General features: G+C 39.7%; 1 protein-coding gene and 1 non-coding gene across 2 annotated transcripts; both read left to right on the top strand.

Moving 5' to 3' along the window:
• The first annotated feature begins 32,692 nt into the window (after positions 1-32,692).
• LOC131217895 (small nucleolar RNA R71) lies at positions 32,693-32,798 on the top strand. Its single transcript, XR_009157481.1, has one exon. It is a non-coding gene; the product is annotated as a small nucleolar RNA R71 (small nucleolar RNA).
• Positions 32,799-58,089: 25,291 nt separating this feature from the next.
• On the top strand, positions 58,090-113,219 carry LOC131258317 (uncharacterized). Its single transcript, XM_058259556.1, has 5 exons — positions 58,090-58,559; positions 61,301-61,457; positions 91,801-91,997; positions 112,401-112,574; positions 112,990-113,219. Exons 1-5 carry the CDS (start codon positions 58,380-58,382, stop codon positions 113,074-113,076), a joined length of 795 nt encoding a protein of 264 aa, XP_058115539.1. The 5' UTR covers positions 58,090-58,379; the 3' UTR covers positions 113,077-113,219.
• The last annotated feature ends 30,960 nt before the right edge of the window (positions 113,220-144,179 follow it).

Raw genomic sequence — 144,179 nt, 5'->3', positions numbered from 1 at the left:
ACGAACTGAGCGATCAGTAAGTTGTAATGTGGTCCGGGTGGGTTTTAATTCACCTAGACCCAATTGTTCATAAACCGAGTAAGGGATCAAGTTCACACTCAGCTCCAAGTTAAGAAGTGCGAGCTCAATCTGATAGTTCCCAATTACACAAGTGATAGTCGGGCTATTGGGATCTTTGTATTTTTGTGGCACATCTTGCTTGAGGACGGCACTCACTTTTTCTGTCAAAAAGATTTTCTTTTGTATGTTTTGTCATCTTTTAGTAGTGCATAGATTTTTCAAAAATTTGGCATATGAAGGGATTTGTTTAACGGCATCCAGTAAAGGGATGTTGACCTTCACTTGTTTAAGCACCTCTAAAATATCCTGAGAATTAGATAGAGGTTTTGATGCAATCAATTGTTGAGGGAATGGTGTAATTGGCTTACTTTGAAGTTCTAGTTCTAACTCATGTGGAGTAATACTAGGTCTATCATTCTTATCTTCTTCAGGGTCCTTAGGCTTTTCAGCCCTTACCAAAATAGATTTGTCAATTGTCTTTCCACTCCTAAGAGTGGCGATAGACTTATCTTGCTCCATTTGATTTGAAGAGCTTGGGTCACTAATTTCACATTGTGGCTTTAGATTGGGGAGAGGTTGGGCTGGAAGCATCCCTTTCTCCCCACTCGCTAAGTGTGACTCAATCCTTTGAATGGACGATGACATTCCCATTGTTGTTTTGATATCCTGGAATGCTTGTATCGTATTCTGAGTGAATAGCTCTTGGTTTTGCATGAATTTTTGAACTACATCCTCTTGAAGTCTCTTCTAATTTAAAATTTGAGTAAGGGTCTCTTGTGAGATAGTCGTTTGTCCATTCCTCCAACTGAAATTTGGATGGTTTCTTCAACTAAAATTGTATGTATTTAAGGTGGGTCCTTTACAAGGCCTTTGGTAGTTGTTCACGGCATTCGATTGCTCATTCAACATCTCTTGAAAAGCAAGAATTGTTGGGCAATTCTCAGTTGTATGTATGTTACAAGCACAAATTTCACAAACAACTTCCTCAGCCTTATCATATTTGATAGGTTCTGCCTTCTTAAGTTCCATGGCCTGGACTTTTCATGTGAGATTGGTCAGTCTTGCACTCATATCATCTTCCTCTTTTAGAACATAAATTCCTCCCCTTTCCTTTGATTAATTAGGCTTAGAAGTGGTGAGTCTTAGAGAGGTGTCCCATGATTACGCGTTTCCTGCCAATTGACCAAGGTAATCCCACACATCATCAGCCTCTTTGTTCATGAATTCATCATTATACATCATCTCTATGAACTGGCGCATTGGTGAAGGTAATCTATTATAAAAAAAAGCTTATTATTCGCCATACTTCGTAGCCATGATGTGGACAGGAATTCGTGAGATCTTTGAACCTTTCATAGCATTGGAAGAAGGTCTCTTCCTCTTTTTAGGCAAAGTTCATAATTGCCTTCCTTAAAGTGTTAGTTTTAGTAAACAAGAAAAACCTTTTGAGAAATTCTCGAGTCATCTCGGCCCATGTGCTGATGGATTTTGGTTTACGGAGTGCATCCACGTCTTAGCCTTCTCCTTCAATGAGAAGGGAAACAATTTTAGTCGCACTATGTCCGCAGACACATTTGGAAAGTTTAATGTAGCAACTATCTCATCAAACTCCTTAATGTGCAAATATGGACTTTCATCATCTAGTCCATGAAACTTAGGAAGGAGTTGTATCACTCCAGGTTTGATATCCATGCTTTCTGCATTAAGTGAAAAAACCATGTAGGAAGGTATACTCACCCCCACTGGTTGTAAATAATCGCATAGAGTACGAGGCGGGGTGCATTATGCACCTCATTTTCATCTTGAACTTCCTCAATTAGTGGTTGAGGTTGATTTACAGCCACCACTTTAATTAATTGAGAGGATCTCAAGTGGTGTCCAATCCTTTGATAGATAGGCAACCCTTCGACTAATCCTCCTTTACTCAAGAGTTATTGACTATTCTCACCAACCCACTTAGGCATGAAACATGCACAACCCTCAAGTAACTAAACAATTAAACCTAAAAAGAAAACTAGAAAAACTAAAACAAATAAGAGATCTAAAAAAATAAGAGAGTGGGTTGGAACAAAATTACCAAATAAGAGTTGCTATGTTAGGAATCCTACAAAACAAAAAACAATGTTAGTTTCTATAAATAATTTCAGAAAAAATCCTAACCTAAAAACATAGTAGAAAAAAAAAATCATAATCTTAACCTAATCCTAATACCAATTAATTCTAGAAAAACGTAGCTGTAGTCCCTGCCAACGACACCTAAAACTTGTTCACGACCCCAAGTATTGGGTCGCAATATAGTAATAACTCGTGAGAACGAGGTTGAATCCAAAGGGACTAAACTTATACGTATTCTGAAAAGAACTAGAATTAGAACTAAAACTAGAACTAGAAGAAGATCTAAATCTGAATTATGGAATAAAAGAGAGTAATTGCGAATAACATTTAAAATATCAATTAAAAGTGGGAACTAAGGTGCCAAGGATCCACTTGTAGCTATTAAGATTGTTGGAGCATAAAATTTGATTAAGGGAGGAAAACAAGTGAAGAAGAATTGAGAGAGAAAAAAAAAAGACAGAAGCAAAATGTAAAGGAGTCATGTTGCGCTGAGCACAAGTTGCACTGGAACATGAGTTGCACCGACCCACGCAACTCTTTAAAGGAACGGATAAATTGAGATTTGCAATATGATGCGAAGTGGGGTCCACAGCACAAGATTCGAGGGCCCACACGTACAAAAGCCCATAAATGTAATAACCTAAATAAATTTTAACCGTCTAATTTTAACCATTGATCGACATATCTAATTAGTTTAATATGACTGTCGATCTACAAGATCAACTGGTTCAATCTAAACCATTGACTTGGACATATCCAATCCAATTGTCCATTAGCTAATGAATCCAACCATACATTTAACCATCCATCCAATGATACAACCATCTAACCGTCCATATGTTGAAAATCATCGAAACACTTGCCTTTGCATCTGAATCCTACCCGTCCATCCACAGGTACATCTTAGAGTCTAGCCATCGATCGTACAACAACTCATCTGCATATATCTATCTGTCCATCTATGCATACACTAGTCCGACCATCCATCTACATTATACACTTATGCACCATTGAATACATCACAACTACACACACACACCAAACACATCGTGCACAACAATCACCTGCACACACACACACACACACACACACACACACACCGATCATATGTATGGCATGCACATACATGTGGCACATGCATGCGGTGCACATGAGATGCATGGTGCATGTGTATACTAGACTAGCCCACATTATAAACCAAAAGAAAAAGAAAAAAAAAACGTGATGAAAGAAAGTGCAAACGGAAGTAAGAAAAGTTTTTCTTAAATTCATTTCACGTGTGGAAAAAAAAGTATAAATAAGTGGATTGTGGGTGTGATGAAAAACGTGAAGTAGAGTGTGTTGTTATGTGAGGTGAGGTGAGGAAGTGAGGAGAGAGAGAGAGAGAGAGAGAGAGAGAGAGAGAGGAAAAAAAGTATTGCTGGTCATTCACGTTGGAAAGAGGGAGAGAAAGAAGTGAGAGAAAAAGGAACAAAGAAAAGGAGGAGAGAGAAAAAGGAAGAGAGGAAGAAAAGAAAAGAAAATATTTTTTAAGAAAAAAGGTGAGTTTCTCTCTCATTTGATATTTATGAAAATTTTATATAATTTAATTTAATTCATTTTATTTGTTAATTCATTTGTACTTATAATACAAAATTGCCATCTTAGATGTTCTTTTTAATTTGATGTAATTACTTACCCTTCTTCCTAAAATGTTGTTTAAATTATTATTATTTTTAGTTGTCATTGCTTTAATATGCTTTAATTGAAGTTTTATCGTCTTATTGTTAATCCTATCTTTAAAAAAAAAAAAATCATTTATTTGCATTTAGATTTTGTTTTGTTAAAATTTATTGCAAAATCTTGAGTTTATATATATATATTTATAGATTCTTAAATCGTATAAATCATGTTGCATGTTTATTTTTACATTGTATTTTAACCAAGATCTAATAGATTACGTTGAATGTTTATTTTATCTTTTTACGTAAAATTTTAATTATCTACGTACAATTTACATTGATGAAAATTTTGTTTTTAGTTTGATAAATCATGTACATCAAGTATTATGGATTGATCGAAGAATAGTGGTCATTGAAGATATTTAGAAATATTTGATTCATGCAATATTAAAATCATGCATCATTAAAATAGTTATGAAATATAAGAAAATAGGTGAGACGATCAAGTCCTCTGGGTTAAAAATCCCTAAAGTGTAAATAGGTGGAGCGATCAAGCCCCTTGGGTTGAAAGTCCCAGAAACCCAACTGGTACCTTTTGGAACCTCCACCGTACCCTTTGAGTGGGTGAGCATATCAGGATTGCAAAAGGTTCCCACGTACGAATGGGTCCCTCACCAAGTGCCCTTTGGATGTATGAGCATGTTATGCAAGAGGTTCCTATTGCCAGGCTAGGTGTTGTATTGGCGCAAGTGTTGGCCAACCGGTGTAAACTGGCCCTGGTGTTAAAAGGAATAGACCACACTTGTTATTATGGAGTATAACATATGTTGATTGATTGATTCATTTTTCTTTGAATTTTCACTAAAAAAATCTTGTTTATTAATCTCCTCATCTGTTACTTTACCTAAATAGATATTGTATCTTTTAGTGCATTTTATTCAAATTATATGAGGTTATTTTTGAAACCTATGTTGAGATTACTCACTAGGCTTCGCAACTTACCCTGTTGGGATTTTAACATTTTAGGATCGGGATCTCATGGAGGAGCTTAAAGAGATTTTCTTTTAGTTATTTTTATTTCCTTACCATTTTCTAAATAAGTGTAATGAACATTAACTATAGTATGATAGCATGACAATGACATGTGTTTGATGGTAAATCTTGAATAGTCAGAACATAGGCATTTTATTCGTCTTTAAATAAATGTTTGATTATTCAATTTTTGGATTTTTATATTTTATGAATGAGATCATTTTGTCAATATATGTGTGGATTATGAAATGTAAATATACAAAACATAAGTCATCCCTTCGAATACGAAATCAGGGTCGGGTATACCTAGGTACCGGATTTCGAGGCGTGACAGATTGTTATCAAAGCTTAGGTTTAGAATCATTGAGGACCTCGGGTTTTACTTGAAAATGTAGTCACTTTGAAAATTAGGATATATCCCCTGCGAGTGTTGTTGTGATCAAAACTTAACTTGTAGTATTGTCTTTTAGTGATCCATCCTTATGTGATATCTAAATCTTATTGTTTGATTTAGAACATGTCTGGGAGCCGGCATGGAGATAGAGGTAGAGGTAGAGACAGTCCTGTGGCGGCCACACTAGGGACCACCGAAAGTGGCCAATCACTTAATGGGGTCTGTCTTTCGTGCTTTAGGCGACATGGCAACCATTCTTAGACAACACATTCGTCGTGATAATAAAGGAGCCGCCCAAGTTGTGCAGGATGGCGTTGGGGGCTTAATAGAAAATTTTAAGAAATTGAAACCGCCTTCTTTTAAGGGTTTGTCAGACCCTATAAAGGCAGAAAAGTGGAAAAAATAAATAGAAAAGATATTCACTGTTTTAGGATGTGATGATGAGCAGAAGGTCACACTTGCGGTTTTCATGTTAGAGGGAGAGGCGGACCACTGGAGGGAGACAATTGTTAGAACAATTGAAGAAGATACCGCATGGACGTGGGATATGTTCTGTGAGAAGTTCAATGAGAAATACTTTCTTGAGTGTGGAAGGGAGCAGAAAGCAGAGGAATTCATAAGCTTGGAATAGGGGGAGATGACCGTAGGCCAATATGAGTCGAAATTTATTTAACTATCCTGTTTTGTCCCATATATGATTCAAGATGAAGCTTGCATAGCTAAGAAGTTTGAGCGAGGTCTGAGAGGGTCAATTCGTAATAAGCTGACTCCACTGAAGCTTAGATTGTATGCCTATATAGTAAAACTGGCTCTAATGATTGAGCGAGACAACGAAGAATTCTCGAAAAGTCACAACCAGAAGAGAGAAGTGAAGAGCAATGCTAGGGCTGCACCGAATACATCTCAAGCATAGGGTGATGCTTCCACAAAGCTGAAGATGATGGTAACAAATACCTCATCTCCTACTCAACCAATGAAAAAATTTACAAGTAAATGCTATAAGTGCAGAATGGAGGGTCACTCCACTCATTTTTGTAGACGACCACCTCAGTAGCCACATTATCAGGCACCCCAGTAATTACCTTAATTCATAAGTCACATAGAGTAATTGCTCACCTCAGAATCCAGTTGTGGAAGATGTTTGATACGGCAAAGGATTTTGATGTCCAATTAAATCTGTGAACATTTGTAGCTCGTCTCTTTAATCTAGTAGTTCATACCTCCTTAATTAGTAAGGTAATAGAACCTCAACAACAAGACGCATGGCTGCAAGCCAAGGTAATAGAAGCTAAAAAAGGTAGTAAGTCAGAATGGAAAGTTGGCACCGATGGTGGATTAAGGTTCCAAGGAAGATTATGTGTACCACATGTGGCTGAATTAAAGAAGGAAATTTTGGATGAGGCACACCACACTAAGTTCACAATCCACCCTGGAGGTATGAAGATGTATCGCGATATGCGTAAGCAATATTAGTGGAATAATATGAAGAGGGAGATCACTGATTTTGTGGCCAAATGTCTCACTTGTCAACAGGTAAAAGCAGAGCATTAGAAGTCGTCAGGGATGTTACAGCCACTACCGATTACCAAGTGGAAGTGCGAGCACATATCCATGGATTTCATTATGAGATTGCCACGGACACGTAATAATCATAATGCAGATTGGGTCATCGTCAACCAGTTAACTAAGTCCGCACATTTTCTTCCTATACGTGCTACCTATCCCCTAGAGGAATAATGTAAACTCTATATTAAAGAAATAGTTAGACTGCATGGAGTGCCTATATCTATCGTATCTGATCAGGATTCCAAGTTCATGTCTCTCTTTTGGAGAAGTTTATAGAAAACACTAGGAACCACTCTTAATTTTAGCACCGCTTTTCACCCTCAGACTGATGGGCAGACTGAACAAGTGAATCAGATCATTGAGAACATGCTTCAAGCTTACGTGCTTGATTTCAAAGGGAGTTGGGATAACCATTTATCATTGATCGAGTTTGCTTATAATACTAGCTATCAGACGAGTATTGGCATGGCACCATATGAGGCTTTGTACGAAAGACCTTATAGATCTCCAAATTGTTGGGCAGAAGTTGGAGAAGGTAGTTTGCTTAAACTAGAGATTGTGTAAGAGACAACAGAGAAGAGTCTTATCATTAGAAACCGTTTGCGCGTAGCCCAAAATCATTAGAAGAGTTATGCAGACAATCACAGAAGAGATCTAGAGTTTATACTTGGAGATCATGTTTTCTTAAAGATTTCTCCTATGAAGGGCGTCATAAGGTTCGATAAAAAGGGAAAGTTGGCTCCAAGGTATATAGGTCCGTTTGAGGTTCTAAAGAGGGTTGGTGTTGTCACATAAAGGCTTACTCTACCACCTCAGTTGTCCATTATTCATGATATTTTCCATGTATCGATGTTAAGGAAATATGAGCAGGACATTTCTCATGTTATAGACTGACAACCATTAGAGATCCGGGAATACGCTTCATATATCGAACAACCAGTACGTATTCTTGACCGGAAAGACCAAATGCTTCGATCCAGAGTTATACCGTTAGTCAAGGTTCAGTGGAGTCACCATACCGAGGAAGAGGCTTCTTGGGAACGAGAGGTCGAGATCCAAGAGAAATACCCTCACCTGTTCGCATTATAAGTATGTAAATTTCGAGGACGAAATTTCTATTAAGGAGGCTAGAATGTAATAACCCAAATAAATTTTAACCATCTAATTTTAACCATTGATCGACGTATCCAATTAGTCCGATATGACCGTCGCTCTACATGATCAACTGGTTCAATCTCAACCATTGACTTGGACATATCCAATCCAACTGTCCATTAATTAATGAATACAACCATACATTTAACCATTCATCCAACGATACAACCATCTAACTGTCCATATGTAGAAAATCATTGGAACACTTGCCTTTGCATTTGAATCCTACCTACCCATCCATCCACAGGTACACCTTAGAATCTAACCATCGATCGTACAACAACTCATCTGCATATATCTATCTGTCCATCTATGCATACATTAGTCCGATCATCCATCTACATCATACACTTATGCACCATTGAATACATCACAACTACACGCATACACTAAACACATCATGCACAACAATCACTTGCGTGTGCGCGCACGCGCACACACACACACACACACAAACACACACACGTTGATCATATGTATGGCATGCACATACATGTGGCACATGCATGCGGTGCACATGAGATGCATGGTGCATGTGTACATTGGACCAGCCCACGTTGTAAACCAAAAGAAAAAGAAAAAAAACGTGATGAAAGAAAGTGCAAACGAAAGTAAGAAACGTTTTTCTTACATTCATTTCACATGTGGAAAAAAAAAGTATAAATAAGTGGATTGTGGGTGTGATGAAAAATGTGAAGTAGAGTGTGTTGTTATGTGAGGTGAGGTGAGGAAGTAAGGAGAGAGAGAGGAAAAAAAAGTATTGCTGGTCATTCACGTTGGAAAGAGGGAGAGAAAGAAGAGAGAGAAAAAGGAAGAAAGAAAAGGAGGAGAGCGAAAAAGGAAGAGAGAGGAAGAAAAGAAAGAAAATATTTTTAAAGAAAAAAGGTGAGTTTGTCTCTCACTTGATATTTATGAAAACTTTATATAATTTAATTTAATTCATTTTATTTATTAATTCACTTGTACTTATAATACAAAATTGCCATCTTAGATGTTCTTTTTAATTTGATGTAATTACTTACCCTACTTCCTAAAATGTTGTTTAAATTATTATTATTTTAGTTGTCATTGCTTTAATATGCTTTAATTGATGTTTTATAGTCTTATTGTTACTCCTATCTTTTTTAAAAAAATCATTTATTTGCATTAGATTTTGTTCTGTTAAAATTTATTGCAAAATCTCAAGTTTATATATATATATATATTCTTAAATCATATAAATCATGTTGCATATTTATCTTTTTAATCAAGATTTAATAAATCATGTTGCATGTTTATTTTTATGTTGTATTTTAACCAAGATCTAATAGATTACGTTGAATGTTTATTTTATTTTTTACGTAAAATTTTAATTATCTACGTACAATTTACATTGACGAAAATTTTGTTTTTAGTTTGATAAATCATGTACATTAAGTATTATGGATTGATCGAAGAATAGTGGTCATTGAAGATATTTAGAAATATTTGATTTATGCAATATTAAAATCATGCATCATTAAAATAGTTATGAAACACCAGAAAATAGGTGAGGCGATCAAGTCCTCTAGGTTGAAAATCCCCAAAGCGTAAATAGGTGGGGCGATCAAGACCTTTGGGTTGAAAGTTCGAGAAACCCAACTGGTATCTTTTGGAACCTCTACCGTACCCTTTGAGTGGGTGAGTATGTCAGGATTGCAAAAGGTTCCCACGTTAGGTTCGGTAGGGTAGTAGTCCGACCAGCTAACGTACGAATGGGTCCCTCACCAAGTGCCCTTTGGATGTGTGAGCATGTCATGCAAGAGGTTCCCATTGCCAGGCTAGGTGTTGTATTGGCCCGGGTGTTGGCCAACCGGTATAAACTGGCCCCGGTGTTAAAAGGAATAAACCGCACTTGTTATTATGGAGTATAGCATATGTTGATTGATTGATTCATTTTTCTTTGAATTTTCACTGAAAAAATCTTGTTTATTAATCTCCTCATCGTTACTTTACCTAAATAGATATTGTATATTTTAGTGCATTTTATTCAAATTATATGAGGTTATTTTTGAAACCTATGTTGAGATTACTCACTAGGCTTCGCAACTTACCCTGTTGGGATTTTAAAATTTCAGGATCGGGATCTCATAGAGGAGCTTAAAGAGATTTTCTTTTAGTTATTTTTATTTCCTTAACATTTTCTAAATAAGTGTAATGAACATTAATTATAGTATGATAGCATGACGATGACATGTGTTTGATGGTAAATCTTGAATAGTCAGAACATAGGCATTTTACTCTTCTTTAAATAAATGTTTGATTATTCAATTTTTAGATTTTTATATTTTATGAATGAGATCATTTTGTCAATATATGTGTGGATTATGAAATGTAAATATACAAAACATAAATCATACCTTCGAATTCGAAATTAGGGTCGGATATACCCAGGTACCGGATTTCGGGGCGTGACAATAAATCCCCCCTCCCCCCTCATTTGAGGGATCAGATTTCTAGAAGACCAGTACCTCTGACAGGTATTGAAGAGAGAAGAGAAAGAGAAGGGAAGGCTCAACCGTGCAACTCCTAGTGACCCGCGCGGCACCACGTTACTCCTCGACTCGCGCAACTCAACAAAGGAGTTACTAGTGAGTTGCACGGATGATCTATGGGGCAATACCATGCTATTTTTTCAGAATATCTCAAATTATTTCATGTCTCTCACGGGATTTCTCATATTCTTTTATTACATTGATAAAGGAAGATGCGTGGAGAAGATTCACACAACTGATCTCTTATGCAGACATGAATGATATGAGCTGGAATACTGCCGAAATTTATATTTGAATCTATTCTGCACTTGTAATTTTAATTATAAAGACTCTATCATGGAATCAAAGGCAAGAAAGGATGTAATGAATTTAGAATGAATAAATTGGATGATTATTCTCTTAATTCTTTCTTTTTGTTGTTATTAAGTAAGATAATCCCTCAAATCAAAATACTTTTTATTTCTGGTTGAAACAAAATGGCAACTCTGCTGGGGAATTATCATCTTACTTAATATTAACTTAGAAAAAATTTGGAGAATTTCATCATTGTTTGGCGCCTTATAAGTTGCCAAAATGGTAACTCTCAACGGGAACATCCTTCCTTTCATCTCCAAGATAGAGTGTATTTGCAAATATAGTAATTGATATCGTTTATGTCCTCTGACAGAATTACAATACGATGCACACATCCAAGCTATAATCAATGGTGATTGTTGCAAGCAAGACGATCTTCTACTTCATACCCACGGGATTTGTGGTGGAAAAGACAAGTTTCAAGTCACCATTGGCGTCATAACTATCTCTCCAATAGCACAAGAAAACGGAAACGATTGGATTGTCGTGTCACGCCGAAGATCGAATGCCCAAAATATCACAACTACTAGGATGAGTCCATTGGCACAGAAAACCAAAGGATCAGTGACATGAAATGCGGTGAGAAAAAATCCTAAACTCTCTCCCCCAGAAATATACCCTGAAAAATCCTTTTCCTCGTCAGTACCATAAGATTTCCCGGCTTTGCCAGCTGCAAGGGCTAGATGGACGAAGAAACAGAAGGGTAAATCACCCATGGAAAGTCCGTCAGTTCATGTATCACCCCAGAACGCACCGTCACAAGTTGTATTACAATTAGCCAAATGTTATGGAAGCATCGAAGAATCAAATCAAACTCCACTTTCAGTAAGCCCCATCATACCAACATATTCCCACTCCACTCCAATGATTGCTTCATCAGGAAACGAAGAGGTTGCCGTATGCATGATAGGGACAAGTAAAGGTTCACCACCTACTACTGAGGATCATATGGCTGAGATGGCATAAGTGCAAAAGACACTAATGAAAGAATGCAGGAACCTCCTAGAGGCCTTGGCTACTCTCGTGCATAATGTAGCTCAGATAGTAGCACCTCCAATGATGGGTACTATGAATGAACGAGAGCACCAACCCGAAGGTTCTCAACCACTAAGAGCGGGATCACACGGATCTGCTTCCATGGAAAGGGTAATAACCCAAGAAGAAGTACAACAAGTGGTCGTAGAAGCTGCTAGAACGGAAACAGAATGTGATAACACAAGAAGGTTTTGATACCGGACACCATATCTAAGAGAGGTGGAAGAGATACCTTTTTCGGTCAACTTCAAGCACCCTGATTTTCAAAAGTTCAATGGAGATGGGTCTCCAGATGAGCATCTAATGCACTTTATCACATCCATGAGTAATTTCTCCACTATCTCACAATATTGCTTGTAGCTATTCGGTTCTTCTTTAACAAGCAAGGCATTTCAATGGTATTTTAACTTCGCGCCAGAATCAATACAAACTTGGTAACAGATGCAGGATGCATTTATGTCAAACTTCTTTTCATCAGATCGTGATGTCAGTATTGCAGAATTAGCATCTGTAAGACAGAAAAAATGAACCCATGGAAAGATTTATTAGCAGATGGAAAACTTTAGGAGCATCATGCCGACAATTACCTAAAGAAAGAGAACAGGTAAAGATGTGTCTAAGCTCCATGGAGATAGGGATCGCGTTTGGAGTCACCAGTGTCAACATAAGGACTTTTCGGGATCTGGCGACCAAAGCACATGAGTTAGAGTTGATGGCTAGAAAAATGTCAACATTTCAAGTCAAAGTTGAAAAGAGAGGGCCGAACAAGGTAGCAATAACTGTAGTTAATCAAGAGGAGAAGAAAAATACTTTTCACAATAAACAAGAAATAAGAAGGGAAGATTTAGATCAATGAAAGGATTATAAAAATGATAAATGACTGCGATCATATGATTCTCATAAAGAATAGGCTTTTGACAAAGAAGGTGTGTTGTCAATGATGGAACAACTATTAGCTGATGGAACCATCAAGTTTCCTTCGCTGAAATATCCAGAAGAGGTTGGAATGACAAAAGAAAAGAATTATTATTATTATCACTGTTGCCCAAGACATCATACAGAAGATTGCTTCACACTAAAAAATATATTGCAAAGGATGATAAAATAAGGAGAAATAGTTCTGAAGAAAGATGATGAATGAAATAAAAGGGCATCTATAAATACGACATCTATAAGCGAATCATCAAAGCCTTCTACTGGAAAAATTAGTCTGAATGACTTAACTTCTGCATATCACTAAGAAGATGAACCGGTGAAAGAATCCATCAGTCAAAGGAGAATTTTAGGGGCATGCACATTTGAAGAAGATGATATGCTTCCCATGATGAATTGACTGCTGATAGCAGATAAAATCAAGTTACCATGGCCTAAACGCCCAAAGGAAATGAAGCAGATAAGAGAAAGTGATTATTCCTATTACCATCATTTTCCCGAACATCGAACTGAGAATTACTTTACTTCAAAGAAGATTCTATAGAAGATGATTGACAGTGGTGAGATTGTCATAAGGAAGACATGTGAAGTAGGGGAAGAGAAAGTGATGGCTTACAATCCCAATTGAAATGCTCATTATGATCAAGATATGAAGCCACAACATAAAACATATTCATTGCGGGGGCAAATCTGCATCAATATGCCTGTTAATACCCAATTTATAAACAACATATCAATCTCAAAAATGACCGCAATTTTGTTTTTAAAGAATATCAGCATAATACTTCAAAATCAAAAGGGGGCAAGACAGATGAACAATAGAAAAGCTTCAAAAGTTAAAACTTTGTATTCCTCTCTACACATGAATAAAAGTGCAAATTCTCAAGTGTTGAATGTTCGCTAAATTCTCAAGCGCCAATAATTATTGTCAAATCAACAATAGTCGCCATCATCGTCGTCGTCGTATCTCGGAATGTTCACTAAATTCTCAAGCGCCAATAATTATCATCAAATCAATAACAGTCGCCATCATCGCCATCGCTGTATCGCTGATGCAAAGACCATTTTATTATCTAAATTTATCAAAATTAATATCATTGCCAAGCTGATATATCCTAACCACAAAAAGCCTTCTTATAATACCATCAGCAATGGCGACATATCAATTATCAATTTATTATTTTCAACAGGGCCTATAAAGCTAACTATATAAAAATATCATTAACAATGGAGATTCATTATTTACAACAAACAACGATGGCGATTCATCATTTACGGCAGTGGAATAAGCTTATAAAGTCAACCATGTATAAGTCTTACGACATTAACAGCGATTTATCATTTACGGCAGCAGAACTAAGCCTGTACGGCCAACTATGCATGAGGCCATCATTGGTGATACAATGAAATTATTCGAGCAGCATTGAGAAGCCTGTACCCTAAAAAGCCCACAAAGAGCATCACATGGACCCATGCGGGCAGTTGATGAAGCAATCACATAAGACCCATGCTGTCTGTACAGTTTCTGATGGCGTCATGAGGGATGGCGAGAAAATGCCCTCTCATGAATGGGTCTGACCTTGCAAACGAAGAAAAAGTGAGTCTTTGAAGTAAGACGACTCCTTAGATCCCTGGCTTGATTCCGGTAGTAACTCATGAGGACAGGTCTTTGAAGCAAAATGACCCCTCATTGATGGACTGGCGGTGTTGGATTTGGTACTCGAAAGTAGCCTTGCACGCCCCATGAACTCTAGAGAGTTACTGTGTCCAACCTTGTGCGTAAAACCCACTTAGTTCATTGCCCCAGTAGCTTCATTAGACCCCTCTGATGAACTGCGGTTTGTGAACTCCCCGGCTGTAATAAGCCCAGTGAACTCTAGAGAGTTACAGGGGCCATTCGCATAAGACCCGACTCCAACTACTTATGAGTCTGAAAAATCGTGATTGCTCCACTACTCATGAGCTTAAACTGTGTGTGAAACTAACTGAAACTGAAATTTAGCGCCGTCCATATAAAAAAATGTAGGCGACATCATGCTAATAATAAAAAATACCATGCAAAAGTATGCTTGTAAGAACTAATCATTCCTCATATATTCACAAAATTTTTGAATTATCAAAATTCATTCATGATATTAAAGAACAAGTACGAAAGTTATAGTAGATATAAAAGAAAACTCATAGATCTTCTGACATTCATAATACAAGCATGTATCGTCGAAAATCCTCCTTTAATTGAACTTCTGCAACTACATTATCTAGCTCAGCATCAACAATAAGCTTAACCTGTTCAGGAACGTCAGTCATTTCTTACTCCAAAGAAATTATTGTTGCTTATCCTTTCAAAATCTCTTCTTGCTCAAGATTAGCTATTCGCCTGTTAACTTCAATATCAGCTTCAAGTTTGCTGGTCTTCAAGTCTGCTTCATGCTATTAAACATCCAAATTAGAGATTTTTTGTTTAAGACTCAACATATTTTCACTTATGATTGTTAAAGAATGCTTGGAAGCTTTCACCTACTCTTTGAGAGTTGAATTCTCTATCATACCCAGAAATTGTCGATGCTGCTTTGGAAACTTTATCTTTAAGTTGCAAAACTCTTTTTGGTGAGCAAGAATCTCAAGAGCAATAGCCATGTCTTGAGCAGCTCCCAATTTGCGAAATGTGGTGTAAAAATGAGAAAGAGATTCATGTAAGGGAGAGATGTTAATCTTTGCTATCCTCGCAACATTTTCTAGAGATGTCAGTACTATCTCCAAATCCGACAATTGGGTTGGATCTTTGAAAATATATATGGCTGCTAATAGAAACTCTTAAACAAAATCAGTGCAAGAAGAGGAATCTTCTCTAAGGATATTATATTTGAGACAGTAACAATAGAGTTGGAGCTTGTAGAGTCACTAGAAACAGGGCGAACTACAAAACATATATAAAAGGAAGCATGAATTAGAAGATGAATTGCGAAATACTATTGTAAAATAGGAGGTTGGATAAAGTATACTTGCAGCCATCGAAATCATTGGAGCAGGGATTGGTATCTCTACAGGTTGCGCTTCTTCAGGAAGAGAAGAAGGGTCAGGCATGTCTAAAGCCATGTTAGTAAAAGATGGTGCTCTGGCCTCGGTGCTAGATTCAACTGTAGTTGGAGTAGTAGTATCAATTGGCTCTGTCAGGAAAACTATTCCACGAGCCACTATGCTAGTTTTAACTAAAGGCTCAAGAGATGCCCAAGCTTTTCTAGTAAAGCGCTTACTAGAAGGAGGAGCAACCGTGATGGCTTGAACCATGCCTGTGGAAATTAGGAGAGTCTCTAGAACTGTTGTCGTATCGACCGGAGGGTTTGAAAGCATTGTACACGGAAGAGGGGAATAATTGCTACTGAACGATATAGTCAAGTCAACTCCAAGTACGTCTTCATACTCTTCATAATCGAGAGGCTCTTCCTCTTCGTCAGCTCTTGTGACCATTGTATGTGGGGTAGTATCCTCTTGAGGGACTTCTTCATTGACTTCAGTAGCTGTAACGACCTGCTCTTCATCATCCACGTCCACCTCTCCTTCTTCTTCTTCTTCTTCTTCTTCCTCTTCTTCATTTATGTTCAATTCACCCTCTTCTCCTGAGTTGCCAAAGGATGATTCACTTCCGGTGGAAGAAGAGTTATTAAAAGAGGACTCTTCACTTTCCCCCTCTGATGATGATGAAGATGACGATGAATCCATGACTGGCTCTTCAACGACCACCTATTTCCCTTTCCGTGAAGGTTGTCTCTTATCAACAAAGGTAGGTTCCTCCGTGGCAACAATCATAGGAAAGGCAGAAGATCTAGCTCGAGTTTGTAATCTTGTAACTGGAGATGACGAATCTCTGAGAGCAGATGGTGGTCAAGGAACAGATGGAGATACTATTTGAGGTTCAAAAGGTCCAACAGCTGCTGGAATTGGAGTTGGATCAGTAGGTGTAGGAATCTGAGAAATTTTGGCAGCACCCATAGTAGCATCTTCCCTGCCAGTGTGCCTTCTTTGAGCCTTCAAATGCTCCAAAGGAAACCCATGAGCACTCCAACCCTCAAGGGTGTTGGCTGACTTAGTCTCACGAATCGATTCCTCTAAAGAAATTTTTACACAGGCTTCACTAGGAGCGAGGGTACGATCTCGTTCGACAGTATGTCCTACTCCTACGAGATTGCGCATTCTAATTCTAGGAGCAGGTATCCATATGGGAGAATCCACTAGCATACAGCAATGAATCAAGAAAGATTGGTGCGCCCACCATCTCATCGATTGGTATGTTGTGCGAATAAAACATCCGAAGTCGGGAATGATGAATTTCAAATTAATTCGTGCTACAAGCAATTATCTCCAAATTAGTCCCCAATTATAGGGTCCTACACCGAAGCTCATCATGATGTGAGTCAATACTTTAGGATGCTCGGGAACAGTTTGATCATATCCAAATTATCACACAAACCTACTTGGATAGTAGGGTTCTCTCCAGAATTCACTGCCTTCCCGCAGTGGCAGACTGTTGGACCGTATTGAAATAAAGAAAGCACGTTCAACTGGAGGAAGATTTTCACCATCAAATGTCTCATGATCCACAATATATTGGGAGAACAAAAATTCATAAAAGTCGATAGCAATAGTCGACTTGATCATATCAGTCACCCATTCATACGCTCTTTTCAACATCAGTCTCTTCTTATAATGACATAATGGAATTCGTGAAGGATGAACATAGGCTTTCTCTGGCTCATCATACGTCAAAGGAAAATAAGCACCTAACCACCTAGAAAAGTAATGTCATGGTGTAAATGTTGAACTGACTCTGACAGATGGGTTCTGATAATGAATGGCCACATCACCAAAAGCCCTATACAGTGAACAGAGAACGGGGGGTGCTAGTGAATATTTCCAACCCTCTGCTAATCCTCCCGTAACAATAAATACAGAAGGTCTAATGGCATCAGCCCATTTGGAGCTTGAGAGCACAACTATGCTGAGCCAATATGTAAGGAAGGCTGCCAATTTAGCCTTGGGAGTATACTCTGGAAGATTCCTTATTCTGCGACAAGCATTCTCCAAGTCATCAGATTGGTTGTTTTTGAATTTGCAAAGAAAAGAGGACAAGGTAAGTAAGATGAATATTGGTAAAATGTATGAAGTCATGATATAAGTCAAGAACTATACCTTAGCTCTTGAGAAAAATGAGCCAACCAAAGAAATTAGGGGATCTTCTTGATGTCGGGAAATTTGGACATTTCTCTGAGCAGTTTGACTGAGGCATCAGATACTAATGCCTATCTTTTGGAAGGTGAGAAATGTAGGAACTCTTTGTTCATTAGGATATATTCGTCATAAAAATGACCTGTTATGGGAAGTCCTGCCATCTTGTACAGGTCCCAAAGAGTAATGCTAACCTCACCCAGAGGTAGGTGGAAGGAATTGTAGGATAGCAATAGCTAAGGAATCCCTTGTAGACCATATGGTCCTTGTGGAAGTATTTAAAAGTAGTTTCCATGGTGCCATAGAGGCCAACTTCTATCAGTGCAGCATACTATTTATTAAGAATCGCTTTGGCCCAGTCAGCATAGTAATTGTGTGGGGACAAGAAGCCGCATGTGTGAAATTCTTCATTTCCCCTCAAAGATCTTCTATCTCTGAAGTGCTGACGCACTGTTTCATAGAAGGCTATGGGAAACAGTTCATGGTGGTTGTAGCAAGGAATGAGAAATCGCATCGGATGGATGTCGTCAACTTGTTGTTTTGATCCTCTTTCTGACAAGATACCCTCCAACATCCTTGGCTCTTTCATGGACCAATTTGGATTATACATCATCCTACTTTGAGTCAACTGATCTATGGGCTCGCTTTGAAAGATAAACAGATGGTGATGGATGTTCAAAGGAATTACTATCAGTGCATTTTTGAAAGAGCTGTTGAATTTTATGATACCGTCTTGGACTTTTATGGTATCCCAGGTATTCAGAAGTTTATTTTTCTTGTGCTCCTTGATTTTCTCCTGAAGTTCTTTGCCCTTCACTTTCTTCTGCTTCTTCCTGGAGAAGGATGGCGGTGGTGTATCTTCTCTAATAGGAGATCGGGTGATATCGGTATGAAGATTGGCTATTGATTTCAGCCATGTTTTCCGGTCAATCTCTCATCCATGTTTTGGAGATCCTGTTATATCTCCAGTGATGATGGCTTGGCATATCGGCCAAGAAAGTGCTTTCATTCTGTTAGAAAAATCAATAATGGGCAAAATGGGTTCTTTGATATAAGCGGGGCGTTTCTTAGTGACTTTGATTCTCTTCCTCGGCCGATCTTCGTGCACTGGAGGGGAAGAAGAAGGTATAGGGGCTGAAGAAGAAGGTGTAGGAACTGGAGGTGAAGATTTAGGAATTTTAGAAAACTTGGAAGACTAGCATGAGAGGGTTAATCAGTTGGTGGTTCTATAAGGCGATATGTTCTTTTTGTATGAGCCATCCTAAGAAGGTTAAAAATTGGTTAAGTCTGAGAAGTTAAAGAAAATCGAGCAGAGTTTCAAAGCAGGAAATATTTGCACTAAGTGCAAAAGAGTTGCCTGGGCAATCAGTTGCGTGACAAGCTGAGTAGCGCGAACAATGAGTTGCACGGCAAAGGTTCCAAGCTAAAGGAAAATTCTGAAAGTGAACCAATGATTAGGAAGTTTGGTGTTTATAGCTGATGGGATCCGATTAGAGTTGGGCGGGACCCGATTGGGGTTGCGCGGAATTAATAAAGGACTCACAGACAGATAATTTTGATCCTTCAAATTGACTTGATGAACGGTCAAACCTCGGATCAAGGGGGCATCTGTTGGAGCATAAAATTTGATTAAGGGAGGAAAACAAGTGAAGAAAAATTGAGGAAAAAGAAAAAAGACTAAAGCAAAATGTAAAGAAGTCATGTTGCGCGGAGCACAAGTTACGCTGGAACATTAGTTGTGTAGGACTGCGCAACAATCATAGTTACACTGACCCACGTAACTCTTTGAAGGGACGAATAAATTGAGATTTGCAAAATGATGCGAAGTGGGGTCCACAGCATTAGATTCGAGGGCCCACACGTGTGAAAGCCTACAAATACCCCATACCCTCTCATTTGAGAGATCGAATTTCCAGAAGACCAGTACCTCTGACAAGTCTTGAAGAGAGAAGGGAAAGAGAAGGGAAGGCTCTCACGTAACTCCTCAACACACGCAACTCACCAAGGAGTTGCACGGATGATCTAAGGGGTAATACCATGCTATTTTTCCAGAAATCTCAAGCTATTTCAAGTCTCTCAAGGGATTTCTGGTATTCTTTTATTATATTGATAAAGGAAGATGCGTTGAGAAGATATGCACAACTCATCTCTTATGGAGACATGAATGATATGAGCTAGAATGCTGCTGAAATTTATATTTAAATCCATTCTGCACTTGTACTTTTAATTATAAAGACTCTATCTTGGAATCAAAGGATAGAAAGAATGTAATGCATTCAGAATTAATAAATTAGATGATTATTCTCTTAATTCTTTCTCTTTATTGCTATTAAGTAAGATAATCCCTCGAATCAAAGTACTTTTCATTTTTGGTCGAAACAAAGATGCTACCTTACTTGATTCAATAAACACAATTAGAATTGGAGTCCTATCCTATCCAATTGGAAGATAAAGCAATTTAAATTAAATCTAAACTTTTCATTGACCTAATTCTTAATGGAGGAGAATTGTGAAGATTGGAAGGGATTCCATCACCCTATCATGCTCAGGAGACGATGGTGAATAATGGAATTTACCAATCTCACTATCTCAAAACAGGAAAAGAAGATATCCAAAGCTATCACAACATCTATTGTAATTTGAGTCACAATAAATCATATAAAAATAAAAATATTTCCTTAATATCAAATTAGAAATCAATGAAGTTTAATAAGAACACGAATCAAAGCAAAATAAACATCCCAGCATGCTACAAGCTTCACCTCTTAGCTGTGAGACCCGACCCGAGTTCGCTTGTGTGCATGTGTGTGTGTGAGTATGCATTTTGTTCTTTTTGGTCCCGTGGTCCTACCGGTCAAATTTCGGCAACCCGCAACCTTTGGGTAGCGTTTGCGGTCATCCTTGAGTCTGGTCACTTTGACCCGACTCGGATCGGCCCGAGACCTATGCTATCTCGTTCGTATCGTCGTTGCTATTCCAACGACGCATCTTGTGCATTCATCCGACTTATAGATCAAAAGTTGTGAGCATTTCATCATGTGGCCCACTTTTTGTACAAAAGCATATGGACCACTCTCAGGCACAAGTTCCCATGCACACCACCCACACACACTACAATTCCCATGGAATAAACATTACCCATCCTAAACACTACCCACACCTAACCTACCCTAGCAAGCATTGTTTGTATCACCATAGGTCATGATTTCTTTCTCTAACCAAGGAGGGAGAGCAATGATGACTCTCCTACAACCTTCCCTTCCTCTCTCTCCTCATTCATTCTCTCATTTTCCTCTTCCATGGTAGAATTTTCAACCCTCCCTCTCCCAATTTCCAGCAACTTCCCCTTCCTTTCTTCCTCCATCTAGCCACCTCAAACTCATCTTGACCATTGAACCTTTAAGCTTGGAGCTTGGAGTACCTAGTGTTGGTGGTAGCTTGAAGATTCAAGGTGGGTGATTATAATTGTTGATTTTCTTTTCTACCCTTTGATCTTATTTTTCTTTCTAGATGGATCATATGGGACCCACCAATCCATGGTGGGGATCCCATTTGATCCCATGGATGTGGTCCTTTGGCCCATCCTACATGCATGTCATGACCCATGATGGGGCCATTCTCCATGGACCCCATCATGATGTATTTAATGATCCACTCCATCTTAAGGTCATCTAGACCCTAAGGATCATGTTGGGATGGCATCCCAACCATCCATAGCAATTATATATCATGCATGTAGTGATTTTATGTTGCATGTACAATCAATGTAGTTGTATGGGTATGATTCACTCTTAGTAGGGCCCACTAGTGGCGGGGCCCTACCCCCATGGCCGGATTACTCTCTTTCCTTCTTCTCTTTTCTCTGATGTATGGATGATAGTGTGTGTGTGGCCCATTTATAGTGGGCCTTGGATGTCCCAAAATAAATAAAAATAAAAATCCAGCAAGGTGGGATGCTCTTATCACCTAACTCCATGATCATCGGACACCTTAATCAATGCATGTAAGTGTCCTAGTTCTAGTATGTGATCTGGACTTATGTGGGACCCACTGAGGAAGGCCACACACCCTTTTTATGGCTGAGATTATTGAGATATAGGCTGATGTGTCCAGCCATGTATTGCTGTTCAAAAACCTGGACTGTTGCATGGATTGTCATGTTCAATCTTTGGCATGGATTTTTGGATCATGATTATCATTATTTTCTTTATAAGTATGGGGTGTAATGAGAAGGTGTGGACCCCACCATGAGGTGTGATGGGTCATACCTCAGATGGTCCATGATATGGTACCTAAAAAGGAGGCCCATAGGGGTGGGCGGTCCACCTTGTTGGGCTGTCCAACCCACATGTATGGAGGGAAAACATACACTTCAGCTTGGTTTCTCTGAAGGATGGGCCACTTTTATAGACCCCACCTTACTTTATTTTATGAATAAAATACTAAACCTCCATTTTCCCCCTCTTGGATGAAGGTTGGGCCCACCTTATTGGGTAAACAATGCATGGACAGCAACATCTCTTCCTGGACAGATTGAAATTCCTAATTTAATTAAAATATTTATGAGTATACACAATTTATAAAATTTTACAGAGAGGTGATTCACTTATGGTAGGACCCACCTACAAAATTTTGGGGCCAATGGACACCTGTACACACCATGGTGATGGCTGCACTGGCCCATTACAATACGGTGCCCAGATCAGTCCGATTTTTAGGACATATTGATTTCTTTAAATAAATTAAAATATTTATATATGTTTAAAAATTATGAAATTTTGTGGAGATATGTTTCACCCATTATAGGAACCACTTACCAAATTTCAGGGCCAATGGACCTCTGTGTACACCGTGGCAAGGGCCGGACTGGCCCACCACGTTGGGACGTCCAGGTCAGTCCGATTTTCTGGACAGTCTATTTTATTTAAATAAATTAAAATATTTCTAACTGTCCAAAAACCTTAAAATTTTGTGAGGGTGTAGGTCACCTATGGAAGTATCACTCTGTAAAATTTCAGACCCAAAATACATTTGAGTTGCCCGTGGTATGGCTGGAAGTGGTCTGCTAGGCAGGGACGCCCAGGCTGGGGCATCTAGCCTGCTTCGTGGGCCCACCTTGATGTGTTGAATGTCCCACCACCCATCCATGTAGGGTCCTTAGGGGATCGATCATAATTACCCCCTTTTTATTTAATTAGAACACATTAGGTAGATTTTTGGGCCAGATACCCCAGGCCCATAGGGCTGCCTACACATGGGACATCCCTGCCTTAGGCTACTGCTGGGCTTACATTCTAACAGTCTGGCCCATTTCATATATCTATTGTATATCCTCTCTCATCTGGTGGGGCCCACAGTGATGTGTGCGAGCCATCCAGAATTAATTATACTAAGAAATACTTCTAATGCTGAACTCCAACCAACCCAGAAATTTGGGTGGGCTGGAATTTGGCATTGAGCCCAATAACTGTTGCCTATAGATGTTCTTTGGGGCAATATGGCCCACTAGATTTGAGGAGGATTTATGTCAGTATCTTATCATCTTAATTTTTATTTTTTTAGGGCTTAATTAGTGTATGATTAAAGGCCCATCCCAAATAGGATTCTTCTTGGGCTAGTCTCTTAGTTAAGTATGGGCCTTATAGCCTTAGTTGGGCTGGAACTTTTGATAGGCCCATTAAACCCTTGGGTCCTATATTTACCATGTCATTGTGATGGGCCTTATGGGCCAAATACTCAAGTAGTTGGGCCCTTGTTTGCCCACTATAATAAATCCATACTTGGGCCGAGATGTGAGGCCCAACTTACATGTGTTAAAATTTTAAGAATTTCCCATATGTTGGGATAATGGGCTGCCCATTAGGCCCACCACAATGAATGAACCTATGACCCTTATGGTTGGGCCCTAACCTTGCTTAAGGGCCCACCAGGTTGCTTTTGTTTTTGGGCTTAGTGTATGGCCCACTAGGCTATGGGTTGATTGTGCCTTGGACCTTTCTTTGCATATGTAGTAGGCTACCTTTTGGGACCCAGTTGAGGTTGGATGTCCTCCTTGGTGGCCCTTAGGTAGGCCCATAGAGGCCCTTATAGGTGGTTAAAGGCCCACCTTAGGCCTGGCTAGGACTGTTCCTCCTTAGGATTTTGACTCTCTTAGTTTGTGGGTCATCCCAAAGTACTGGGCTCCCACTAGAGGACTTCTCTTCTTCTTAGAATACCTGTCGATGTGCCTAGATCTTGACCCTCCTTGGGACAGACAATTTCATATTCCTCTGGTAGCACACTTACATCATTGCGACCCATATGCATCATCTGTATGAATTGATTGCATTGTATAGTGGTCATTCAGGGATGAAGTTTCTCCCCTTTTGCACATTGAGTGCCTGAAACTTGTGCATGATCTGTGTGTGCGACTCATGCATTGGCATCGCATTTCATGAGGATACCGCCCTTGCTTCATCAGGGCCTTGCCTCCACAGGGACATTTGTGGATGGCCGCATGTGTGGACACCGAAAATATTACTTGAGCATACTGGGTGCGTAGGATGCCCATGGGTGAGATTCCCAAAACTTCCATGGTACCAAGGATCTGCTCCAACGCCGTGACCGGGTGGAATACATGAGCGCATGAGGGCCTTATACCATTAGGCCGCGACTCCCACTGTCGTGTAGTCGGTTGGATAGGGGTGTGGCCTTACCTGCCTGGTGTGAGGAGGCATTGCTAGGCTGAGTCTGACCAGCTCGTAAATGGGTCCGCTACCTTCAGGCCTTGTTGGTGATTGGTTTCCACAGGCGGGTAGTGAGGTCTCTTACGCTCGTTTGACTGTGCGGGGTCTACAGAGCGGCAGTCATTCAGCAGTGTAATGGACCCCGGTGATTTCCTTATGATTGAAAATGTACTTGACTTATGGTTTGGATATGAGCACTGACATTACTTACATCGCATTAGCATTGGCTGTACAAGCCCCCCTTTCATACATTGCCTTGGTATGGCACCCATTACTTATTGCATCGCATTCATGATAAGCCTTGGTAAGACTAGTGATATGTTCATTGATTATGCTTCTCTCCTTATACCTCCTACTATTCTTCTGTGCACCATTGTCACACACTTACACCACCCTCTAAGCTTCTATAAGCTTATGCACGATTGATACGTGCAGGAGACTCTAGGTAGGCGCCGTAGCAGCAGAGCGTGAAGTAGAGTTGAGCAGTGAGGACTCCAGTGTTGCTGATTTCTCTCTCTTTTCCTTTTATTCTCATGTATGTCCTTTTGGACCTTTTGGATGATTGTAAAAGTCCAAATTTTTAGTGGATTTTGTGATGTGTGCCTTTATTATTCTCAGATGTACTTGCTGTGATCTTGGGTATACTCGCATTGGAAGTGATTATATTGTTATGAAAATCCTCCTTGTAGGATCTCAGGATCGGAACCTACCTCAGGAGCCGAGAATGGGGTACTATGGAGGCTGTTGCGGCCAGAACCGGCCATCGGGTTCCTTGTGAGTCCGGTTACCGAGTCTGGGGCGTGACATTAGCCTTAGCTAAGAGGTTTAGCCAACCATAGGCATGATTGAAACCAAATCTCTTAACCAAAGCATAAAAAATAAACTAGAAAAAAAAAAGAAAAACTCTTTGGCAGCTGCTCCACCCTTGTGCTATGCTCCTTGGGACCTTTCTAAACCCTAGAAGATGCTTTAGAGCATCCTAGGGAGTCTTATTTATAGTTGTGGAATTCCAACTTTTGCACCGAGTTGGAAAAATCTAGAAACCACCACAAATTTACGCACTCTATGCAGTTTCCCAAAATAGACTTGGGGTTTAAACCACTCAAATTTAGCACTCTGTCCAGTTTCCTAAAATATACTCAGAGTTTCAGAATATGCTTTTCAGGACAACTTCAGAAATATGTTTGTTTTCAAGACAATTTCAGGATTCCTTTTCTTCACTTCAAATCTTTGATTCTCTTCATTCCTCACTTGGTTTTCTTGGATCTTTGGTATGTGAATTCTTCATTAATGACTTCCAAATATCCAAATCTTCATTTAGTAATCTTTTAAGCATAAATCTTTCTTTTGGCATCAATTTCACATTTAGCTCTTGAAATCACCTCACATATGAAAACTTGCATAATTAAATCGATTAAGCACTATCATGTTTATAAAACTAAGGTATAAATAGTGAGAAATATGCAATATTTCATACTCAACTTGGATCTTTCTATATCGGAAACTACCTTGTATCATAGCTTAGCAAAAAGCAAAATTTCGTCATTTATCCACCACAGAAGCAGAATACATAGTTGTAGGGAATGCCTGTCCTCAGCTTATGTGGATGAAACGTATACTAGCTAATTACAACATTGTTTAAAATACAATAAATTTATATTGTGATAACACAAGTGCTATAAATATATCAAAAAATCTTATTTAACACTCTTGTACAAAACATATTGACATAAGATATCATTACATATGAGAATTGGTTGAAAAAAAGATTATTATATTGTAATACATTCAAACTGAAAAATACCTTTCAAATATCCTGACTAAGCCGCTCGACCTCGTAAATTTTCAAATTTAAAGTGTGATATTGGATTGTGTGCTATTAAATGATTTTGTTAAATGATAATAATTTTGTTTGTTTTTATTTTCCCTTTAACATTATTTCTCTATTATTTGTTTGAAGCAAATAATATCTTTTTTTAAAAAAATGAAATGGATATTTTTGGAATTTTTCAGCCAGCTGAGTAGCACGTGGATTCCTTAAAAAATGTGAAAATCAAAATTTTCCCAAATTCTACTCCATCTTCAGCTCACCGATGCTTCATTCGGCCAAACCATCTTCCAATACTCCCTAGTAAGTGCATTTTAATCATTTTTATTGTAGACTTGAGTTTTTATTTACACTTTCATCTTGATTGAGTTGGTTTTCTTGAATATAGAAATCATTTTGGCGGCTTTTTCTTGAAAAATCTTATCTGTTGTTCTTCCTCTATTTTTTTTTTATTTCTTCTTATTCAAAATCATGGAACCAAGAGTCAAATGTGTTGTACGCAAAGTACAAGCTAGTTCTTCATCCAGATCCAGTCCACGTGCTGTGCGGATCTTATGATCACCGGAGTATGACCCTGAAAACATTCGAGATTTTAGAACAAGGGGTATCATCATAAAGCAATCTGTAAATCTAAGTCATATTTATGAATACTATCTTGTTGAACTCCTATCTGAGGTAAGATGCGAGAAAATTCTACAATGGGGCGGGATAGCTTACCGATACATTGTGCAAGGGATGTATGCTTCAATTTCTGATGTTTCTGCTAACAACGAATTATTTTTCAAAGTAAAATTTGTGGAAGAAACTATGACTGTAACACTTGACACCATCGCATTGTCAATGGAAATTGATATGGCAAAAGACGGGATTCCCATAACAACTCTTTCTGATAAAATTTCTGGTTCAAAAAAGAGTTTATTCATATTTTTTACACTTTTAATGCAAAATGAATATCCGTTAATGCCTTACCTAATAGTAGATTATTCCCAAAATATCGCATTCTCCATCAGATCTTTGCTTCAAATGTTTATCCTAGAGCAGGGAATAAGACTAATCTTACTCCCTCTATGGTTTGTACTCTTCATGTTGTTGCTACTGGTGAAAAAATATTTCTTCCTTCTCTGATTTGTTATTCAATTATTTAGTATCGCTTGTATCCTAGACATGGTTCCCCTCCTTTTTCTTATCTTATTACCTCTTCCTGAGCAACGTGATAATTAGGAGGAAAGGCAGGAAGGTGATGTTAATATGGATGACATTTTTTTATGAATTAGAAGAATTAGCAAAAGATTCAGACTATCAACCATCTAATTCTGATGAAAGGTGGCTTTAGAGTAGAGGATGGATCTTATGTATATGTCTCAGGAATCTCTTACTCAAACTCAAAAATTGAATATGAAGTACATGAAAAAGTACTTCCATCATTTTAGTAAGAGTTTGAAGATAATTGATCTTGCGATGCCCGCTCCATCATCCTCTGAGTCTGAATGATGTTTGGATAAATTTGGTCTGTAATAACTTTATATTTGTTTTAGTGTGGCACAACTTGATCCTATTGACTTCTTTAATTTGTTATTGCTTAAATAGTTTATGCTCTTTGAAATGCTTCATTCATCTCCCCATGTGGAAATGCTTCTTTCAATTATAACTTCCTTTGTCAACTTGCAATAAAATTGGGGAGAAATTACGATGCATAACTATATGAAATAGATTGCATTACTGTATGATTAGATATATGAGATGATGCATAGATAGTATATGATTAGATTGCATAACTATATGATTAGATATATGAGATGATGCATACATAGTATATGTAAATTGGAAATTTGAAAAAAAATGAATTTTTTTTCAATTTTTTTTTCTTATGCATGGATATACCTTGTGTATGCATTTGGAAAACAACTTGAGTATATTTCTCAAGGAGAGCAACAGGTGTACAAATTTGATCTTCAACCAGTGGTGTGCAGATTTGATCTTTAAAAAGATTTTAATTAGAATATTTAAGTTGATGGTTGAGTCCATGTGTTTAATGTAATTATGCATGATGTGATATGATGTGTGTGTGTGTGTTTTGTCATGAAATTGATAAAGGGGGAGATTGTAAGTGCTTGTATTCAAAGCACACATGCAGTTGTCAAATTTCGTAGACAAAATGCTGGTTGGATCTTCAGTCCTTTACGACACTCATGATTTATGTTTTCAGGCATGAAATCCCTAGCCTCCCGCTCAAGTCGCCTGACTTCTATAGGAGGAGGCGCTTTCCTGACCTCTAAAGGAGGGATCGGCAGTGGGTTACGTTGCAACGATGGCATAGTTGCTAATGGGATTACATTACCACTGAGCTTCCGTTATGTTGCGATGTCGACGGCGTCCACTTTATTATTAGAGCCAACAGTCATTGCATAGCTTCAGTCTAGCTAGCCATATAACAATTAGTGATCTCGGCCTGGACACATAATTACTCCGCTTGGGCCCTTCCATATTCCTACACCATCTAAATGCTCATTTGAACATCTCGGAGCACAACGAAGACCTCGTTCGGGAGTATGGCTTGGGACATGGATGGTCCAGCATGATTTCGGTTGGGTTAACATTCAAATTAGACACCTCTAGGGGCGCCTGGACCTGTATATCATCACCTGGAGCTGGTGCGGTTAGTGTTGCGGGTTCAGCCCTAACAATTCAAGCACTTCTTCTTTGCATTTTGGCCACAAGTAAATCGATAATTAATAAACAGAATCCCACCAGGCGTGCCAGAAAATTGTTTGACCACTATTTTTCTCACACAGCGTATGCGGGCATGCCGAAATTGGATTTGTGGCTCCAATTCGAACTAAATAACAATAAATATGAGCACCAAGATAGGCGTACACAGAGTATGACTGAGATCTGTGGAGATCGATCACCTATTCAGCCACTCGCTCAACGTGTAAATTGGATCAGGCAATAGTTAGAGCGTGGGGTTCATCCTCTGATGATGGGTTACACCTTTGCCTTCAGTACGAAATGGCTTTTTAATACAGATTAGATGAAACATAAAGAAAATCCTTATAGTCAGCCACTATGAACAGCTGAAGGATGTCTCTTTGATGATCGGATGAAGTTCAGCGTAAGAGAATAAACTCCACTTACGACTAAAGATTATCAACTACTTAATTATCGCTATGGAGTACACTACAGAATGTAAACAGCAAGCTGAAAAGTAAAGGATTATGCTATGGAATGTAAATTTTCTTGCCATAATGAGTAAAGGATTACACTACGAAATGTTAATTGATAAGATAATTGAAAGGGTAATTGAAAGATAAGTTTGGTTTGTATGGTTTGGTAGAGATAAATTATTTTTCACAATCTTCTTCTATTTATAGCTCCAATCCAACCATTCTGGATCCTTCCCAGATTCTGACGATTATGGTAATTGCTCTCCATTACTTGGCTTCTAGATGCTTCTCACGTTATGCTTCCCTTGAGTTATCCTTTAGCCACCTGTTAAGCGATCGTGTAAATTCGATCGCTTGTCATCAGTCGTTTAATCATCTGAATTCGGTCACTCGTTCTCTTGATCGCTTCAGCAATGCTCGGTCACAATTGATACTTAATGGCTCCACTTTCCAAGACATAATTGTACATATCTGTAGGAAATCCTTTGATCGTGCCATGTGTATCCATACAGATTACACGTAAATGACCCTGATTGGTCGAAATAGGGCTCGGCCGGAATGGGTTCGAATGACGATATTCATTTTTTTTGTAGTCAATGAACATTTTCCAACTAGTAGTGACTCTAGTTGGCACGAGTTCATTTTTCGTGTTGGCTATGATGGTGATCCTAGACTTCTTAGGTATCACCTGAGAGGGACTCACCCATTAGCTATTGGATATAGGGTAGATGATAACCACATCCAACAATTTTAACACCTCGTCTTTAACCACTTCTTTCATGTTTGGATTTAACCAACGTTGTAGTTGTCTCGATGTTTTTGCATTATCATCGAGGTGAATGCGATGAGTACAAATCAAAGGATTAATTCCCTTGAGGTCCGCGATTGTCCATCCAATGGCTCATTTGTGTTCCTTGGGAGTATAAATAAGCATACTCTCTTGTTTCTCATCTAGGTGGGAAAAAATCACCACCAGATATGTCTTATCTTGACCCAAATAAGCATATTTAAGATCACCTGGTAATGGTTTTAGGTCAAGCTTCGGTGCCTTGATACTAGATGGCAGAGGCTTTATCATGGTTTGGGGCAATTTTTCAAAATTTGACCTCCACTGGTTAATTTCAAGTACCAATGTAGCATTAAGCAAGGCATCCATCTCCCTAATCATATCATCATCTAAATCAGGGGAGTGGGCCATGCACGTCTCTAGGGTGTTGGAGTATAAGTTTAAAAGTGACCTATCTTCCATAAATAAATCAATCATGTTTACTTCATGAGTATCATCAACATCCTCGGGTTATTTGCACATATTAAAAATATTCAGCTCTAATGCCATGTTCCCTAAAGTTAATTTCATGATTCCATTCCTACAATTAATTATAGTATTTGATGTTGTCAGGAATAGCCGGCCAAGGATGACGGGAATTTGTGTGCTCGCATCAATGATGGGCTAAGTGTCCAAAGTAATAAAATCTACTGAATAGTAGAATTTATCAACTTAGACTAGCACGTCCTCTATCATTCCTTTCAATATACGAACCGAATGATCAGCAAGTTGAAGTCTAGTCCTAGTGGGTTTTAATTCACCAAGGCTAAGTTGTTCATAAACTGAGTACGGAATCAGATTTACACTTGCTCTCAAATCAAGTAGTGCATGCTCAATTTTGTAATTCCCAATCACATAAGAGATGGTTGGGCTACCATAATCTTTATATTTTTATGGCACATCTTGCTTGAGGATGTCGCTCACTTTTTCTATCAAAACATTTTCTTTTGAATATTTTGTCGTCTCTTGGTTGTATAGAGATCTTTTAGAAACTTCACATATGACAGAATTTATTTTATAACATACAATAGAGGAATATTGATTTTCACCTACTTAAGCACCTCTAAGATATCCTAAGTGTTAGACAAATGTTTTGGTGAAATCAACCTTTGGGGGAATGGAGCAACCAACTTGTATTCTTTTTTTAGTTCTTTCTCATGTGTGGCATAGCTAGGTCCATCATTCCTCTCAGATTCTTTTGAGTCCTTAAGCCTCTCAGCCCTCTTTAGGATGTCTTTATCAATTATCCTACCACTTATAAGAGTGGTGATAGACTTAGCTTGCTCCACATGGTGGTTCGAAGAGCTTGGGTCATTTAATTCACATTATTGTTTTGGGTTAGGTAGAGGTTGGGCTGGAAGAGTCCCTTTCTCCCTAACGGTTAGTTGTGACTCAATTCTTTGGATAAATTATGCAAATACTCCCACGGATGTTTTAATATCCCGGAATGCTTGTAACGTATTTTGGTTGAATTGGTCTTCGTTATGGATGAATTTTTGAACCATATCCTCTTGGGGTCTTTTCTAATTTAATGGATTGAAATTTAATGGAAAAGCTTTTTGAGGATTTCTCTTTGCATTGGCAGTTTACCCATTCCTCCAACTGAAGTTGGAATGGTTCCTCCAACTAGGATTATACGTGTTTGAGATGCGAACATTGAATGACCTTTGATAATTGTTTACCGCATTAGATTGCTCATGTAACAACCCTTGAAATGCAGGAATTGTAGGAGAATCTTGCGTCAAGTATATGTTACTAGCACAAATACCACAAACAATTTCAATGGTCTCGTCAGGTTTGACCATTTTTTACTTTCTTCAGTTTCATGGCCTTGACCTTTATTGTGAGATTGGCCACCTTACCATTCACATCATCTTCCTCTCTTGAGACATACATTCCTCTATTTTCTCTAGATTGAGTCGGCCTAGCATTAGTGGGCTTATATGAGGTATCACATGATTGAGCATTTTCAATAAGTACATCGAAATAATCCCACGCATCATCGGGATCCTTATTCGTGAACTCTCCATTACACATCATCTCTACGAATTGGCGCATGGGCAAAGTCAATTCATTATAGAAAAAGCTTATTATCCACCAAGTTTTGTATCCATGATGTGGACAGGAATTCAAAATATCTTTAAATCTTTCCCAACATTGGAAGAAGGTATCTTCCTCTTTTTGAGAGAAATTCATGATCACCCTCCTTAGGGTATTTGTTCTATGAACTAGGAAAAACTTTTTAAGAAATTCTCGGGGTCATCTCAGCTCATGTCCCTATTGATCTTAGCCAGAAAGAGTGAAGCCAAGACTTGGCCTTCTCTTTTACAGAAAAAGAAAAAAAATCAATCTCAAGGTGTCCTCAGAAACATTGTTAAATTGTAGGGTTGCTACAATCTCATCAAACTCCTTAAGGTGTAGATATGGATTTTCAAAGTCAATTCCATGAAACTTCGGAAGTAGTTGGATCACTCCTGGTTTAAAATTCATATTTCTTGCATTATGTGGAAACACCATGCAAGAAGGTGTACTCGCCCTTGCCGGTTGTAACTAATCATGTAGCGTTCTAGGCGAGGGAATGTTTTGCACATCGTTCTCGTCTTATTACTCTTCATCGGGATGGTGGGGTTGATTTGCAGCCATATTTTCTGTGAACTCAAATGATCTCAAGGTGTGTCTAATACAGTGATGAATAAGCAAATCTTTAAATAATCATCCTTCACTTAAAAGACATCAAGTGTTGTCACATACCTACTTGGGCATGAAACACTCTTAATCCCTAAGACTAAACTAAAACCTTAAAAAAATTATAGAAAAATAAGAAATCTGAAAACACTACAACAAGAAGAGTTGCAAAGATATTACTGGATTGATGATTCTATGTCAGTTTCTATAAAACAAAAAAATAAGGTTAGTTTTCTAATAATTCAAAAAAACCTAATCCTAAAAACACAAAAAAAAAAAAAAAAACTAATCCTAACCTAATTATAATGCTAATATATTTCATAAAAACGCAATCAAATTCCCCGACAACAACACCGAAAACTTATTATGATAACCGCAAGTGCGGGGCTGTGATATAGTAATAACTCGATGAGATTAAGGTCATACCCACAGGGACTTGCTATTGTGTGGTTTCTATAATACATTAGAATTAGGACTAGAAGATAAGAAATGACTAAAATCAAATTTAGAGAGTAATTATGGAAGAAGCTATCAGAGATAAAATACTAGAGTGCCAAGGATCCACATATAGCTTCCTTAATGTTACTTTATTTGATTCAATAGGATCACACAACTGGAATTGAAGTCATATCCTATCCAGTTGGATAAAGGAGTAGTTAAATCATCATTCATAAATTTCAACACATATTTGAACAATCATTGAATTGGTTCCCTCATAAAACATCAACATAATGATTGTAGGGAATTCAAAGCATCTATCATGCCCGAAGTCAATGAATTTTACAGTCCAAACAATTGAAAAACATGTAAGAGAATATCAATAGTCTTCCTAAGCATCCGAAGTGCCCAGAATCGACAATGAATTAAAGTAAACTGAAAATACTTCTTCATTCAAACCAAAATCAATGAATTGTTCAACATGAAAACCAAATATCTTGAATTAAAGTAAAATAAACATTTAGAAAAACTACAAGCTTCACCTCTTAGCTACCTCTTAGCTATAGCTAAGAGTATAGCCAATCATAGACATGATTGAACTAAAACTTTTAAAGAAAAACATAAAAACTAACTAGAACCGAAGGATTGAAGAGGAGGAAGGACTCATTGAAGCACCATAACTCCTTGCTCTACTCCTACCCTAATTCAACCTTAAAAACTCCTAAAACATCCCTTTATATAGGCTTGATTCGCATCAATTTCAAAACTAACTTAATTTTATGCAGCTATCATAGCTTCAATTGCACCTTCGATGGCATCGAGCTCCCATCGAAGAGTCTGAGTGAAGTTGGGAAACTGTCTGGTAATGAAGTTTTGAATTTGCATATTTTATTGATGTCATTGAACCTTAATGAACTGGCTTCGATGGGATCGAACTGGCTTCGATGGCATCGAACATCTCCTTGGTGGAATCGAAGAATGGTCAAATATGTCCAGCAACAAAATTGGATTTTTCTTGATTTTTGTGATGGAATTGAAGTGGCTTTGATGGCATCAAAACTGTCATTGATGACATCAAAATATCAATTTTTGCACTTCTAATTTTTTACTGTTTGATTCCTCAATTTTCTTCATTCTTCACTTGGTTTTCTTGGATCTTTCACTCTTGAATTCTTCATTTTTGACATTCATATATCCAATCTTTCACTTAGTAATTCTTTGAGCATTAAATCCATGCTTTAAGCATCCTAAACTCCTTAGCTCTCAAAATCACCTCATAAAAAACATGTGTAATTAGATTAATAAAGCACATTCATGTTTACAATACCAATGCATAACAAAGGAAAAATATACAATATTTCATCTCAACATGTAAGACCTAGGCTCTTGTGTATAGTTGAATTCACCAGACATGGGTAGAACTGTATAAGTCTTTGAGGGAGTCGGTCCTTGTATAAGATTATAAGGGTTGGAGGTGAACCTGATTTAAAACTTCCGATAATGCAATTTGGTACACTCATAGGTTAAGTGCGTCCGTCGGGAGTGGGTAGGGAAACTAACTCATTATACATACTTGTATTTGAGATTGTCATTTAAGCGCTTGTTTAATTATGTGTACGTGATTGATATGTATGCATGATTAGATGAATTCTAGGAGTTAATAGGTAGCACATCCACACACACATGTATACTATCATATACAGACTAGTTGCTTCATTATCATATTTGTAGTGTATGTGATTGAACCCTCTATTAGCTTGGATCCTTAGAGTTAATTGCTTTACTTAGTTTAATCACCATATTAGTTTAAGTAATTGTATGTTAAAAGGCACATTTTATTTGGTCCTAATCACCCCCTATAGGACATAAACCCCATTCTATAGCTCCACCAAGTTTTCACACATATAGACTGCATGGCCCACTACCTTGCACAATTTTAATGAATACCGTACCTTTGAAGGGTATTTATGGGCCTTTAAGAGGTAAAGCCTCATAATGCAACTCAATAATCAAATGTCACAAGGCAGCTTAGTGATCAATTATCTTGCATGATGCAATCTCTACCATAGATACATTCTCACCTTCTTAATGATGCATGACACTTCGTTGAATGAAGCAATGGTCTAAGCCATGTGTAAGATGATGATTCAGTGTCTTAATGATGAAGCATAAAAAGCCATAACATTGTAATTAATGACAAATCATGTATCTTTAAAGTAAGATCGATCGAAGGATTTCCTGAGATACAAACGCAATCTCTTACCAGTACTTTCCTTATGATGACAACAAGTGTCTATTTTGTTGAGGTGTGGAGCCAGCACACCAATGCGCCCATTATAAAATGGAGGTCTTTCACTGTGCTGCTCGACCAGTTGAGGGAACTGCTCGATTGGTCGAGTGAGCCACTCAACTAGTCGAGAGGTGCTCGACTCAAAGTTGAGAGAGTCGTGTTTTTTGTTCTCGACTAGTCGAGAGTCAAGCTCGACCAGTCGAAGACCTAGCTTGACTAGTCGAGGGTTACATAATTCTGCGCAGATTTAGCCCGGACTGCATAATTTTGAGGCGGTTTCGCAAAGGTGCGGAACGGAAGTTTTCTAAACTATAAATAGGAGTCCTAGGGTTATTCTAGGGTATACAAGGGGTTTTTCTAAAGCAAGGCTAAGGGTTTTCTATACGTCTAAGGTGAGTATATTGCTTGTAATCTTGTTTTCTTCATAATTTATCTTGTGGTTTGTTGGTATACTTGGATTCTAGTTCTAAATTATATTTCTTCTTGTTTATTGTTTGTAGGTGAGACCGGAGATTGGATCTCGGTTCACTTGCATTGTTGGCGTGCTACGCAATAACTAGTATTAAAGATATTAGTTTAGTTCAAGTGGGAGCAATGACGGAAGAAGGGAAGACTAGAATTGAGAAGTTTGATGGTTCAAACTTTGCCTTCTGGAAGATGCAAATGGAGGATTATCTGTATCAGAAGGACCTTTATATTCCTTTAGGAGGAAAAGAGAAGAAACCAGAGAACATGACAAACGATGAATAGTCTTTATTGGATCGAAAGGCTTTAGGAACAATCCAACTTTCTTTGTCTAAGAGCGTCATTTTCAATATATCTAAGGTGAAGACCACAAAAGGATTAATGCAAGCTCTAGCTACGATGTATGAGAAACCCTCAGCATCCAACAAGGTTCATCTTATGAAACGGCTATTCAATATGAAGATGTCAGGTGGTGGGAGCGTGGCTGAACATCTAAATGAGTTTAATATAGTCACGAGCCAATTGGAATCCATTAGCATCACTTTTGATGGCGAGGTCAGGGCGTTATTGATCTTCTCTAGTTTGTTAAACAGTTGGGATGGTTTGGTGATTGCCTGAGTAATTCTTTAGGGTCGACAAATCTGAAATTTGATGTTGTGGCCAGTCTAATTCTCAATGAAGAATCTACAAGAAAGGCATCGGGAGTTCCAAGGGATTTGGGGAATGCTCTAAAAGTTGAAGGAAGAGGAAGATCGCTGAATAAAGAAGGCAATAAACACGGACGTTCTAAGTCGAGAAAGAAGTCCAAGGGACCAAAAGACAAGGACGGGTGTTGGCATTGCGGAAAGAAGGGGCACATAAAACATGATTGCAAGGCGCTTAAGAAACAAGAAGGAAGCTCTCAAGGTGGGAAGAATTCAGTGAATTTATCTGAGGAAAGTGACACAGAGGCGTTGATCTTGTCTCTTGATGCGAGGAATGAGTCTTAGGTCATACAATCGGGTACTTCATTTCATGTCACTTCGTGTAAGGAAGTTCTGCGTGATTATGTGACAGGTGACTTCGGGAGAGTCTACCTGGGTAATGATGAGCCATGCAATATTTTTGGAAAGGTAGAAGTTCACATAAGTCAGAAGACGGAACGGTTTTGAAATTGAAGGATGTCAGACATGTACCAAGTTTGAGATGGAACTTGATCTTAGTGGGGTAGTTGGCCGATACTGGATATGTGACGACATTCACTAGTAATTTCTAGAAGATCACAAAAGGTGCTTTAGTGATATCTCAAGGCAAGAAGGAAGGTACTTTGTACATGACTTCCGGATCATATAGTTCACTTGCAGTCACGTCAACTGGAGTGAATGGGCAGTTATTACATCAAGGGTTGGGACATATGAGTGAGAAAGGGATGAAAGCGCTATTGTCAAAAGGGAAGCTACCAGGGCTAAAGTCTATTGACTTGGAATTCTGCGAGGACTACGTGTAAGCAAGCAGAAGAGGGTAAGCTTCAAGAAAACAGGACACGCTTCAATGACACATCTATTAGAGCTTATACACACTGATGTGTGGGGACCGGCATAGGTATTATCTCCTGGTAGTTCACGTTATTTTGTTTCCTTTATTGATGATGTTAGTAGAAAACTGTAGGTCTATTTCTTAAAGTAAAAATCTGATGTATTTGATGTATTTAAGAAGTGGAAAGTAATGATAAAAAACGAGACAGGTAAAATAGTAAAATGTCTCAGATTAGATAATGGGGGAGAGTACTGTGATAAGAGGTTTGAGGAGTATTATGCAGCAAATGGAATCAAACATCAGAAAATAATTCTAGGGACACCACAACAGAATGGTGTGGCCGAGCACATTAATAGGACTATCCTTGAGCACACCAGAAGCATAAGGTTACATGTAGGGTTGCCCAAAATATTTTGGACAGATACTATGAATACTGCCGCATATCTCAACAATAAAAGTCTATCAGCACCATTGGATGGTGGGCTACCAGAAGAAACGTGGACTCGGAAAGAAGTGAACCTTACACATCTCAAAGTGTTCAATTATACTTCATATGTTCACATTGATGCAGAGCATAAAAATAAGCTGGATGCAAAGTCTAAAAAGTGCAACTTTATAGGCTACGAGCAGCATGATTTTGGCTATCGGTTTTGGGATATAGAAAACTGAAAAATCATCAGAAGTAAAGACATAGTCTTCAATGAAAAAGTGATACATAAGGACAATATACAGTAAAAACAAAATAAGACCGATGAGAAAGAATTCATAGAGTTGGAAGAGTTACCAGACATAGGTGTTACAGTGCCACAGGATGAGCATGCACAGGAGCATAATGAGGCAGAGCCGCAGACACCGATTGTGAGGAGGTCTACTCGAGAGAGGAGACATAAGGTCTGATACTCACCCTCCTTACATTATCTACTGCTGATAGATAATGGTGAACCAGAGTATTTTGAAGAGGCATTACAATTAGATACAAGGATTAAGTGGGAGCAGGCCATGGATGATGAGATGGACTCTCTTGAGTCTAATCGTATGTGGGAGGTAGTCACTCTACCTAAGGGTAAGAAAACTCTTCATAACAAGTGGGTTTACAAACTGAAGGAGGAGCATGATGGTTCAAAACAGTACAAGGCCAGATTGGTTGGGAAAGGGTTCCAACAAAAGGCAGGTATCGACTTCACTGAAATATTTTCACGAGTGGTGAAAATATTTACGATTTGCTTGGTCTTGAGTATAGTGGCTATAGAGGACTTACATCTAGAGCAGCTAGATATGAAGACAACCTTTCTTCATAGGGACCTTGAAGAAGAGATATACATACATCAGTCGACAGGATACGTGGCACCAGGAAAGGAGAACAAGGTGTGTAGACTAAAGAAGAGTTTATATGGCCTAAAGCACGCCCTGAGGCAGTGGTACAAGAAGTTTAACAGTTTCATGTCAGAAAACGATTTTAGGATATGTCATGCAGACCACTGTTACTATTTAAAGAAGTTTGATACGTCGTACATATCCTTCTTTTATATGTTGATAATATACTTGTGGCCAGATCTAGAATGAAGAACATCTCAGATCTCAAAAGACAATTATCTAAAGAATTTGCCATGAAGGATTTAGAAGCTGCAAAACAAATCCTACGCATGAGGATAAAGTGTGATAGGAAAAATAAGAAACTAGTTTTGTCACAGGCAGAATACATAGCCAAGGTACTTGATCGATTCAGTATGGGAGGTGCTAAGCCGATTAGTACTCCATTAGCCAATCACTTCAAGCTTTCTAAGGAGCAAGGTGTGAAGATGCAGGAGGAATGAGACTATATGACTAAAGTCTCATACGCGTCAGCTATTAGGAGCCTCATGTATGCTATGGTGAACACGAGACCAGATATTGCTCAAGCAGTGGGAGTTGTTAGCACGTTCATGAATAACCCCAAGAAGGAACATTAGGAAGCTGTGAAGTGGATCCTTAGATACCTGATAGGTACTGTGGATGTAGGGTTGTGTTATGAAGGATTGGAAATCAAGCTATAAAGCTACATAGATTCAAATTTAGCAGGAGATATCTGAAAAGGCCGAGCTGTTAAGTCCTAGAACGAGGGTGAATAGGACTATGCCAAATTAAAAATTAACAATAGAAATTAAACAAATACAAATACTGATAGTAATAAACAATCTCAAAATGCTAAAATTAAATACAACCTCAAATGTCCGAGTATTGAGAGATTGATACAGATGTTGTTCTAAGGGCAACCTTACACCAAAAACCAAAGGTTTATGGTAGGACAACCTGATTCCTAGAAAGGTTTGTATATCAAAAACTCAAACTGATACAGAGGAATAAAGAAATAAATAGCAAGGAAAGAAATCTAAGCTATTACAACATTCCCACACTTGCATAAAAGAAATTACAATATTCTCCACAAATGCAAAAAGGAAAATTACAAACATTCACAAAAAGAAATAAACAATCAATCCACAAGACCAGAAATTATAGTGGTTCGCTTGTGTGTACACCAACTATTTACAAAAATAGCCACAGAACTACTCCACTCCTAATATCCTCACATAGTGGATATTAGCGTTCACTATGAAAATAGGTTTTTCAAGGTTCACCTAAAACTCTCACAATTGTGTCTTTCAAGTGGGCTTACACAAATTAAAAAAACCCCATACTCTGAGTTCTCTGGATCACATCAGACAAACCAAAATAGAGAGATTTTTCTAGAATAATCTCAATGAAACCAAAAGATAAAAATTTACAATAATGTAAAATACCTAGATATTCTCCTTTAGATGTAGCCCGGAAGAATTAAATCCGAGTAGAAGTTCAATGTAGAAGTTCAATGTCCACACTCACTTATGAAATGGTTCTAAGGTCTAAATAGATTTTAGATTTAAAGCACCTTGGGCTAGCTTGATTTGATTTAATTCCTAAAAATGGAAATACTTCAATCCCTCTTTCAAATATAATTGGAATGTAGAATACAAAATCAAATACAAAGAAAGCTAATTAAAGAGAATATAAATGAGCACTAGATAGCTTAAGAATATCACTAACTTATCTCTTAGAGTGACGTATTGATTTAGCTTGAATTGAATATAAAACTCTGAAATTTGTGCTCCATTTATAGTTATAGAAATCTCACTCTCGACTGGTCCTGAAGTCGGCACGATTGGTCGTAAGACCAACAGATTTTTGAAATTTTAAGCACGATAGGATAAAGTCGTTCCACGACTGGTCGTAGGCTCTGCTCGACCGGTCGAGTGGAATCCACGACCGGTCGAGTCCTGTCCACGAATGGTCGTGTGGAACCATATTTAGTTGCTGGACTTTGAGTTGAGGCTGCAGGACTGGTCGAGCACAGGTCGAGCACTGTTCACACGACCAGTCGAGCAATCTTCAGGACTGGTCGAGGCTTTAATAAAAATTTCTGAAAATCAGTAACAACCTTAGGATTGGTCGAGGAATTCTTGGACTGGTCGAGCCAGTGCTAGGACTACTCGAACATAATCCAAGACTAGTCAAGAAACAGCCAATGCACTTATTAAGTGACTCAATTTAAATTATGTATACAAAATGACCTACCCTATGGTCAATTTAGGGTCATTCATACCTTATACATGATGTATGAACATTGAAACTTCTTTTCCTTCGGTTGAAAGATGTTCTTTGAAGTTCACGACGCTTGAGATCTTGTCATTCGTAAAAGCTTGAACTCGAGACTCCTGAAGCTTGAATTTGTGACATATTGAAGCTTGAGCTTGAGGATCAAAGTATAGAAACTTTTTCTTAACTTGTACGAAGCCTTGAAAAACTAGAACTTTTGAAGCTTGAAAGCTTCAATTCACACTTGATGTTGTACTTGAACATGAACAAGTAATCTTGTATTTGAAGATCTTAAAGTAAAGACCATTATCCTTGCACTGTCTTGAATATATTGATGCGCTACACAAGACACAGATTCCAAGATGTTTTGGCACTACAAAATTTGACAATTATAAGAGCTAGAAACCATAGCACTTACAATCTCCCCCTTTGTCAACTTTGTGACAAAATACACTTCATAATAACATAAGCATTATACAAACAACGAATCATGCACCAGTTATTAATATAAATCAGTCAACTTGGTCTGGTTAAAGAATCATGCACCAGTTATAAACAGGTCAAAATAAAGCATTAAGTAATTTGCATCAATACCTCCAACAATAATCCCCCTTACTTACTCCTCCCCCTTACACAAGGAAGGCTACATGTCCACTACATGTCCACAATCCACATGCCATACATTACAAACACCATATATCAAGCATGACAAAATTCTCCCCCTTTTTGTCACAATATGATAAAGGAAGAAACCAATACATGAAACAGCACATAGATAAATAAGGAAGAATAAGACGAGCAATGAGGAATAATGGATCAAGATAGTTAAGATATGAAATTCATAAGCAAGAAATGTTCAAGCATAATCAACCAACATCAACATAGTTCAACCAAATTTAATCCCACAAACCGAAAGGAAGCTAAGTACCATAAGAGTTATTACAAACTAAATAACTAAAAACTAATCAGAACCCGAAGAAGGAGCAGGTATGGTAGAATCAAGTTTATGAAGTCTCTTGTTCAGGCGCCTAAGATACTTGCACATATATTTAAACTATAAATCATGGGACACATTCATATTCTCTACCTTCTCCTCAAGTGAGCGCAACTACACATCAAAATCAGACGGCTGATAGTCAGGATCATCTGCTGAGTCAGACTCAATCTCATCAAAAATATCGTCCATGTTAATGTCATCTGGTGGTAAATCACCTTCTTCTTCATTCACTGCAGCAGCTCCTCCAACATCCACGTTGACTTGGCCAGTGGCCAACCTCAGATTCATTTTGTTTATATTGGAGTTGTTGAATATTGGGTGTTGAATGGGAGCCTCTCCAACAGGCATAGCCACTAACATATGGGTGGCCAACCCATTCATAAGATAAGCGAAAGGGATATCACTGTGTCCAGGATGGAGACGGAATTGAATGATGTAATGACAGATTAAAGAAGGAAGACATACATTGGTTATAAAAATAATGGCATAAAGAATCTGAACCATGAACGTAGTGAGTTCGGTTTTGTTACCAGAACGAGGATAAACATTATAAATGAATATCCTGTGAAGAACTGTGTATCTGGGTAACAAATACTTTGAAGCAAGTGCATTTCCATTAATACTCCATTGCGCATCTATATTGCACAATTCTCTAGTAAGCATACGTTTTTCTAATTCAGATGGTTTAGCAACTAAAGTGCTAATGAGAATACCTTCATCATTAACAGGTATGTCCATTAGACCAGATATCAAATGTCGGTCTATTTCAACTGGACCTTCTCTAGTACTAATAATAAATGTTAAGTTTTCAGTTGAAAAATAAAAAATATATGCATACATAGCTTACGCAATGGACCGGTATGCCGACCCACCCCAATGTAGAATGTTATCTCATCCTATAGATTGGAGAAGAGGAAAGATTTTAAATGGAGCAAGATGTTCAACATGAACAGGTCGTTCAACTATTACATTGCGCAACCGTATATTCCGCACATAAGAGGGATCATCTTCGGGTGACCGAAGGTGGTGCACTGTGATAGGTGTCGATATAGAAGAAGGACCACGAGAACTTTTCTTTTTGCCTCTACCTTCCATTTGCAACTAGGAAATCAAGGAACCAAGATATTGCAAAACATGTAGAGTTGGTTTTCTCAAGATCAGATTTTGGAAAAGAAAATCCTAAAAACCTTAATGAAATAAGAAATAAATCACACTAAAGATGGAAAAGAAGTGATATGAACTTGAATCTATAAGGAAAATGGAAATAAAGCACTAACCTGAAGAACTAGGAGATGGGTTCGATCGGTCGACCTAGGACTTGTTGAAGAAGAACCACAAAATGAAGAAAATGGGATTTTTCCTCCAAAAAAAGGTCAAACCCATGACCCATGACTGGTCAAGTACATGCTCGACCGGTCGTGCCACGACTGGTCGAGTATGTAATCGACTGGTCATGCACAGTAAAAAATGAGCAATATTTATTAAATTTGAAAATTTAAACATATATATACATTATGATACAGAAATGCATGAATAATCAATTCAAATTGCACATACCAAGATCAAATTTCAATTTCTGCTTTTGTCAAGTGGTTTTGTGAATATGTCAGCAAGTTGAGTCTCGATCGGTATGTATTCCAAAGAAATTATCTTTCCTTCCACTAATTCACGAATGTAGTGATATCTAATATCAATGTGCTTGGTTCGTGAATGCTAGATTGGATTTTTAGATATATTAATTGTACTGAAATTATCATAATATAAAACCATAGAGTCCTATGTAATTCCGTAATCGCTTAACATTCTTTTCATCCATATAAGTTGAGTACATACATTACCTGCCGCAATGTATTCAGCTTTAGCAGTTGAAAGCAATATGAAACTTTGTTTCTTACTTTGCCAAGAAACTAAATAGTTCCCAACATAGAAACAACCACCACTGATTGATTTTCTATCATCAATGTTACCAGCCCAATCAACATAGTGTAACCAACTAAACACTAGTATCATGTGGATACCAAAGACCCAGATTTGCAGAGCTTACGACATATCGCATAATTCGCTTAACAACAGTTAAATGTGACTCTTTAGGGTTAGATTGATATCTAATGAAAATTTCTACGCTAAATGTAATATTAGGTCTACTTGCAATTAAACAAAGCAAACTTCCAATCATACTTCGATATTGTTTAGGATCTACACTCTTACCTGTAGAGTCCTTTGAGAGTTTTAAAGTTGTACTCATAGGAGTATCAAAATTTTTCTCATTCTCAAATCCGAACCTTTTAACTAAGTTCAGAGCATATTTTGTTTGAGAAATAAAGAAACCATCAGGTTGTTGTTTAACTTGTAACCCTAGGAAATAATTCAATTCCCTAATCATGCTCATTTCGAACTTAGATTTCATAAGATCTGTAAACTCAATAAGCATATTAGCACAGGTAGATCCATAAATTATATCATCAACATAAATTTGCACTATTAAAATGTGATCATTATGTTTCTTAACAAATAAAGTCTTATCAACACTTCCCATTAGAAAATTATGACTTAGCAAAAACTTAGTCAATTTTTCATACCATGCCTTGGGAGCTCGTTTCAAACCATAGAGAGCCTTTTTTAGGAAGTAGACATGATCAGCATTCTTAGGGTCTTCAAAACCCATTGGTTGTTCAACATACACTTCTTCATGCAAATCGCCATTTAAGAAAGCACTCTTTACATCTATTTAGTATATTTTGAACTTTCTAAAGCATGCAATGGATATAAATAGTCTGATTGATTCAAGACGAGCTACTGAGGCAAATGACTCATTATAATCGATGCCTTCAATTTGAGTGTACCCTTGTATAACCAGCCTAGCCTTGTTTCTAATGATATTACCAAGTTCATCAGACTTATTTTTGAAAATCCATTTAGTTCCGATAATGTGTTTATCTTTAGGTCTTGGAACTAAGTACCAAACATCATTTCGAATAAATTGATTAAGCTCTTCTTGCATCGCAACTATCCAATTTTCGTCAGTAAGAGCTTCTTTTACGTTAGCCGGTTCTATCTGAGATATAAAGCACACGTAATTATACATATCTTCTAGTTGCCTACGAGTGCGCACACTAGTGAGAGGGTTTCTAAGAATTTGATTAGTTGGATGATCTTTAACAGTCCTCAATTCAAAGTTATTTTAACTTGATAAAGTATCTGGTTTATCAATTAGAAGTACTTCATCATTTTCTGAACTTAAAATAGATGTATTTAAGTGATCGTCAATAACCACAGTAATAGACTCTTTAATAACACCAATCCTCTTATTAAGAACTGGATATGCTTGACTATTCAGAGCATACCCTAAAAATACCCCTTCATCACTTTTGGTGTCAAACTTACCTAGATTTTCCCGATCACGTAAAATGTAGCACTTGCTACCAAAAAATCGAAAGTATTTGACAGTAGGCTTCTTAGCAAACCACATTTCGTAAGCCATTTTACTATTTGATTTTCTAGTATATACACGGTTAATTATATAACACGTAGTATTTATGGCTTCGGCCCATAGATTTTTAGAGCTTCATACTGTTTAACATTACATTTGCCATTTCTTGAAGCACTCTATTTTTTCTTTTTACTATACCATTTTGCTTTAGTGTTTTGGGCGCAGAAAATTCAATGTGATATTCCCTGATCACTGCAAAACTTCTCAAAACTGCAATTCTCAAATTCCGATCCATGATCACTACAGATCTTACAGACTTGAGACTCTTTTTCAGTTTGGATATGTCCAAGTATCCTTTTTACTTCACCGAGAGTTTTTGATTTGTCTCTTAAGAAGACTATCCAAGTATATTTGGTAAAGTCATCAACAATTACCAGTATGTACTTTTTGCCACCTCGACTCTTCGTTCTAGTTGGTCCAATAAGATCCATATGGAGGAGTTCGAGCGGTTTAGATGTGGCATTGGAGTCCACCTTTTTGTGAGAACACCTAGTTTGCTTGCCAATCTGGCACTCGCCATATATTTTATCTATTTTTTATATTTTGGGTAAGCCTCTTACTAACTCTCTTTTGCTCAATCTATACAAGTTGCGGTAGTATACATGTCCGAGGCGTTTATGCCATAACTTAGTCTCATCGGTATGGACCATGTAACACGATAGATTAAATGAGCTAGAATCACTTATAATGTAGCAGTTTTCAGAAGTTTTGTGACCAGTTAATATTACAGAACCATTCTTATTTAAAATTTCACACCCTAGGTTGGTAAATTTTATGCTATAATTATTATCGCATATTTAAGAAATGCTTAATAAGTTGTGTTTTAACCCTTCTACATATAAAACATTCTCAAATAAAGGAAAGTTAACAAGTTGAACCGTACCTTGGCCAACAATCCTGCAATTGCTACCATCACCGAATGTGATTGAAACATCAGTCATATCTTTAAGATTGGTAAACAGACCCTTATCACCTGTCATATGTCTGGAGCAACCACTGTCTAGGTACCACTTTGAATGGCTTAAAGCTTTGAAAGCGGTGTGGGCAACCAAGCAAGTAACTTTAGGAACCCATTTCATTATAGTCTTGGGTTTAGGAGTATAATTGGTCTTCTTATTTTTGTAGTTGTTATAAGACTAACCCACTGAGTTAGATTTTAACAACTCCTTAAGTAAATCAACAATTTTCTCAGCTAAAGGATTATAATTCTGATTTTTATAGTTGATATGGTTGCTTTTAGGTTTTAAGGACTTGAAAAGTTTTACATTTTTAGGATAATTTTGATTGATAATTTTGGTTTAGGCTTTTCCCTTTTGAGTTTGAAGACTCTCCTTTCATAAACTTAGGAGGAATATTCTTATTTTTGGGAGGAATACTTTTGTCATAGCCCAATCCAGATCAGTTGCTACATTTTCTGGATCCAGATAATAGTTTTTCTAACTTAGGATCACCTTGGGCACACTTCCATGTATCCTTTAAACTCAAAAGTGAAGAGATTTCAAGTTTTAACTTTTCGTTTTCAGATTTTAAGTTTTTAACTTGAGAGTTTTTGAAATCTAAGTGGCACTTAGTTTTTTCAAAATAGTCTGAAATATGAGATTTTTCTAAAACAAGATTATCAAAATTTTCTTTAAGTTTCGAAAACTTTTCTTTATAAAGTTTTTGTTTTACAACAATTTTACAACTCTTCTTGTAAAGGGTAATATACGCATCTTGAAGATCTTCTTCATTTTCATGATCACTATTCAGATTTTCTTCACTAGTTGAATCATCATGATCTAAAAAAGTGAACTTGGCTATAGTCATAAGGGCTTTAACTTCATTACCTAACTCGGTTTCAGAATCTTCTGATTCAGAAGAGGCTTCAGAGCCAAAAGATTCATCCCAAGTAGCCAACATACCTTTCTTTTTTAGGTTTGTCATTTTTAGGACACTTGTTTGCTAAATGCCCATATTCATGGCAGTTGTAACATTAACTGTCTTTTAAAGATTTCTAAGTTTTAGATTTAGATCTTCTTTTTTCATTAGGTTTTTGAAAATCAACCCTCTTTTTACTTTTAAAAATCTTTAAAAACTTTTTAGCTAAAATGGCCATATCATCTTCAGAATTTTCTAAATCAGAATTACTACTATTTCCTTGAGAAATACATTTAGAAGATTTAAGAGTGATAGATTTACCTTTAGGAGCTTTAAAAGTTAACTCATAGGTTTGTAAAGAACCAACTAATTCTTCTACCCTCATATTATCTGTATCACGAAGTTCTTAAATCGCGGTCACCTTTGAATTGAACCGTTCTGCGAGTGAGCGTAGTATCTTTGCACAGACTTTACTTTCTAGGATTTTATCACCGAGACCCCACATGGAGTTCACAATGTCATTCAATCTTATATAGAAGTTAATGAAGGTTTCATTCTCTTTCATACGTATTTCCTCAAATTTGGTTGTAAAGATTTAGACTTTAGATTTCTTGACGATTGTTGTTCCCTCGTGTGTCATTTTTAAAATATCCTAGGCTTGCTTTACAGTATCACAGGATATAATTCTTTTGAATTCATCCGGTGATAGTGCGCAAGTTATGGCATTTAAAGCCTTTGCATTAGCACTACTCTCATTTTTCTGAAGAGTGGTCCAAGAAAAATAAGGTGTGACTTTCATAGATTTGGAACCATCGATACCAGTTACTTCAGTGGTAGGAAGGGTCCATTTAATCACCGTAGCTTGCGACACACTCTCATCCACAGATTTTAAGAAAATCCTCATTCTAGCTTTCCAATAAGCATAGTTGGAGCCATCAAATGGTGGAGGCCTAGTGACTAAAAAGCTTTCAAAATTTGACATCTCAAATAGCTCAGATCGATTAGCTCAAGAAATAAATCCAAAAATAATAATTAAAAACGAGCTATTAGGCTCTGATACCACTTGAAAAGGTCAAGTTATTAAGTCCTAGAGGGGGAGGGGGTGAATAGGACTATGCCAAATTAAAAATTAAAAGCGAAAATTAAACAAATATAAATACTGATAGCAATAAACAATCTCAAAATGCTGAAATTAAATACAACCTCAAATGTACGAGTATTGAGAGATTGATACAGATGTTGTTCTAAGGACAACCTTACACCAAAAACCAAAGGTTTATGGTAGGACAACCTGATTCCTAGAAAGGTTTGTGTGTCAAAAACTCAAACTGATACAGAAGAATAAAGAAATAAATAGCAAGGAAAGAAATCTAAGCTATTACAACATTCCCATACTTACATAAAAGAAATTACAACATTCTCCACAAATGCAAAAAGAAAAATTACAAACATCCACAAAAAGAAATAAATAATCAATCCACAAGACCAGAAATTATAGTGGTTCGCTTGTGTGTACACCATCTGTTTAAAAAAATAGCCACACAACTACTCCACTCCTAATATCCTCACACAGTGGATATTAGCGTTCACTATGAAAATAGGTTTTTCAATGTTCACCTAAAACCTTCACAATTGTGTCTTTCAAGTGGGCTTATATAATTTAAAAAACCCCACACTCTGAGTTTTTTGGATCACCTCAAACAAACCAAAACAGAGAGATTTTTCTAGCACAATCTCAATGAAACCAAAAAATAGAAATTTACAATGATGTAAAATACCTAGATATTCTCCTTTAGATGTAGCCTGAAAGAACCAAATCGGAGTAGAAGTTCAACGTAGAAGTTCAATGTCCACACTCACTTATGAAATGGTTTTAAGGTCTAAATAGATTTTAGATTTAAAGCACCTTGGGCTAGCTTGATTTAATTTTGATTCAAAGAAATGGGAATACTTCAATCCCTCTTTCAAATATAATTGGAATGCAGAATACATAATTAAATATAAAGAAAGCTAATTAAAGAGAATATAAATGAGCACTAGATAGCTTAAGAATATCACAACTTATCTCTTAGAGCGATGTATTGATTTAGCTTGAATTGAATAGAAAAATTTGAAATTCGTGCTCCATTTATAGTTCTAGAAATCTCACTCTCGACTGGTCCTGAGGTCGGCACGACTAGTCATAGGACCAATAGATTTTTGAAATTTTGAACGCGATAGGATAAAGTCATTCCACAACTGGTTGTAGACTCTGCTCGACTGGTTGAGTGGCTTCCATGACCGGTCGAGTCCTGTCCATGACTGGTCGTGTGGAACCATATTTAGTTGTTGGACTTTGAGTTGAAGCTGTAGGACTGGTCGAGCACAGGTCGAGCACTATTCACACGACCGGTCGAGCAGTCTCTAGGACTGGTCGAGGCTTTAACAAAAATTTTCGAAAATCAGTAATAACCTTAGGACTGGTCGAGGAATTCTTGGACTGGTCGAGCCAATGCTAGGACTAGTTGAACATAGTCCAAGACTAGTCGAGAAACAGCCAATGCACTTATAAAGTGACTCAATTTAAATTATGTATACAAAATGACCTACACTATGGTCAATCTAGGGTCATTCATACCTTATACATGATGTATGAACATTAAAACTTCTTTTCCTTCGGTTGAATGATGTTCTTTGAAGTTAATGGCGCTTGAGATCTTGTCATTTGTAAAATCTTGAACTGGAGACTTTTGAAGCTTGAATTTGTAACATATTGAAGCTTGAGCTTGAGGATTAAAGTACATAAACTTTTTCTTAACTTGTACAAAGCCTTGAAAAACTTGAACTTTTAAAGCTTGAAAGCTTGAATTCACACTTGATGTTGTTCTTGAACATGAACAAGTAATCTTCCATTTGAAGATCTTGAAGTAAAGACCATTGTCCTTGCATTGTCTTGAATATATTGATGCGCTACACAAGACACAGATTCCAAGATGTGTTGGCACTACAAAATTCGACAATTATAGGAGCTAGAAACCATAACACTTACACTATTGACAACAGAAGAAACACTATAGGGTATGTCTTTACTCTAGGTAGTGTTGCAATCAGTTGGGTCTCTCAGTTACAGAAGATAGTATCCATCAGTATAACGGAAGTAGAATATGTTACAGCTACAGAAGCATGCAAGGATATGGTCTGGATGTAAGGTTTCATGGAAGAGTTGGAAAAGAAGCAAGCAAATTACAAGCTGTACAGTGACAGTCGGAGTGCAATACACTTGGCTAAGAATTCAGCTTTTCATTCATGGACCAAGCATATTGACATCAAATATCACTTCATATGTTCGTTACTGAAAGATAGATCGATTGCTCTGGAGAAGATCTATACAAGTGAGAACCCTGCAGATATGCTGACCAGGGTAGTCACACGAGAGAAATTGAAACTCTGTTAAGCTTTGATTGGTCTTCAGGCTTGAAGATGGGGAGGTGGTGCACTCTAGATATAGAAGACGAAAGATTATGGTGATGTGTCTCCAAGTGGGAGATTGTTGAGGTGTGGAGCCAGCACACCAATGCACCCATTGTAAAATAGAAGTCTTTCACTGCGCTGCTGGACCGGTCGAGGGGACCACTTGACTGATCGAGTGGGCTGCTTGACCAGTCAAGTGGCACTAGACTCAAAGTCCAGAGAGTCATGTTTTTTGGCCTCGACCAGTCGAGGGGGTCCCTCAACCAGTCAAGGACCTGGCTCGACTAGTCGAGGTAGATTCTGCGTGGATTTGGTGCGGACTACGTAATTTTAAGGCTGTTTCGCAAAGGTGTGGAACGAAAGTTTCCTAAACTATAAATAGGGGTCTTAAGGTTATTCTAGGGTATACAAGGGGTTTTTCTAAAGCAAGGCTAAGGGTTTTTTATACGTCCAAGGTGAATATATTGCTTGTAATCTCATTTTCTTCATAATGAAAGTTTGCACCCATAGTTTTTTACCCTTGTTGGGGTTTTTCCACGTATATTCTGTCTTGTGGTTTGTTGGTATACTTGGATTCTACTTCTAGATTATATTTCTTCCTATTTATCGTTTGTGGGTGAGACCGGAGATTAGATCTCGGTTCACTTGCATTGTTGGCGTGCTGCGCAACATATTTCACATAAAGCCATTGTCTAAATCATTACATAAGATAAGGATGAAATGAAATACTGCTTTCGATCAAAAGATGTTGCCTCGAAAGGGCAACCCAAATGTCAAAAGAGAAAAAGTATAAATGGCCATCAAAGTTAGAATATTATAGACTCAAAAAATAAAACGTTCAAAAGTATTTAAAACTTAGAGTTTTTAGGCCTTTATAACTTTTGGTCGAAATGTCCATTCGATTGCTTGCCACTTTCTTCGATACCTCTAGACGCTCAATCTCCTACTTTACCAAAACAATCTAACTTACGAAGTTTGCAATTTCATCAAATAAAGATCGAAATGCTTTAAAGGTAGCTTTCAGGTCCTCTTCTTGCTTCTTTCCATTGGCCTTTAATGCTTATGCTTCTCTTGTCACTTCCACGAGTTGTTTCTTTGGCTCCTCTACTCATAGTCGAATCGAATCTTCCTTGGCATTGGTTGCTCTCTCTCAATAGTTAATTCCTGAGCCCATAGTTTTTAGGGATTTAGGTTCCGAAAGGTTGCAGCAATATTCGAAAAGTAGTTGTTGATGAGGCCGTATGGAAACATCAGCATGACCAATCTCCTCCTTTGCTAGTTTATAATTGCTAGCCATCGCAAATACTCGCTTCAATGAATTAAGATAAGCAGGGAAGATGTTGCCTAAGAATTCCAAACGATTGATGTGAGCAGCCAAAGATTCCAGCCGATTGTTGACTATAAGGTCAGGCAGATCATTAGTTAGCAAAGTTTCGATGTCCCTTTTCAAGTAGTCAAGATCCAACTATTGGTCAATGTTAGGTTGAGGAGATGAAATAATGTCGACCATTGTGGGATCTGGTATGAGAAGTTGGGGACGTAAAGTGTATAGTGCATCCAGATTAGCCAAGGATCATGAAGGAGCCAACCCCATCTTTGTTATAGAAGGACCGACCGATTCTTTGACTTTCAGGGAGTTGACCGCTGTAGGAGGCTGATTGACAGAAAGTTGGTCGACATTGATCATCTCAAAGGGGTGAGAGGGAATTAGCATCGACACATTCGAATAAATAGTAGGCTATACAATTGTCGCTTGATTTTAAGATCTTTCAGCCGAATCAATTGGGATCGTCAAATCTTTTATCAGAGGATCTAGCTTCTCAAGGACAATAATGCGATCTCTGATTTCGGCCACATAGCCGCTATCTTTATTTTCTTTAAGAGGATGAGAGGATTTTGAGGGGGAGAGATTGGATGAGGGTGTGACAGATGAATTTATGAGCATTGACGTTAAATGAGCAGAGCAAGGTCGGTATCTTCTTCTTCGATAGGATGACCAGTCTCTGTTGAATTTTTTGTTTCAACCTTTACCTCTATAAACTAGTAGTCCTTGTTAGTGCCTCTGTTGCATTATCTTTCTTAGCCGTTTCCCTTGTTGGGGTGGGTGTCACACCCTGCCTCTGGAAACTCAAGCTCGCTCAACTTAGTCACCAAGTTAGAGGTGTGACTCGGGTGCGGATGATCAATAAGCAAATTACAACACCAAGCTAGGTATTCAAAACCATAACTATAACAATATAAAATTCAATAATCATCATTTAACATCATCCATAAGGCCACACTTAGCCAAACATAAACATTACATTATTCAAATTCAAGAATAAAAGTAACAATCTTTATTTAATGATCATGTCAGCAGGTTCATGCTTCTTAAATGCATCAACCTACTCTAGACGTCTCCAAATCTTTTTCAGAACCTGGATGGTTTTCCATTCAACAACATGAGCTAAAAGCCCAACAAGTAGCAACGTGTATGATTCATAACAAGATCATGATACAAAAGCAAGAATGTAAGAATCAATATGCCAACTACCAAAGGTACGGTTATAAGTTGAACCACTAGGGCCATGACCAGGCATAACGTTTGGCCTGCCAACACCCATTGAACCAAGACATTCATGAGTCCAACACATGTAGAGCATACTCGTAAGACTTGCTTAGGTACTATGATGTGTGATTGTATAATTTGATGATGAGTGACGTATTTTGAAGTTGGCCAAACTTCTTCCCCAGCCTTGACCTTAGTCAAAGGAGGAGGCCCTATTGGTACCAATCAGGTCCATGTGAGATGCTTGTCCAAGAATTTAAGGGACACTCATTCTCCAACTTGTCAGGTGTTCTAAAGAATTCCACATCATAATAGGCAGTTGCATACTTTAACATATATCAATAATAATCAATGGTGAGCAAGAAAATGTACATGATATGCCATGAGTTGTATACGGGGAAATTCATCTATGCAAGTGACTACTTACCCAACATGTCCACTCTCCTTCAGACCATTTGAGCTTCTTAATCATCTCACTAATGATTTGTCGGCTAGATTATGGTTTTCTTTCTTTAGACAATTTTTTCTTTCTTTCGATACATGACTATAATAAAGGATCTAGTCAATGCATTACTTGAGTATTTGCACACTAATATTTGAATAAAACAATAATCATCAATAATATAGCCGTTGATTTGCAAAGTTGGCCCCTTATCCTTTGATAAACGATTCCTTATATTGACAATACATCATCTTTAATATAATCTGAACTGTTCATTAAGTCTAATTATTACAATTATGTTAAGATCTTGTTTTAAGCTACATTGGATGCTAAGATCTATCCGATCTGACCGTTGAATTTCATGATTCATCTCAACATTAGATTTAGTGGTTTGAAGTTATAGGTTAGGTCAGGTGGATCTTATATTAAACCTTCCAAATGACTGTTTATACACAAAATTGGTTGAATTGGGTTTGATCAAAATATTAACAACCCAAATCTACACTCCATGGCTCGGATTTAAGATTGGTCCAGTGATCATGATAATCATGGCCAGATCATGGTTTTATACTTGATTTACATCAGAGAAAACTTCAGATAACCAAATTTATTGTTGAAACTTAGCATAAGTAGTGGGGCCCACTCTTAATGTATGGATTAAAGTGGTGGGGTCCACTGATCTACCACTTGATCATTGGTAGGCCTAATATCTAATTATAGATTAGACTTCATTTCTTATTATACTTTTCAAATCAAAGTCTAAAGGTGGGTTTCACTTAAATCAAGATGCATAATTAAATCAAGGGATCTAATACAGGACACAAATTGACTAGAAATCCCGAAACATCAACTAGTAGACCAACTCGATCTTTAACAATATCAAATTATTAAATCTGAACAAATCCATGGTGGGGCACACTGAGTTGGTAGGATCACATAAAGTGGGGTCAAGCATAGGAGCTAAGTAGCAGGTAAATTGGTAGACTGGTTTGGTAATTTCTTCATCAAGATTAGGAAAATATTCACAGAGCCAAAGTTGGAGTAACAAAAAAGGACCTCTTACCAAATGAGGACTTTCAGATGAAAGGTCATAGAGACCTCAATATAGATGTGCAAGAACAAAAGGAGCTAACGCTATCGGTTTGCCAACAACTAGAGCTTCGACCAAACTGACATACTCTTTGGTCGATTGATTGGCTTTGACTCATAAAAGAAAGCGACAAATCCACATGATGAGAAATGCACAATGCTCCTTATGAGTGACCTCACCCTTGGTCTTGTCTTCTTTTACCATATAAGCACCATATGAAATAAGGATGGAGATGTCGAAAGTAGGTTTATTAGTTTTGTTAGGATGGTACGCGAGGTAAAACTCAAACCCAGTAGGTGGAAGAGTCGTTAAGGCACAAAAGTCTAAGATGGCCGGACTCATTGGATCGCACTTAAAATGAAAGGAGTTGGTCGAACAACTCCAGAAACAAGATGCTACAATTAAAATATTAGGATTAGGTTTGATACTATAGATGGAAAAATGTATGCATTCTGCAACACTGAGTTCTGTCCATAGAGGAAGGTACTTCGCCGTAACCCATTTGTACCAATCAAACCAGTCCTTGGGAGGATTAGGCCATAGCGTGGGGAGCGTATTGGGATGCCAGTACTTCCAGTCGATGGATTTGTGGTCCGTCAGGAAGTATTCGTTTGCATTGGCAGGTAAACACAAAGTTATATCAAAGAATTTTTGGGTATAAGAAGGAAGAAATGCAAGGCCTAAGAAGAGAGTAGAATTGGAAGTATTAAATTTAGATGAGAAGATTACCTTTGAGCAGGAGGAAGATCGAAGTGGCTCTAACAAAGAAAGCAAAGGAGATGCTGAAGAAGAGGACGCAACAGAAGATTTTTTGGGAGCCACAACGATTAGCATAGAAGAAAAGGAATTAGGGTTTGAGAGGATTCAGATTGTGAAAGAAGAATAAGGAAGATGAGCGGATATTTATAGCCTCGCTGCATGCATAGCATTAATTGCCGAATGATGGCAGAGGGATTTTTGAGGCAAATGTTGCAGTAAAGATATGGCGATATCTTCTCTCATAGGCACATGGCTAGAATTTGAAAGAGAATGAAGCGATAGAGGTGCCGTTCGGTAAATGGGCGAATGGGGGTCATGCCACGTGACTTGACAATAAATGCTCACAAAATCATTTTTCGTTTCTCCATTCTTAGCTGAAAAGAGAGAAATGTGGGGGGAATGTTTGGACATGATTTAACAATCTTAGATTAATGATGTAGATATAGCCACGTGTCACGTGTGATATCTTCATATGATGGGCTAAATATACAGAAGACAACTTGAAGTTGAGTAAATCTCTGAAAAAGCATCTTAAACACGTGACTTAAAGATAAGGGTGGGTAACCGTTAATGATATGTCATCATGAGAATGTGCGGAAGGTTCTTGACTGGATAAGAACACATTCAACAAAGGGCAAGCACGATATGATGGAGGTAACTACTAACTTTACAGTTCGCAGTATTTAAGAATGATATGACTGCATTAATTGTTCTAGAAATAGCAGAATAAGGCATGAAAATGACCCATGATCAATCAAACAAACTCAAATAGATCAACTATAGCACAACATTGTTTATCTAGTCCTCTAGGACATTTGGTTTAGTTCTCTTCATCACTCAACAGCTGTTGAAACCTTAACTTAGGAGTAGTTTTCCCCATCCCTGCAATCACGTCAGACCTACTTAGTGATACCCAATAGTTGTAATTCCCTTCCATGTGCGCCCATGTGCAGGATTTGAATGAAGACCATGGCTCCAAGAATCGTCCACCTACGCCCATATGTTGGGCTAATAGTAGGCTATAATTCTAGCATTACTCAGTCCTATGTGAAGCACTCTGTTGCTTTCAGCTAGGTTAGTGATTCCAAGTTAGTGGCAAGTACTTGCTTTCTCCACATCCATCTTTCGACTTTTTTTCGCTCACCCAGGTTAATTGCTGAACTTTCAAAAGTATTTGATTTCAAAGACAAAAAGAACTCATTGCATGGTATATTCAACCTCCACGTATATTTTGACATCGCACTCGGCGATAAGTTAAATATACGGTCAATTGAACTCTTGACTAAGCTCCATGCTATCTCAATGCAATGTTGAACTCTTGACTAAGCTCCATGCTATCTCAATGCAATGGGTTAGTGGTTTCGTTTGAATCAACCCAAATCGTTTTTACATGCCTGCAAATCTGACACCTGTATTGCGTGTCAAGATTCCTCGCCAACACGATCCAACATGTGAAAGTGTTTATGAAGTCACGTAACCCTGTACGAAGGGAAGGCATAAAAATCAGCCTAGCCTGGTCCAAAACTTATGTGGCCCCCGGAAGTTCAATTCACATGGTTTTCCTTGTTGCAGTTAACTTGAGCTTTTGGATCATATTTGTCTTCGTGCCTTAAATGAGCTGTCAAAAAAACGGATGGAAGGCGTGGATAAAACACATACATCGTGGTGGGGCCACACAGCTTTTTCACCAACCAGCCAATCCGCGTCGGTCTGATTGTGGGTTTTGTGACCTGGAGACAGCGGGCTAGCCGGTTATATCCGAGTTGATATACGCCACGTTTACAACTTCTGAATACTTGCGCATCAAGCATGATCCGCAGCCGAGCATCATGAAAGTATGTCCTCAAAATAAAAACCCCCCAACGAAGCAACAAATAATAAAGCCGCGGAGCAATAGCAAGGGATCTTCCCTCTTCCCCGCAAGGGATAGAAAGCAAGAAACGAGGCAAGGAAGAAGAAAAAAAAAACAGGAAAAAAAGAGATTGACGAAGAGGAAGAAAACTAGAAGAAAGTGGTTTTTCCTTGTAAAAAAAGCAGACTCGGTGCATGGACAACAATATATAAAAGAAGAATAGGTAAAGGAGGAGGAGGAGGAGGAGGGCGTGTAGAGATAGTCTGCGCCACCACCACCACCACTACCAAAGAAGAGGACCGGAAACCATGTCTGCCATAGTGTGCGGAAAGAGATCCTTCTTCGAAGACGTTCACTCGCCACCTCAATCGGTTTCTTCCAAGAGGCTCCGCTGCTCTCCCTCTGCTTCTCCCCTCCGTTTATCCATTGATACCACCTCTTCTGCCATCTCTCATCTCAGGTCCATCTTCCCCGACATGGACAAACAGGTTCCCCTCTTTTTTTTTTTTTTTTTTTTTTTTTTTTTAATTGATTTATTTATTTAAATTCAAGAGAATTTTAACCTCCCTATGTGAATGGGTCCCATCGTCACGTCAATCAAACTGTTGATATGATGACTCTCATTAGTGTATGTATGATCACCCAAAAATTTCCTAATTTTGATGATTCTAACCCTTGTATCTGTTTCCCATAGATAGATGGTTCAGAATAACGATGCAACAATGGTTGGGGAAAAAAGACACATATTGTATGTCTATGTTATTTTAATTTGGAAGATTTAAGGAGCATCTGCCATCTCTATTGGGCCCATGACACCAACTCTCTGGATCACTTGAGGATGGCCCCACATGTGGCAAATAGGACCTGATGATGCTATTCATGTCTTGGTGCATTAGGATCATACAATTTCGTTTTTCTCAGTCAGGGACCTATTATTTATTTATTTATTTTTCTGATAATAAAACATTCCAATAAAAAAGCAAATCCTCCATATAAAAGATGTTATTATTATTATTACCTTGTTCAGCAGAAACATTGGAAATGCAATGCTTCTGCCTGCCCTTCATATTGTTGTAAACATTCCATCTTATAGCCTCTTAAAAAAAGAATCATTTGATCCTGACATGATGATATGTACCAAAAAAGAAAGAAAAGAGAGATGACATGTGCTAGTTTGCATTACACGTGGTTCACTGATCCCTACCACCTATCCAATGGGCCCAGCCACTGGCGGTTCATGCAAAAATGCAGCAGCTGCCCACATTCAATAAAATAAAGGTTGAACATTAGATGGGTTGGACCTTCTGACCTGGGAAATTTTTGGGGCATCCCCATCAAGGGAGCCCCCCATCGAATCGGTGGTCTGGACCACTAGACCGTCAGCCTGCTTGTACAATGCATCCTCTGGTTTGGGATGACATAATTCAAGAATTGAACTCACCTTTATTGGTTAAGGACTAAGCAGGATGTGGTTACATACCTCAGTTTTTTTGAAGAACAATGATTATAATTTTATGAAAAAGCTGCCCAACAATGTCAAAGCAACAAAAATACACCTCAAGAGATACCCCAGATTACAATCAGATCATAAAACAAATATGACCCAAATTGTGATCCAAAATGCAACCCAAATTACAGCCCAAACATAAATGATAGATAATCAACATTTACATCTTTGATCTCATTAGCCCATTCAATGACATCCCTTTTTGATTGCCACACTAATTGCTCCCACAGACTGTCATGCCCCTATGCCGCCCTGGAACCCCACCCTCGTGGCAAGATTCCGTTTTTTTTTTTTTTTTGGTTGGGTTAAGTCGCTAAGTACCATTATTACAACATCTCCACATTCAATTTAAATAACCAAGTAACCATTCATGTGATCATTGGAGAAACAAGAGGATACAAGCATATTCTTCATGGGAGCTAATCTTGCCAAGGAAGGAAAAACAAATTCCATAGGCCTATCTCCACACCAAGGATCGTCCCAAAAGTGAATACAACTCCCATCTCCAATAGAAAATGACAAACTTTTGGTTGATTTTAACCAACCAATGGGAAGGATACTGGTGATTACCAACCTTGGCAAGGTTATCAATGATTTTGGTACGAGCATGTCAAGTCATGGACTACCAAATAGGACAGCACATCAATAATCTCACCATAAAACACAAAAACCTATTATAATTACTGCTGCCATTACAAGTCCACTAGATACCATTTGTGAGGATGAGTTTTCCTTTACAACCTCTGACTTCATAGGCAACATGAGATAAAAATTGGTGGTGGGTCCCTTGAATTGGTGAATGCATTTGTTGTTTGAGAAATCACCCATGCATGGCAAAAGAAATCTTGGCAATAGGGGAGGCAGCCCACCATTATAAATTTTTTTTTTCCTATTAAAATGGAAAACTACAAGGGAAGCCTTCTTTTCCTTGAAGGATTGGCTAGCATATATTTAGTTGTATTATTGGCAATTTATGTTCCTTAGGCTTTCGTGTTTATTCAGGGTCCTATTGGTCATAATTATTCTAATGAGGTTGGACCACATGTTTTACTCATTCAGGGTCCTATTGGCCGTAAATATTCTAATGTGAATCATTCAGGGCCCTATTGGCCATAAATATTCTAATGTGGTTGAATCACATGCTTTACTTATTGAATCGAAGCTTCAGAATGATTTGTTCCAAGGATGGCTTTGATTGGAGTTGATCCTGCAAAGAAAATAAGGGAAAGAGTCATGAACTGGAGCCGTGGGACTTAGCTTGCATTATTGGTGAAACTAGAGTGTTAGTGGGCGTCTTAAAACATAACCTTTTCCATGTACTTTGAGATATGCTAATTAGGAAGTTGATTCGGTGGCTAACATTGGTGCAGAGAGCTGATACCTATTTTGGGAAATCTCTGCTCTCCTTGAAAGGTTTCCCTTTCAATTGCTAACTATAACTTCATTCAAAAAATAAATATGTTAAAGTGGTCTCTTGACTGTCATGTTGGATTATTACTTTCTAAAGGGCTTAATTGAACTATTTGAAGGTTACCATGTTCAAATTTGTAAAATTAACTGCAAAATTGAATTATTGATTGCACTCTGAATGGTTTCTTACACATTAACGTATTTTGTCTACTGATGATGAAATCACATCTGACAGTTCTGCTTCAATGAATGCAAGTTGTTATCTTCCTTATGCACTTCTAACTAATTAATCAATATTAATGTTTATTTCAGCTTCTTGAGAGAGCACTTGAAGCATGCGGCAACGATTTGGATTCTGCCATCAAGAGTTTGAATGAACTTTGCTTAGGGTCTGGAGAGAAAAACTTAGATTCTGCTGACAGCAATTCTGATCTGAGAATGGGAGCAGATGTTCAACTGTCATCACAAGGTACGCAGATCATTATCATTTTCATCATCATGTTTAGATCTAACTGGCTTTTGGCAAGTTTGAGTGGCTCAAGTTCTTGGGGCAGTTGGGAAATCCTCCCCAGTCCCCACTGGGCTTTCTAAAACAGAACTTTGATGACAGTTTGTTCGGAAGCCTATACTGGCTAGTATGGGTGGAATTATCGCATGGGGGCTTGTATTAAATCATACCAGGGTGCTCTGTGCATAATGCTATTCAAACACGGGAAGTCAGGGTGCTTTGGTGCAGCTAAAGAATTAAGACTGTTCTGTGAAAATTGGACTCTACATGATTGCCAATACAGAGTACAGGGGGGGGGGCTGTGAACAATGGTCCAAATAATGGTCTGATCGGTTTGTGTGGCTTACAGGACAACTGGAAGGCTTTTTTTTTTTTTTTTTTTTTTGTGGTCAGTTTACCTGTGGGCCCATAGGCCCCATCAGTTGAGTGTTTACTCCAAATGTGGGTCCACCTAGTTGCAGGGCCACACATTTAATCATCTTAGTGTCTTTACAACCGGAAGCCTGACAAGTAGTGTTTTACTTGAAATATGAAAGAGTTTGGGAAGTTTATATATATACACGGCCATATGCATGACTCTAAGCATGAAAATCCTTGATCCAAGAAAGATTTTGAGATATTTTTTAGTTCTTGAATTTCTTTTTTAATTCTAGAATTTCCATTCTTCATCTCCTTTCGGGTAATTTACTGCTAGAAGGCTGTTGGAAAAACTTCTTCAGTGCCATTTGGGGCCCTAGATATCTTTATATATATATATATATGATGTGGTGTTTCAAGGAAGTTCTTGTGCCACAACGCTGTTATCTTCTTACAGATTCAAGAATCTCTTAGTTTGGGCTCAATTTCAACTCAATAGTGTGTCAATTCTGGTATTAGAGCACCTCTTGGGAACTTGAATATTGGGTTTTCTTTTATTCCTCATATTTGCCCATTATCCAAAAGCCGAACTATACCTTCCCAAAAATTCCAACTCCAACCCTATTAACCGCCAAAATTCTAACACCTACTCTTTTACATTAAACATTACCTGCAGCCATAATCCAATCCTCGATTCCTGAATGGAATCTATCTTCTGCCTCCATCTTCCAATTGGCAACTCCTACTCACATCAGGCTTCAAACTGCAGCATAGTTTTCCTTTTGTACCCCCAACCACAGTCCATATACAGTCTCAAGAGCTTTGCCAAGCCCACATGCATATGCCATAAAGCTCATCTACACGCCACATATTTGCTAGCATGGCACGATAGGTTTAAGATCCAAACCATCCATCAGAATGGCACCACTACGTGGATGCCCTGGTCGAAGAATCAGTTTGATCCACTGGTTAGGTAGGCCATTATTTGTATAATAAATGAATGGCTCTGAAAAACTTCTAACTCCATAGGAGTGGTGAAAAAATGGAGAGACAGGAGTGGTGAAAAAAATCGTGGAGCATAGTTGGAGAATCAGGAAGTGGTGATTGAGACGGAGAGGCAGTTGGCAACAGTGATGGCTTCAAGTCGATTGAGGTATGTGAAAAGGGAACAAGAGAGGGGATGGAATATGAGAATTAGGGAGATTGGGAACTGGTGAAGAATAGAAAGAATGATTCTAAGAAGGGGTTGATGGTTTCAAAAGACTTGTTAGATTCCCGATGCTGTTTGTGGAGGGATTTTCGAATGGGTGGCTTCCTGTAAACTTTGAAAGGGTGTTTGGTCGAGCAAGGAAGTTGATGGAAACAATCATCCCACGAGTTTGTAATTCTTCGGCTCATCACAAATTTACGTTTGTTCGGATGAGTTTAGAGGAGGGGGTGGTAAGGGTTGTGAAATTGTTAAATGGAGAAAGTTTTGGGGGATAGAAGCTTGTTGTCTAGAAAGCAAAATATGGCCCTTAGAGAAAAAAATAAGGAGGGTGATAGATGGAAGGAAAACAAGAAACCTATTGAAAGAAATATTAGTATGGACAAAGAGAGGAGAGTGGGATCGTCATCGTACCTGAAGGGGGTATCGGAGTCTCATGGGGTGAAGCAATCGAAATCTTATAAAGAGGCGGTGGAAGGTTATTCAAGTGACAGGATTAGTAGAAGTGTAGAGAAAAACGAATACTCAGATCAACCAACTAAATGGGTTTGGTGGGTGGATTTGGATGAGGGTTCGGAAATGATAGTTCATGAAAAGGCGTTCGAAACCTCCTTGAAATCTTTTCAGTTTTGTTTTGTAGCTCTAATGAAATCAAGAGCTATGGAAGAAGTTGGGGATTGGTTAAATGATAAATGTTGAATTGATGCAGGAGACAATTGTAAAATTCCTGAAAGAAAATGTATATATTTCTTTTTGTTCTCAACTGGAGGTTGATAGTTTTTTCAAAGTGTGCAATTTATACCGGATGATACAGTGCATGGGGTATCTCCTTGGAATTCTGGTTTAACGACATGTTTTTGGAAATTAGTCAATGCTTTGGGGAGGTGGTTTCGATTGACCCGTTATCAGAAGATTGCCGGGAGCTACGTTATGTGAGGATTTTGATAAGAAAGAAAAAAATTTCTAATGATCATAGAGACCATCCCGATTGGAGTAGGTAAGGTCAAGATTCTAGTGAGACTTTGCCAAGGAGAGATGGTGGATCCAAAAATAGTACCGCAAATGAAGATCTCGGTAATGGTGGACCAGTCTTCTGTCGAGGGAGCACAGGTAGAATGCTCTGGCAATTCACCAAAATATGAGAGCAATAGGTGTTGCGTGATGTTATTGGTTAGGAGGAGGAGATAGCTGTAGATCCAACGCCACTTGGCAATGGTGGTTGGAGGGAGACGGTAGTGGATCCCTTAAATGAAAAGAAAGGGGTGGCTGGTGCAGATGAGATCGAGGCTGTGTCACGTGGTCCTCGAGCGTGCCACCCTTTAAATGCAATTTAGAGAGAAAGAGACAACTGTGTTGTTGATGTCATATGAGTGGGGGTTATGTTAGAAGATATCTTAAAAGAAAGATATGAGATATTTTTTAGGGGTCGTGTGGAGAAAAAGAAGCGCATGACGGAAGATGTGGCTTTCACACATGTGGCCTTAACATGGTGTGCCGTAAAGGTCGTTATGGGTTCATAAAGGTTGTCACATAAAGGTAACAATGGTAACCGTTACATGTTACAGGGTCGTAACGGTCGTCACAACCGTTATGAAAAAATGACATGTAATCTCCGCTAAAAGCCCGTTACGCCCCATGTAAAGTCCATAACAACCTTGTAATGGTTTGTTACAACACTAATACAAGTTTTTTAGATTTTTCCAACGTTACAGGACAAATACATGTTTTTTGGCTTTTTTCTTTCAATGAAAAAACGAGACCATAATGGCTGTTATGAGGGTTGTAATAGCCATTACGACCCATATCGTAAAGGTAACGGCGGTGGCCATTATGGCCACCCTTATCGTTATGGAATACCTTGGGCCTTAAGTTTAAGTGGCCACATGTGTGCGCGCCTCTCTAATAAGGTTCTTGACACCTCATTCTCTATTATTCTGTTGGAGAATTCTGGGCAAGCACCAGGGTTAGCTGTAGAAGGACACTCGATGGTTTTGATCTTGGATAACACGGTGACACGATTTGAGATGGAAAATCCCCAAGTTTGTAGAGAGGAATGCCAGATCCTTGTAGCTCAGCAAGACGAGCAAGCCCATTTAACAAATGTTAGAGAGGAAGGGGTGCGGCAACCATGCGAAACTATTTGGGTTGTGGAGGAGCATACAAGCCAGCTTGAGGAAAATGGATGCAATCGCCAAAGTGGTGGGAGGTGTAGGAGGTTCAACTTTTGGTAGAGGTTTGTCAAGGGTAGGATTTTCAATAGTTGGTAGAGAATGGTCAATTAAGAAACTAAATTTCTAGGGAGTTGATTCCAGAGCTTCCAGACGAGATGACAGGTATGGTGCGAATCCCTCAACTAGATAAGGGTCATAAGGTTTCAATGGTGCAAGGAATGAAGCGCATAAAAATGGTTACAAGTGAGATGGCACGGTTACTAGGGGTTATGTTTGGTGATAGGCTCGAGGATTATGTGGCTTTATTTGAGTTTGTTGAAGAAAGGGGTAGGCAACATATAACTTTGGATCAGAATGGTGAGGGCCTTGTTCAACATAGGGAGATGCTGTGTTTGGAACATGGGTCTTTGAGTGAGGGGTGGTAACTGCAAACAGTTTAATTAGGGTTTGAAAGGGATAAGGAAATTTAAAATGAAGATAATTGGAATGTGCGAGGTTTGTGGTGTTTGCAAAAATGATTGTAGGTTAAGGATATGGGTAGAAAAAGTAAAGTGTAGATGGCTGTGTTTCAAGAGACTAAATTGCATGTGGTAGACAAGGGGATTGTAGATTTGTTAGTGGGGGAAATCGAAAAGGTGGGAGTCGTTGGATGCTGATGGTTCACTAGGGGGCATTTTAATAATTTGGAAAGTAGATGGTAAAGAGGATAACTTTTAAAGGTTAATTTTCTCTTTCTTTACTGTTAACATATGTATCATTAGGATTTCGATGGGTATTCATAGTGGTGTATGGGCCGAATAGACCAAGTTTAAGATCATCATTCTCGGTGAATTGGATACAAGTAGGAATAAATGGTCACTATCATTTGGGGGGGTGGTGGGAACTTTAATGTCGTGAGATTTACATTTTGAGAAATCAACAGGGGTAAGATTACACAGTATGAGGAGTTTTTCAAAATGGATCATAAAGAAATGGTTGATTTGCTTTTGGGTGAGGTGAAGTTCATGTGGTCTAATGGGTAGGCTAGAGCTATGAAGTCAAAATTGGACCGTTTCTTATTATCTTCATATTGGGTTGAGAAGTTCCCTTTAGTAAAGCAAAGAGGTTTTCCAAGTTCAATTTCAGATCATTGTTCGATATTACTGGATTTGGATGAGGAGGATTGGGGGTCGCGTTTGTTTAGGTTTGAGGTTGTTTGACTTGAAGCGGAAGGATTTGTAGAGAAGGTTCAAGAATGGTGGTTGTCATTTTCAGTTCAAGGACAAGTTTGGTTCTATTTCAGAAATTAAAGTTGTTAAAAGTCAAAACTAACATATGGAAAAAAGAACTATGGGGAAATCGAGAAGACAAGTCATTGAAATTATTACATGAGATACAAGCACTTGATATTAAGGAAGAGGAACGTGAAGATAGAGCATGGAGGGAAGTTTATGGCGCCAAGTATAATGCTAGACTGAGGGAAGAAGAGATAAAATGGTGGCAGCGGTCTAGAGCCTTGTGGTTAAAAAGAGGGTGACAAAAATACCAAAATTTTCCATGCTATGGCAAGTGCTCGAGCAAGAGTTGACAAAATCAGTACAGTGATGGTGGAGGGGGAAAGGTTTGAAGGAAAAGCAAAAGTGTGATTCAATTGTGAAATTTTATAAGAAGTTGTTGTCTAAGGTTGTTCGGAAAAGACCCCTTCTCGATAATTTACTGTTTGATACTATATCAAAAGTAGCGGTGGAGGGTTTAGAAAAAGCATTTATAGAAGAGGAAATAAAGAAGGCAGCTTCCGAATTGGGAAGTGAGAAAGCACCTGGGCTAGATGGTTTTCCAATAATGTTCTTTTAGAAAATTTGGGAGTTAGTAAAATGTGATGTCATCGAGTTTATAAATGGATTTTATGAGCAAGGTTTCTTAGCTTTAGAATTATGTGCGAAATTTGTTGCGCTAATTCCAAAAATAAAAATAAAAATAAAAAATAAATAAAAGGAGGGGCGGAAAGCTTAAAGGATTTTAGGTCGATCAGTCTTTTGCGAAGCCCATTCAAGATTTTGGTGAAAGTTTTGGCAACAAGATTTCGAGAGGCTATTGGGGAAGTTTTTTCCAGCTCTCAAGGGGCTTTTTTGGCAGGAAGGCAAATAGTGGATAGCGCTTTGGTGGCAAACAAATGCATTGACTTATGTAATATGAAAGGATTAAAAGGAATTGTTTGCAAACTGGATGTTAAAAAAGCATATGATCATATGGACTAGGATTTCCTTGATTATATGCTAGGGTGTTTGGGTTGCTGTGAAAAGTGGCGAGCCTAGATTTGCACGTGCATGAGTTCGGTTAAATTCTCGATATTGGTAAATGGTTCTACGAAAAGTTTTTTTTTTTTTTTCTCTCTCGCTTCTAGAGGGCTTCGACAAGGATTCGTTATCCCAATTTATTTGTGGTAGTGATGGAGGCTTTCAGTAGAATGATAGATAGAGGAGTTGCGGTGGGCCTTGTAAAAGGATTTTGGGTCGATAATTTTGAGCTTCAAATAACCCATCTTTAGAGTGTAGATGATACCCTTCTTTTGTGTGAAGCGGATGAGAGGCTTTTAGACAATTTGTGATTGATTATAGTATGGTTCAAAGTAGTCTTGAGGTAAATATTAGTAGAAGTGTACTTTTTTGGGGTTGGTATTTCAAGGGAGGAGGTGGGGATATTTGCGGGTATTTCCTGTGGTAAGTCAGTATCTTTTCTGACTTCATATCTCGATCTCCCCCTATCCTTTTAGAAAGCCAGCCAAGCACCTTTGGGATAAAGTAATAGAAAGATTCGAAAGCAAGCTATTTCAATGGAGTAGGCATTTACCTTTGTGAGGAAGATTTAACTCTTATCAAGGCGACAATGTCTGATCTTCCGGTGTATTTTATGTCATATTTTAAATGTCTGAAAACAATTTTGGTTAAATTAGAAAAAATAAGGCGGGCGTGGAAAGGGGTGGAAGGAAAACACAAATTTCACCTTATGAAATGGGAAAATGTTTGTAAGTCTTGGGATCAAGGAGGTTGAGAAGGGAGAAACATTCTGAAAGCAATGCGAATTCCTCTCACACCAAATTCCCAAAAAAGTTATCAAGCCTATTAGGCACCAAACTAACTTAGTGCCCTTGTCAGCAGGGGGGGGGGTGGTCATCAGTAAAACCGCAATGAAGGAAGAGTGGAACATGGATTAAATGTCTCTGCTAAGAGAGCAAATGTTGGGGAGGTCCATCCCCCGCCTTTGCAGATTGTCAAAGGTGAGCACTCTTCGTCCAACCAGTAGCCAAACAAAAGCAACAACCTTCGGAGGCGCCTGAGAGTGCCAAAAGGAGGAAGGGTAGTCCATAGTTTGATTCAAAGAAGGGCCAGAGATGGAAGTGAAGAAGGATTTAGTTGCGAAAACTCCAGATGCACTCAAGGACCAGGAGATGTTGTCTTCCAAAAGAGGAGAAGGCTGAATCCCTTGAAGGAGACGAAGCTGATCTAGGATGTCTTTATATTCAGAGTCAGTGAAGGCTCATTGCATGGACAGAACCAAGCTCCCGATCCTAGAGGAGAAAAAGCAATCAGAAACGGAAGAGGAAAGGTTTGAGGAGATCCTAGCAAGATTAGGGAAGGCATCGGGCAAGGGGCATGTCCAAAATCCATTTATTCGGCCAAAATTTGATCCTTTGACCATTGCGTAGACTAAAGGTGACACCTTTCGAGAAGGAAACCTTAGTCCCAGAAATGGCTTTCCAGACATTGGAAGCTCCATAGAGAGAGGTGGATTTAGTGAATCAGCCCCAATATTTAGCCGCCACGTATTTCCTCCACAATCTCCCAGGCCCTGTTCCGAACTACCAAAGCCATTTCCCCAAAAGGTCTTAGTTAACATCAGTCAGGGTTCTAATTCCAACCCCTCCCTCTGTATAGGGTCTATAGACTTTGAACCCACTGAGAAGGTGAAATTTATGGTGGGGGAAGCTGTCATTCCATAGGAAATCTCTACGTGGCTTCTCGATTTTGAGGATAACAAACTTAGGGTAGTGAAATAGGGAAAGGAAAGAGCAAATTTAATCAGAGTAAGACAGCCCCCTAGCGAAAGGTATTTGCACTTCCAGGGTGAGCTTCCTTTCCATTATTTCAATGATAGCTTCCCAAAGGTGACTAGCAGGTTTGCCATTACATAACTTAAGGCCTAGATATTTAGAAGGGAAAGAGCCTATTTTGCAATCAAAGACCACTACAAGAGAGGACATAAAATCATGAGAGATGTTAATGCCTAGCAACTCACTTTTATACAGATTAATCTTAAGACCAGAGATGGCTTCAAAGCAAGTTATAAACATCCTCAGCCTTGTAACAGCTTGTTCAGAAGCATCACTGAAAAGAAGCGTGTTGTCTACAAATTGGATATGCAAGACGGGGAGGAGTTGGCCACATTAAAGCCTTTAAAATAACCAAAATTTCCCCCTTTGGAGAGCATACGACTTGAGGCATCAGCTGTAATAACAAATAGCAGAGGGGAAAGGGAGTAGAGCCTTGTCTGAGCCCCCTCGAAGAAGAGAAGAACCCTTTCGGGGATCCTTTGACAAGCATAGAGAATGAAGCAATGGATAAGCATACCCAAATCCATCGCACCATTTTTGCCCAAATCAAAATCTATGAAGCATGTAATCAATGTAATCCCAATCAACATGATCGAAAGCTTTTTCGATGTCTAATTTGCAAAATAGCTCCCCTTGACTTGACCTGTTGTGGGAGTCCAAGCACTCATGAGCTAGCAAAGCACAGTCCAGAATCTGTCTATTGGCAAGGAAAGCACCCTGAACTTTAGAAATAACTTTTGAGAGAATAGACCACATCTTGCTCGCAAGGATTTTGGCCAAAATCTTATAAGGGGATCCCAGGAGACTTATTGGCCAAAAATCCTTAAGATCAGACGTTCCTTCAAGCTTGGGGATGAGAGGTATGAAGGAAGCTCCCATGGATTGAGATAAAGATCCAAGGGCGTGAAATTCAATAATGAAAGCAATAACATCCTTTTTAACAGTGTTTCCTTTTGTTCCACCCTCCTTTCTTACGACAATTGTTCTAGACCTTGCCTTGATAACAACAATGGTCAATTACATGTTGTTGATCCTCAATTTTAGAACCATTGATTGTGAGGGAACTTATCTTGTTGGAATGTGCTTTGGCGCTGGCAATGGCATGGAAGAACCATGTGTTCTTATCACCCGCTTTTAGCTAGTTGGCTCTAGATCTTTACTTCCACTTGACCTCTTGCTACGACGTGATTCTTGCATAGTCCGTTTTAAGAGTCTCTGCAGCTTTTGTCCTCCTCTGATAAAGGCCGGGATTCCTCCTACACAACCAAAAGATGGATAGAAGAGAGGGCGGGGATGACAACAGAGTCAAGATTCAATTGAGTCTCTTTTCTCCAGTTGATGAGGTTTAATTAGACCTTTTTCAGCTTCTGACTCAAGGTGAAGCTCAGGCTGCCATCGACCTGAAAAGAGTTCCACCAGGAAGAGACCAAGGACATGAAACCTTCAACCTAAAACAAAGATAGTTCAAATCTGAACAGCTTTGGCCCCCAACTATCCTCAGCAAACTCTAAAATAATTGGACAATAGTCAGAAGTAGGACGGAGAAGACCTCTCTGGGTAACTAGGGGGAAAGCATCCAGCTAGTCGGATGAGATGAGAAATTTGTCTAGATAGGAGAGGATTGGAGGGGGTTGCCCATTAGAACAAGTGAATTTGGTGTCTAGAAGGGGAAGATTGATAAGGTTATTCACCCCAACCCAATCTGAGAACATTTTCATGCCTCTAGTTAGGCGAGAACCATTAGATTTTTCATATGAGAAGCGAACAATATTAAAGTTGCCTCCAATACACCATGGTAGGGTCCACTTGGATCTAATGGCATTTTAAGTCATCCCAAAGGAGATGCCTAACAGAAATAGAGCAGGGGCCATAAACAGAGGAAAATATCCATTTAAATACTGAAGAATAATTCCTAAGGACAACGAAGGCCAAAAACAACCTTTCAGAGAGTCCTCGATCCCCCCCCAAACGAGGATCCATCAGCGTCCAAAGAGAACCATTCTTCATTGCGAATGGACCAGATGGAGTTGAGGATCGAATTACTTACGAAAGGAAGCTTCATTTCCTAAAGGGATATGATATTTGCTTTATACTTACGAAGAATGTCCTCAATCAGAGACACCCAGGCCTCTCACATTCTAGGAGATGATTATCATTGGCCAATAGACTTACCCTTACAACGTATTTTAGAGGTGAGAGAACAAGAGCCCCTTTGTAATTGATAGAGGACTCAAGGCTAATCAATTCCCTTAGGCCCCTTGAGGATCTCGACACTTTTCTCAATTCTTCTACTGCCTTAGCTTCACGGTTCTCTATAAACAGCATCAGATCCACATAGTCATCCAAGTCTAGAATTTTCGAAGGGATAATTATAGGGGCTTCCACATGAAGGGGTAGTGGTGGGAGCGCTCCTCCGACAACGGTGGGGATGAAGAGGGATTGAAGGGGAGGGAAACCATAGCATAGGTTTGGACTCAAGGGCTGTTGGTAGGTACCGACAGGCAAGTCGCCCTGGATAATCTAAATGGGACAGGATTCACAGATAGATGGGAGGCTGGTAGTTGGCGCGTATGAATCTAGGATTTTCAAAGGGATAATCTATCTTATGGAATCTAAAGATTAAATGTTTTCAACCTCTAAGAGTTTTCATAAGATGGTACCTCAATCAATTTGATGCAAAAAAATAAAATCTTGCATTCTGACAATTGGGGGTATACATATTGCATCCAAGTTCCAATCCTATTTACTTAACAATGGTATACATATTGCATCTAAGTTCCAATCCTATTTACTTAACAATGGTATTGAACCACAAACTACATGTCCACTCTCTTCAAAAATATGTTGTGGAGAGGAAAAAATAGGAATCTTCTTAAGGTGGCATGTGCACTTCTTTTTTAGATGAATGTTCCTAAAATGTTTTGATTGCAAATGCCCTCAAGAGTTTCAGGTAGCAAAACCCCTATTCAAATTCTCCAACCAGACAAACTATTGTCTCCTATACCCACCTAAAGCGTTTGTGTGTGTATGCTTTGTTCATATTCAGATCATTTAGTGTAGTAAATTGCATGCCAAAGCTATAGGATTCCTTGGTTAATCCAATCCTCATAAAGGATACAAGTGTTATGCACCTGGTATATGTAGCAACAATTTATTTCAATAGATGCTACCTTCTTTAGAACATTCCTTATTAGTCATCACAAGTGCGGATCTCTCATTATCTTATTAGCGGGTGCTTTAGGTTTTTTTTTCTTGTGGTTGAAGTTGACACTTTTTAATATATGTGTTAGTGAATCTCTGCCTTTTATCTCAACGCTCTACTGCATCTCCTATTCTTGTACCTCAAAGACAAAACAGAAATTATGAAGAAGCGCAAAACCTCCTATCAATCCAATTGATAACATGGTAAGGAGCCTTATTTATGCCCAATTGATAGCATTAACTGAATCCCCTTTCACAACAAAATGCTCATGTTAATGGATGTGGATGTGTAACCTACCACTGTACGGCCCGCCTAGGCTCAATTAGACTTGTTTATATGATTGCTCTTTTGTTAATAGTGGTTCAGGACATTATGGGGATTCTCACTTTTGTTATCAAGGGCACTTTTGTCATTATGAAAATTCATTAACATAAAAGAGGGAGAGTGGGGGCATCAACCCTAATTGGAGTCTCTCTCTCTCTCTCTCTCTCTCTCTCTACTTTTACATGGTAGTAGAGCATGCTTATTCTTTATTTAACATTTTTCTCTCCTATTCTCTCCTCCTCCCTCTTTCATCTTTTAGTACTCTCTCCCTCGTGCTGAAAATCTTTCACATAACCTAGGATTTCTTTCTTTTTCTTTTTTTTTTTGGTACTAGACCTTTTATCATGGTCTGTGCATGAGTAGATGAATGAAGTTCACGTGATCGCACCTCTCATGTGATTATTAGAAGCATAAGGGCTGGTTGCCCATGTTGGATGCCATGTTCATGATCATCTTCGTCCGTAGCCAATTGGAAAGTGTGGACGTGTGGGCTGATTTCGCTCTCCATGTGTGGTGTGTGCATTGTGTGAACTGTAAAAGTGGGTGTTCATCGATTGTACTAGGTCAGCACGTGTTTGTGCAAGACTTGTGGTATTCTCTTTTTCACTAGTTCTAATGGAGATGAGAAGTGATCTGAAATCTGGATTCATAAATCCATCTGATTTTTTAAAGGTCCAAATAACCTTTATTAAATTAAATGGAACAAACTATCTCTAGTGGTCTAAGTCCATCCAAGTGTTTCAAACTGCCATGGGAGAATTAAGATATTTGACCACGAAGAAACCCAATGAGAGTTCTAGTGCTTGTGAACAATGGATCTAGGAGAATGCCCAAATTATGGCATGGTTGTGGAATAGTATGGAACCATCCATAGTGCAAATTCAAGACATTGCCAAAGAAAGTGTGGGATGCATTACGAGAGATGTATTCATCCGACAAAAACATCTCTCGTACATATCAATAATATGAAGAAATATTGTAAAAAGACTATAAATCTCTAGGTGAATACTATTCCAAACTCAAAGGAATGTGGGGGGAGCTAAATGTGTCTCGGCTTCTTACTATTGATTTGGAGACACCACATCAACAACATGAAGCGCTCTGTATAGACAGGTTCATATCAGGGTTACCGATTCATGCACATATTTTGAGTGGCAGCGATGTGCCATCTTTGAACGAGGTGTATACTCGTCTCCAACATGTATCTCTGGGCTCTAAAAGTGAAGCCAATAATAGCTCGACTTTAGCTTCTTTTAATGGTCGAGGTCGCAGTAGTGGTCGTGATGAAGGAGGTAATCAAGGTGGAACTGTCAAAATGGAAGGAGGTCATGATAGAGGTCATGGACCTAGAAAGTACAAGCATTGTGGGCTCTCCAATCACTTTGTTAGAAAGACAAAGAAAAAAAAAATTGAAAGCTAACATTACCAGGGATTAAACCATAGATCACTCGCACACATTCCATTGTCTTTACCAACTCATCTACTGAGTGGGAGAGAGCATTGGGCATTATGGAAAGCTGACATGAGCTAATCAAAGAACTTACACTAGAGAGAGCCAATGGGTCTCATCCAACTAGTTCTATGTCTACAGCCCAACAACCACGTATGATTGGTGAAACCATTACACTAACGCAAGAACAATAAGAACAATACCACAAGTTGCTAAAAAATCTACAAAATCAACCTATTCCCACCAATATTGTAGCTACTTCCACTCTTACAACTATATTTGTGAACTCAAGTATCGCCTATTTAGGATCCAAGTCCCCTACTCCATGGGTCATTAGCTCTGGAGCATATGACCATATGACGGATGAGTTTTTTGTGTTTCCCTCCATTGATACATCATTAACGGATTCATCTGCCACGTTCATCTATCACTCTGGCAGATGGTACCCATTGCAAAGTATGTGGAATGGGTATTGTACTATTGTTCATACAAGTCCTTCCCTTTCATTATCATGTCCTGTTTGTTCCAAAATTTCCTTTAAATCTTCTGTCCGTTAGCAAATTTACCAAATCTCTTAACTGATTTGTCACTTTCTATTATTCACATTATGTTTTCCATAATCAAAAGATAGAAGAAGATTGGTGGAGGACATGAACACGACGGTTGTACTACCTTGATCGTGACATTGTTGGTGCGACAACATTAAAAAAACCCCCCTTGGTATTTTATTACATTTATTGATGATTTCTCGATAATAACATGGATTTTATTTAATGAAAGACAAATCTGAATTATTCTCAATTTTTAAGACTTTTCATATAAAAGTACAAAATCAGTTTACTTCAAAAGTATGTGTTTCGTTCTGATAATGCCAAGGAACATTTTTTATGACGACAGGGTGTCTTCGCCCCCTTTTGAGGTGAGACCATTCCATGCGGATGCATGTAATCACCTGCCAACCACGTGCATCAGGTAATCCACGGGAGGGGAATCGAACTTGATTCTGTGGGGAGAAAACCTACAACCCAAGTCGTTCGCCCAAACTGTGACAAGTATGCCAAGGAGTATTTGTCCCGAGCTTTTAGGTGTATTCACACCTATTTTATAAGAATAAAGTAGAGAGAGTTGCACTACCTATCGCGGGGCTAAACTTTTGAGCCATTCTATGAAACTATGGGAAAGAGTAATTAAGCAAAGACTAAGGCATAAGATGGACATATCAGAAAATCGGTTTGATTTCATGCCAAGGAGGTCCACTTAGACAATTGATGGAGAAAAATAAGGAGAGGAAGGATCTCCGCATGGTCTTTACTGACTTGGAAAAGCATATGATAAGGTCCCTAGAAAGTTAATCTGGTGAGTATTGGGAAAAAAGAGGAGTTTCAAGAGGGTATATTGACATGATTAAGGATGTAGATGGAGCAATAACAAATGGGAAGGACCACTAGTGGAGTGACAACTAAGTTCCCAATAGCACATACCTTTTCGCATTGGTTATGAACAAGTTAACGAGGAACTTACAAGAAAAGATCTCATGGTGTATGTTGTTCGCAGATGACATAGTTTTATTGACGAGACAAGGGAGGGTAGAAACACAAAGCTAGATTGATGGAGTGCTTTAGAATCTAAAGGATTTAAAGTTAGTCGAACTAAAAAGTATAGACTGCATTTTCGCAAAATGATCGCTTTCATTATCTTGGCTCAATAATTCATGATAGTGAAGTGATTGAGAAGGAAGTGGCCCATAGAAATTCAAGTCGGATGAAAGAAATGGAGATGTGCCTCAAGAGTTTTATGTGATCACCTTGTACCATGCAAACTAAAGGAGAAACTTTAGTGTAGCTATAAGACCAACCATGCTTTATGAGACAGAATGCTGGGTAATCAAGGAACAACATGTTTACTGGACGAGTGCAATTGAAATGAGAATATTGAGATGTATGAGTGGCGACAAGGAAAGATATGTATTCAAGGGAACCTAAAAGTTGCACCAATAGATAATAAGATAAGGAAAAGTAGACTTAGATTGCTTAGTCATGTCATGTGCAACAGAGACCAAGAATTGCGTTGGTTGGAACAAGTGAGTTGGTGCAGGTTGAAGGCTCTAAAAGGGCAAGGAGAAGGCCCAAAGGGCACAGGTGAGGTAGTAAGAAAGACTCGATGACCTATGGTCTAACTAAAGTTACAACCCTTGCTAGAGTGGAATGGTGGAATAGGATTCATGTAGCCAACCCCAATTAGTTGGGATAAGGCTTAGATGATGATGAATCTTCATATGGCAAATCCATAGATTTGAATGTGTTTTCTTGCGAAGTAATGATGCTCTCTCCTAAATCACGAGTTCTCCATTCCCAGTCACAAAAAAACAACCCAAAGCAACTAAAAGATAGTGGTTTTCAAGGGGAAAAAACATTCATGCTCAGATACATTGGGTGAGTCATACTGTGTGACTCATCCCCACTCGGACCATAACGGATCAACTCATTCCTGACTTGGACCATAACAGATCCCGACTCGGACAAGTGAGACCAAGTTGCGACCATTTACTTTTTCATGTATAGGGTACCAGACTTATATTTGTTCCTGCCAAAGCTGATACAACTCGGGTGATAGCAAGTCGTATAGGACAATTTTAAAACCCTACTCAGATAAGCTACAGTGTCAAGTTTCAGGACTCGAAAAGGCAGGTCTGGAACTTTGCTAAGCGCACATGCATTTGCTACAAAGCTCATAACACACCACACATGCTTGCATGGCATATGCATGCCAGAACTAATCCATCCATCAGGTTGGTCAGACCTTGTATATGTTTTCCCAAAAATAAAATACGGTCCAATCAATAGTTGGGTCCCCATATTGGAAACATGTGGATGGGTTAGAAGTGTTTTTTTTTTTTTTTTTTTTTTTTTTTAAATTTATTTAAAAATGACAATTTTATTCAAGATAGGCCGCAACCAAAGAATACAAATTCCTCCACTTGATAACACATTAGGCATACATTCGGAAGAAGCATCTTCCTCTTAGACAGGTTATCCATCATAAGCACCTTGTTATGGCCCACAAGCCAAGGTAGAGCCGCTATCTTTGGAGGAGCACCATACTGCCAAACATAAGCTGACATCATCTCTTCTTTCATCTTCATAAAGCATATTGAATAGTGACTTCAATTAGAATCTACCAGACTTCTCTTATAGCCAAACAAGCAAGTCCCCGACCGATAGCTCAGGACGCATATGGGAGAGCAAAGCCAACAAATTAACCATATCCTCAAATTCCATCATCTAAATTCCTCCTACAAGGTAGGGCCCAAATAACTTCCTCACTTTACATACTGAAGCAACTTTGACCAATAAATTATCCTCTATAGAAATTCTCACCAAACGAGGGAAAAGAACACTCAACTTTTGCTTCCCCACCCACATATCCTCCCAAAATCTAATCTTTTTACCATTACCCAAAAAAAAAAAAAAGAAGAAGAAAAGAAGAAGAAGAAGAAGAAGAAGAAGAAGAGAAAAAAAAAACCCTATCCCATCCCACACACTATTTTTTAGCAATGCCACCGACTTACAAATAGATGATGCCCTATATAACGAAGATGACCTAATCCATCTACCCCCTTCTTCCACCCCGTATTTCCTACCCACGAACTCTCTCCACAAACTACCCTCTTCTACCCTAAATCTCCAAGCCTAATTACCCAAATAGTGCAAGATTCATTACCTCTAGATTCCTAAACACATCTTATGGGAGTGAAGGAGTGGTCTATCGGTCTCCCCCTCAAAGATAGATCTATTTTGATGTAGGACACATGCATATAGCTAGATAATCAAGTGAGAGTGATCAACAAGTTAACCTAAATAATTAAAATTCACAAATCATGCTAATTCATCACACACATCAAGATTCAAGCATATATCCGCAAGAGGTTCAGGCCATATATATATCAAACCATGCGATGCATGGTCATTAAACACTAAGGGAGAGGATCTTATGGATGTAGGAACATCCAATTAGCATAGGAATTGGTTTAATTTCAAAGGGGGAAGCTAATACAATCTAGGGTTGGCTCAATTGGGTTTTAGGTTAACTCAGGGTATAAGGGATATGGGGAAAAGTAAATTTAGGGCTTAGATTATCTAATTGGTGAAGGGATTTTGGGGCTTTGGGTATTAATTGAAGGGAATTAGGAATTTGAGTGGTTGGAGGTTTGGGATTTTAGGTTAATGAAATCGGGATTTTAGGGTTTGGGAGCTTTGGGGAAAATTGAAAAGTAGGGAATCTAGGGTTTAGATTAGAGTAACAGAGAGGAATCTAGGGGTTTTGATGTGGGACAAGAAGGAATCCAAAAAGGGAAAAGGGCTAGACCGTATGACCAGCTCTATGGGTTCACACGTGTGGACATGTTGGGCTAGGGTTTGGGACTTTCAAGGGTGGGGTTTGTGTAAGATGATAAAAAAAAGGAGAAGGGAAAGGATTTGGAAGGGTTAGGTTGAAACAAAAGTTGAAAGAAGAAAGTTTGGAAGGAAATACCTCTCTTGAAGGGGAAAAGGAAGAAGATGGATGATAAAGTGGAAGCCTTGCACCTCCGTTGAATAGGATTGACCTCTCACCAGTGTTTGAGTTGTTGTCGGTATCGCTACAAGTTTCACTGGCCAGAGATAAAGATAAAATATCGTTATCGCTGATAATATCACTGATAACTGGAAATGCAAGGGGAAACATGGGGAAGAGGGTGGATGTTTTCAGTGAAACTTCAGGAGATGTTTAAATACATATATTTGCATATTTAGGAATAAAAAATTACAAAAAAAAACATATTAAGTTTTCGTTTAATGGGGCCTAAAAGCATGTGTTGTTATAATAAATCCAACATTCTAATCCATCCAACCATCCATCCACCCCATCTATACATCCAACCATGCCATCCATCCATCCATCCAACTATCCAATCCATCCACCCATCCACCCATATTCCCATCCAACCATCCCATCCATCCATCCATCCATCCACCCATATACGCATCCAACCATCCCAACCATCCATCCATCCAACCCACCCACCCATCCATCCAATCCATCCATCCAACTATCCAATTCATCCATCCACCCATCCAACCATCCCATCCAACCATCCACCCATCCATCCAACCATCCATCCATCAACTCATCCAAATTTTAATCCATCCATCCATCCATCCAATCACCCCATCCATCCATTCCATCTATACATCCAACTATCCATCCAAACATTCATCCCATCTATACATCCAACCATTCATCCATCCCATCTACCCATCAATCCAACCATTCATTAAATCCATACAAATAGGGTTTTTAAATGTTTTTTCATTAAATACATTATTAATTTATATTTAAAAAATATTTTAAAATAAATCCAAAAATTAAAAATAAATAATGCGATCCTTTATTTTCCTTTAAATGGCCCCAATGGGTCCTAATGGGCCCCATTAGGCTAGCCCATCCTCATCATGTAATAAAACAGGCCACGATGGGCCCCATTTAAAGAAAGAAAGAAATACTTTATTTTATCTCAAAAATAGATTTATTTTATTTAAAAAATATAAAAAGCGATTTTATATACAGGCACTTAGAAATTGAACACGTGGCACACAAGCGTCAAATTAAATTGTTCAAATTATGGTACCCTGTGTAGCTATATCATGAATCCAAATTAAGCTTTTTTAAATCATATGAGTATCAACTTGGTGGACATTTAATGGACAGTTAAAATAAAAAAAAAATCCAATAGTCTTCATTTTTAGCCCATGACCTAACATGATCTGGCAAAATGAATGGATGAGATGGATTTCTGACAAACATCATGATGGGCCCCATGGCCCCGCTTAACTTCTGAGGTAGGAAGCAGTGTTCGAAGTATCAGTATCGCTACAAGTTTCACTGGCCCGGGATACAGAAACAATATCGATATGGTTGATAATCGAAAATGCGGGGAAAGATAGGAAAAATGGTGGAATTTTTAGCGAAACTTCAGGAGATGTTAAAATTTACATATTTGCATATTTAGAAATAAAAAAATTGCAAGAAGAATGCATACATAATACATTTCCATTTAATGGTGCTGTAAAAGCATGTGCTGTTGTAAGAAATCAGTTCAAACATCCCCTTCGGCCTATTTAACCACCCAACCTTCCATCCAAACATCCATTGATATTGCAAAATATCAACAACACATGATATTTCACCAAGAAATCATCAACAATTGGAAATGACACGAAAGATTGTGGCCTCAATATCTCGCATGTTGTGATATCGATAATATTGAGATATTATCAATATTATCAATGACAAATTGAACACTAAATCCAACCATGTGTCATGTGCCCATGAAAAAAAAATTTGAAATAAAAATTTTGATGATATCAATATGTTGGCAATATTATTGAAATATCGTCGATACACTTATGATACAAACATTACTTAGAATTTACACGGTAAAAAATATTGGCGATATTGAGGCATTGGCAATACAAGCGACACCAAGAATTTACGTAGTTGAAAATATTGACGATTACATTAGCGATATTGATACACTGGCAATACATTGCTAATACCTGGAATTTCTGATACTACTAGCGTTAGCGGTATCTTTGAGCTGGAGATGAAGATAATATCAGAGATATTTCGATAATATTGGAGATAATTCAAGAAGTTCCTGCAAAAGGCCTTGCGTTGCTGCAAAACTAGGAAGCAAATTGTGTGGTGTGCTACACACCACCGACCTCTATATTGACGTCACCAAGTTCTGTGGGCCCCAATATGATCCATGTTATATCTAAACAGTTCGTCCATTTGGCGAGATATTTTTAGGACTTTAACAAAAAAAATGAGACATATCCAAAGCTCAAGTGGACCACACCATAGAAAGCAGTGGGGATTGAATGCCTACCATTGAAAATTTCATGGGTTTCACAGAAGTTTTGGATCAATCTTATATTTGTTTTTTCCCCTTCATCCAGGTCTGCGTGACCTCATGAACAGGTTGGATGACAAATAAACATCATGGTGGGCCCTAGGAAGGTTTCAACGGTGAGAATCATTGTCCCCATTGCTTTCTGTGGTGTAGTCCACTTATTATGATTTGGATCTATCATTTTTTGGGCTCAAGTCCTAAAACGATCTTGCCATATGGAAGGATGGTTTGGATATAACAAAAAAATCATGGTGGGGCCCATAGAGCTTGGTGGCATCAAAACACCATGGAGGTTGGTGTGTGGCACACCATACAATATGCTTTTGCTAAACCATCGACATGGGTGGGATAGAACTTGGCCGTGGAGCCCACCTCAATGTATGTGTTGTATATCTACACCGTCCATCTGTTCCGCTAGCTCATTTTAGGACATGGGCCGAAAAATGAAACAGATCCAAATCTCAGGTGGACCACTAACCACACCACAAGAAACAATGGTCATTGACCATTAAAAACTTTGTGGGCCACAAAAGTTTTGATCATGCTGATATTTGTGTTTTCCCTTCATCCAGGTCTGTGTGACCTTATGAACAACTTGGATGAGAAATAAACATTACAGTGGACCCTTTAAAGTTTTTAATGGTGGGTGTTTAATGACCGCTGTTTCTTGTGGTGTAGTCCACCTGAGATCTCGCTATGCTCCGTTTTTCGGCGTATGCCCTAAAATGACATGGAAAAACGGATGGACAACGTAAATATACAATGCATACATTGAGGAGGGCCGTATAGAGTCGTCGTGCGTCCTTATTAAAAAAGGAACCCGATTCTTTTAAAACTCTAAAAATCCTTCGTAAAAAAAGGGAAGAGAAATCCTAAAATCCTCCATAAGCAAAAGGAAACCGAAACCCTTTTCCTTTTTTAACCCTAAAATCTAGTTCAAAACATCTTCAACATTGATTCTTATTGAGAAAATGGAAATTTTTTTACGAAAAGCCAACAAGATTACGGAAATCATGTCGAAATCCTTAAAATTCATTACCCCACCGGAAGACTTCTGGGTTTATTTCGTACTTTTGAAGACCGGAGTTGTTGATCCATAATCCAACCATCGAAGATCTTCCAAAACTCCTCAGAAGGTATTTTCTATTTTTTTATTATTATTATTTTTAAATTTAGATTTTCCAGTATTTACGCTGGACGTGCTCGATTTTATTGCAGACAATCACCAAAAATGTCGAAATTTCACCATTTAAAAAAACAATCAGCAAAATCTTGTCGATATCCAATAGAGATTCGAAATTTAGGGTTTTCGGTATCGACGACGATAATTAGATATTATTGTCGATAATTTAAACACTGCCTCTCACCAAACCTGAATCCAAGTCACATGGAGAATTTTTCACATCTCATGAAGGAAGAAGAAACTTTATTTTTTTTCTTTATTTATTTATAAACAACAACATGGGAAAGCCCACCCCCCCCCATATTCTCAAATAATGAAAATTACAAAAGTAGCCCAACTTATTGTCAAATTTGATAAAACACCCTTAAGCTAGAACAAGAACACGATAAAGCTCATAAAAAGGTCCAAATATAAAATATACTAGCAAATAATTCCTAAAACAAATATACGCCATCAAATGGCCTATGTGACGTCTCTTGGGCCCCATGGGTGGTCATGATCTCGATCCAATCGAGATAATGGTCCCTGATCACTATCCAACGGTTGAAATGGTGTGTCGATGAAGATCAATGGTCCACTGCTCCTCAATATGCATCTTCCCGGTATGGGGTCTTCTACAGGTGGCTTTGACGATGATCTGGGCCTAGCAGATCCCATGTACGAGTCAACTAGCCACAAAGATACTGGTGTTGGTGCTCTCCTCCTATTTGCATATGCTCAGACTGATGCTGATGCACGGATGTCTTCATCACATTATCTTCCCTTCCATGGGATAGTTTGCTAGGTTTCCGTCTCCACTCTCAATGGTTTCTTGTTTCAGTCTCGAGTTGTATGGCGGTTGCCTAGGTTTTTTCCTCCTTTTTCTTTTGTTGTTTGCTTCTTTGTTTTTTTCCTTTAGCCTTGCTTAGGCTTTACGTTTGTTTTTTTTATTTTTTATTTTTCCTTATATATATATATATATATTATTCCCATCCTTCAAAAAAAGAAAAAAGAAAAAAAAAGATGTTCTACAATGCTTAGCTAGGTGACATGAATCACATTGATTTTCACACAATTTTTTAAAGGTTAATAATGAAGGGAGGAGCAATTTTAAGCTAGGGAAATGTATGTATCCTAATTGTCCGTGCCAATACACGACCCTTCTTTATTCACATAAACACTATAAGAGGACTGTAAGGCAAAATTGGCACTGTTTGATGAATCAAACAAGTAAAGACCACAACTCTCATAACAACCTCCAATTGCCTGTCCAGTCTTTAGGTCTTGAAATGCACACCTAGATGGAAAAATAAGTCAAACTGCATTTAAGAGACTTAGTAAGATTACAAACAGACAATAAGTATAGACAAGCCATGAACGTGAAGGATTGAAGATAGAGACACTGAAGTAGAAAGACTGATAGACTTTGTGCCTTCAACAAAAAGTATACAATTCATCAAAAATCTTTACACAATCATAATTAGGATGCAAAGAGTAGGATGAAATATGAGATGTTACACTCGTTGTGCAATCCGATGCTCATGAATCCATGATCCAAGAGGAGCTAATAGGAATAGTAGATACAACATGAGTAGAGGCAGCAATACTTGATTGAGTTGGAAACAGTGTTCAAAATATCGGTATCGCGTTATGAATTTCATCCTTGGGATCCAGATACGTATCGATTATCGTATGGGATATATTGTTTGTATCGGGTAATTTATCGCACTTATTGGGAAACATTGGCACAATGGTTGAATTTTTCAATGAAACTTCAGGGATTGTTAAAAAAGAAAGGCTTTAATACACACTTTAAATCATAATATCTCAAAAAAGAAGTGCACATAATAGGTTTTCTTTGTATAGGGTCTTAAGCTATGCATTGTCTGACTGAACTAATGCAACTATATTCATATGGAATGCATAACATTTAGAGTGTATGTGATGATCATTTCATCAAACACTCCTAAATACTTTGAAATTAGTCTTAATTGACAACTGGTTGAAGGAAATTTTTTTTAAAAAAAATGGAGAATATGAAGAAACAATGGATATTGAAATCAAAGCTTCAACTCCATGATTTTTTTCATACAAAACATGAAGAACCAATGGATTTGTAACTATTTAACACTTATTTGAAATAATTTCAATAAAAAAGGGATCAAAAATTGAAAATGCTCACCGGATCGAACACTTAGAACATATTGACACTACTTGTGCATTTCCTATCGCATGAGTGGGATGCAAGATATGTCGTGGGATATATCGGCCAATATCGTCGATGTTTAAAACATTGGTTGGAATAGGCTGAAGATAAGACGAAGAGGCACCCTCAAGAATATGAACCCTATGTAAGTTGTGAGATTTCATCCATAAAAGATTTGGGAGAAATGCCATGAGAAAGCACATTGTGGGATTCAATGTGGATAGACCTCTCAATACAAGCAGCAACAGAGTAGGCCTTCTTTGGGGGACGAGCAACTGGGTCCCAACAGTTATTTCTTGTATGTCGAGTTCACCACAATGTATAGAATAAAGTTTGTCTTTCACCAGGGATGCTGCTATGACGATATGTTCTGGAATGTAGCTATATCTGCTGAAAACATTCCAAGTTTCCAACATCCTTTTTTCTTGCTGTCACTTGTCACGATGTGTGCACGGTACCAGATTTTTTTTCATTGCAACCAATCATCACACAGACCCAAAAAACAAGCACCGAGCTGCACCAAGAAAATGCTCATAGATGAGGATAACACATTCCCCACAGGTTCACTTCTTCAGGTCCAGGAGCTGATAGCAAATATCAGCAAAAACCCCCAAAAAAGGTTGAATGGTAACTCTATTGCACAAAAAACCGTCACTCCTTCAAATTTTGATGGAATTTGATGATTCTTGTTTTTGAGTAGCAATTTATCAGCTGAGCCAACCCTATTCAGAAAATCATCTCAAAATACCCCAAGGAAAACAACACAATAAAAAACTGATAATGAATTGTTTCTATTTCTTTTTTTTTTTTTTTTCTTTGTTTGGCCTCTTATTATATGAAGAAAACACTTGTGAAAAATCACCGAAATATATTTCTTGGAAAAATCATAATAAGTTATCTAAAATTACTCTCTACCAGATTCAATTTTCTTTTTCCTTCATGGGGATATGTGCATACACTGCTGACATCACCCATTCAATTGATGCCGTCAGTAGTGGGCCCCACTTCAGTAAGCTTCTATCAACATAGAAGAATAGCTCCAATACCGGGGGTATTTGAGATGAGTATGTTGTTAGTCAAATTGACTGACATAAGTTTTTTTTTTTTTTTTTTTTTTTTTCACGAGAGAACAGAAAATTTATTATGAAGCCTTGCCAACAAGGCAGGAAATGAATACAACCCGAAGCTACCGCATAAAAAAAAAGAGGAAAGATCAACAAACTTTGCTTCTTTGACATGAGCAACCCATTCCAACACAATAGACTTCACTTAACATATAACCCGTTCACAAAGGATCCCTTATTTTGAAAACATCAACTATTTCAGTCCTTCCAAATAAGCAAAAACATTCCCATCGCAATAAGTCTTCAAACTGCTCTTCTAGATTTCCCCGCTCCACCTCCATACCAGGCCTACAGAAGATTGTCAACCGACTTCCATGTAACCCAGATCAGTATGATCAATGATGGAACAGATAGGAGGTCGAGCTGGGCAGATTGGAAATCAAATTGTAGAACAAACACACTGAGAAAACACCCAAGATATGCGCTTTCCAACCATCAAACCTTTATCTTGAGGCAAAGGAACGACCATTTTCAGATAATCAAACAACCTTACTAATTCCTCACGCTCTTCATCCAACAAGTTCCTACAGCACAGAGGAGACCAAACCACAACGCAACAAATACAATAGCAACTATCTCCAAGAATGAACCGGTCCAAAGAAATATTAGCAATTCTAGGGAAGATGTAGCAATGGCTGGTCTCTACACCAAACATCCACCCAAAAATGAATATGGTTCCCCATTCCAATTGAGAAAGAAACTCCTTTTTCGTGGGTATGCTACCCAGCAAACCCGCCTGAGGTTTGGGCGAATGGCTAGCGTTGTGGGTTTGCTCCTCACACACGCAAGTTCGATTCCCCTCCCAATGCTTTACCTGATGCACGTGGTTTGCTGGTGATTGCGTGCATCGGTTGGGATTAGGCTCGCCTTAAAAAAAGGCGTGGGGACACCTTGTCGTCATTAAAAAAAGAAGAAGAAGAAACTCTGTAAAACATTTGCTCAGTTGATGCATTTGCCTTCCAAACCTTTGAGGCACGACGAAGAGAGTGATTCTTTATGCTCTAATCACCCGTCTGAGTGCCGTATTTGGAAACTTAAAGTTCTCTCCATAATTTGCCTGCTTTGGAATTTGTGGACGCTAGTGGGAAATTTTCCTTCGGGCTGCCCACTAGGAGTTCGGGTCAGACCGTTTGATGGTTGCATGAGTCGAATGATTGATATGTGTGTGTGTGTGTGTGGTGATAGATATAAAACTAGAATTTACTCAGATTTCTGATGTGACAAGATCCGGATACCCAGCAAGCCACAAAGCATACGTCTTTTGTAAACCTAGAAAATATTGTATGCTCAGTTAATACGAGCAATAACATGTGAAGGCCCAGACCCGAATTCTGTCCATATCCAGTGAAACCCATAGCTCAGTTTGATTCTGTACTCGACAAAATGACTTGTTGGCACTGTAGGAGTCGCCACTAGCCAAAAATGAAGTCTCCAGAATCCACGGTTGGCTAGAATCCGTGTAATCCTTACAGATCGGGAAAACAAAAAATATCCCAACTCAAGTGACTCTTGGATAGGTCTATGCCATGGATTTTGGGTAAGGTACGGGTCTTGGTAATGGAAAAGGAAGAGGTTAGTCCCCCTTTTACTGCCTGTGTGAAACACGATCTCTTCTTTGCCAGGTTATACCCTTTCAAAGGAGATTTAAGGAACTTCTAGTAAAATACTAAGATTTAGATGTCTAAACTACAAAAGATAAACTGAAAATGAAATGGAAATGGTAGAAAAATGGTTTTTTGATATAAGTATAGAAAAGAAATTAACATAGAGTTTTCGGTTACTCCTTTAAGTCATATATTCTGATACAGAAGATCCTCAAGAGAGGCAACTGTAGAACATACTTTATGTGATGTCAGAGCAGATCCTACTACCTCAGGTGTTCAAAGTAGTGGGGTTGGAATATACAGACTGGAAAAAGATATATTGAGAATACGATGTTAACTTCGAAGTTGAAATAGAATAGAAGAGATCGAAAGACTAGATGTGATTGAGAGGACAGAGAGTAAGAGTCTCTGTCTCTGCCTCAGAATCGTAGAGAGACTATCACTCTGTCTCAGAACTCTCTTCAGGCTCTCCCCTGACCTCCTTTGTTTGAGAGTGCGGGGTCCCTTTTATAGGCAAATGGAGAGGGAGACGTGGATATGATTTGAGTAGGCTTGGCTCTTGTGAGCCACAACTTCGTCACATAGTGAGGTTCGTGTAAACCGAACCAAAATGCAAATAGTGGATTAGTCTTAGCTCATCACCCCAAACCGCAGCTTCATGTGAAAGCAAGGTTCGCGCAAACCGTATCAAAATGCAAATAATGGATTGATCCAGCTCATTATCCACCAGAAACCTGCAAATGATTGAAGTGGTACCGTTTTTCTATAGAAAATGGTGGAGCTTCCGCGTCTGTGCAAAAACGGTGGAGCTACCACTGTCTTTGTGCAAAAATGGCAGAGCTTCAGCCGTCTCTGTGCTTTGGATCTACCAACACGTCATGGTTTGATCATGTGGTGTCTACAGAATCAAACCTCCAATGCTAAATTCCGAGAAGAGCAACATTCATAAGACTCAAGTCTTTCAAACCGGCTCCTTCCTCGTTTAATGGGTTGCAAACTTCTTCCCACTCTAGCTAATTAAACTTCCTTTTTTCCTCTACTCCTTTTGACAAGAAGTCTCTTTTCAACTTTTCAAGCCTCTGCAATACAGATTTTGGGCATTTGAAAGGAGACATGAAGTAAATTGGCATATTAGAGAAAGCCGCTTTAAGTTAAATGGCCTCCTAAGGTAAGGTAGCACTGCTTCCAACTTGATAACTTTCTTTCAATTCTTTTGATGATTTTATCCCATAAGTGCTTTTCCAGCTTTCCTATACAAAGAGGCAACTCGAGATAGGTGTAAGGGAAAACTCCACCTTTGCACCTAAAAACATTCGCCAGCTACAGTAAATCTTCACTATTCACATGAATCATTAACAATTCACCTTTAGAGACGTTTACAGTTAGGTCTGAAACCGCTTCAAAGCTAACCATAATTTTTTGGAGATCATCTACCGAGGACATGTCCACATAGCAAAAAAAGAATTGTGTCATCCGCATATTAAAGGTGAATAACTTGAACCCTCGCATTCTCCACTCTTAATCCATTGATTAAACTATTTTCCTTGTCTTTGTGAAGCATCCTACTAAAAGCCTCCATGACCACCACAAAAAGATACGAGGATAAAGGATCACGCTGCCTAATACCACAAGAAGCCTTGAAGAAACCATTTGATGACTTGTTGATCAAAATGAAAAAAAGATGGAGATTGAACACCGGATTGAATTCATCCTCTCCATTTGAAGCCACACCCTAGCCTCTCGAGCATGTAGTCCAAAAATTCCCAATCCACATGGTCTAAGCTTTTCTATATCAGGCTTGTAAACTAAACACACTAACATGTGTTATAGGGAAGGAGCCACTAAAGGTACTCCCCATGACTCCAGAAGAACATGCACAAAAAACTTGAGCCTTGGGTCATTGTAGGTCCAGTGAGGTGATCTATCTACCATCTGGTCATTGTACGTCCTATCATCTATAGGGCTGCTGCTTTGAAAGCCATTATCCATGTTGTTTGCTGGTGTTTTTGGTTGGAAAGAAATGCCAGTCCTTGGCAAATTATCCAGTACAAAAATCATTGATAGTTATCAGCTGTGTTTTAAGTATCAATGATATCGGTCGATATATCACACGATACATCTTGTATCCCACTTGTGCGATATGAAACACACAAGTAATGGGATATATCCCACATGTTCGATCTGGTGAGCATTTTCGATTTTTGATCTTTTTTTTTTTTTCCCTTTATAAATAATGTAAATCAGTGTCAAATTGTTACAAATCCATGGAAAATCATGGATTGGGAGCTTTGATTTCGAGATTTGGAGGAGATGGGCCGAGTTGCGGAAAATTGAAAAAAAAAAAATAAATTCCCAATTTCTCGCAAATCAGTTGCAATCTTTGTGTCCAAACATAAAATCAAACATGCATGTAACCTGATCTAGTGATTCTTCTTTTTCTTTTGAATGTATTGTATTGTTTGTGTTTCCACACGTCTTCTTATGTTTATAAATTATACGAATAGACTTTAAATATACTTGCATCAATTCAGTTAGACAATGCATAAATTAGGACCCCATACAAAGAAAACCTATTATGTGGACTTGTTTTTTTAAATGTTTTGATTATAAGTGTGTATTAATTTTTAATTTTTATTTTTTAACAATCACTGAAGTTTCATTGAAAAATTCAACTAATTTTCCAACGTTTCCCCATGTTTCCAACAACAATGATATGGTACGCGATACAACCGATATATCCCACGCGATAACCGATATGTATCCATATCCCAAAGGTGCGATACATAATGCGATACCGATGTTTCGAACAATGGTTATCAGTCTCATGCTGTACTGGACCAAGACTGACAGGAGCATAGAATCACTTGTCAAATGATTAGAGCATACTGGGAAAGTGTCAGCCTTTTAAGGCATGGATTGGCCAGGACTGAAAATGGGTTCCTTCCCTAGTGGTTGCTTCAAACTTTTTCCGATGGCAACATGATTGGCAAATCAGGGCCGGCCTGAAATGGAGGTATTATCAGAGATCACCTTGGAACTGTATTATTTCGTTCTTGGGACTGATTGGGGTTCATGATGCCAATTACGCAGAGGTGGCTGCCATGCTCAAAGGCAATTGCAATTAATTGGCAATGGGTGCATTGTATTGTGAAGGGGATTCAGATAATGCTATCAATTGGGCTTAAAATATACCATGGTTGATTGCGATATTGTGGAAGAGATTTCTGATCTACAGATAGGGAGGCCTTGTTCTTTTCTTCCATATTCCTAGATAGGCCAATGAAGAAGCTGATTAATTGGACACAGACTGTATTTCTAGAGAGTTTGTTCATTGATTGAAGGTCTTGAGCTGGGAGGGAGTTGGTTGTTATTGCTGGTCAGCTTGTAATTCATTTGTTGGGGTTTGGTGTGTTGGTCGGTGATGTTGTCTTGTTGTTTCTTTGTTTTTTCAGTTATTAAAATCCTCAGATGTTCATAAAGAAGTTCAATATTCAGCTAATACCATTAAAAATAATCCATATTCAACTAATTCAAAATTTCCAAAAACTAAAAAAATATTCCTTCTCATATATTTTATTGACGTGAATCTCATATCAAAATACCCATGTCTGCCTCATTGATTTTTCTTCTTTTCCTTCTGTTCTGTGCATCACCTTGTTCATTTCCTCTTTTTTTTTTTTTTCCGAGGGATGTTTTTGTCCCATGCATTGATTTTGTCAGATTGTCTTATCAATCTGATTTTGGGCTATGGGTCTGTCTATCTACTGATGGGCACACCGAGGAAATGATCTGTACCATTGCACATATCATTTCCATGTGGATCATGGTCTGGATCATTTTACATGACTTAGTGACCACTCTATGTCTTAACATTGAAGAACTTTGTAATATACATTTTTAAGGAGATCTGCACTAGAACAATTTTCTGACAGTGACAGCAAGTTGTCCCATTTAACCCCTGAAAAGGTCAAAACAAGCAGGTCCACTCTCTGTCGCCTTTAGCAAATTTCTGCTATGGGCGTTTCATGCTGGCCCAATTCCCATCTAATAATTAGGATAGTCTTTTCTCCGTATGCTTTCAACCAACCACTTCACATGATTGCTTACCATATGAACTGTTTTGTACTTCTGCAAACTTCCCCCTAGGAAGGACAGAAACACTGCAAATAAAATAATAAACATGATGTAGGAAGATCTGATGCTAATTTTAGTTATATGAAATTTGGCATGCATGATTGTTTTATATGGATTCCACTATGCATATGACAAAAATGCAAGAGGGAAACACAACAGCTGGTGTATATGCTCTCTAAATTTGTAAATAAATCATTTTCACAATTAGGTAGCCTCGTTTGATGAAATGGGAAGCTTTGAAATGGATCATTCATTTGATGGTTGTGTTATTAACTCTGAAACAAACATGAAGTAAAAAGTGGATGGTTGGCAATTTGGTAGGTGGTGATGCTGCTCCAGAGGATGCATCTGCAAACAACCTTCCGGCTGATGGCTCTGAATGGGTGGAACTGCTTGTGAGGGAAATGATGAATGCTTCAGACATGGATGATGCCAGAGATCGTGCTTCAAGAGTATTAGAAGTATTGGAGAAATCCATTTTGGATCGTGTAAGTGCTGAAGAAACAGAAACACACAAGGTAATATATTTCTTTTGAACAATGAGATGCTCAATCGCGGAAAACATGGACTTTGGTTATCCTTGACATTGTACATGCATATGCACAGAGGTTTACTGGCAAGGCTTGTGCATGGTACTGCACGCCTGATTTGCACCTCCATATTTGCCTTTAAAAGGACATTTCTTGCATGTTTTGACGAATATGCCCTTGGGTATTTGATGTGGTCCAATCCTCTCCCCAGATTGAGCTGATCACTGTCTTTCATATATTCCTGCAACAAAGCCATGCTGCCTTGTGTTTCCCAGCAAGTCTTGTTGGGGAATCTCTTTTCTCCGTTGTTCCTATTGCCCTTAAAATTGTAAGAAAGAATTTTCCTCTGCAGTGTTTCAAACTTTACAAAACAACTTTTAACTGACAGGCAGATCACTTCTCAGCATCTTTGCAGATTTGGAATTGGAATCACAATCGGGTAGCGGTTTCAGAATTGGATGATTCCAACTGGAGTCATGTGATTCAAAATTCATTTGGAATTGATTGCTTATATAATTGAAAATCATTTAAAATATATTTGAAAAACCAAAAAAGAAGAGAATGAAAAATGGGAGAATGTAGAACAACTCAGCCCAGCGACCACAAAAAAGATACTTTTTTTTTTTTGGTAATCCAACCATTCATCTAGTAGGGGGCCCAATCATGGATAGCCCATGATCCAAAATCTCTCTCGTTAGGCCATTCATATTACCTTATAATTTGTGGATGCTAATCTCCTTTTTAACCGTCCGTCTGCAAATCAATATTTATGGCATTCTTCAAATTGAAGAGATTCTAGGACATGGCTAACCCAATTATAGGCTTACTAGACGAATGGTGTGGGTCATCCAAAGATCTTTTCTTAAATAAGGTTGCTAGGGTCAAGTACTAGCTATTCTTTATTTATTTATTTTGTTTTCTATTTTTAAGTAGGGTCAAGGCCGATTTTGTTGAATTGGCAACTAATTTCAGTATTACACAGATTCAACAGTGTTTTAGTTGATTCTTTCCGATTCCTTGGGAATGGGTTCACACCAAAAAATTAGTCCTGCCCAATGTTATCAAAATTGTATGATTTGCGATCCAAATCGTACGATTTGTATTGTATTGTACCATCATACAATACAAATTGTATGGCTGAATCGCAAATCAGGATGAATCGTATGATTATATCGTGAATATTCGTATCGAATCGCACGATTCAATTTTCTGTGTAGAAAACCAGCAGCGATGGGTAGACAATCTCTGTTTTTTTTTTTTTTTTTTTTCTTTTTCTTTTTCTTTTTCTTTTTCGCAATTTTTTATGGGCTTTGTCTTTTTAAAGGTGTTTGGGCCCCACCCTCATTAGAATTAGTGTTTTAAATATCGACGATATCGGCCGATATATCCCACGATATATCTTGTATCCCACCTGTGCGATACGAAACTCACAAGTAGTGCGATATATCTCACATGTTCGATTTGGTTTACATTTTCAATTTTCGATCCTTTTTTTTTTTTCTATAAATCATGTTAAGTCAGTGTCAAATTGTTACGAATCCATGGTTTTTCATGTTTTGCATGAAAAATCATGAATTGGGAGCTTCAATTTCGAGATTTGGAGGAGATGGGCCGATAATGCAAGACACATGATTTAATGCTAGCATACAACGTGGAGATTATGAAAGAGTCCATAGGTTTAGCATGGGATTTCTGTATTGCATCTAGGTTAGAGTCTCATCTAGGGTTAGTAGAGTATGCATTGCATATAGGATCATGTTGCTGAATTTTTTTTGGAGTATCTTATTGCTGAATTTTCAGATCGCGTCCCAACTTATACCATTGCTGAAATTTCAGCATAGTAATTTCAGGGTGTCAAATTGCTGAATTTTCAGCTTGTAATTTTTGGATTACACCCTTGCATAATTTTCTATTTGGCACCCTTGGATAACTATCTTGCTGAATTTTCAACCTAGGATTTGACGATAGTGACTTGCTGAATTTTCTGGTTAGTGTGTCTAGCGTGATTTCTAGGTTAGTACTATCATTGTCATCACATTGTCCTAGGACCTAGGGTTTCCTTTAGAGTGTCCTTGTGTATGCCCACTCGTTCAGGACGTGGTTTTGACCTACATTCCATTATAAATCTAGAACAGATTGCCGAGGCCCTTAACGTTATCAACAATCGTCTGACGACTATTGAAGCGCACAATAAGATCACCGCGACTCAATTGACCATGACCAATGCGCGTATCAATCGGCTTGAAACCTCCCTTCAGGCGAACCCTGACATTGGGGAATATGTTCAATCACAAGCTGAGGATCAAATTGAAGGATTCGAGATTGTGCCACTTGCAATTATTAGCGCGCCTTAAGCCAAATTGTAGAAAGTGATGATTGGCGCAAGAATTCAATTTTCCACACTTCACCAAGTGTGGTGGCAAAAACTGAAAGGTGATCATTCATAGTGGTAGTTGCATCAATGCGGTATCTGCTCGCACTGTGGACCGCTTAGGTATGCTAGTCGTTCCTCACCCTCAACCCTATCGAGTCTCATGGGTTGATGCATCTTCAGTTCTGGTTTCTCAGCATTGTCTCATTCCCATCAAGTTTTGTTCCTATACGGACACGTTGTGGTGTGATGTTTTGCCTATAGATATAGGCCACATCATTTTGGGCAGGCCTTGGTTGTATGGCATGGATGTAACACTATTTAGTTGCTCGAATACGTGTTCGTTTCTGTATGGAGGCAAAATGATTGTCTTGAAGCCTCTCCCGCCCAAAAGCATCCCTAAAAAGGAGGATATCAAGACATGTGGTCTTGAAGATGTGATGAAACTTCAGCTTGAGTCTCTTCATATAGTTAATGCCAAAGAATCTGAAAGAGAGACTAAAACTAATTTGATGTTGTATGCACACGTGGCAAGTGAGGTCACACCTAAGATTATTATGGAGATGCTACTTGATGTTACACCCAAGGTTAGCGTAGAGTTACCATCTGAGGTGAGTCCAGTAGTGGAGGAGTCTAGTGTTGTTATTCCAGAGGACATACCGGATGAGCTTATACCCATGCGAGACATTCACACATTGACTCTACTAAACCTTCATCACGATCAAATGAGTCTTGGGGAGGACGTGGATTTGGAAAGACAAGTAGATGAGCCTAGGACCCCTATAGATTGCATACCCATGTCTGTGTTCCATAGGCCTTCAGAGTTTGCATATGCATCTACACAACATACGCATAACTTGCATGTGGAGATTAGAAAAATAGTCAATATAAGTAATGAAACATATAAAATGATTGTTGACTCACACCATAAGTTTAAAGAGTTTGTTATGGGTGATGAAGTCATGATTAAAATATGTCCAAAAAGGTTTCCACAGAGAACCATAAAAAAATTACAAGCCCGTAGTGCTGGACCATATAAAATCTTGAAAAGACTGGGTTCGAATGCTTACTTGATAGATCTTCCACCTAACATGGGTATCAGTTCCACATTTAATGTGGAAGATCTTGTACCGTTTCATGGACATTCCCCTAACCCTCACATGAACTTTGATGATGATACCCCTGACCTGTCCCAAAACCCATGGCCATTACTTGACTCCCCTTCTCAACCTTCACCATCCTTACCTATGAGAAGAGTGGAGATGGAGGATATCTTAGATGAAGAAGCGGTTTCAACATGACATGACGGTTACCAGAAGTATCTTGTCAAGTGGAAGGCATACCAAAATCAGACAATACGTGGACCACAGAGTTAGAGCTTCATCGATGAGACCCGGATCTCCTCGAGCATCACTGCAGCTTTATTTCACCAGAGGCGAAATCTCCTCAGCCGAGGGGAATTGATGGGGACATCAGAGGACCTACTCGGGTGTACCAGAGATGGAGACGACCACCCACATCAGCGCTTATCTCCTAAGCAGCCTACATGCATTAGCCGAGTTGCGAAAAATAGAAAAAAAAAAAAAAAAAAATCAAAATTTCCCACTTTATTGCAATTCGGTTGCAATCCTTGCGTCCAAACATAAATTCAAACATGTATACAACCTGATTGAGTGATTCTTCTTTTGCTTTTGAATGTATTGTTTGTGTTTCCACACGTCTTCTTACATTTATCAATTATATGAACAGACTTTGAACATACTTGCATCTATTTAGCTAGACAACGCATAGATTAGGATCCTATACAAAGAAAACATATTATGTGCACTTATTTTTTGTAATATTTTGATTTGTAAATGTGCGTTGATGTCTTTTTTAACAATCACTGAAGTTTCATTGAAAAATTTGACTAATTTCCCCATGTTTCCAACAACAACAATACATTACGCGATAGAACCGATATATCCCATGTGATAACCGATACATATCTGTATCCCAAGGGTACGATACATAACGCGATACCGATATTTTGAACACCGATTAGAATAACATATATTTTGCAACTTTTGATAGATTTTGGGGACTTTTGGAGCTTGTGGGCTATAGGAAACCTAGATAAAGAAATCAACATATCTTTTTTGTCACTCCACGGAATCGAATGCCGCTTGTTGCATTCGATTTCTATGTTAAAATAGGTAAGAATGCTTGTAAAATATTTAGTTATTCATTTCTATTTTATTTCTTTTATATATTGGTGAAAATAAGGGTTTTTCGGAAATGAAAATTATAATATTTTGAATTTTTTTTTTTTTTTTCATATTTTTTCTTCAGTTTTTTGCAATTCTTTTATAGGGCTTTTATGTTTACAGAATACATATACATTATACTATTAGGGCTTTTCAGTTATTTCCTTTTTGAATTATAGAAATAAGTTAATAGAGAATACACATACATTATATTGTTATACATGTAAATGGGAATTGGGGAAATGCTATTTTTTGAATCATATAGAAAACTTATATGTACACGTGATGGAAAAGGAGTTATTTTTTTAACTTGATTATGACATGATGATACAACTACAACACATTGACAATGAATCAATGATATATCTTTCTGTTTTTTGCATATTTATGACAAAATGGATGATTGATGCATTATTTATTTATATACAATTTTTATCTTTTTTATGACATGTTTTATGAAAATCTGAAAAAATCTTACGATTTACGATACGATATGATTTGGAGCCCTTTACGATTTATGATACGATAACGATTATGACAACATTAGTCCTGCCTTTTGGTTGTCATGCAGTATGAATTGGTCCATTCAAGATGTAATCAACAGAGTTTGCAAAAACTATGCTTCTCACTGATCCCAAATCCTAACTTCCCTCCCACTCTTTACAATCGTAGTTGATAGATGAAGTGCGGCTTCTACTACCGAGCTCTTATGATAGTTCACCACCATGTCAAAATGGTGGTGTTTAATACACCATATGCAATGCATGTTTGTATGAGAGTTTAGGAGGTTCAAATAGCTCATCTGATTGATGGAGCATGACCTTAAAGGCACACCAAGTAGATGATTGTAGCTAATGCATTCTGAGACTATCAAGAAGAATGCAATTGATATGTGTGGGTCCTCCAAGCTTTGTCCGTGGTTATAGCTGTACATGAGCCCAGCCAGCTCGAAAAGCTCCCTCAGCTTGACTCAGTTTAGCTTGGATTGCCTTGACCCAAAAGGGGGATTCGGGACAGACTAAGGCCTGTTTGACTCAGCTCGTTGAAAAACAAGCTGAGGTCGAGCAACAGGTAACTCGGCTTGGCTCAGCTCAGCTTGAAGATCAAAGCTGGACTCAGACCTCGACTCGGCTGAATGGATTACACTTCTAAATTACTGGTTTAACATTTGTTATATTTTGTTAGACATATGGTTCTAAAATATTGATGGTGTTGAATTGATTACACTTTTGGATTTGCTGTTCTTTTAAGTTACATGTATCGTTTATATTTTGTTTTTAGGCTTTTAGCTGTTACCAAAGATAGCTCGGCTCGACTCGCCTTGACTCAACCAGCTCGCTTGCAAGCTCAACTCGGGTTGAACCATTGGGCCGAGGTGAGCTGGCGTGTTGAGCTTGAAGGCCGAGCTGGGGTTAGAGTGGGGCCGAGCTGAGCTGAGCTTGGGACAACTCAGCTCAATGTACAGCTCTAGTGGTTATGCCCTGTTGGTGGACCCGTGTATATTACAGATACACAAGATATAAAATGGGGCTAGTTACAACATTTAGGGTTCTAGTAGTCTTTTTTTACCTTTAAAAAAAAAAGTAGTCATTTTGTAAAAGGCATGCGTTACAGTATGTGGACTCTTGTACTCGAGCTACAATACCATGCTACAGTTCCTTAGGACATGTTGGTGAAACTGGATTTACGTCTATCTTGCTGAAAACAACGAAGATGTTTAATGTCCAGGCAGTTCTGTTGAGCTTGAGCAGGAAAAAATCCCTTAAATAATGCCAGAGCCAGACCCAAAGATAGTAGAGACCTGAATCTGAATGCTAGATTTAATAAAACTGACCCAGCACAAGTTCTGTGAAGCTGAACTTCCCTCAATATGGAAGCATAAAATAGACATCCTGGTGTGAAGCAGATGTATCACAACACAAAACCTGAATTTCCATATTACTGCTTCAAATGTTACTAGAACTGACTCAGAACCTCACACAGTAACCATTGATATGCAATCATTGGCTAAGAATCAAACAAAACACAGAGGATTGGATGGGACAATGAAACATAGGCTGTGAAGATTTGTTCACTAACTTCTAGTGGAGGTGCACCACTAGAGAACTGGAAGAGTTGTACTCCTATCTAGGGTGAATTTATCTCCAAAATATTTCAATGATGGAAATAAAGAAAATAAATTTTTTAAAATCGGATCTTCCTTAGTTTCATGTGCATGGCATATATTTAAAGGCCAAGGTATTCTGTATTCGTTACAATGTGGCCGTAAAGGCCGATATGTATAGGTAATGGTCGTGGCTGTTACGCGATACGGGGTAGTTGGTTTTTTGGGACCGTATTGGGCGTTACAGGGCATAACGACCGTTACCCTCGTAATAGTAAAAAAGCGGTCACTTTTTTTTTTCCTATTTAAATCAAAATTTCTTCTCATTTTTTTTCTTCACTTTTTACATTCCAAAAACTCTCTTAGATCATTCTACAACAAATTTCGACCACTCTTACTATAGTTTTTATGATTAAAATCGTAGATTGAAGCGATTTGAGTGAATAGAAGCTCTGAGGGCTGTTTTTTTTCAAAAAATTGAAAAAAATAGTATTTATGCCTTTTTTATTTTCTAATTTCTAGTTCTAATGCTTGATTACGATGTGTAAACATTCGAAACATGTAACCATGTTCATAAATTCACCAAACAACCCAATACCACACTCTCACTAAAGAGTAGAGACTGTTATGCTACCATAAACATGTTCAAAACAAAAAGTGAATATATATTTGAAATATTTACTTTATTATGGATTTTCTAGATTTTTTTTGGTCAAATTTTCTTGTTCAACTATTATAGGGGTTGTAATGGTCGTGATGCCCCCGTATTGGCCGTTACAGGCGATACCCGTATCGGTAATGGTGGTGACCATTATGGCCACCGTTACGGATATGGAATGCCTTGGTAAAGTCTCTTTACAACTATCCATCTCAAAGCAGAAGATTTGAATAGGAAGCGTTAGTTAAGCCCCATTTGGATAGGGAATCCTACAATCAAGATTAAGCCCAATTAAGACGATTTCTCTCTCCACATATTCCACAAAGGCAAATGATGTGGCAGTTGGCTTGGCTAAGCTTGGAGCTGCAAGGGCTGACCTTCTGACCATGAACAGAAGATGAAGCGTTTAGACTTTTATTTATTTATTTATTTAATGTGCATGTGTGGGTATTTTTTTGTTCTTGCATGGTTGAGTGTTCAGATGCCGTTTGTGGCCTGGTCCCTATTGGTTGTTGTTTTATCTTATTTTCTTCCTCCTTGATCGTTTGCTAGAGCCTAACATTTTTCTTTTTCTTCTTTTTATAATAAATCACCTAACCTATAAAAAAATTTAGGAGCAAGCCTAATTTTGATTTTGGCCAGCCCAAAACCTTCATGTTAGAATTGCATCCCCAAAGCGGTGTTTTTTTTTTTTTCTTCTTTCCATTTAATCATAAATATGGGATTTTTGAAGAAAGTTGACACATGAATCTGACATGGAGAGTGAGGGGCATCCATAATCCTGATTTTGCAAGATGCCAAGATTGAGAGTATATGGAGTGCAATTTTAGTAATAGTAGGAGTGAAAATGAGGAGTTAAAAATAATGAATGTGCCTTCAACAATACCACAATGTTTAAAAGATATTAGCATTCTACTCAACAGTATACTAATGAATCCAATCACTAAAGGAGGTTGCATTTCTGACATGTATGCTTAATGGAGATTTGAGGGTAGATCGAGATGAAGACATTGTTGACAACCTAACGGTAGATCAAAGGCAAGGGTTTGTGACGTGACCTGGTGGAGCAGAAGGGAAATCAGAGAGAATATTTATTTGATGGAATTGGGAGTTAGAGGTAAAATAGGAGTGGAGATTAGAGACGAGAAGAAAGGACAAGCAATTGTTAATGGGTTCGCGGGGGGGGGGGGGTGTTGTGGTAAAGGGAAAGGATAAGGAGACAAGAGCATACAAAGAATTTACGCATGGTGTCAGAAATAGAGTTAAAAGGCATTAATGCCTATTGTGGAAAAATTTGCTAGGGTCGTTACCTAGGGGTGGAAATGGCTCGACACAGGTTGGCTGTGGCGAACAAGTTGCAAAGTTAGGGGTGGAAAGGGGGTTTAGGGGTCATTAGAAGTAGGGTCTTAGCGATGGTCTGGGGGGCGGGGGCGGGGGAGGGCTTTGGAGGAGTTACTAAAGCAGGATAGGAGGCTTTCCAGAGAAGGCTGAGAGGGTTCGGTGGGCATGGCGTAGTTGGGAGGGAGGGTTGTTGTCGGTGACAATCAATCCTTAGATGGTCGAGAAGGATGGCCAATCCTTCTGATGGTGCTCAATGGTTGCATTTAGGGATTGTGAAGTAATAGATGAAATCAGTTTTTGGTTAGAATCAACTTGTGGCTTGAATATTATGAATATTCTTGAAGCCCTTGAGTAGCTCATAAACTCTTGAAGCCCTTTAATCGGGGATGGAGATGGACTGAATCCGACAACTTTAAGGATGAGGTGATTAAAGGCCCGTGGAGATTGGAGCAATGGTCAATGTTAGGGTTCGAGGAGTGGTTCTTGCTTTCTAGTCAGCTGTTGGAGCTATGGGTGAGAGAGTTGTTCGTTGAGGTGGGAGCTTGCCTAAGAGAGGTGGTGGTGATTGATCCATTAACGTAGTTTTACGGTGAGCTCAAGAAGGCTCGGGTCAAAATCCGTTGGAGGATGATGCCGGCCCCAAAAGTGGTGTCAATTGTAGTTGGTGATCTAAGGATTCTGGTGCGGATCGATGGGAGTCTATGTTGATAGTTTTTCCTTTGAAAGCTCTTGACAGAGAGGTGGTGGTGAGGGAGCAAAGCACTGGGAATGAGGCTGAAAGAGTACAAGTTTGTTGCTTTGGTGAACTACTAGATGTTGAGCATGTGGCGGCAATCGACACATAAAGGGTTGAAGGGAACATGGCAATTGATGACAAAGAGTCTCTCTCTTTACATCGGAAGCTGATCGAGATGATTAGGTCTGTAGATGCGTGGCGAGGCTAGTCAGTCACAGGTGTTGATGGAGGACCATGTGCATGGGTTGCCTTACGTCAGCATTGGATGGTAGCCTCGGGATGGGGGACATGCTCTTCTAAGAGCGGTGGTGATCTCAAGGTGGAGGGCAGGGAAGGTTTTATCAAGGGAGGGGTGTGTGGTAATTGAAGGACACTTGTGCCAAATAATGCCCTATCCTGCAGACATGTGGCATGGGGAAGCTCTAGACGACGTTGATGCCTTAAATGATGGGGAGGAATGTGGCGAGTTTCGAGGGCCTTTGGATTAGGTAGAGTTATGTCCTCTTAACACGGCCTATGGGGAGCCTCAAGAAGACGGCTGCAGTCGTTTATTGCCTGCAGGTGGTCATCCAGTGGTGGCATGTGGCGGGGCCATAGACCATCAGACAGATGAGAGGGAGGGAAGCTTGGCACATGCGCTGGTCTCAACTTGTCATGCTAGAGTGGCATGTGGGGTGGATGATGATGTGGTCATATGTGGGTGGTTACTTATTCACCACCCACGTGTGAAGTTTTGAGTCATGAGGGGCCTCTTATACAATAGAAGGACTTAGGTTTCATCTGTATGAGGGATGCTTTGTTCCCTGTTATCGTTTTGTGCCAGGAGGTCAATGCTCGCAGAGAACCTTAAGCTCAAGCAGGTAGGGATTCTAATAAGCGGTTCTATGGTGAAGCTCCAAGTTATGCTAGGTGAGGGTGTCCACGTAGACGCGTGCTGTCAGTAGATGTCATTGGTTCTGGTGCCAGAAGAGAATTGGTTGGATGCTCTTGAGGATTCTCATATTCAAGTGTCAAGGGGCAATGCTGGTTCTACATGCATGTATAATTGGGACAATGTTAGGGGTTACCTTTGGGGATTGCGAAGAGGACTGTTGTCTTGTTCCAAATGTTCTGAGAGGGAAATCCAAAAAGAGAAGGAAACGACCCCAACGGGTTAGCTAAGATCCCCTAGGGGCTTAAGGGAGTTGAAAGGGCTTGAGAGCTCAGTAAATTATGGTTGTGTCCTCGGTTAAGGGGTGAAGTGGTAAAGGTGGGCTAACGAAAGTAATGAGCTAGAATGTGAGGGGTATAGGTTTTCATAAAAAACGAGTCCAGATTAGGGACATTTGTAAAAGATACTAGGCTCAGCTGATTGCTATTCAAAAAATTAAGTGCTTTAATGGGGTAGAGTTTGGTGGACAATATTTGGAGAGGCAATTTGAAGATTGGGTAGCCGAGGATACAATGGGTGCAGTAGGGGGAATTTCGATCATCTGGAACTCGTCTCTTGGGATTAAAGAAGATTACTAGGTTGGGGATACTCATTGAATTCGGTGCTCTGCATAGGGCATTGGGGTTTAGATGAGTATTTTCTAGAGTTTTTCCCCACTGTAAATATCACCTTTTACCCACTGGCATTTTTGAATGCTCCCAAACTTTACTTTCCAAGACTAAACCAATTCCATACGAACACACTATTTGTAGACGAAAATACCCTTGCTTTATGAGTTATATTCATTTCACTCCCTTATAACCCAAATGTAGGAATGCACTTTCTTTCCATCGTTTTTCTCCATAAAATCTCCATTGAATCTGCAGATATTAGCATTCTACATCTGGCCATCTGCCCTTTCCCATCTTGCTCAGTGTTACCTTCATTCCTTCAAACTGGTTGCATTTAGACACTTCAAATATTTTGGGTTATCTCCATAAGGAATTTCTGCAATCTTTCAAAAGGTTCTAAATCTTGTTTCACTCCAAAGCACCCTTCTTCTACTTCTTCAACTTGACTTTCACTGGTACGACGTCTGTGGGAGGTAAGGATGTTTAAAAAAGCTGGTGGGTTAAAGGTCAAGTTTACTGTGAGAAAATTTTCATGAATATATTTTTGTTGCAATCAACGACAATTCACTGACTACATGTGCAAATTCAGCTAGTAATTCACCGAGAGCACTCGGTCAAATTTAACCAGTGCTCGCTTGAAATTGACGAAGAACTCATGAAAATTTATCTAGAACTTGCTGAAATACATCGAGTTGATGACAATTGACTGAGTACTCGTTCAATTTCATGTAGTGCTCGGTCAATTTCATGTGAAGCTTGTTCAATTTCATATGAAGCTCGTTCAATTTGATGTTAGGCTCGGTCAATTTGATGTGAACATCGGTCAATTTGATGTTAGGCTTGGTCAATTTGATGTGAAGATCGGTCAATTTGATGTTAGGCTTGGTCAATTTTATGTGAAGATTGGTCAATTTCATGTTAGGCTCGTTCAATTATATATGAAACTCGGTCAATTTCATGTTAGGCTCGATCAATTTCATGTCATCGAACCTAAATGCCCCATGGGACTGCTTACCTTCTCTTTGGCATCTCTTGCGTTTACGAGTATTATTCAATTGCTTTGATATGCACTGGATCCCCTCTTTCAAGGTCGCCTTCCTTGCCTCTTTGAAATTTCATAGCTTTGGTACGACATATCGTCCACTAGGATTTTATTCATTCATATCCAAGCTCTAGTTGTATACTTGAAAATTTTAACGCCCCACTTATTCTTCAGTTCCTTTAGCTTTACATCATCCTCATATATTATTTCAGTGAGTTCTCGGTCATCTATTATTTAACTGAGTTGTATCTTATGGTATCCTTCATTGTTTAACGATTCGTTGATAATATGTCATTTTGTTTATTTTCAGATAATGGCTACGAGAATCATCGTATGTTCTTATGGTGGAGAGTTAGTATGTGAAAACAATTGATACACGTACAAGGGTGGAAAGTCGAAAAGTATTGCTGTTGGTGTTGAGACTACATACGAGGAGCTTGTATCTAAAATGTACAAGATTATTAAGAGTACACCAACGGATTGTAATATTAGGATGAAAGTACACCCTTGCTAAAACGAATCAATCCTTCCAATTGAAATCGAAGACGACGAAGATGTGAGTGTTCTTGGTAGCACAGTTGGAGCATTCAGATAAATTCATCCCTTTAATCATCGAGATAGTGCAACACATTAATGAGCCAATACATGAAGACCTTGTGGGTGAGGAACATGGTGTGAAATTGGAATATATGGCATCACATTTACTAGTTAGACTAAGCAACACTCCATTGCTCAAGCCGCTTCAAACATCAAACTTCATGACTTGTCAAGTGAGCTGAGCAGCTGACCTTAACCTTAAATATCAATACATGGCACCACCTTTATCTACAAGAGTAGATTTGCCTTCATCTACCACCAAATCTATATGTGTAGGTGACATTCCGCTGTCCGAGCTTGCTGGAACATCAAACTTCATCACCGACTAAGTTAACGTGCCTTTTGAGGATGCTGCATTCACCAATGCAGATATGTCAAAATATTTAGATTCATTGGATGAGTCGATTGATATGGCCATTGGCCAAATGTTCAAGGACAAGAGCCGGAGCTAGTTTGTTTTGAGCCAATTTGCAATTCGTAAAAACTTCCAGTACAGGGTCTTGTACTCATCATCCAAAAGATTCACCGTGGTGTGTTTCGAAGATTAATGCGAATGAAGGTTTCATGCATCTCGGGTGAATGATGCGGGGATATTCAAGATAAGGAATTATGCGTTCAAATACACGTGTGGCATGTCATGGATGAAGAGCGATCACCAACAAGCAATCAGTAAGTTAGCCCGTGAGCTGGTTGTTAGCCGTATTGAGCAGCGCCCAGGGTTAAGGCCGAGTGATATTATATTCGCCATGTAAGAGAATATATAATATTCTTATTAGTTATAAGAAGGCATGACGTGCTAAGGAGCTCGCAATCAATCACGTAATGGGGTCTTGTGAAGACTCTTACAATGAACTCCCGATGTATTTGCATGAGTTGAGGAGGGCCAACCTAGGGACGGTGACTGTTGTGCTTGTTAACCCACAGACGAGCAGGTTCAAGAGATGTTTTGTTATGCTTGGACAATGCGTTCAAAGTTTTCAAAATTCTACTCGAAGGGTCTTGGCCATCGACGGGACACACTTAAAAGGTAAATACAAGGGTGTTCTATTCGTTGCTACGGGCTTAGATGTCGACAATCATATTTTTCCAATTGCTTTTGGCATCGGAGAATCAGAGAACAACAACAGTTGGAATTGGTTCCTTACCCACCTCAACTATACGTTAGGGGCTCTTCTGGGTCTTGTGATTATATTAGACCGACATAAAGGTTTAATGAAAGAAGTTCCTCAAGTCTTCCAACATGCAATCCATGGCTACTACGCCTATTATATATACGGAAACTTGGTGGACACATTTAAAGACATGTTGTTGGAAATGTAGTATTGGCGGGCTGTGAAGACCTGTAGGATGGCTGTGTTCGAAAAGTTAATGCATGATATTGAAATGGCCAACCTCTCAGTACATGTATGGTTGAGAGAAATAGGGTACGAAAGATGGGCATCTTCACACTTTGTAGGAAAAAGATTCAACTTGGTCACTACAAACATATCTGAGTGCATTAATGCTCTCTTCAAAGAAGCACGAGAATACCCTGTGACTATATTGATATAGAGGCGGTAAGATTTAAGATTCAAGATATGTTTTACAAGAGGAGAATTTGGATCATCATTTGTAAGGCCGTTGACACAATGGGCCGAGGAACAGTTAAAGGATCTTGCACCGAAGGCGTGGGATGTCCGTTGTCATGCAATTTCTCGCGATGAGTACTATGTTGTGGGAGATTGTAATGATACGGTTAAGCTCAGTGAGCTTTCGTGTACATGTTGCGAGTTTGACGTAAAGGAGTTCCCTTGTTTGCATGTCCTTTCAGCATGTATAAACTATAAACTTCCTCATTACTCATATTGCTCTCCATTCTACACGACGCAAAATTACCAGATCACGTATAATGAATCCGTGTACCCAGTATGTGACAAGAGCCAATGGGAAATATCATCCGAATTTAGGGAGTATTGTGCGAGAATTAAACCTCCACGACAAAAGAGGTCAGCTGGAAGATCGAAAAAGACAAGAATTCTTTCACGTGGAGAAGAACAGAAAATAGTAAAGTACGGGAGATGCAAACAAACGGGGTATAATCGCCGGAGGTGAAAGTTTCCAATACTTGAGGAATAATGTACTTTGTAATTTATTTTGTATTTGAATGATTTATGTTGTAATGTAATTTGATGGTGAATGATTTAATTCGAAAACATCTGTATATTTTGTGTTTGAATGATTTTGTTTAAATTGTAGAGTTACTACTACAATTGATACTTTGAAAGATTGAATGGGGATATTGACACTGAAGATTGAATTCCCTCTTTCAGGAAGCCGCGCATTGCAAGATCATGTAAAGCTCGGTCAATTTCATGTGACGCTCCTTTTGATTTCGTGGGAGGCTCGGTCAATTTCATGTGAAGCTCCTTTTGATTTCATGGGAGGCTCGATCAATTTCATGTGAAGCTCCTTTTGATTTCATGCGAGGCTCGGTCAATTTCATGCGAGGCTCAGTCAATTTCATGTTACGCTCGGTCAATTTCATGTGAGGCTCAATCAATTTCATGTTAGGCTCGGTCAATTTCATGTTAGGCTCGGTCAATTTCATGTTAGGCTCGGTCAATTTCATGTTTGGCTCTGTCAATTTCATTTGAAGCTCCAATTTCATGTTAGGCTCGGTCAATTTCATGTTTGGCTCTGTCAATTTCATGTTAGGCTCGGTCAATTTCATGTGATGCGTGGTCCATTTCATTTAAAGCTCGGTCAATTTCATGAAGCTGGAGTACCTCCATTGTAATCATTGGTCTTATCTGAATCACTAAGGCCGGAACGGCAGCGGTGGCCCCACGCCTGTGTCCTTTGATCCGCCTAGGTTCGTCACTTCTAGTTCATTGCGTAAGAAGTGCTCGGTCAATTTCACGAAGTGCTCGGTCAAGTTTGAGTTGAGAAGAATGCTGGGGCATCCCGATCTTGCTTTGAGTAGCGAGACTCGCTACTGAAGTGACTTCACCAAGTTATGTGGGTCCCACCATGATGTATTTTTTGTATCCACACCGTCCATCCATTTGGAGAGATCATTATAGGGCATTAGCCAAAGAATAAGTCAGATCCAACGCTCAAGTGGACCCCACAACAAAAAATAGTGGAGAGAGTGATGCCCATCGTTGAAACCTTCCTAAGGTCCACATGATGTTTATTTGAGATCCAACCTGTTCATAAGTTAACACAGACATGAAATAAGGAAAAACACAAATATCAGCTTGATCGAGAACTTTTGTGACCCTTAGAAGTTTTTAATGGTGGGTGTTGCTCTCTCCATTGTTTTCTGTGGTGGGGTCCACTCGAGCTTTGGATCTAACTTATTCCTTGGCTAATGCCCTAAAATGATCTCTCCAAATGGATGGACGGTGTGGATACAAAACATACATCATAGTGGGACCCGCATAACTCGGCGACGTCACTTCAGTAACGAGTCTCGCTACTCAACCTATTAGTAGCCAATCCATGTCCAGTTGGACAGTAATACGGGGTCGACCAGGTGTGGACCCGGTCGATCGGGTTGGATGGGCAGCAAGACGGGGTCGACCAGGTCCACACTTGGTCGACCGGGTTGGACGGGCATGGTTAGGAGGGTATTTTCGTTTGCCAAACTGTATTTGTACAGCAGTGGTTTAGTTGTGGAAAGTAAAGTTTGGGTGGTTCTGAAAAGCTGGTGGGTAAAAGGTGAGATATACAGTGGGAAAAATCTCTATTTTCTACAGTATATTATGACCCAAACGGTCCTTAGCCTCAGGGATGTTTTGTGGTTGGGAGTTGAACTCGGAGCCAGATGGGGGTTTCCGGGGTATGTGGGAGGGGATTTTAATGTTTCAAGATTTTCGTTTGAGAAATCCTCAGGGGAAGATCACTCAAAGCACTGATGATTTTTCCAAGTGGGTGTGGAGGAATGGTTTGGTAGATCTACCATTAGGGGAGTTGGATGTACATGCTCGAATGGGCAAGCTAAAGCCCGTTCAGTCTAGATTAGATCGATTCCTAGTGTCGGGGAGCTAGATAGATAGAGTTCCTCTATGCAATCAGTGGGGGCTCCCTAAGGCTGTTTTAGATCCTTGCACAATTCTACTGGAAGTGGAAATGGAGAGTTGGGGGCTGAAACAATTTAGGTTTGAGTTCGTTTGGCTTGAGGCAGGGGGTTTTGTTGATATGGTCAAGGGGTGGTGGGCTTCCTTCCATGTGGAAGGTTAACTGGGCTTCATTCTATTTTAGAAACTTCTTCTTTTGAAGGGAAAGATTGCTCGATGGAAGGAGTTCTTTCACAATAGAGAGCATGAAATGGATGCTGTTTAGAATCTCTACTATCAGGCCCTCAAATCTGTAGGCCAAGGTTAGAAAACTTGGGGTTTGAGGTGTTTTCTAAAGAAGAGGTGGAGTCATTTGAAAAGATCATATCGGAGGAGGTGAAATCTGTAATTTAAGATTTGGGGAGGGATGCGTGATCATATCAGAGGAGGTGAAATCTGTAATTTAGGAATTGGGGAGGGATGCATATAGGCCAAAAGGTGTAAGGGAATCGAGATTAGAAGCTTGGATTTTATGAATGAGGCGCTCTTGGGAAAATGGATTTTGGAGATTTGCTTCAAAAGAAAATAGCTTATGGGAGGAGGTTGTAGTTGGGAAGTATGGGCTGGAGAGTGGAGGAGGTTTGGTGGCCTAATAGCTCCTTGTAAAAAGTGTCAGGGGTGTGGAGGGCTATTATGAGTATGAAGAAAGTCGTTAAAGAGGGTGTTGATTTTGTGGTGGGGGGTGATTTGAGGGTTCAGTTTTGGAAGGATGTGTGGTTGGGAGATCAGAAGTCGCAAGTTCTACATCCTAATCTTGCTTGCATGATTGCGATACTGACATCACAGTTTATCGGGGCTTCTCGTTCCAAGGGTTTTATGGGATGTGGCTTCCTTTGTGTCATAGGAACCTTCAAGATGATAAATTTGAAGAATTTGTGGCTTTGTTGAATAAACTATCAGTAGTTGCCCTCTCGGAGGAGGTTGATTTGGTGCGATGGAAAGTGGCCAAGTCAGGGACATTTCTGGTGAAATCCCTTTTCCATATGCTTACCAGTGGACTGACCGTTGGTGGGAAATCACATTCTTTCTTTTGTGGTCATATGTGGCTTCGTCAAAGGTGGCTACTTTTGCATTGTTGGGGGGTTGGAATAGGGTATTAACAATCGACGATCTAAGAGTGGTTTATATATTATGAATGGATGTCCTTTATGTTTGCATAGTGAGGAGTCGGCCGATTTACTTTTTTATGATAGTTCATTTTGTTGGGAATTTTGGGGATTCTTTGGGATTTTTGTAGTTCGGGTAATGCCCAGGTCTTTCGAAGGGTTTTTTAGGCAGTGGCATGGTGGAGGCTGTGGAGATTTGGGTCTGAGCAGTGTGGATAATTTCCCTTCTTGCAGTCATTATGGGGTGAAAGAAACGACAAATGTTTCGGGGAATCCTAGGGGACTTTTCCTGGCTTTGATCGTAGCAAATCTGTGTGCTTGTAGCCTATCTGACCTGGATCGTTCTACATCGTAATTTTTCCTTTTTACTCTCTATTCTTTTCGGGTTTGCCATTTTACTCAATAAATTGTCATCCTTCACAAAAAGAAGAAGAAGAAGAAGAAGAAGAAGAAGAAGAGGAATTTATTAAGATTGTTGACCAAGAAGTTTCGTCAATCGACCACTTTGTGGAATGCCTTACCTAAATAAAGCCCTGCTTAGCCATACAAACCTAGCATGGTTTGGTGAGGGGCTGCCAGAATCCCAATTTGGTGGATTGCCTTACCCAAATAAAGCCTTAAATAGAAACTAGCCAGGATTGTAACAATTTACTAACTCTTAACAGCTATGAAGATATACACTAAGCTTGAACTAGGTCTCTCTATAATTAAGGAAACTGCTTTCTATGGCAACAGTCGCTGCGGACATCAGATGAACAGTGCACAGGTTTGAACAGTAAACATGTGATCAATGCACACATATGGATCCACAATCTGATTGGAGTGGACCACCTGTGGGGACCAACAATGTGATTGAACTGACGATATATGTATTTGGGTCTCTTTTGTCATCCATATAGGTCATTGGTCATCTCTTAACCTCAGGTGTGATGGTGGGGCTGAGGGCATCAAATTCCCTCTGGTCAAAGTTCAGTTTGTCATTGTATCGCGTTGTTGCTGGTTATGAGGGGATTTGAGACAAATTGTTGCTGGAGCCATTGGAATCATATCGTATTTGCTTCCACATTTCCAAATAGAGAACAAGTTGCCTCTTCTGCTTTCTTGCAAACCAAGATCTCTGCTGGGTCTTGCTTTTGACTGTTGATCTTCGCAATGCCCAGCTTTTTTTGTCACTGTAAGATTTGCCTTTGTATATTGAACTGTTTGATCGAATGTCTGTGGTGTGATTGGTGTTTTTGTTTCTGTGGTCATATCTGCGATCATCTTTGTGAGGTGAGGACAAGGTCTGATCATTAACGTTCTCTGAATCGCTTGAGCTCATGCCACGCAACCCCCAATGCAACCCTGATGCCTCATGACTCTCACCTCCTGATGCTGGGCCCCTCATCAACAAGTCAAACAATTTTTCATAAGACCCCACTTTGTCAGCCATAACTTTGTCAACATCAATGCCTATAGTGGGTGTTGATCTGCCTTGTCAAAGTCTGCCAACTGAACCTATTAAAAAGTGGGTGCTTGTCCTCCCAAGCAATTAATGCATCTTCATTGATGGCGAAAGTCAACCAGGTCATGCTCTTGTTCTCTTCCATTGTTTGTGCACCCCTCGTTCAATCATAGGTATATGTCGTAGCGAGAGTATATGAGTTTTCGGAGCTTTGCACGCCCCCATACTGTGCCTTTTATTCATGTGGGTGAAGGAAAATATGTTTCAATCTTTGTTTTTTTTAAAAAAAAAATTCAATTTTTCTTGCATAATGATGATGAAATTGTCTGGGCTAGTGCATGGACCGCCATTAATTGTAGTGTCGGGTAGTCACTCCCGTACACTGATTGCCACCCGCTTGTCAATTTATCTTTTATATTTGTTAGCTCAATAGAACTTGTGCTTGTAAAGTAATTCATAAATCAACTTTTAGGTACACAGTAATAGTGTATTCACATGGCTTCATTGTCATACTTGAGAATAAGCGGGCTTCATGCGTCTCTGAATTGAACTCTGTTGACTAGAACTATGTATCAATCATTTGCATACCATGCAAAAGTAAATGAGAGTCAAGACACATTACTCCATCCCCAAACTGACCTTTCCCCTTTAACTCAGGGAATAATTTGGCACGGACTTCGTGGAGATGCCTAAGCTTGTTAGTCTCCAATGTGATGAAGTTTGTGGGAACCTTAATTCCTCAAATACGTGGGTGTGGGATCATGTGGGTTGCCCCAGTGCATATACTAAGTATCTACAATATAGTTTTATGTATGATTAACTATTTACAAAATGATTAATTTTATTACTATGAATTGCATATTGCGTAAATGCAAGTACATGTCTCGACTTTCTAGATAGTTTTAGATTACAGCTTGATTAGCACTAAGAGTAGACAAACATAATTTTGAGTCCATAAAAATTGTTATCCTCATAGTGAGACTCCGAAACTAAAATGTTGGGGGTTGGGGATGTATCTTTGGTCATGCACTCATGAACTGGTGTGCTAGCATTCCTAAAGATGAGGGGGTTTGTGTCTCAAAAGTTCATATGGTGTTCTATTAGGAAAATATGATTCTGAAGGAGCAAGTAGCAGTACTCATTCGAGATAACACTATTCTCAAACGAGCAGTGGCTATACAACATGAGCGTCACAAAGAGAATGATGAGAGGAACCAGGAGTTGCAGCATTTGAAACAGGTCGTGTCACAGTATCAGGAGCAACTGAGAACACTTGAGGTATGGTCACTCATGCTCTTTATTGCTTTTAATGAGAGTTATTAACACAATGCTCAACCTAGAATATCCAAGATTTACTTGGGTTTTTTTCAGTTTGTACAAGTGGGGTCCATGATTTGGTCATCGAAATAGTTGATACGAACGGGCACCACAGTGCCGCCCACATCCAAACAGAGAAAGATCATATCTTCAATGGGGTAGGATCTTCTAGTCTAGCAGATCTTGGTCCATGGGGTTATGATTCTCCCATATGGGAGAAGTTTTGGTTTATGGGATGTCCCTGGCATGGGCTGCACTGGCACAGCTGACAGCTGAAAACCTGAGCAAATCTTGGATACTCTCAGGCTGTGCGTTGCATAAAACTTTTTTAAATAAAACGTGTGTATGGGTCACTTTTGCTATTGTTGAACTGTAGGTGAATAACTATGCATTGACAATGCATTTGAGACAAGCCCAGCAGAGTAGTTCCATTCCAGGCCGTTTCCACCCTGATGTCTTCTAAGGTGTTTGGTCTGTGTGTGTGTGGGTTGCATACTGAAAACCATGAATTGTAATGGACTATTATGCTGTATCTGTTGCAATACTTGGGAGTGGAAATTCATATATTATAATAAGTTGATAAAATTTCAGATTGACTTTCCTTTAGTTTCTCGTGTAAAATCATCATTAGAGGATATTAATGTTTTTTTTTTTTTTTTCTTTGGGGGGATGGCCAACGATTATGGTTGATACTTGGGGTGTGTCGGTGCTATGTTTCTAACAAGGAAATTCCAAGGTACGAGTGGGCTATTTTTACTATGTTTCTAACAAGGAAAATTCCATGTAATGAGTTTCTTCACTTGAATGGGCCATCAAATAGCTCCAACATTTGCCAGTGATCATACAATCTATGTTGGCTCATTTGGTCCCCTGCAAATGGATGGTCAGAGAAACATGGGCCATGATAGAGTGGAATAGTGGAAGAGGATTCATTTAGCTGATCCCAATTAGTTGGGTAAGGCTCAGATTATGAGAGAAAAATGGGCTGTGGTACACATTCATTAGGTAGACGTCTCTTGACTGGACAGTTAGGGTTGTGCTGTTTTTGGCAAAATATTGGATGCTATGTGTCGTGTTCCTGTAAACAGATGCATGTATACAATGGAGATGAGATGGGAGTATAACATCAAACTGTTTGATACTTGGCTTCATTATGTTGCAATTGTGATGCAGAATGAAAGAAATCAGTAATGTTGTAAGCCATTCCTTTTACATGGTATTGATTTTTGTAGGTCAATTGGTCCTGGCCACTCATCAGTTGGGTCCCACTGAACATGCCATAGCCCGAAACCCAGAGTGGTCTGCCCAATCTGTCACAGACAACGAATGCCATTGTTTTTGGTCCTGCCCCTGAGGACTACTTGTCTTGGGCATGGGATTGTGACTCGTTCAGTACAACAACGGGTGATCTGGCTACTTAAAAGACCCGCAGCAGTGTGGTGCATCGAGTACATGTAAAACTCAAGGACCTGTTTATAATACAGCCCAAACTGGTCATATATATATATATATATATATATCATGGTGCCGGTGCCAGTGCCGGTTGTGCAGCCAAGAAACCCTTCGGGTGTGTTGGATATTTTATTTGAGTTCCAGTGCTTTCGGTGAATGGGGACTGAGATGCGCTGCCATAAACCACCCACTGGATAGTTTGGATCACTCAGATGTGCGACAGATTGGCATGTGTGGGAGGATGGATTATATATATATATATGTGTGTGTGTGTGGAAAAGGTTCTATGCGGTCGAGCTCATGGGAACTTCCCATGAGGTCGAGTTGTGTGGGCCCCACCATCATGCGTGTCGAACATCTACCCCATTAGTCGGATGCACCATTCCATGGTGGGCCTAGGGGTTAAAAATCAAGTCAATCCATGACTTTTGTGGGCCACACCACATACAAAAGTTGAGAGGGGTTACCCTCCATTAAAACATTCATAATCATTTGTTCGGGCCACCGAGATGTGGTTCACAAATCTATCCCATCCATTATGTGTGTACTACTTGGATGAGGGGTCAGAGCACGCATCCAAATTTCAGGTGGGCCCCACCAAGTGTACGGTGTTGATTTTCGACATACATCATGGTGGGGCCCACACAACTCGACCTCATGGGAAGTTCCCATAAGCTCGACTGCATAAAAGCTTTATATATATATATATATATATATATATATATATATATATTACACATGCACTTACACCACAATGAGTACTTGAACTCATGATCTCGTGTTGAAACTCTTGTGAGTCTACCATGGACGCATAATCTAATCTCAACTTAGATAAATATAATATCCTTAGTTTTTCTAAGTGGTCGACAGTGTGTCTGTGCATTGTTGGCGCATAAAAATCTAGTGAAAGAAGATTGAAGAAAAAGATGGAGAGAAGAGTTGCACAGGAGAGTAAGTTGCGCGAGGGGTAAAGTTGCGCGGGCCTGCGCAACTCACCAAAGTAGCGCGGATCTGCGCAACTCATTAGTGCGGTCCATGACGGTTGTATTGAATAGGATGTGAAGTGGGGTCCACAACATGGAATTCGAGGGCTTACATGTGTGGAGGCCTATAAATACCCCCTACCCCTTCATTTGAAGGGATTGGATTTTCAAGAGACTGGTACCTCTGACAGGCATCAGAGAGAAGACACACACACACACACACACACACACACAGAGAGAGAGAGAGAGAGAGAGAGAGAGAGAGAGAGAGAGAGAGGCTTGAATCGCGTGACTCACGTTGAGTTGCACGGACCTGCGCAACTCCTTAAGCCGCGCAACTCGTTGCCGAGTTGCGCGGGTGACTCAAGAGGATGGACATTCTTTTCTTGACTTTGAAGGATTTCCTTCAGGATACTCTAAGTCTTCCTTGTATTCTTCATTCGAGGACATACAAATGTATATATGAGGAGAGAAATCCGCACAACTCATCTCCTATAGAGACTTGAATGTTATGAGCCGGAATGTTGTCGAAATTCATATTTGAATCCATTCAATACTTACACTTTCAATTATAACGACTTTATCTTGGAATCAAGGGACAATAAGGATGTAAACGAATTCAGGATATAAATAAAATGCAATTATTATTCTTTTCACTTTATCCCTTTGTCAATGTTAAGTGAGATAGTTTCCCGAATCAAACACTTTTCGTTTCTTGTCGAAACAAAATGGCGACTCCATTGGGGAAAGATATTATCTTACTTGATATCAATTTAGGAGATTGCTTAGAGAATTTCATTCTGGTTTGGCGTTATATAGACGCCAAAATGGCGACTCTCAATGATAACATCATTCCCTTCATCTCCAAGACAAGGTGTGTCTCTAAATAAATACCAATCGATGTTGTTTTGTTCTCTGATAGAACTACTCTGCAGCATACAAGTTCAAATTTCAGCCAATGGCAATCACTTCCAGCAAAACAATTTTCTACTTCATTCCCATTGGATTCGTAGTGGAGTATGCTCACAATCATACTTTGAGTCTGGAGAATCAACCGACCCCGAGTATGACAATGTCAACTAAAAGTAGTACTTCGCAAGCAGTCGCCGGAGTGATATCCGTGTTGCCACTCGCAAGATAGAAGGGGTGAGTGGATCGTTGTTTCCAGTCGAAGGTCGAAGACCCGAAATTGCACAGTTGCTACAGTCTTCCCACAGACAATCAGAGGACCAGTAACCAGAAATGCGGCGAGAAAGAATCCTGCACTCACCTCACCAGTACTTTATCCAGGGAAATTGTCGTCTTGCTCAAGATTTTCCTGCTTTGCCTGCCCCCAAAGTTCGATGGACAAGAAAGGAAAAAGGCAAATCGGCTGTGAGAAGCGCATCGGTTTCCATTCCGCCCCAAAACACATCCCCGTGAGCCACATCACAATCACCTAAATTCTATAGAAGCACAAGAGAACCAAATAGAACTCCTCTCTCATTAAGCCCCAACATGCCAAGACATTTGTACTCCACTCCAATGATTGTTTTGTCAAAAAGCGGGGAAGCCACCGTATACATGACAGGAATGGGTCAGGGTTTACCATCGACTGTAAAAGATCAAATGGCCGAGATGGCACAAGCTCAGCGGACATTGACAGAAGAATGTAAAGTCCTCTGAGAAGCTTTAACCACCCTGACACATAATGTAGCTCAGATCATAGCTCCTCCAATGATGGCAACTATGAACGAACGCGGACAACAACTCATGGGCTCATAGCCACTAAGAATGGGATCACACGAATCCGCTCCTGCAATAAGGGTAATAACTCAAGAAGAAGTGCGACAAGCAGTTGCAGAGGCCGTCAGAATAGAAAGAGAGCGTGAGAACGTTGAGAGATTCTGTTACAGGACACTTTATCCAAGAGAGGTGGAGGATGTCCCTTTTCCAGTCAACTTCAAGCAACCAGACTGCCAGAAGTTCAATGGAGACGGATCTCCGGATGAACACCTGATGCACTTTATTATGGCCATGGGTAGCTTTTCCACTGTCTCGCAATATTGCTTACGATTATTTGTGTAATGCTCTGAATATTTCAATACATGGCCCACTTGATTTATATAAGGCCCATATGAGGCGGCCCATTTGATGTATCTGAGCCCCCTGGGTTGAGGCCCAACGGGATGTCCTTAGGGTCCATTGCAATGTGTGATTCCTTCATGGTTTGTGTAAGGATGTTTTATGGTGGGCCATGCCTCAGGAGCAATGTTGGTTTGACGTCCACATTGTAAGAGTAATATTGGTTTAATATCCACATTATAAATCTCCCTAGGGCCCATTGATAGGCCCATACTTGTTGTGTGTAGGCCATCTAGGCCCATCTCCACTGTAAGGACAGTTCATCACTTTATAACATGCTTAATATATCTCCATGATTCATGCACATACACATCACATGTATGCTTGATTTGAGGGATGTTTGATCATAACATAAGCCATTGGGCTGAGACATTTATAGGACTACTTATGAGACGGAGTGCCCCACATGATCGTGTGGTATGCGCTGGATTGCTGCATGATTTGACAGTGTGATTCATGCATCTCGCATTTGTGTGTCATGATCATTGTACGCCCTAGTGACATCAGGACCGTGGCTCCACAGGCACATCGTGGATGGCCGTATCGGATACCGAAAATACTTGGTTCTAGCACTGTGGGCACTTAGGATGTCCTTGGGTGAAAGTCCCAGAACCTTTTTAGTATCAGGAGTTGCTCAAACGTCTAGACCGAGTGGATACATGAGTGCCCGAGTGCCAAATACTAGTAGGCTACGTCTCCCACTGTGTCGTGGTCGGTTGGAAGGGGGTGGGGCCTTATTCGCCCGAGTGAGGGGGCTATGAGCTAGGCTGAGTCTGACCAGCTCGTAAATGAGTCCGCTATCGACGAGCCAGGTAGGTACTGGCAGACTACTGGTCAGGCAGATAGTGAGGTCTATTCCACTTGCTTGGCTATGCATCTAGGGAGGAGGCAGTCAGTATGAAGTGTATTAGAACCCGGTCATATCCAGAGAGAAACTGTACTGATATGTGTACTTGATGAGTACTGGCTTGCTTGGATTGCATCTCGCATATGACATTCAGCTACATAGGCCTCGCATTGCATCGGTATGGCCGATAATGTTCATATCCTGTATCGCATGGCCTTGGTATGGTCGATAGCATTCATGCCTTGCATCACATAGCCTTGGTATGGCTGGTTGTATTCATGGACTTACTGCATATTTTTGCATTACTCTGATATTGTATACTTGGCGCTTGCCTTGCGCATACACTTAACACCACCCTCTAAGCTTTTGTAAGCTTATGCAAGACCGTTGCTTGCAGGTGGCATTGGATCGTAGCAGCGCTGAGGCAAGAGCACACATTAGTTCATTTTGGAGTTTTTAATTACCTTGTATTTCTTTTTCCATATTTGTACTTAAAGTTTTGATATAGTGGATATGTGGTGATGTTGTTTTGTGACTTGGTTATACTTATGGTTATGCTCCATTACAAAAAAAATTTCATACTGAAAATCTTCCTTGTAGGATCCCAGGATCGGAATCTGGCATGTGAGTGCTGAAATCCGAGAATGGGGCACTACGGAGGCTGTCGGCGCTAGATTCAGTGATCGAAAATTTTGTGAGCCCATTTTCTTAGTTTGGGGCGTGACATCGATGGACCTTCGATGATATTAGATTGGGACACAAATCTGATCAGCTAGCTTTCAGGTAAATTCTTTTAAGTATCGAGGATCACTCGATGATATTGATATTCAAATATTGATCATATCAAAACGAGGTCGATGTCTTTGAAATAGGACACAAATTGTCTAGCAAGTTTATAGGAAAATTCTTTGAAAATATCGATGAATTGAAATTGGTATCGATATCATCGACATTCAAAATCAGATGATATCGAGGGATGCTCGATCATATCAATACCTGTTAAGTTTCAAAGGCAAGTCTGCTCTCATGTTTTCAAATGTCGAGGAATCGAACTATACGTCGATGAAATCAGAGTTCGAAATCCAATGACATCGAAGCATATTCGATATCCTCGACCAGTTGGCAAAAAGGTTCAAAAGCGTTTGACAGATTGCGTTCGTGTCATCGAGCAGTCATTTGATGTTATCGAGAGTATACGCGCGATGATATCGAACTCTGTAAAAAATATGACTATTTTATTTCTGTTGGAACTTTTTGCCTATTTAATGAGAGCTTGCCTAAGGTTGTTTGTAGAGAAAATAGATAGAGCTTTTGAGTGTTTAATTCAGATTAGCTAACCTAAGTCTTTTTCTCCCATGGGAGTTCATTCCTTAATCTACCCTCATCATTGATATTCAATAAAGTGGATTGATGAATGAACTTCCGCGTTCAAGGATCCTCCAGCTACCACCTTAAGGCAAATCGTTAAGCTGAGATACCTTAAATGCATAGATGCTTGGAATCACTCTGTTTCTAATATAGGAAAACATTTAATAGAGTAGGATTCCAACATAACCTTGACCTAACCCGTCGCCTTACATTGAAGCATCATAAGTGTTATGGATCAAGCTAAGCTGAAGATTCTTCATCATTAAAGGAGGAGATCTTCATCAACGTGCTTAATGGGGCTCATTTACTTATCTGTAAGTCATTAGAGTCCAGAGACCCTGCTGATCATTTCTTTCTGTAGGATTGGGTCATAGGTGATTCTCACCCCTTTCAAGTCCTCATAGGAGGCCTCCAACGGGAGAGCATGTGTGGGTGCTGTGTGTTGACCCTTGGTCATAGGAGTATAAACTCGAGGTTCCTTATGTGGATCCTTAGCCTGTGTGGCTTAAAACCTAGGTGCTTTGTGTTGACCTTTGCTCTTGTGTAGGGCATAAACTCTAGGTTCCTTGTGTGGATCCTTGGTCTGTGTGGCTTAAAATCTGGGTGCTGTGTATTGACCCTTGCTCCTGTGTGGGGCATAAACTTGTGTCTTGTGGAGACGTGTTAGGTACCTTATGTAAGTCCTAGAGTCAAGCCTTGTGTAGGTTGTACTGGTTTGAGGTGAACCTGATTTGAAACCTCCTTTAGTGAGATCCGGTATACTCAAGGGTTGAGTGTGTCCGTCGGAAGTAGAGTAGACATGTAGTCGAACCACTATAAAAATGACTGTGTTTCGGATTCCTATTTACTTTTTCTTCTTATGTGATTTCTCTGAATGTTCTCATAATTCATGTTTACATGATTACCTAAAACTAATTAGAATCACATATCTCACACACAGTCACATCCATCATGAACTATGTTATACATCTTGTTTATGCTTTGAATAGTCTTAAGATTGGATCCTCTATTTGGCTTGGAAGCCATTGGAGTTACATTAAAAAAATCCTGCTATTTGCATATTAGTTCAGGATAGGGTTGATAGGTTTTAAATCAGCATAAAATTCTAAAAAGTCCTATTCACCCCCCTCTAGGAGATCTTGGCATATTCCCACTTCGACTAAAACAGTCATTACCGCAATTTCAAGTATTACTCGTAGAAATAGAAGGTACAGAGCAAGAAATGCAGAACAGTTGCATGCCCGTCATTTCCTTCTCCAACGATGATCTGACTTGTGACAAGAAGCATAACAAGCCATTAATGATCATGGGCCATATTCATGGAAAGAAAATCAAGCAAATAATGCTGGATAATGGATTAGTAGTAAACCTGTTACCCTTAAAGGTGCTGAATAAACTTGGGTATTGTCGTTCATAGTTGCGCCCTAGTGGAATGATGATATAGGGCTTCAACCAGGATGGACAATGTGCATTAGGAAAGATTACTTTAACTCTAGAAATAGGAGAGTTAATGACAGATGTCGATTGTCATGTCATCTAGGTAACAGCATATAACATCCTATTGGGTAGGCCCTAGATGCATCAGTATGGTATCATACCATCCACCCTACACCAATGTTTCAAGTATTGCAAGGACGGAGTTCAATACAAGGTAATGGCAGATGCGAAACCGTATACAGAAGTAGAAGCTTTCTTTGCCAACGCTAGTTACTATGATGGATTTGCCATAGAAGATAGAGATAAGAATGGCAAGGACAAAACTCCAAGATGCAATCACACAGAAATAATGGGGAAGGAGGTTACAGAAGTAGAATTGTCTGGGAAGGTGAACTCGAAAAAGAAGTTTTATTTCGTGCCAAAACACTTGAGACAACTGGGACAACCTCCATTAATATTATTATTGCCCGAGCAGTTGAAAATTTTGCAGTCAAATTATATAGTACCATTGCCTATGCTGAAAGGAACAGGCAATTCCCGGCCATCCCAAAAAGATTCCAAGTCAAGCCCAATTTAAAGTATCCTGAGTCAATTAAATTTTATGCACCTCCAGAAATGAAAGTAGAAGAAAGAATTGATGAAGGTGTAAATGATGAATAACTAACATTCGAGGATCTCAAGAGATACAGTCCGGCTAGCAGAAAAATTATAAAGAACATGGGTTTTGATTACGAAGAACCAATTGGTCTAAATTATGGAAAAGGAATTCAAATTCCAATCAGAGTAAATGAAAAAAGACAAGAGAAATTTCATGGATTGGGGGCAGAATCTTCAGTAAACATGGTCATGGTTGATCTGGTAAAAGAAACAGACTCTGAAATTGTAACACCCGACCTAACTCAGAATAGTGTCCTTAGGCGCTCACGTGTGAACTGATGCAGGGCCATACAATTCAAACGCATGTGTGGACTTGTTTTGATAAATTAATCCTGATTAAGCCACTAATACGATTGGATCCAATTATGTTCGGGCCGAACACGGGTCGTAGAGCAAAACGGCTAAATTATACTTGGCGTCTGCCCATACGAGTCGTGCACTGCCCAAGGAAGAACCAAAAATTCCAAAACTCTGGGGGGCCATGGGCCTCATTGGGCTTGTGATCCATCGCGGGAGTCAGGCTCGGACGGTGCCTAGAAATGGACGAATTGTGCCATCTAGTCGGCACTTGGAAAACGCAAGTCGCTGGGCCTAAAGAGTGAAAATCTGAAAATTTAAATCAATTGGCCCAGTTTCTTGAGTTAGTGAATCTGGGCATTCCAGTTGTTGGATCTCTTCTAAATTTACACCGAAGGCTAGAAATATTTCCCTACCCTCGCTCACAAAATCTGACCGTTGATCGAAAACCGGTAACTGTTAATCGTGAACCAGACCGTTGTGACAAAACCTCACATCCATTTGCTGTCAAACTTTACCCGGCCCTTCCTCTAGCCATGGGGCACCTTATCCGTGAATTAGATGGGCCATGGGCCCATCAGAGTGGCCCCAATAGGCAGAAATGGGCCCCATAGGGCCATTGGAGGCACTTTATGAAACTTAGGGCCAAAGGATTTAATTTCAGGTTATTTAATGCCAAACCCTCTCTCATTTGTTGAGATTCCAGCAGCTGAAATCTAAGGGGGAGAGAGAGAGAGAGGGAGAGAGAGAGAGAGATAGAGATAGAGAGAGAGAGTGAAGGTGGTGCTTGGGGATTGAAATTCCCCGCACCCACGTCCCTATATTGCCGGGAATTCTGACCAGATTGCCGTAGAACCAATCTATGTCTGATCTAAGGTGAGATTCGAACTCAAACCTACCTTTCCTTAGCAACCAGCCACATGCATGCTCCTTATCGCTATTTTCATGCAACGTAGGGCCTCAGTGCGTTGAGTTTGCGGACCTGGCGACGTTAGGTCGATTGCAAAGGCATCCGGTCAATAATAGGTGCGGACCATTACCTTTAGATGGCTGATTTTTATGCCTAGTGTAGTTTTTAGTAAATGTGCATGATGTCTTGTCCTTGCATGTTGCTGAATTTTGGATTGATTGATTTGGGATTGTGAATTTAGAATTTTCCCTAAATGTGGAAAGGGGTTTATGTCCGAAAATCTCCAAATATATGAAATGCTATTTGCATGTTAAATTAGAGCATATGCACTCAATTTCCCCGAACATTGCTGAATTGATTAGTCGAACTTGGTTAGATGTGAAACCTGTTAGGCATAGGAGGAGTGCATTGTTGTTAATTTGCTAAATTTCTGCATTAATTACTCCAAATTTCTGATATTGCTGAATCACATGCTTCATGCTGGCATATGTCAAATTGAATTGATGTGAATGGGTGTATGGCCGTGCAACTTGTAGAAATCGTTGGAATGTGTGAACATGATTCTCGTAGCTTGGTGGTGGTTGTATTACTGCTCATGTACTTGGAATGCTGGATTTTGTTGTCATTATGTAATTATTCCTGAAATTGCTAAATTTATGTTGTCTGCCTGTGAAATTGCCCTCTCATGGATTGGCCAATCAATTGGAATTATTTGGGAAACCCTTCATTGGTTCAGCCTGCGGGTAAATCTGGCCCGACCAGTTGAGCTGTAAATTATCGGCAGTAGTTGGATTACATGAGACACCGTTCTCAGACCGTTCAGTTTATGGTGCAGCTAGTGGGGGGCATATTGACCCACAATCGGCCATCATTGCATGTTAACCGTGGTTGCACACCTCCGTATGAGCCCGAGATACCCCAAGACCTTTGCACCCACTATTAATTAAAATTTTAGCCCACAAGACTCATGAGCCAGGGACGGTGGTATGGGACACTATGCCCATGCTGTCGGCCTATGCTTGGGTGACGAGCCTCCTTGTAGTGACTAATGAGCACTATGACTTGTGAGCTGGGGACGGTGGTATGGGACATTATGCCCATGTTGTCGGCCTACGCTGTGGTGACGACCTCCCCGTAGTGACCGCGAACTGGACTTGGAAGTCCCAATCAATTTTTTGTATGAGCTTAAAGCTATGGGATTGACGAACCCACGAGGGCTAAGGATCGCGAGAGCCATATGGCCACGGCTTTGAGCCGCGCGATTAGATTAGGACAATATTTTTGATAAGGGTATTCCGAATTCCCCAACTTGCTGGATGAATGAACCTAATCAACCTACTCCACTAACATTCTCATGACATTGCATTACTTATTATGGCAACTTGGTAATTGAGGTCGCAACTGAGGGAGTGTTGGTCATTGCGATCGTTAAACATCATCGCTCGAGGGAGAGTTGGTGGTGAGGGGATGCATCATTTCATTAACTAAGAGTACTTAGGATTTTATGATGAATGTTGTTTACTAAATCTATTATATATATGATGATTGTGCGATCTATTGCTAATGGTATCACTGAGTTAACTACTCACTCCCACTCTATGACGGTGTTCTAAAACACCAACCAGAATCTGGCATTGATGCAGGAACACTGGAGTGGGATGTGTTGAAAGTTGCCGGTGTGGATGATGAAGAGTAGGCTACTTCCAGACTTTTGGCGGACCTTACTAGCTCGATGGATGACCGTGGGTTTGGGCCAGGGCCCAACCCTTTTTAGGGAGTGATGAGAGGATGGGACTAGGTCCCTAATAGATATTTCATTTTGGATTATGGGATTTGTACTGGATATTTACTGTGGTAGTTGCACTTGAGCTTCTAAATAATTTAGTACTTAAATTTCTGAATGATTTGTTGCTTTATGTTTTATTTAATCATCCATTGATCACAGGATACCTATATTCACATGCATATGAGGCCCGTTAGGGTACACATGGCACTTGAGAATTCAGGAGCCGAGTTCCTACTCGGCCCTTGAATTTCGGGGTGCTATAACTTGGTACCAAAGCATGGTTTGGATTAAACTGGGCCTAGGGTGACGAGTCTATCGCGAAGTACTTTGGACTCAGGAGGGAGCGATTGAACTTAGAGACAGTATTAAGATCCCGAGATTATGCCATTTGGCAAGTCCGAACCCTGTGCGCTAGCCTAGGACTTGTGAGTAAAAATACCTAGGCTATATGAAGTGATCCAAATCACTTCTGATCGGGAGTTAATGAATTAAGTCAACCCAATTTTAATATTTTGGGACCAGGCTGCACGAGTAACTCATGAAATTTCAACAGTCTAGCATACAAACTTGACATTTCGACCTAACATAGGATCCACTTAATTTCTAGTCCAATTGAGACAGAAAGTCTCTGCATCAACTTAAAGGACTCCAGGCCTGCCCGAGTCATCATTTAAGGAGTTTTCAAGCCCAAAATGGACCTTAACAATGCGATAGAATGATCCTTAGACCATGATGAACGAACCCGACCAATCGGGGGCCTAACAAACACATTTAGGGGGGACCCAGGGTGTCCCGCGGACTATGAAGGAGGACTGAGGGTGGTTGGCCATCCCCAATTGGGCGGTGAGCTGCTAGAAACACCAGAGGGTGGTGACGGCACCACCACAACGGCGGCGCGCCGCTGTTGGCTCCAGAGGACAGCGGTGGTACCACCGATTTGATGGCCATGTGGGCTCCCTCCCACTTGTGGGGGCCCCTCTATTCACTCCTCTCCCCCTTTTTAAGGTTAAAAACCCCCTCCCAAGCCATTTTTCACACTCCAACCCTCTCCTAAACCCTTTTTCCCTTCCAAATTCTCATTTTCAAGCTACAAGATTCATCTTCTTCCTTGCATGCCCCATCTCTAACCCATTTTACACCCTAGTCATCCCAAACCTTCCTTGTACTCTTCTAATCCTACTCATTTGAGCATAAAAAACCCTTCGTCTAGGGTCCTACAACTCACATTCTCTCAAATCCCTCACTTCCTCTAAGCATTTTCACTCCATGGCCTTCTTTGAAATGGTGATATCTATCTTATCCGTCTCCATGCTTCTATCACTTATGAGGAAGAAGTGAACGGCCTCCGATGAAGCTGAGTCGAGCCGAGAGAGAAGATCCAAGAAGAAGTTGGATGCCGGTGCAGGCCCAAGCACTGAGAGGAGGTTGAAACGCGATCTCAATCCCCAAATCCCCCCAGAAAGAGCACTACCACTGGGCATTGAGTATAGTAGGTTTAGACACCAAAAGATCGTATTCGAGGCCCACATAGGTGAGAAGCTGTTCGATGAACATCCACTGCTGGACCCCTTTCTCGAGAATGGTTGGGGTCCAATGTTCGAAGGGAAGTCTCGCGCCAATGAGGACCTTATATTGACCTTTTATGCATGCATGATGAACCCATCCCTCGACCCTCTTGAATTCTTCATTAGTCTAGGCAGATAGGAGGCTCGATTCAACGTGGATATAATTGCACGCATCCTTGGGGTAAAGCACGAAGTCGTTCATGCCAACGAGAATAACCTTACAGAAAGGCAGGAAAGGGACCGCCGCATGCACCACTTGTGCAGCCAACTGGTCGAGTGGAGGTGAGAAAATAACCTCAAGCTGACGGATATGACCCCCAACTACCACCAACTCCACAACTTCTGCATGTATAACATGTATCCGAGGTCGAGCAACCATACGGATGCACCAGGTTCATGGTAGACTTCCTCTACTGAGTGGAACAAGGAGAGAAGGTTTGCCTGCCTACCCTCGTACTAACTCAGATCGTGAAGGCGGCGCAATCCATTTGGGAGAACCAGTCTCTCCCATTCGGCCGACTGATCTGTAAGATTTCCCAAAATTATGAGTACAGGTAGCATGTGGAGCGCCTCGTCCCAATCAGAATGATTGATGAGAGCACCCTCAACAATACGAAGATAGGCCCTAAACAGCGTATGGCCCGATTAGAAGAGTTTGGGGAGGAGATAGAAGAGGAGAGTGAGGAGGAAGAGGAGAGCGAAGCTGAAGAGGAAGAAGAAGAAGGTGAAGCCCATGACACTAACTAGGATCCTCCCACCACTCGTAGCGGGCGCCAGAGTCAGGATGCGCTTGACTCCCGCCTAGCCAAGATTGAGGAAAATCAGGAGAATATGAGGAAGAAGCTGAAGAAGATGTCCTGCACGCTGAAGAAACTCCTATGCTGCATGCAGGATAAGGGAGCGCCTCCACCTTCGCTGGAGTCGGAGGATTAGGAATGTGGTGATGTAGTCATTTTTCTTTTTGCAATAGCCTTGGATATACTTAGTTTGGTTGTTTTAGGATGTAGACTTTTGAAGTTTTCCTTGTTGATCGGTAACTTTGCATTTTCTGTCATTGTACATGTAATGCCCTAACATATGTAACACTAACAATTTTGCTTAATGAAATGCATGAAGTTGCCTATATTTGAGTAATATATTGGAATGTTTGGAAAGTTGATAACACTCGTGTGATGTTGCTCTCAATTTGTGTACATGTTATATGTTACATCCATGGATTTAAAGTTACTAAATGTTATGGAGTTTCTTTCCAGGACAATGAGACCCCAAGGCGATAGCTGCCTAGTCCGCCTAGCCTTGGGTGGAAGAGATGAGTGGGGACGAACCGCCTCTAATGAGCAACAAGGTTGTCAAAGCGGAGCCAATCAGCTTGACGTTGGAAATGACATATCGGATCAACTCCCAGAGGCGCTATCGACTCAAGGTGAGACCACTTTGTACCAGGACACCCTAGTTATGGGTACCATAGAGCAGGTTCTGCACATCATGCAGCAGCAACAACAGTCGCTGCACACCTTAGTGGGATCCATGGCCCATCATATGAATATGCCCTCGCTTGATCGAGCTGGGATGACAACCGCTCCATATAACCTTTTTGAGAGCTTTCAGAGGCTTAGACCGCCCATCTTTACTAGCACACACCGACCTGAGGAAGTTGAAAGTTGGCTAAATCGGGTCATCAAGGTGATTTGACCCCTCCACCGCTCTGAAGTGGAACAAGTGGAGTTGATCTCCTATCTGTTCAAGAAGGAGGCCAATGTGTGGTGGGATAGCATGTTGAGAACCATCCCTGCCAATTTCGTATGGACCTGGGAACATTTCGAGACATGCTTCTTCTAAAAGTACTTCCCTCGTACTTACTGGATTGAGAAGGAAAATGAATTTTTGCACCTCCAACAAGGGGCGATGTCGGTGGCCGAATATGAGAATCGGTTCACCGAGTTATCTCGCAATGCCCCCAAGATTGTTGCTGATGAAGAAACCCAAATGAGGTGCTTTGCCGAGAGATTAAGGGCCGATATTCACACCAAAATGTGCTTTGCGAACATACGAACCTATGCCGAGTTGGTGGAAATGTCCTTACGATTGGAGCAGGACGAAGAATGAGTTTCCCAAGTACGCCTCCAAGTTGAGTCACGGGGCAGGCCAGGGGGACAGTCATCCTCCTCCTCAGGAAGAAGAGTGTAGCCAAGTCTGCCTCCTCAGCATGCATCTCCTCCAACCGCATACGCCCGACCCGATCATGTTTGCGGGTATTGTAGAAAGGTGGGACATTTGGAGGCATATTGCTTCTCGAAGATGAGGGATCATGGCTACACACCCCTTTAGCGTATGAGTCGATCGCCCTAACAAGCGCTGCCAGCTCCCCCTCAGTGAGCCATTAGGCCATCTCAACAATTTCGTAGGTTGCCTACGCCTCAAATTAGGCCACCGCCTCAGCCTACACATCAGCCCAACAGACCGTAGCAAACCAAGGTACATGCCCTAACTGCTGAAGGTGTGGACGTGGCCACAACCGCAACGTCATCATTTGAAGTCACTGCTTATATTCAAGGTATCCCTATTTTTCTTCTCATGGACACTGGGTCCACAACATCACTCATATCACATACAACCGCCAAGAATCTGACGTTACTAACTACTCCCATGTCGAGAGTAAGGATCACAGCAGCAGTCGAAACCTTCACTGAAGCTACATCCATTTGCTAAGGTTGTCCCATTGATCTGGGAGATAAAAGAATATGTGTGGACCTTATAGTCACAAGAGTCTTCTATTATGATGTGATTTTGGCCATGAACTAGCTCTCCACAATGAGAGCTAAGATCGATTGTGAGGACTAGACAGTGATAATTTATGAAGATGATAGCTCGAAGAAGGCAATGAAGAACTCTCATTGACACGCATGCTTGTCATTAGAGACTACATTGATGTGTTCAAGCACATACCGGGACTCCCTCCCCGGCGGGAGATTGATTTCATCATAGATTTGGTGCCGGGCACCATGCCCATTTCCCTTCCGACCTACAGAATCCCTCCATGCGAAATGTAGGAGCTTCAGACCCAGATCGATGATTTGCTAGACTCAGGTTTCATTCGACCTAGCGTCTCACCTTGGGGAGCCCCAGTCGTTTTTGTGAGAAAGAAGGATGGCTCCTTACGGCTATGCATCGATTATCGATGGTTAAATCAGGTCACCGTAAGAACTAAATACCCATTGCCTTGGATTGATGACCTATTCAATCAACTGAGAGGTGCTCAGTACTTCTCGAAGATCAACTTGCAATCTGAGTACCATAAATTACGGGTTAGAGAAGAAGATATACCGAAAATGGCATTTAGAACTAGCTTTAGGCACTATGAGTTCCTGGTCATGCCCTTTAGACTCATGAATGCGCTAGCTGTGTTCATGGATCTAATGAACAGAGTTTTCAGACCTTTCCTATACCAATTTTTCATCGTGTTCATAGATGACATTTTAATCTACTCCAAAAGTCAGAAGGAGCATGAGGAACACTTGCGAGTGGTTTTGAAAATGCTTAAGAGGAACAAGATATTCGTTCAATTCTGAAAATGTGAATTTTGGAAAGAGGAGGTTAAGTTCTTGGGCCACGTGGTGTTTAAGGAAGGCATCTCCGTGGACCTAGCTAAAATAGCGGCGATACAAGATTGAAAGCGACCGAGCTCGGTTACGAAAGTCAGAAGTTTCTTGGGATTAACAGGATACTACCACCGATTTATCAAGGATTTTTTAAAAATAACCTAACCTTTATCCCAGCTCACCAGGAAGGACCTCAAGTTCGCCTGGAATGAAAAGGCGGAAGCGGCCTTCCTAGAATTGAAAGAGAGATTGATCTCAGCTCCAATGCTCATTCTGCCTGAGAAAGGGGTCATGTACACTATCTACACGGATGCGTCTCGTGTCGGATTGGGTTGCGTCCTTATGCAGAAGGACAGAGTCATCGCCTATGCCTCAAGACAATTGAGGAAGCATGAAGAGAATACCCTGCCCATGGCCTTGAATTGGCGGCGGTCATCTTTGCCTTGAAGTTATGGAGACACTACCTCTATGGGGAGGAGTTTGAACTCTTTTGCAATCACAAGGGCCTCAAATACATCTTCACCCAAAGGGACTTGAATATGAGGCAACGTCGCTGGATAAAGACGTTAAAGGACTTTAAGTTCGATGTCTCCTACCATCCTGGTAAGGCCAATCTAGTGGTAGACGTAATGAATCGGAAGAAGACGCTGGAATTTGCCGCTCCATTAATGGTGGAAGAGTGGGGTATGGTGGAGTTTGTATGGGACTTCGAGTTGAAGTTGATGCTAGAAGATCCATATGAAGTCATCGCACATGTTCACGTTTAGCCGATGATTAGCAGTCAAGTAATCGAGGCTCAGAACGGTGATAAATTGTTAAGAAAGATGAGAGAACTTGCAGAAGTTTGGAGCGACTCTGAATGGAGAATTGGCTCTGATGGAGGTCTATGATTTTGAGGTCACCTTTGTGTCTCGAACCATCCTAAATTGAAAGAAGAACTGCTAGCCAAGGCCCACAATTCTAAACTAGCAATGCACCCTGGAAGTACCAAGATGTACTGGGACGTCAAGCAAAATTATTGGTGGGACAAAATGAAAAGAGAGATAGCTGATTATGTCTCTCAATGTGTCACATGTCAATAAGTAAAGGCTGAACATTGCCGACCACCATGCCTTTTGCAGCATATGCCTCTTGCTGAATAGAAATGAGACTTCATCTCCATGGACTTCATTTCAAGTTTGCTCAGGATAAGGAAAGGACATGATTCGATTTGGGTGATTGTGGACCGATTGACAAAATCGGCTCATTTTCTCCCAATTCGAGCTTCTCACTCTGTTGACAATTTAGCCAGATTGTACATTAAAGAAATAGTTCGGCTCCATGGCGTTCCTTTAGAATTCATATCGGATTGGGATACCCGATTCACTTCAATGTTTTGGACCCAAATACAACAGGCGATGGGAGTAAGGTTAAAGTTTAGCATCGCTTTCCATCCTCAGACCGATGGGCAGACAGAATGAGTGAATTAGATATTAGAAGACATGTTGAGAGTGTGTGCACTAGATTTCTTGGATAGTTGGGATGAATGCATTCCTTATGTCGAGTTTGCTCACAACAATAGGTTCAAAGCTAGCATCGGCATGTCGCCTTATGAGGCCTTTATATGGCCACTCGTGTCGATCTCCACATTGCTGGGTTGAGATTGGTGAGAAAAGTTTATTTGGGCCTGAATTGGTGTAGACAACCACCGAAAAGATTGAAATCATTAGGCATTGTCTCTTAATGGCGCATAGTCGACAGAAGAGCTATGCAGATACAAGATGAAAGGACCTAGAATTTGAAGCATGGGACCATGTGTTTCTAAGGATTTTACTAGTGAAAGGGATCCTACACTTTGGCAAGAAAGGGAAACTCGCCCTGCGATATATTGGGCCTTTCCAAATTCTCAACCGCATCGGGCCGGTCGCATATCGCTTAGCATTTCCCACTCCACTTGCAAGAGTACACAACGTGTTCCATGTCAACATGCTTAAAAAGTATGTTCCCGAGCCCTCACATGTCATCCGATGGGAGCACGTGGAACTCAAGGACAACACCACGTATATCCTTAGGCCCACTCAAATTTTGGATAAGGAGCAGGTGTTGCAGAACAAAGTGATCCTGTTTGTTAAGGTATTATGGACACATCACCGGGAAGAAAAAGCCACCTGGGAGACTGAAGTTGAAATACGCAAGCACTACACAAATCTACTCAAGCAGTATGAACAGGTATAAATTTCGAGGACAAAATTTATTTATAAGGGGGGTAGATTGTAACACCTGACCTAAGTCGGAATAGTGTCTTGAGGCGCTCATGTGTGAATTAACGTAGGACTGTACGATTCAAACGCATGTATGGACTTATTTCCAATAAATTAATCCTGATTAAGCCACTAATATGATCAGATCCAATTATGTTCAGGTCGAACATGGGTTGTAGAGCCAGACGACCAAATTATACTTGGTGTTTGCCCATGTGAGCTGTGCACCGCCCAAGGAAGAACCAAAATTTTCAAAACTCTGGGGACCGATGGGCCTATTAGGCTTGTGGTCCATCGCAGGCCTCAAGCTCGGACGATGCCTAGAAATGGACGAATTGTGCTGTCCATTCGGCACTTGGAAAACACAAGTTGCTGGGCCTAAAGAGTGAAAATTTGAAATTTTAAATCAACTGGCTCCATTTCTTGAGTCAGTGAATCTGGGCATTCTAAGCCATCAGATCTCTTCTAAATTTACACTGAAGGCTAGAAATATTTCCCTGCCCTCACCCACAAAATCTGACCGTTGATAAAAAATCGGTAACCGTTAATCGCGAACCGGACCGTTGTGACAAAACCCTGCATCCATTTACCGTCAAACTTTACCCGACCCTTCATTTGGCCATGGGGCACCTTATCCGTGAATTAGATGGGCCAGGGGCCCATCAGAGTGGCCCTAATAGCCAAAAAGGGGCCCCATAGGGCCATTGAAGGCACTTTATGAAACTCAGGGCCAAAGGATTTAATTTCAGGGTATTTAATGCCAAGCCCTCTCTCATTTGCTGAGATTCCAGCAGTTGAAATCTGATGGGGAGAGAGAGAGAGAGAGAGAGAGAGAGAGAGAGAGAGAGAGAGAGAGAGAGAGAGAGAGGGAAGGAGAGTGAAGGTGGTGCTTAGGGATTGAAATTCCCCGCACCCGCTTCCCTATATTGCCGAGAATTTCGACCCGATCACCGTAGAACCAATCTACGTCTGATCTAAGGTGAGATTCAAACTCAAACCTACCTTTCCTTAGCAACCAGCCACATGCATGCATCTTACCGCCATTTTCATGCAACGTAGGGCCCCGGTTCGTCGAGTTTGCGGACCTAACAACGTTAGGTCGATTGCGAAGGCCTCTGGTCAACAATAGGTACGGAACATTACCTTTAGATGGCTGATTTTCGTGCCTAGCATAGTTTTTAGTAAATGTGCATGATGTCTTGTCCTTTCGTGTTGCTGAATTTTGGATTGATTGATTTGGGATTGTGAATTTAGAATTTTCCCTAAATGTGGAAAGGGGTTTAGGTCTGAACATCCCAAAATGTATGAAATGCTATTTGCATGTTGAATTAGAGCATATGCACTCAATTTCCCCGAACATTGCTGAATTGATTAGTCAAACTTGGTTAGATGTGAAACCTGTTAGGCATAGGAGGAGTGCATTGTTGTTAATTTGCTAAATTTCTGCATTAATTGCTCCAAATTTTTAATATTGGTGAATCACATGCTTCATGCTGGCCTATGTAAAATTGAATTGATGTGAATGGGTGTATGGCTGTCCAACTTGTAGAAATCGTTAGAATGTGCGAACATGATTCTCATAGCTAAGTGGTGGTTAGTGTAATGTTGTTCATGTACTTGGAATGCTGAATTTTGTTGTCATTGTGTAATTATTTATGAAATTGCTGAACTTATGCTATCTGCCTACGAAATTGGCCTCTCATGGATTGACCGATCAATCAAATTTTTTTGGAAAACCCTTCGTTGGTTCAGCCCATGGGTAAATCTGGCTCGACCAGTTGAGCTGTAAGTTATCGGCCGTAGTTGGACTACATGAGACACCGTTCTCAGGCCGTTTAGTTTATGGTGCAGCTAGTGGGGGGCATATTGGTCCATAATCGGTCATCCTTGCATGTTAACCATGGTTGCACACCTCCGTATGAACCCGAGATACCCTGAGACCTTTGGCCCACTATTAATTATAAATTTTGGCCCACAAGACTCATGAGTCGGGGACGGTGGTATGGGACACTATACTCATGCTGTCAGCCTATGCTTGGGTGACGAGCCTCCCTGTAGTGACCAATGAGCACTATGACTCGTGAGCCAGGGACGGTGGTATGGGACATTGTGCCCGTGCTGTCGGCCTAGTTGGGGTGATGACCTCCCCATAGTGACCGCGAGCAGGACTTGGAAGTCCCAATCGATTTTTCATATGAGTTTAAAGCTATGGGATTGACGAACCCACGAGGGCTAAGGATTGTGAGAGACGTACGGCCACAGCCTTGAGCCACGCGATCAAATTAGGGCAATGTTTCTGATAAGGGTATTCCGGTTTCCCCAACCTGCTGGATGACTGAACCTAATTAACCAACTCGGCTAACATTCTCATGACATTGCATTACTTATTGTGGTAACTCGGCAGTTGAGGTCGCAACTGAGGAAGTGTTAGTCATTGTGATCCTTATATGTCATCGCTCGAGGGAGAGTTGGTGGTGAGGGCATGCATCATTTCATTAAACCATGCATTTCATTAACTAAGATTGCTTAGGATTTTATGATGAATGTTGTTTACTAAATTTATTCTATGTATGATGATTGTGCGATCTATTGCTAATTGTACCACTGAGTTAGCTACTCACTCTCACTCTGGGACAGTGTTCTAAAACACCAACCAGAATTTGGCATAAAAGCAAGAACACTGAAGCAGGCGCGTTGGAAGATGCCGGTGCAGACGACGAAGAGGAGCAGGCGTACTTCCAGATTTTTGGGGGACCCTACTAGCTCGATGGATTTCAGGGAGTGATGAGAGGATGGGACTAGGTCCCTAATAGATATTTCATTTTGGTTTATGGGATTTGTACTAGATATTTACTATGGTAGTTGCACTTGAGCTTCTAAATGATTTAGTACTTAAATTTCTGAATGATTTGTTGCCTTATGTTTGATTTAATCCTCCATTGATCACAGGATACCTATATTCACATGCATATGAGGCCCGTTAGGGTACACGTGACACTAGAGAATTCGAGAGTTGAGTTCCTACTCGGCCCTTGAATTTCGGGGTGCTACAATAATAGTAAAGCATCCTGAAACAGCTTCGAAGCAGATAGAAGATGGGGGACAACCGACGGTTGACAGTTTGCGATAAGTAAATTTGGGCACGGAAGAAGAACAATGGAACACGTTTATAAATGTCAGTCTACCTGAACAAGAAATATATCAGTATGTCAAACTCTTGAAAGAGAACAAAGATGTGTTCGCCTGAACATATGCAGAAATGCCGGGCCTGGAGTCGTCAGTAGTAATGCATCGGCTAAATATCTTTAAAGACAAGAGACCGATCAAACAGGCACAAAGGTGATTCCATCCAGATCTAATTCCTCTAATAGAAGAAGAATTAAATAAATTGATCAAGGTCAGGTTCATCAGAGAAGTCAAATATCCTAAATGGATATTGAATATTGTCCCATTAAGAAAGAAAAGTGGACAAATCAGGGTATGCGTTGACTATAGAGATTTAAACGAGGCCTGCCCGAAAGACGACTTTCCATTGCCAATAACTGAGTTACTAATTAACAATACGACAAAATATATTATCATGTCTTTTATGGATGGCTATGATGGATATAATCAGATAAGAATGGCTCTCAAAGATGAAGAAGACACGACATTTATAACTTCCTTAGGAATTTATTGCTACAAAGTTATGCCATTTGGTCTCAAGAATGCTAGCGCAATGTATCAAAGAGCAATGTAGAACATCTTTTAAGATATGATGCATAAGCATGTCGAATGTTATGTAGATGATTTAGTAGTCAGATCGAATGATCATGAAGAATATTGCGAACATTTGACTTCCGTCTTCCATCGGCTCAGAAAGAAACAGTTAAAAATGAATCAAGCCAAATGTGCTTTTGGTGTTTCGTCAAGAAAATTCATTGGCTTCATTATTAGACACAAAAGAATCAAAATCGATATAGGGAAAGTCAAAGCTATTCAAGAAATGCCACCATCGAAAATATTGAAAGAATTAAAAAGCTTGCAAGGAAAGTTGGCATATATTTGTCGATTTATCTCGAATTTGGCTGGAAGATGTTAGCCATTTTCTCATTTAATGAAGAAAGGAACAAAATTTGTTTGGGACAAATCCTGTCAGAATGCGTTTGATTCAATTAAAGAATTGTTGAAACAACCTCCAGTATTAGAGGCTCCCATGAAAGGTAAACCACTTATTCTATATATATTTGCAGCTGAGAATTCATTAGGAGCTCTACTAGCACAGACGAAGGAACATGGAAAGGAAATCGTACTCTATTATTTGAGTCGAACTCTGATAGACGCAGAATGCAATTATTTGCTAATTGAGAAAATATGTTTGGCATTAATATTTGTAGTGCAGAAGCTAGGACACTATTGCCTTTCTCATGATATAATCCTAATCTTGCGAGCGGATCCCATAAAATTTTTAATGACTAGGCCGATGTTATCAGGAAGGTTGGCCAAATGGATGCTATTGCTTTCAGAATACAAATCACTTATGAGCTGGCAAAAGCAGTAAAAGGGTAGGCAGTGGTAGATTTCTTGGCAGATCATCCCGTAACAGATAGTGAAATAATCAGTGACGACTTCCCAGATGAACAAGTCATGATGATTGAATTGCCGAGCTCGTGGCAAATGTACTTCGATGGTGCTTCTCGAATGTCAGGAACAGGCACGAGAGTGATATTCATCAGTCCTCAGGGCAATTTACTACCTTACTCTTTCAAGTTAGGTACTGTGTGCACAAATAACGAAGCCAAATACAAAGCTCTTATCATTGGAATGGAGATAGCTTAAGAAATGAAAATAAAAGTGCTGCAGATATTTAGGGATTCCAAGTTGGTTATAAACCAGTTGACAATAGAGTTCGAAATAAGGAAACAAGAACTCTTACTGTATTGTCGACGAGCACAGAAGTTCCTAGAGAAATTTCATAATGTTGAAATTAAGCATATACCGTGATGTGAGAATGCAAAGGCAGATGCTTTAGCTAGCCTGGCAGCAGCTTTATCATGTCCAGATCGAAGTCCCCTCCAAATGACAATAGAAGAAAGAGCATTTTTTCCATCATCTAAAATCATTAAGGAAGCCGCTGAAGCATGTCCTGTATCATGTTTGGAAGTTACGACGGATAATTGGCACTAGCCTTTTGTAGATTTTCTCAAATACGATATTTTGCTGGAGGACCCAACACAAAGGTTACAAATCAAGCAGAGGTCAAAGAAATTCGTTATGTGTGGCGAAGTGTTATATAGAAGATCTTATAGCGAAATGCTATTATGATGTTTGAATATGGAAGAGGCAAATTGGATATTATAAGAAGCCCATTCTGGAGAATGTGGAGCACATCAAGCCCGCTGAAATTTATTCCACCGAGTACACTGAATGAGATATTATTGGCCCACAATGTTCAAAGACGCTATCGATTACGCGAAGTGGTGTTATGCATGTCAAGTCCATGGTGATGTCATACATGTGCCTCCTAAAAACCTTCATCAATCGGTAGCTTCCTGGCCTTTTATTGCTTGGGGACTTGATGTCATCGGTCCCATAAATCCGCCTTCGGCTAAAGAAAAACAATATATATTGGCAGCGATAGATTATTTGTCCAAATGGACTGAAGCGATTGCACTTCAAAATGTCAAAGAGAAAGACATCGTGAACTTCATCCGGCATGCGATAATATATCGCCATGGCATTGTAAAACGAATCATCACTGATAACGGCAGTCCTTTCAAGAATACGGGCATGGAGAAATAATGCCAAAAATTTGGCATTCATCACTTATTCTCAACACCTTATTACCCGCCAGCTAATGGGTTTATAGAGGCCTTCAATAAGACGATTGTGAAAATATTGAAGATAACTGTCATAGGAAATAAGTGCGATTGGAATGAGAAGTTGTAAGAAGCTTTATGGGCTTACAGAACCACTCATCATACCACAACGAAAGCCACACCATATTCATTGGTGTATGGTGTTGAAGCCATTTTCCCGATTGAAAGGCAGGTCGTGTTGCTCAGAGTAGCGGTTCATCAATCGATCACTGATGACGAAAATGCAAGGATACGGATGACCAAGTTGGATATGCTTGATGAAAAATGCCTAGTAGCTCAACAGCGGTTAAAACTATATCAGGCAAGAATTTCTATTGCCTTCGATAGAAAAGTCAAACATTGCTCTTTCAAGAAGGGCGACTTGGTGGTAATGTTGAAAAGACCTATAGTGGTCACTTGAAGAACTGGGGGCAAATTTGATCCTAAATGAGACAGTCCATATGTGATAACAGAAGTATATTCAAATGAAGCCTATCGAGTGGTGGATCGGGATGGACGAGGTATCGGCATACCTGTTAATGCTCAATTCATCAAAATATATTATCCCAGATAATCACTATGATTTTGATTCTGAAGATTATTGAATATAATACTTTCGAATCAAAAGGGGGCAAGACAAGCAAAATGACGAAATTGCCTAAAAAGGTAAATGCCATGTATTCTTCTTCATATATAAATGAATGAAAGGCAGATTCTCAAGTTCAAGAAAATTAATATTATCGCTGATTATCGCTAAAATCAATATTATCGTTGATCATCGCCAAACCTAATACTATCTCTGATTATCGCTAAACACCGATGATTATCATCGAATGCTGACATTATTGTTAAATTGATATCAACACTATTGCTATTTGCTGCTGACTACTATTACAAAAGCCATCATCATTGAACCGATATTATTGCCAAGTTGATTCACTATTTTAAATGTCACTCCCCAAACTCAAAAATAGGGCTCACAGAATTCCCAATCGCCAAATCCAGTGCCGACAGCCTCCGTAGTACCCCATTCTCGGCTTCCAGTGCCCATACGCCAGATTCTGATCTAGGATCCTACAAGGAGGATTTTCAGTGTGATTTTTTTATTTTGTAAAGGAGCATAACCACAAGCATAACCAAGTCACAAATAACAACATCAACACCACATATCCACTAATATAAACATTCGAGTATAATGCTGAAAGGAAAATACATAAATAACAAAATCTCCAAAGTGATCTGCAACAAGCTCCTGCCTCAATGCTACTACGACCTAACGTTACCTGCACGCAATGGTCGTGCATAAGCTTATAGAAAGCTTAGAGGGTGGTGTACGTGTGTGCACAAGATAAGTACCAAATACACAAATATCAGCGTAAGTGAAATACTGGTAAGTTTATAAGTCATTCAATATCAGAGTATGCAATGTAAATTGGCTATGCAATGCAGAGTCATGGTGATCTAAATATCCGATGCCAAGGATGTAGTGCAATATGCAATTCTTGATAAGCCACGAATACCATCAGCCTCATCTAAGCCATATAAATGCAGAAACATAGCAACCTAAAATGTCATATCTCGTGGATGTAATGCAATATACAGATCCTGACGAGTCCATAATACCACCAACCTTATTCAGGCTAGGCAATACAGAAGCATAGTAAACCAAATGCGATATGCTGAGGATGCAATGCAATATGTGGTGCGAAAGAAATGATGAAGCTGGAGTGTGAAGTCAGGATGATAGTACATAGTATCACAAGCTGTGGGGTTCATCACAAGGGACTTCTATCCAAACTAGCCCATACATGATTTGGATAGTTGGACACAATATGGTAAACTCCTGATCTCAGGTTAGTCGCGTACCCAACCAAAATCATGGCCATTGTGAGGGTACACATGATGATCTAGTTGCGCACCACCAGCCTGAGTGGATAGTGAATGGATGAATGAATGAGATGTTGAGTACACAACTCCTACTCAGTAAGTCCACATATCAGTATCGTACATCTCTGGGATCATCACCGGGGTCGAATACATTCTACACTAGTTACCGCCTCCCTAGCTGCACAACCCAGCGAGTGGAAGATACCTCACTACCCGCCTAACCAGTAGTATGCCAATACCTACCCAGCACGTCGATAGCTAATCAAACTTAGCCTAGCTTAAAGCCCCCTCATCCCGGCAAATAAGGCCGTACCCCCTTCCAACCACCATGACACAGTGGGAGATGCGGCCTAATGGTATACGACCCTCATGTGTTCATGTATATCCACTCGGTCTAGACATTAGAGTATCCTCAGGTACCATGAGGGTTTAAAGAATTTCACCCAGGGACATCTATCACGTCCCATGTAAAAAAAAGGATTTTTGGTGTCCTATTTGGCCATCCACGATATGCTTGTGGAGGCCACGACCCTTATGTCAGTAGGGCGTTCGGTGGTCATATCATAAAATGTAAGATGCATGAGTCATACCATCCGGTCATGCATCAAACCAGCACATACTATGCGCTTATGTGGGGTAACTCTGCCTCTCAGGGAGTCCTATAAATAATCAGCCCAATGGCACATACTATGCTCAATTACTCCCCATAACAAGCATGCATATGATGCGTATGAGCATGTATCATGAAGTAATAAAGTGCATAGGCATGATTATCTGATAAGGCAAATAACAATAATCCATAATCGACCATCACCGGCATGTCACAGAATAAGAGTGTAAACTAAATGATGTGCTCCTTCTACAACTATAGGGGCTCATGCAGTATATCTTACATTAGCCTTCCAAGGATCTGCATGATCCAAGACAGGGATGACGGGTCTAGTCCATACGTCAAGATAAGTTTTACATAGTGGATTTACCAAACCTAATACTACATATTCTTCCATCTACAGCAAGGGAGGTGATGACGATGTACTAATGTCAAAGATAGCCTCACACTCATCCTAAGAAGGTAAATAGATAGTGTGGATGATACATACATAACACAAGGTCCTAACAATCGATTATAAGGTAGGATACATCTCACGGGGTGAGTCAAGTGGGTATACAACAAGTGGGCTTTATCATGAACAACTGGGCTTTCTTATGAGGGCTCAATATGAATACAAGGCGGGCCTTGGTAGGATCTACACATCCAGGACTATGTAACCCTACAAACGGTCCTGCTCATTATCTAAGTGGGCCTCGGGTCTGGGTTACTAAGCTTAGACAAACACATGCATCTAGGTGGGCCACATTCCTTATGGAAGGCCCGACACGAACACAAGATGGGCTCCAAGGCTTGGGTGATCCTACAGGGTATGGTGGAAAGCATCATTTATCAAATGGGGGCCCAACGGTTTGGGGTAGCCTAATAAGGGAAAGATGGGTATCACTAGCATTAATGGGGGCCCAATGGTTCGGGATAACCCAACAAGAGAAAATGGGTATCATTAACATTAATGGGGCCAAGGGTTTGGGATAGCCTAATAAAGGAAGGTGGCTAATACAATGATTGTATAAGGCCCATTAGAATTGTATGAGGCCCATTGTGATTATATGAGGCCGATTGTGATTATATGAGGCGCATTGCAATTATATGAGGCTCATTGTGATTATATGAGGCCCATCGTGATTGTATGAGGCCCTCGTGTGATTGTATGAGGCCCATTGAGATTATATGAAGCCCATTGTGAAAATATGAGGCCCATTTGATTATATGAGGCCCATGGTGATTGTGTGAGGCCCAATTGTGATATGCGAGGCCCAATTGTGATGTGTGAGTCCCACCATGCGTATTTGATTAAGTGCACGCCACTTGTTCATTATTGCGGGCCATGGGACACCTTATATAGGCCCACCATAATGTATATGATTATAATCATGCTTAGTATACTTCATGATACATGCCCATACGCATCATTCACATACTTGTTATGAGGAGTGATTGAGCATAGCATGTGCCATTGGGCTGAGATGTTTATGGGACTTCGTGAGAGACGGAGTTGCCCCACATAAACATGCAATACACACAGGTTTGATGCATGATTGGATGATATGACTCATGCATCTCGCATTGTGTGATATGACCACTGCACGCCCTAGCGACATCAGGGCAGTGACCTCCACAGGCTTATTGTAGATAGCCAGATGGGACATCGAAAATGTTTGGTTCTAGCATATGGGCACTTTGGATGTTCGTGGGTGAAAGTCCCTAAACCCTGGTGGCCAGGGGATGCTCCAATGTCTAGACTGAGTGGATATATATATGACACAGGAGTGCCAAATACCAAAAGGCTACGTCTCCCACTGTGTCATGGTTGGTTGGAAGGGGGTGTGGCCTTACCTCCCGAGGGTAGGGGGCATATCTATGCTGACTTTGACCAGCTCGTAAGCGGGTCCGCTATCGATGAGCCAGGCCGTTATTGGTAGGCGGGTAGGGAGGTCTTTTCCACTCGCTGGGCTATACAGTCAGAGATGGTGACAGTCAGTTTTGCGTGTACTAGACTCCGGTGATGATCCCAGAGATATATGATACTGACATATGGACTTACTGAGCAGGAGTTGCGTGCTCAACATTTAATTCATTCATTCATGCACTATCCACTTGGGCTAGTGATACACAACCAAATCGTTATGTATACCTTCGTAGTAGCCAGGATTTTGGTTGAGGTGCATGACCACCTTGAGATCAGGAGTTTACCACATTGAGTGTGGCTATCCAAATTTAGGTATGGGACTGGTTTAGATAAAAATCCCTTGTGATGGACCTCATAGCCTGCGATACTACGTACTATCATCCTGACTTCACACCCTAGCATAGTCATTTCTTTCGTACCACATATTGCATTGCATCCCCCGTATGTGGCATTTGGTTTACCATGACCCTGCATTGCATAGCCGATCTGCATTGCTTACTCTGATATTGTATGACTCATGGACTTGTCAGTATTTCTTCTTACTCTGACATCGTATGATTCATGAACTTGCTAGTATTTCTGACATTGTATGATTTATGGACTTGTGTTGTATACTTGGCACTTGCGTTGTGTACACATGTACACCACCCTCTAAGCTTTTTATAAGCTTATGCATGATAGATGCGTTCAGGTGATGCTAGGACACAATTGAGCTGAGGCAGGAGTGTGCGGTAGAGCTTCTGGAGTTTTGATACCTATCTTATATTTTCCTTTATGAATTATACTCAAACGCTTTGATTATAGTGGATATGTGGTGATGTGTTGATTGTGTTTGGGTTATGCTATGGTTATGCTTCTTATAAAGAAATTTTTGTATTGAAAATCCTCCTTGTAGGATCCCAGGATCAGAATCTAGCATATGGGTGTTGGAAGCCGAGAATGGGGTACTATGGAGGCTGTCGGCGCTGGATTTAGTGATCGAAAATTTTGTGAGCCTGGTTTCTGAGTTTGGGGTGTGACATAGAAGGTGGTATCATAGCATAAGATTTGGCATCACTTAAGAGCAAAGTCAACAGTCGGAAAACATAGAAGAACTTAAACTAGGTCTCCCACCGTCATTGATCGAGAACCTAAATGCTATTAGTACCCCTGATTTGTATAAATCTAGAGATATGAATATAGGATTCCCGGTTTGAGAACTTAGATTGATGTAAGATTCTGGTTTTAACGAACCTAGAGGTGTGAATTTAGGATTCCCGTCTTGAGAATTTACCCAAGGATAAGAATTACTACTGGGAAACCTAGGAAACTATTCTTGGCACCCTAACATGTGCGTTGAGTGCGAGAGCTCTTCCTAAAATGAGAACCTTCATCTCCTTTGTAGATCATACTGCCGCGTAGGGCCTAGACTCGAGTTGTAGCGACCCAACAAGCTCTGACCGCCCCTGATGACAATCAGTCGATCCGAGGATTTTTGTCAAGTATGACGTCGTGGATGGAGCGCTAGGAGCGGCATTCGACCGAGGGTTCCACACCTTCTACCCATGAAAATATAGTCACGTTGTTGAAAGAGTTTCGGTGTATGAATCCCCTAAGTTTCAGAGGAGAGTCAGACCCGATGGCTGCAGATATGTGGAGAGCTCAGTTGGAGAATATTTTTACTATGATGAGGTGTACAATGGAGCAAAAGTTCACCCTAGCCGTTTTCCTATAGGAGGGGGAGGTAGAGCAATGGTGGGAATTGGTTTCCCGATCTGCAAAACCTAGTACCGTGTGGAAATGGAGTGCATTTTGTGACTAGTTGAAAAGGCCTAGCTATAAGTCCTAGAGGGGGGGTGAATAGGACAATGCCAAATAAAACTTATAACAGTGGAATTAAAAAGAATATGATAGCCAAAATAAATCACAATGCAAGAAAGTAAAATAACCTCAAAATTCAGATCTTGAGAGGTTGATACAAATGTTGTTCTAATGACAACCTTACACCAAAAACCAGAGTTTATGGTAGGACAACCTTATCTCTAGAAAGATCTTTGTAACAAATCTCAAACCGAAGAG

The sequence above is a fragment of the Magnolia sinica genome, chromosome 10 (assembly GCF_029962835.1).
Source record: "Magnolia sinica isolate HGM2019 chromosome 10, MsV1, whole genome shotgun sequence".
NCBI classification, from domain to species: domain Eukaryota; kingdom Viridiplantae; phylum Streptophyta; class Magnoliopsida; order Magnoliales; family Magnoliaceae; genus Magnolia; species Magnolia sinica.
This window is presented reverse-complemented; position numbering and strand designations above follow the sequence as displayed.

What these genes read in the sequence shown, in the direction of transcription:
- LOC131258317 (XM_058259556.1), top strand. Translation starts at nt 58,380, where the DNA reads ATGTCTGCCATAGTGTGCGGAAAGAGATCCTTCTTCGAAGACGTTCAC. An exon ending in TGTTCAACTGTCATCACAAG is followed by an intron (nt 61,458 to 91,800) that starts GTACGCAGATCA and finishes GCAATTTGGTAG; the next exon opens with GTGGTGATGCTGCTCCAGAG. An exon ending in AGCAACTGAGAACACTTGAG is followed by an intron (nt 112,575 to 112,989) that starts GTATGGTCACTC and finishes GTTGAACTGTAG; the next exon opens with GTGAATAACTATGCATTGAC.